Below are 139502 nucleotides of genomic sequence, written 5' to 3'. Positions count from 1 at the left end.
AGCCTCAAATGGCCTGTTACAGGCTACATCTGCTCTCTGGAAATCTAGATCACTTAGGAACCTTATCTCTGAGATCCTGCCTCTCTGCCTAGGGTGTGCTGCCCCAAAAGAGCAGGGGATGGACAGTGCCTGGGGGAATGCAGTGCCTCTCCAGCTGATAGAAGCTTGGCCAGATCTGTAGGGCTTCCCAGCAGCCTGCTGGGAAAACTTGAGGGTGAAATAATTCAATGGCCCCAAGCTGCTGTCCTGGCAGCTGGGGGGGAGGGAAATTTTCCCCAAAGCCACCCTTCAGCCATTTTTTCCTTCTAAAACTGGAAGATGCAGTGGGGTGGCAGAGATACCTCAGCTAAACTGTGTTAGGTCACCAGATGATGCCATATATACATATACACATATAATTACATTGCTCAAATTAACCTTGCCCCAGACAGTTTGGTGGAGGGGACCAGCCTGGGGTGAGGCTTGGTTGCTGGAGTACTGAAGCTGGCTAATTTAAAAGAACAGATTTCATATATTTGCTGCAGATCTCTGAGGACATGAGACAGCCACCATGAGTTTGGAGTTACACCACAGCAAAGTGGGATTTGCTGATTGGTTGTAAGGTAAGGCTTTTTATGAATTTAGTAACAGACAGGAAATGATGTAATGCTTGGTCTCTTTGGTCTTTCTAAACCAGCTGTACACTTCTACCTCATTTATTATTTAGAGCTTATATATGTTGCTTTATGTGGTGAGGAATTTATGCTCTCAGATATCGATTTGGTGAAAAATCATAGAGCCACTTTGGGTATTTCTATTTGGGCTTGGAAAAATAAGCTATTGTCAACTGTGTGGAGGCTGCAGCTGCCCCAGGACATGGTGTGATCTCAGGGTGATGGAGCAGGCCAATAATATTAATAATATTTATAATAATAACAGTAATGAAAAGGAGAGAGAGGAGTAAAACTCAATCACTCAAACTACAATGGCTCACCACCCACTGGCCAATAACCAGCCCATTGCTGAGCAGTGATCAGTGGCTCCAGTTGGTGTACTGAGTGTGACATTCTCTGGTTTGGAACATCCCTTTGGCCTCTTTGGGTCAGCTGTCCCTGCTCTTTGTGTTCCTGCTCACTGGCAAAGCATGGGAATCTGAAACGTCTCTGACTCTGTGTCAGCCCTGCTCAGCTGAAACCTAAACACTAAACCACCAGTGTGTTACCAGTGTTGTTCTCACCCTAAATCCAAAACACAGCACTGTACCAACTACTTGGAAGAGCATTAATTCTATCCCAGCCCAAACCAGGACATTATGGATACCCAGCCCATCCCCTCCCAAGGGGCAGGGATTCAGCTCAGGTAGTGTCAGATAGGACATGAGCTTCTCTTGTAGCATTCCTGAAAGACCTCAATCCCTGCTTTCACTGGGGAGAAAGGGCGTGCCCTAAGGAATTTTGGACAAAATCTCTGACTGGGAATTGGAGTTAGAACAAAAGTAATTATTTTATTTAGGGTGAGATCCTAGGTGTACTTATATCCATGTAAGATTTTTTTTTCACTCCCAAAAGGGTAATACACGTCAGCAAGTAAAAGGTTGCACGTATTTTCATCAACTTATCCTAAAACTTACCTGGGCCCAGCCTGCTTTCTAGTTGGAGACTGGTAAGGGTGTAGCAAGTGCTGGACAGCCTTTGGAGGGTGACAAGCACAGAGAAGGGTGGGAAGGGTGTGCTCTGAGCCCTTTCCCCAGCATGACTGGCTCCCGGTGGGTGCCTGGCTCTCCGGGCAGGGTGGAAGCGATGCTGGCTCCCGGCGAGTCAGCAGCACCATCTGCTGCAGACGGCCAGAACGGCAGGATTGGGAATGAAATGTGGATTTCAGGGCTTAGATGCTGACTGCAGACCGCGCTGTAAATCACACAAACAGTAGGCTGAAGTTGCCCGGTGAACAGCAATGGGCTCAGCTGGTGCTCCAAGAGAAACACAAACTCCAATGTAAATCTGCCCTGCTAAAATAAGAAATGTCAGGTTTCCACAGAGGCTTTGAGGCATTTCAGATGGAAAAGAGTCAGAGGAAGTAAGCCTTCCCTAATTATAGAAGTTGGTCAAAACCTCTGATTTAATCCCAGAAAAGGAGGAAGTTCAGCTGTGACCTCTGTATCTGAGAGCTATAGGACACAGCAGTTTTGGTACAGTAGTGCCACTTGGTGAGGTCATTAAATGAGAGGACTGACACTGCTGTGAGAGCTGTTTGGAAACCTCTCTGCTGCCCTTTTCCACCCGGTAATTGGTAAACTGTTTTCTTGCAAAGAATGGAAAATTGAGCAATGTGCTGAAGGCTTGATCCAAAGCATATTGGTTTCGAAGCCCATCCCAAAACTTCAGCTGCAGGGGAATTCAGAGTGTACTCATCCCAGTAAATCTTCCCTTGGAACAGCAGAGAACAAGTTTATTTTTCAACAAACATATAGGAGATACCAGACAGATGCACCAATCACCTGAAAATGTGGGTACCACATCTTGAACTGATCTCAGCAACTGGAAATACTGTGGAAATGGTGTTGAACTGGGGCATTTTACCTCAGGGACCTGTAAACATGAATAGCCTAAAAATTGTTTATAGGTCTCTAATGTGTCCTTGAAATCTTTTCTCTGGGAGGAGTGGAGGTGCCCAATATAAGGTCCTTGGCAGACTGATGAGCAGATTAAGGATGTTGAGGGAGCTCCCCTGGGCATGGCAGGATGTCTGAGGCTGGGGATGCTCTGGGGCCCTTGGCCCTGCTCCATCTTGCTCAATGCTTAAGAGCAAAGCACAGAGGACTGTAAGGAGACACCCCAAAGAGTCTGACTGTTGCATCTGTTTTCCAACAGGGCTTGTTCTGCACCCAGCAAGGCAGCCCAGGGCTATTTGTCCTATCCAGGAATGTGTGTTTCCAGTAAGCTCCTCTCATGAGAGGAAGGCATATTCAGGAAACCCAGAACAATTTTATTTCCTCATTTCTAGACACACAAACAAAAACCCCCCAGCAAAACCCAAAAATGTTGTCAGAAACTCCCAGAAGGATAAAAAAATTTGGTGGGTGGAGGACATTGATGAGGAGGGGCTTTGAGATGGTCCAGCAAGCCCTTGCCTGTGTGACATGGGCCAAGGAACCCCCAAAGCACCCCAACACCAGGAGAGTGCTTGGATGCCCACTACAATATTGTGCCCCTACTGAGCCAGAGAGTGCAGCTCACCTTCTGCTGGGGCTTTGGAAAGCAGAGTCCAAGGCTGGGATGAGAATTTCCTAAATTACTGTTAGCTTGAAGAGCTGGATCATAAATAAGGGGCTATTGCAAAAGTAATTTTAAATGCAAAGTTCTGCCTCAACCCTGTACTTTGCAAAGCCCTGTTGATGGTAGGTAGAAGTTTTACTTCAATCTCAGTCCCACCCATCACATCCCACCCCTGATGGCTGTGCTGGAAGCAGGGCTCTACCTTATCCTCCAAGTGGAAGGCACACAGGCCTCTTAGAGAAAGCCCCAAGTTCATCCTCTATATTTATTTTGGGGACAGGCTAAGGAAGGATCTAAGATCCTGACCTACAGTTACATCAGCTTATTCAGCTTCAGCAGCCAGAGCACGTGGCTATTAGTAATCTAGTGAAAAATGTAACAGCACTTGCTTAAAAATAAACAGCCTACTCAAAAAAAAGGAAGTTACAATAAATAATCTGCATGAGAGGTAGCAATAAAAACTTCATGGCTGGAGTCATAACTGGCTGTAGAAATAAATGTCTCCGAAGCAGGAGGTATTGAATATTTCCCTCCATACATCCTGCCACTGAAATTTCCCCAACTGGAAGAAAGCAAATGCACCCAAGCCTGAGTGCCTGGGAAGGAGACATCACTGTATTTAGAGTCACCTCGGTGCCTCTGCCCACACAACTTCCTTTCTTCAAGTCATGCTGGAGAGAGAAAATGTTTCCCTTCCACTTGCTCAACAGAGCATGCTGAGCTCATGAGCAGGAGACTTCAACTTTCAAAGGTTGAACTTGGCCGAGGGCTGATTTCCCTCGTTATTTATGTTTTCTTCAGCAGCTCCCCTGAACTGAGGCACACTCTGCTAAACTCATATTCACCAGCTTTCACTCCTCCTTGTCTGGAAAAGTTGTTGCAAGTGGCTGTGGTCGGCCTGTGAGTAATCCTCCAGAATTACTGCAATCCCAGATAATCGGGACTTGCCAGATGAGACAGAGACAGCCCAACAGGGGGGTGGGAGAGATTGCTGCTTACATCTTCTTTTTGCTAGTTTTGAGTAATTTCAGCTCAAAAATGAATTGCTTAAAGACTGCTCTAAAATAGAGTGGTAAAAGCAAACAAACTCCCACCTGGCTTTGTACCACCAGATCCCCAGTCAAAGAGAGGACCCAAGTCCCATTTCCAGGGAAGAGACTGATCCAGACTCCAATAAAGCCGTGGCAATGCTGCCAATCTACTGCAGCTCTGACCTGACAGAGTTCAGAGAGTTGTTCTTAACTACAACATCCCACCCTGTGTTGCAGAGATGATATCCTCCCACACATGTTGATATTGTTCTCCAGAAGGCGTGTGGTTTTTTATTGTGCTGGTAGAGTTAGATGAAACTAATGAGTCAATGGTCCCACATTTTTTAACAGATGGTTGAGATATAGCACTTTTGATTTTAGTCAGCTGATGTGCTCCAGTGCCTCTTTGTTTTGGACTGCTTGGGATTACACCTGGAGGCAAAAGAGGACTAAAATGTCTGTGGATGCAGATTGAGGAGTGATGGTCCTTGCTGCAGGAAACCTTCCATGGGTTTTAAGACCCTTCAAGGAGAGTGGTGTCCTTGAAAAAGAATAAAATGGTGTCCTGAGAGTGACTGGGACATCCTAATTAGCCCCACACCGAGAGCAAGCTGGTTGTCAGTGATGTCAACCAGATTTCATTGCACACCTTCAGCCTCTCTCAAGCCATGATGCTCTTATTCATGCTGAGCAGGACCTCTCTGAGGAAGCAGTCACTGGTTACAACAGGACTGCCCATGGCAGGCACCAATAGTCAACATGAGTAAACAGCTGTACGTGTGTGATGGGGTGTACACGGCTCTTCAGAGGCCTCTGGTTTGCAAGTCCAGGAATGCACGCACACTAATGCCAGATTCCAGACAAATGCCCTCAAGGTTGTGCTGGCATTTCTGCAGAGCCAAAACACAAAGGCATTTCAGTGATTTTAGTTGGGAAGGTTTCTTCTCCTCTATTCTGAACTGATTTCATTCCTGTCTTTTTCTGGGTTCTGTTGACTGAGCTTAGAAGCTAGGAGAAGCAATGTGTGTAAAAATAGGGTTGATAGACCTCAGGGTACCTGAATTCCCACTTGGAAGTGCCCATACTGGCAGCTCAGAGCATGGCAACCAGCTTGAGGACTGCAAAAGTGGTCAAGCGCATTGCAATGCTTAGTTTTGCCACATTATGGATGATTCTAAGGAGTGTATTTATAGCTTCCTGTGTTGACTGTATAGAAAGGGCATCACAAATGAGCTGCTTGACATCTTGGACCCATTGTGCACAATGGTCCATGCACCTCTATGGCAGAGACGTTGGGCAGCCAAGTATGGCAACTCTCAACTGCAGGCACCCCCCAACACAACAGATTTTGGGCTCCTCTGGCACTCAGTCCATAGGTACTTCAATAAATCCCGCTCTGAAGCGTTTCAGAGGAGCTGGGAATGGGTGAAAGGAAAAACTTTGTTTAGGGAATGGAAAAATCCCATTGCCTATGCCCTCTCCATAGACTCCTGGAGGTGGGAGGGTGCTTTGAGTGGCATTCGTAGAGGCTGCCAGTCCCACGTAATTCACGTAGGAAGTTTCTCACTGTTACAGTCTTCAGGGACATTTCTTCCCCCTTAGTGACCTAATTTTGGTGAATGAGCAACCATTTGGAAGGACTTTCCTGCCTGACTTTCTGACTGCAGCTCAGAGCCAGCAGGAGCAGGACCCAGGTTCAGAGCTTCCCTGGTGGCATCCCAGGATTCTGCTTGGGAGCCCCCTTGCCTCTGGTGTCCTGCTGTGTCACAAGGTGACACTGCATGGACAGAATGTTGCTAGAATGGACAATGTTGCTAGAATAAATAGATACTTAGGATATTAAAGCAGCCTAAAGCAAGCTTCAGATCCCACTGAGAGTAACTGGATGTGGCTCACTGAACTTTCACAGAGCTTTGCCAAAAGAAAGTAACTTTTTTTACACAAGGCACATGATTTTCCTTTGAAAATATGTTTACAGAATAGAGCCCATTGCTTCATCAGTCAGTGCATCCTTGATATTTTCATTTATGTGGTTTCTTATTCAACACGTGTTTGAATCATAAGACTTCTGCCCCTTTATCTGAATTTATCTACTGGGAGCATTTTTAAGAGTGAAATGTCAGTCAGGTGCATGCCAGACATGCAACAGTTTTTTCTCTGCTCCCCGACTCAGTTCTCTGGAATTCCCCTCTGCTTCCTTCTCATTTTTCATGTCCTCTTTCTAGCAGAGAACAGATACAGGGTTTTCTCTGACTGAGGGAACACAGTGAGGTCCTAGGACCAGCTCCTTGCTTAGCATCTTCAATCCATTGACATCACACCAGGAGATCCCTTTGTCTTCCAGATGAGAGTCTTTGAAGACTCCTCGTATTTCCTTTGCTGGTCTGTTCTGGTTTGGTACTGGAAGGCTCCCTGCAGGTTTTGATGGGTCTGAAACCTGTCAGCAGCTGGTTGTGCTGCTGAAGTGTTTTTCAGGTGGGTTTTTCCTTGGCTTTATTGACATAGCAAAGGAAGGGACAACCAAAGGAGTCAGGAGCATGGGAAGCTGTGGGTGCACATCCAGACCTGTCAGCAAGCACTTCTTGCCCTTCTCTGGTCTGGATGTCTCTTGTTTCTGATCTCTCGTGCTGCAGCTGCATGGAGATGTGAGGATGTGGGCAAAGCTGGAATGGGAACAGAATGTCATTACTTGTGGTGAATTATTCCTTCCTGCTGAGTGTAGGAGAAACTGTAAATATATGCTGTGGCACAGCATTAACATACTTCTCTCTTCACAATAATAATGCATTTTTCTAGAAAATCTTATAGAAATCCCGGCCAGAATTTGGATAAGTGAAATAGTTATTGTCCCACACTTAGTTTTTCACTTAAAATAATACACCTAGGTGTCACCAATAGCACGATGCATGGGCAAGAATGATGACAAAGAATAAACATGGGGGTGGTGTGATGCTGAGCAGAGGCAGCTTGATGTTTGGTGGTTTAGGCAAGGCATGTTTAGGACCAAAACACTGTATCTAAAATATATGATCTTGCATGTATGCCCTTTTTAGCTGCCCTAGAATGTTCTCCTGGCTGCTGTGTGCACTGACATCACAGGCAAACGTAGCTGCTGGCATTGATGCCTGTGTCACATGCATTGTATGAGAACAGGGCAACATCTGGCAGTAAGTACTTCAGGCCCCCAGTCAGAAAATTGAGTGTAAGAGGAAATGTGGTGGTTCTCTTGTCTCCTGGGTGCTTTAAAAAATAAGACAGACTCAAGAACAAAACTATTTCTTAATGAGGCCTACATGATCTTTCCAGTATTAACACTGCAATGAGCTCAGACAGCATCTCCCTAGAGTGCTGACGTGGGGTTTCAGATGTGTCTGCAGTCAGCAAAGGCATCACCCTGCTGCTGAGGTCCAGGGCAGAGCCCTCTCCATCATCCAGGGAGCCAAGGGACAGGGTGGCTTCAGATCAGCCACACAGCAAACCTGGGAAGGGGACACAGCAGACCTGGGAAGGTTAGCACATGGTGACATCTTTTTTCCTTACATTTGGATGTGCTGAATTTTACTGGTGATGCCCAAGCTGGGCAAGAATCCTGTTCACTCACCAGCGGTGGAAGAGGAGCTGCAGTGCTAACGGGGCCTGTGACTTCCCATTAATTACAAGGTGCTGTGATTGCACATTTACATTTGCTGCTGATGATGGTGTCTTTGAGAAAAAGGTAGAGAGGATTTTACACGACTTTCAGCTGGAACACGGTGTCACCAACACTCCCCCTCCCAGGCTGGTGGAGCAGTTCTGATTGCTTGCAACACTTTATTAATAGACTTGCTAACATCAAGGAAAGGTTGATGAACACTTAGGATACAGGAAAGTGCCGGTGACTGCACCTTGTGCTGCTTCTGCTAATAATGTGTAGAAATTATAAATAATGTATTTTTGTTTCTCTGCCTGAGACAAGTTAGTGTCACCAATGGGTGGCCTTTCCTTGGCCTTTCACAACAGTATTCAGCAGCCCTGACCTCTCTGGTGCTCACACAAGGGCAGGGACAGGGGACTGTGCTTCTTGCTCCATGGTTTGGCAAGAGTCAGTTTCTGGTAGCAGAAACCTGAGGGCTTTCATGCCTCAAACAGAAACATCTTTTCCCAAAGAAACCCTTATTCCAGAGGTGATGTCTGACCTTGGGTGCATTGTTGTGGAGGGGGTCATGAGAGCTGGTGTGAGCCACATATTTAATTATATCTCAGCAAGGTCCATCAAGGTTGTCCTCAGCAAGGACATCACAGTGGCTTGAGTAGTGATGTCCTTGCTGGTCCTTATTTTTTGCACTTGCAGTGGATGGGAAATGCAGCTGGTTAAAACCCCTTCTTCATGGGGAGGAAGATGATTTTCCATGAAAGGACAGACAGGTATTGAGGTGCTTTGTAATCACCGGGCAGGAACAGGGCAAAATTTAGCTCTTTATAAGAAGCAGGACTTGAGTTCCTGGGCTTGGACAGCACCTTCTCCAGGCTTTCCACACATCTTGAGCTCTGATCCTACTGTGCTTGTAGCCCTCGATACACCCCATATCCAGTAAATCCAGCCACTGTTGGGGAAAATCAAGTGAGATAGGCTTTATCAGTGCCAGACAGAACAATCTACTTCAGAAATACCTCTCCCCTGATAGGGATCAGGCCTAACTGATACAGGAACTCCCACTGGTGTGTATCAGAGCATCTGTGAGCCACAACATGGAGCCTCCTCTTTGCCTTTATTGAAATGTAAACGATTTCCGGAGGTTCTGACAACAATCAGACTAATTAGCTGGGTGCAGACAGGGCTGTGAGGTTCCTGGATACTCAAGGCTGCTCTCCACTGCTTGGATGCCACAGGCAACCAGGTCTGTAACAAGGGAAGGTGGATTTCAGGTAACTTTGGCTACTCTAGACTCAACCCTTCCAAGGAGGCTTGACTGGCTGCTGAGCAAGGCCTTTGTGCTGCAATAATTTCTCCTTAAGGCCTGCTGTGCAATGACTTTCCATGGATATCACTAGAGAGTTTCCTCCATTCCCCCACAGCTGTACAGAGTGCACTTTTTACTTCATTTTACCCCAGTAATGGCACTAACTGCTGGGAAAGCAGACAACATGAGCTCCAGGTCTGGCTTTGTGACTGATGAGCTCCTTGGAGAGGAGTCAGCTCACTTTAGCCATAGCCATGAAAGCTGCTCTGCCAGATAATTGAGGCCATCTGAAGCAGTTTGAGGACCCAGTTCTCAGGCACTTCATCACTGGGCAGAGTGTGGAAGGCTAAGCCATGTGTCTGCTCAGGGAGTCACTGAGCTCTGTACAGTTTGGACCAGGCTATGCTATTCTATATCAGCTCTCCCCACACAGAAAGGAGCATCGGTGTTTCCCAAAGGCTTGACAAAATGAAAAGAAGCAGTGAGTGGCTGAAGCTGCACTGCTGGGGCCATGCACTGCACATGGCTGGGATGTGTGTTTGGGGACACTGATGCTCCTCCCAGGACATTTTCCCCATCCTCCTCACAGGCTGGCACTGATGGGAATGTGAGTGTTGGATGAACACAGAACTAAGGGAAGTGTGGGGGAACAGTTGATGGAGGAATGCAAACAGAGGGACAAAACCACAAAGGCATTTTACTGGGCAAGCTGCCTCGTTTTTTGCTTCTTGTACACACATATTTAAATAAACATTTAAACTCCTCCCTGGATTTGCACTAAGGGAAGGGACATCCCTTCTTTGTGGCTGAGTGGCCTTTCTTCACAAGCAGGACATGTGCCCAATGGATTCAAATTCAGCATGTTGGGTTGGGCTAACAGGCCTTTAACTGCCCTTTTCTTAATGAAGCCTCATTAAAGAGAAAAGAATCCTCTGGCAAATTATCCTTTCCAGGTGGATGGAGGCAATGACATGGCCTCACAAAGCCTGTTCAGATCAAATGGCAGCCTGCTGAGACAATAAGGGAAAAAAAAAAAAGTATTACATCCCTGTGGGGATCTGAAGTAGGCACACATTCTGAGCAAAGCATTTTATGATCACTCAAGAAGAGTTTTGGGAAGCTTTTTTTTTTATATGGGCAGTTTTGATCTCAACTATACATAGTTTTGGCCCTTGATGCTGCCAATTACCTCTGTATAATATGGATTTAAAATACTTGCCACACTGTCTTGCTAGCTGAAGGTATCCTTTTTGTACATCCAAGAGTGTGAAAAGTAGCACAAAAATTTCAGCAAATTGGCCTTTATCCTTTAAATCCTCTGCTTCAAAAACCCCACAAGTCTCAGCAGGCTTTATATACTAAAGACTTTTTTATTTTGCTTTGGATTTGTGATTCTCTCACTGCTTAATTTTTGTTTGAAGACAAACTCGTTAGGTGGTGACATAGAAATGTAGAAATACAGTAGATGAGGGGAAAAGAGGGATTCTGACTTCTGGTGGAGAATATTTTAGTATTAATTAGAATAATATTTGATATTCTGATTTCAGGTGAGTGAGTAATTGAAGACATTTGAGGAGGATTTATGTTTCATGATGTGTGTGTAAAGGCCTGTTGGAAAGCAGAAATATGAAAGTCTTGGTATTTGAACTCATTGTGACTACTAATATTCATATTTCTAATGTTAAAAAAGTCTTGTTCTCTTCGGATAGTGCTTGTAATTAAATATCTCAAAATATATAAAGCACAGGAATCATTCATGGGATTATATAGAAACAGAAAGCCTGAGAAAGTTTTCACTGAAAAATCTTTACTTTTTCTATTCAAAGCTATTATTAGGCAATGGGAAAGGAAACAAACACCTTCCCTCTAAATTGATGAGATTGTGTGTTTTAAAAATGGGCTGTGATTTTAGTGTCACCTTTTATAATAGGATTTTTGGGAAGCAAATTTAGACCTGAGTGTTGTTGATGTGAAGATGGCTCCATTTCTCAGGAAAGCTGAGGAGAATAAGGCACCCGAGACCAGGGCTGCTGGGCCAAGTCCCCTGTTCTCAGTGCTCTTTGCTCCTAGTTAAAAGCAGTTTCTCACATGTCTCTACCGGTTGTACTGGTTTAAATACAACAGGGGAAGTTTGGCAGAGGTCTGCAGTTTGCTTTTCACTTTAAAGCAGTCCAGTTAAACCAGTGCCAGTACTTAGGGCAAATGCATTTAAACCAGTTAACTCTCTAATCAGTTTAACTACCACTGATGCTGTACTGAATTACATTAAATCAGCATAAGTGAGAGTTTAACCTCGTTTATCTACGTCTGCTCTGGCCTTTGCACCAGTTTAATTAACTGGATTTGCAATGCCTGTTGGCCAGATGAGGTTTGGCCTCACAAACTTTATTCCACAGAGGTCTACTGAGTTTCCAGCCCTTGTTGCCAGCCTGTCCATGGCTGTTCCAAGTGCCAGTCAGTGATACCTGCTGGGGTCCAGCTCTGGCTGCTTCTGCCCCTGCCTTCCCTGCCCACAGACTGCTCAGTAGGATGAGCCTCAAGAAGCAAGACCCAAATGATTTCCCACTGGAGGAAAAACGCTCTGGTCCCCAGGAGCAGCTGAAGACATGCAGCCTGCTCTCAGCTCTTCTGACCCTGTTCTTGGCTGTGGATTTGTCATTCTCAAGGCAGTAGTTCTTAGAGCTGTTCTAGCTCAGGAGAACCTCAGCTTTCACTCAAAGAAAAGGCCAACTCCCTGCTTCTCCCCTTGCAAAGGCACAGTCACCACTTCCGAGCTGACTGGGTGTTACTGGCTGGAAGCCCAGTTCAGAGCCTGTCAGATCCTGCTCTCCAGGCCAGGGACTGAAGGCAGGAGTCCCCAGACTGTGCTCTCCATCCTGCATGTCCTGTTCCTGAATATCTCACCAGACCATGGAGGACTGACCATTTGTCCCTGCAGAGGCAGCTGTGACCCCCCCACACCCTCTGTTTGAACCCAGGAACATCTGCCTCGAGCACCAGGCTCAGTCTCTGGCGTGGAAATCATGAAGGCAATTCTTTTGATGAAGAACCAAAGGGAATGACTTAATCCCAGTCTAGGCTTTTTTTTTTTTCTGCCCTAAAGCCAAGTCAGAATGACATTGCTCTTCCAGCTTCTGTTTGTGCCACCACTGCTGTTGCTAACCAGTGTCATGAGTTAGCATCTGGAAAGAGGAACATGTGAAAATCAAAACAAGGATATTGAACAAGAGAGATTGTCCAGTTCCCCCTTGAATTCTGTTACCTATCCAAATATGGCAGAGATGAAGAAAGGGAGGACTAGGAATTAGTGAATGATTCATTAGAGTAACATAATTCATTCGGGAGCCCCAGCTGCAGAATTAATCTCCTTCAGTTCTGCTGATAAAACCACCCTGGGACTGACAGGGTTTCAGACTTTGTTCCAAACTGATGACACATTCTTAGAAACTATATTTTAAAATGTGAACTCTTCTTATTTCTCTTGGGGTATTCATGTAACAAGGGGGCCCATTTTCAATCTGAGAACTCCAAACTTTTTTCTAAGAGAAGCAAATGCAAACTTTGCAGGGAAATTATTGGACCTGGCAATAGCATCTTGTGTGGGGCAGGCTGTGGAGAGCAAGGCTGTCCTGCTGAGATGGGGGGTAGCTGGCCTGTTGTTTTCCTTCATAAAACGGATTTTTGGATTCCTTCTCAAAACATCTGGTTGTTTCTGGCTGTCTAGCAAAGCCCTGCCTGAAAACTTACAAAGCTTAGAAAAATTATCTTGCTGTGTGTGGCTGCTGGTTTTCACGTATGTCAGAGATATGTCATGTCCTGCTCTTGTGACAATCTGGCTAAATGATAATTCTTTGCAAAACTGTACCTGGTATATGCACAGCAAAGCAGCAGTTAAATGTCCATGAGTTTCATCCCTCTCAGGCATTTTCCACCCTGAATGGAAGCAGGATTTCCTGTCTGTTACACTTCTGAGGTCCCATCTGTAGGGAGCTGAGAGGAGATTGTTTGGTTTCTTTTTCTGAGTGGGGAAAAGGAAACCCTTGATTTGAAAGCAGAAAGGGTGAAAACTGCACCTTATTGGAGAAAAAGCTCAAACAGCACTCAGGGTATGCAGAAACTGTGAGTAAATAAAAGTGTGTGGGTATCACTGGGAGGTGGAGGGAGCTGAAGTCCAAAAAGAGGGAAAATGTGTCTTGCCTGGGCAAAGAGATGGGATGGCAGCTGGGGAAGGAAAGAGATGGGTGACAGGCTGGGGGTCCCCAGTGTGGCTGGAGAAAAAGGAACTGGGACAAGAAAAGAGATATTGGAGATGGGAGATTTTAACTGGCATTATATGTGCTTGGTGGAGCAAAGAAATGGGACAGGGATGTTCCTGTGAGACTCTACAGAATCTCTCCATGGCTACTGGAAGCTGTCACTTAAATGCCCCCTTTCTTTCATGCTCAATACTGAAAGCTTTTACCAAGTCTTCTGCCTTGTAGGGAGATAAAGAACGATAACAACTTCTTGTCTTTTAGTCTGCAGGGGTAAATTGCATTCTCTTCACGAATTTCACAGTGTACAATGCAGAGTATGAATGCAAAAGTCTGGGAACTTTCTTCAAAATTAAATCACATGTCTGTTTATTTTTTATTTTGAATAGCAGCATTGACTGCTTCCTTTCCTCTTCACATGAATGCACAAATAGTTGGTGCGGGGGAATTCTTGCAAACTGGGAACTCTGCTGATTTGTGTGTCAATTTTTTGCCTACTTATAAAGATATCAATCTATGTTGTTGCTCCCTGCTGTCAACTAGAGATCCCCAGGCTGTGATTGGAGTAACATTACTGATGGGAGAATAATTTTAAATGGTACTTGTAGGCCAGAATAAGAAGAAAAATACAAATGTTGAGAATTATAAGTGAGGATGTTACAAATAAGGGAATTGCAAAGGGTAATGGGGGGGGGGGGGAAACAGCAGCTCTGCTCAATGTGCTTGCTGCACATTAAATTTTGTACCCCATGGTATCTGAAAAGCATTGCTGAAATCACAGGAAATATTGGTTCAGAATGAGGACGAGCTGTGTCTCCTGATAAACCTTTCTCAGGAGCTGCACAACCAAAGTCCTTCAGCCTCCTGAACCTTTGTGCTGCTTTCTCAGTCTTGATGAGAATCCACTCCAAAAAGGAAAATTTGCCCAATAAGCTGAACACTTTTAATGGCTTTAACAAAATCAGACCCATCATTAGAAAAATAACTGAACAAAAAATGCTGACCCAGTGTCTACATGGCACTGGGGAGCCCAGACACAAATGCTCATGGCTTTTGAGGGGGTTGTGTTAATTTGGGTGAAAAATGAGACAGAAGTGTCACACAAACACTGAGACTGCCTTTATTGCTGGGTTAATTCCCAGCTCTGGAAAGGACTTAGCAAGGACTTGCTTTCAAGCAATAGAAAAACAAGCTGAGCATTCCCTATGAGCCCTAAATCTGAATACAAGGCCATCCCTTATGAAACCTGACTTTACCTCCTAGAAAGTGTTTGGGACTTGCTTCTAGGCCATTGTCCTTTTTGGAGTGAGAATTCTACAGAAATACTTCCCAGTAAGAGTCTTAGTAGTGTTATGCCCATGATGTGATCACTAAATTGAAGTTCATATTCTGCCACTGATTTGATGTTTGACAAATGACCCCTCCATGTTTTGTTTTTCACTGCTAAACTGGATAATTGTTCTTGCTCACCTCCCTAAAGCAGTCTGACATTCATAACTGGAAAGCAATCAACAGAGCTGTAGAGAATTCCAGCTATAGAGAGTAACTACAGAAATCTGAACCCTGCAGCAACACAATAGTCCCTTCATCTTAAATTTTACCTGATATGTATTTTGAGGTTAATTTAATTTTCTTTTTAGCAATTTACTTGCAATATTGGCATAATAAGATTCATTTTTAAGCACCATTTTTGTTTTGGGGCATGCTTACGAATTAGTATCCTGCTTAGGCACAGTGGAAGTATTGTTCTTTCACCCTGAAAGATGAACTCTAAAATGATAATTGATAATAAACATGGATGACATCTATTATGAACAGAACACTTTGTATGACTCAGCAAAGCAGTGTCAAGGTCCCAGCTAGCCCAGGTGCAATGAGAAAATGCCTCGATCTGAACACCAGATAAAACTTTACATTGAACAGAGGTTGCAAGACAGAAACAAAAGATTCATGGTCTGATGAGAAGTAAACCAGATTCCTTTCTCCCTGGGAGCTGCACACACAGCTCCTGCTGAAGCTGTGGTAATTCAAGTGAAGCAGCATTGCCTGGGATATGTATTTGCATAAGAGATCTTTGCTCTTTAGAACTAGTGCTATAATTAAAGCAGAGCTGAAGGCTCATAAGCTGTACATTTTGAACAGCAGAAGAGAATATCTCATTTTTACACCTGGAAAAATAGAAGCAAAATCATTGCAAAGAGATGAGTCCTGCTGTTTACTGCCTTCATCAGATCATGGAGTGATTCCTCACTTGTGAAAACACAGCTCCTCAGCAACACCCCCTAACCCACAGAGGCTCAGGCTGTAAATGTAGCCTAGCAGTGGGTTTATTCTAAGTTGTTTTTAATTGTTTGTTGGTTGCATTGTTTTTTTTTTCATCCCCAAAGCACTGTTAGCAAGCCTACTCCTCTGTGGAGCCATCCCAGCCATCTGCCAATGTGGGCTCAAAAGAACATTCTTCAGGGCATTATCCAATTTGTTGTATCTGATTCATTAAAGTAATTACACTTGCTATTAAGTCATTGCTTGGAGTTTGGCAGCTGCATAATAATCTGAGACTTAAATTTCTGAAGCAAGCTAAAATTCTTGGGTTTATTTTATCAAATCCTCACATTGCCTGAAATGAGCAGGAGTCCTGGCTGCCCAGGTGTGAGCAGTCCCTGGTGCAGCACTGAGCAGCTTTGGCAGTTGTGGAGGAAAAGGATGTGTGGAAAAGACACTTTTTCTGGTTTATCTGGTGTGTTAGAGTCACTGGTGTTCCACTGGCACCACACGAGTGGTGTGATTTTAGCTGTGATTTGATGGCACCACAATTATTAGGCATCAGTTACCCACAGCATCCTCAAATGTCCCAGGCCTCTGACTTGTGCTATGACTTCTTTAAGTGAAGCCAAAGCTCTGGGAAAATGCCATGGATGAAATTCTCTGTGGAATTTCTGTACTGAGGGTGGTCCCTGCTATCCTAATGTCACAGCAGGTAAGGGGACAGGACAGAGCTGGGGAAGGTTTCTTGCCCTCTGTGTTGTAAAGGGAGATTAGAGATATCCTGAGTCAGTCAGTTCTGGTAGAAGGCCCCTCGTGAGCGCAGGGACAGAGCCCCATTCCTAAAATTCATCTTCCTGCAGCACCAACCCCCAAACTGAAGAAAACAACAAAGGCCAAACAGGATCATTTAACAAGTTCTGAATGGGACCCTCCATCTCCAGGGTTTTTGAACCTCAGGAAGGACCAACACCATCTCTCACAGGGGCTGAGCAGGCACAGGACATCTCTGAATCCTGACACCACCCAAATCCTCCTGTGCTGAGACCTCCTTGCCACCCTCCCACCCAGCCCTCCCTCCTTGGCTCTCCCTGGGACTGGCACCTGTGTGGGTACAATGGTGGGTGGCAGAGGCTCTTCCCACCTCCATGTTCTGAGATTATCTGTTCTTAGTGTCCCAAACATGCCAGGAGCCAAACTGGAAGATGAGATGGCATTAAAACATTTCTGCTGGTAATAACTGAAGCCCACCTGGCTTCCAAGGTTCCATTTTACTGAACCTTCTTTTGCCATGTTGGTGAGCTTTGGACTCTTAATAAAGGCAGATAAAGTTCAAAGGAAGCCACTTAGAACTGTCAATTCTTGTGCTGGGAACTTAATTTGAGAAGTGCAAAGTCCTGGCATGCAAATGCTCACTGCTTTTGTACCTGTCAAAGTAATTAACAATAAATGTCCCACACTCTGTCACCACTTGCTCTCTGCTGTGGGCATTCAAACCCATCAGTGGGATTGAACTCCTGGGTTCTTACTGAACCTAAGTGGACTCCTGGAAGGGCTGGTTCCCGGGTCTGCAGCAGTGCAGGAATGCTGTTTGCGGCTGGACACTTGCTGCCTGTGCTGATGTTCCCAAGGGGAGCCCTTTGTGCTGGTCACTTCCAGTACCTGAAGGGAGCCCACAAAGAGACAGAGAGGGACTTCTTACAAGAGCCTGTAGTGACAGGACGAGGGAGAATGGATTCCAACTGAGAGAGAGTGGGTTTATATTGCACATGAGGAGGGCACTGTTCCCTGTGAGGGTGGGGAAGCGCTGGCACAGAGCAGCTGTGGCTGTTCCATCCCTGGCAGTGCCCAAGGCCGGCCTGGACGGGGCCTGGAGCAGCCTGGGACAGTGGAAGGTGTCCCTGCCATGGCAGGGGGTGAACGAGATGTGCCCTGCGGCCCGAACCATGCCACGATTCGGTGGTTTTGGGGACACCCGCAGCGCTTTGCGGAGGGCGAAGCCCCGGCCGCCGCCGCTGAGGGCAGCGTGACGTCACGCGCGGCACATGTGTCGTCAGAGCCGCGTGACGTCACAGCGCAGGCGGGGCGGCGCAGGGAGGGGGCGGCAGGTGGCGCGCACGGCCGGGCCGGGCCGGGCCGGGAATGGGAACGAGCTGGGAATGGGCTGGGAATGGGGCGGGATGGACGGGGCGGCCCCGCGCTCCGGCTGACAGCGCCGGCCCGGCCCGGCCCTGCCCTCCCGGCGCGGCGCGGCGCGGCGGGACTTGTAGTGCGCGGCGGGCGGAGGCGGCCGGGCCGGCCCCGGGGCGGACTACAAGTCCCAGGCGGGGCGGGCGGCGCTGTGTGTGAGCCGAGCCCTCGGCGCGGAGCGGAGCGGGGCGGGCGGCGCGGCGGGGCTCGCTGGGCGCCGCAGCCGTAACCTCCCGTCTGTCCCTCTCGCAGCGGCCGCGGCGACGATGCAGGCGGAGTCGGGGATCGTGCCGGACTTCGAGGTGGGCGAGGAGTTCCACGAGGAGCCCAAGACGTACTACGAGCTGAAGAGCCAGCCCCTCAAGAGCAGGTGGGGGCGTGGGGCGCGGGTCCCCGGCGGGCGCGGAGCATCCCTACGGCCGGCGCTGCGCAGCGGGGCGGCCGCCGAGCGCTCCCTGCCATAATAGCGGCGTTGTTGGCGGAGGGCGGGCCGGGCCCGCGTTATGTAAAGGGCATTGTTGGCCGTGCGGGCCCGGCTGTCACCCGGGGCAGCCCCGCCGGCAGCGGGGGCGAGGCCGGAGCCGGGGCCGCGCCTGCCCCGCTGAGCGCCGCGGCCCAGAGCCGGTCCGAGCGCGGAGCTGCTGTAGCTGCGAGATCTTGTAGCATCTAAGGTTGTTTGGCTTCTGGTTGTTTGTTTGGGCTTTTTTTGTGTGTGTATAGTTTATTTTTTTTTTTTTTTTTGAGCCTCAAAGCGGGTGTGTTACTTGCTTGGGGACTGAAAACTTTTGCTAGGTAGGTCACTTTCTTCCTAGAGTGGTTCTTCCCTGAAATAGACTCTGTTTGCTTATCTGGAGCGGCTGCATCGCGTAGATACGCTCTGTAAAGGGAAATAAGGCGGTCTATGTATGTTTCCCTCCCTTGAGGGGTGTTAGCGACTCGTTGTCCGTCCTACTGCTGGAAAAAGAAAGTCAGTGCTCTCCCGCGCCCTGAGCATCCTCCTTGCCAGCTATGGCACGTTTCTCCCTCTGTTTTTTCATTCAAGGAACCCTCCATTTCACCTCAATACCCTCCTTAGCTGCTCTCTGCTGATTATAAGGTCATTGCTGTAAGTGTATCGTGTTTGTAATCAGGTCTGTTGTTAGCCTGTCTCTATATTCACATTTTTGTTTTGAACAGTGCTCTTCGTACGTCTGTGTGTAGTGGAAAAATAAATAAGAATGTAAATGTTAAAAAAATAAAAGGTGCTAGAATGAGTTTGGATTATACAGCCTGTCAGACAAACTTCAAAGTAAATAAATGACTTTTTGATCATTTTCTGAATGTTTCAGAAGTTCTGAAGGTTTGTAGAAAAAGGTGTTAAAAATTCTGTTGCTGTGAGAAGGGCTGACAGATGTGGGGCCACCTCCTGTGGCCTGTCTTCACAGCAGCCTTGCCTCACACTGTACCCCTGCTCTGGCTCAGAAATGGTGCAGGTAATGGTGGTGATGTGCAGCCTGATGGGCCATCCAACCAAACTGAAGTTGCCGGAACTCCTTTGCTCCCTAAGGTTATGCAGGGAAATTGCCATTAGCCAGGTAATTATCTGAGAGCCAGGCTAATGTGCAGAGCAGATGGGGCTCACCAGCCCTGTTGGGTTCCAGCTGTGATGGAGACAGCTGAGAGACACACAGGGCTTGGGGCTTAGTGCTTGTGTTGCCAGTGGAGTGCAGCAGCCGTGACTGCTATGCTGTGGCCCAGTAGCTCTGTTTGTACCAGCTGTGTGTCCTAACTGGTGTGCAGGAGTTGTCCCTTTGTGGCTGTCCTCTCTGTAGTCAGCAGTTTGTCTGTGCTTTCCTGGTGTGAGCATGGATAGCAGGTCTGCACTGGAGCTTAGGTGGCAGGTCTGCATTTGACATTGCACAGATGCTGCGACTGCTTTTGATTCCTGTGACTTGATGCTTTGGGACCCAAATGCAGCCTTGCATTGTTCACCTCTCTCAGGGAGGAGTGAATAAACTCTCCAATGAAGCATTGGAGTATTTTACTGTCTTCTAAATGTTGTCACTTCAAACTTCCCCGGAGTGAATTTCCGCAGTTCATCCATACCTGATATTCCTGCAGAGACGGCACTGCCCACCCTTTGGGTTTAAAGGGGTCTGTCATCCTGACATCCTGATGGTGCCTCAGGGCAACATCTGCCCTGATGTTTCCAGGACAGCTTTTTGGAGCAGTGACCAGCTTGTCCCGGTCTGCCTTGTGTCCCTCCACATGTAGCCATGTGTGTGAGAAGAGGCAGCCCCGAGGGTGGAACAACAATCCATGGTTTTTCTGGCAGATAGTGAGCTGACATGTTAACCTCAGTGTGGAGCTTGCCGAGCTCACGTACAGCTCGTACCTCGAGGGAGAGTCTCAGCTGTCTTCCTGGTATTGTGGGAGATGAAGATGCAAAGGAGTCAGGGGCCCTGGCAGGTCCATATAAACCTGTCCCTGGAGCCAGGCTGATAAAACTTGACGATAACAGGAGGCAGAAGTTGCTCCCAAACCTGTTTGTTTCATGATCATATCTCAGAGGACTTCTGTAGTCCTTCAGCCTTGCTCAGGCCTGGAACCAGTCTGACTGATGGTTATCGAGGGTATCAGCATCACCCTGCTGCTTTCTCTTGTGGATGTAAATCAGGAGTAATTGCATAGCAGTGAGTGGAGTAGCAGCAGGTCAGCGTGGTGTAGTTGTGGGACTGTGGCCATGGGAATTGCTTTCTTACCCTCTCCACAGCCTGGCTCTGGAAGGGTGCCTGGGGAGCAGGCAAACCAGAGCTGATGTGAGGAGCTGAGTCTAAACAGCAATCTGCTCTTTTCCCTGGTGAGAACTGCTGATTTCCTAGCAACATTCAGGGCTTTCTCTGATCTTTGTAACCATAAGAGTTGAGAAGCATCCTTGGCTTACTCATAGCAGCTGAAATTGTGAGTACAGAGAAAATTTCATCCTGCTCAGAAATAGGTAAGAATGTCAGTGCTCTGAACCAAGAAGGAACAGTTTTGTTGACCAGTTTAACTCAGCCCTGCTGACGCTGCCGTCTTTCTCTCAGTAAAACTCCCCTATTTGCTTCCTCTCAGGTTGCTTGTTTTCCAATATGTGACATCCAGTTAAAGATTTCTCCTCTCCAGTATGCCCTCACAGTTACTCCATCCCTGTTTCATAATTCAAGTCTGCAATCCAAAGCCGCAAGGGGTCCAATAATAAAAGCTTTTTGCAGTAAATACTGTACTAACTTAGGCCAAGCCACAATTGAATGCTAGAGGCCAAGTTAAAATGTAAGCCCAGCAAAAGCTTTAATCACAGGGGGTGGAGAGGATACATGGGGCTTGAGATAGATCAGTCAAACCCACACTTCCCAAACCCTCCCGACTCATGAGAAGTTGGATCCTTGGGCAAAGTAATACCTACATTCATGGGATCTCTGGAATTTGCCATGGTCAAATGTCTTTGAAAACTGAGATGTTTCAGTTGCTTTGGTTTCTCCAGAGTCACTTTTCTCTGTGGGAGGAAAATGGGCTTCCAGGCTACCCAGTAAGACAATGAGATCTATTTTTTCCCCCTCATATTCATATTTTATTCCTCTCCTGCCATATTCACAAAGTATAATAGTCTTAATCTACATGTACATACACTTAAATATGTATGTGTTTATGTAATGAACAAGCAAATAAGGTTTGTTTCCTGGTACAAGCAGTGTACAGTGAAATCGATGGAGTTTTATTACTAAAAGTAAACAGAGGTCCTGACGTGTCTGCACGCAGTCAGCAGGGCACTGGAGGATTGAGTTACATCTCGAATGTGGACACTTTAAATCATTTGGCAATGTTTTGGATGTCAAACTGGTATCTGGAGGTAAAGGCTGTGCAGCCTGCCATTGTGCAGGGCACTCTGAACCAACCCAGGTGTGGCAAATGCAGCAAAATTTTCTGTGTTAAGTTGATTTTCTCCATATTTTTTTGTTGTCTTCAATGTATGTCCATTTGGATGGTCTGTGTGACATGGCAAGCACCAGCAAATTATTGTCAGGTGTTGTAATTTACTGCCATGCTCTTAATAAAACCTGCAGATAAATTACTGCTATTTGTGCCCTTTTCTGTTGGCTATGTTTTCAGACTGGTTAAAAAGCATCTGAATGATGCAGTTACTGAAGTATTTTTAGTGGAAGAAAATATTAGGAAATGCATTTAATTTGCATGATAGTTTCTTAGGAGGCTTATTTTTGTTTTATGAGCAATAACATTGGGATGTAGAGTTTGTCATTATTAAAGCAGTGATGTCTTTATAAAATTCTCTTCATTCCTGCTATCCAAAAACCTTTTCCTTTGTGCAAACCTTCAATATTTTACTCATATCAGCTGGTGCCTCATCTCTCTCCAGTTAGGATCCTCTGTAAAGCTTTCCTTTTTGGTTTATTCCTCTTATCGGCTCAATGCTGAAGTTTTGATTTAGTTAAAGCTTCCCTTTTAATACACAATGATTGTTGAGGAAATATTAATTTCACCAGATAGACGCATGTTTTTGAAATGCGTGCTTACTCTAGAGCCAAAGAGGACTCTTCTGTAGTGCCCTAGTGCCTTAGCCTGCAGATGATCAAATTTAATTTTGTAAATGAACTTTGCAGCGTGATTGAATTTGAACTTGATTACATTAGGCTTAACATTGAGTTTGTGCCTTATTGGAGGTAGTCTTTTCATATTACTGCTATTTATGGATCTTGTTCAAGTGTTTTATATTCTGGTTGGGTTCTGCAATGCAGTTTGTTCAAGCTACTGCTTATATCTGTTCCAGTTGTGCAAGAAGTGGAAAATATCCTTTATTTAGAACAGGTCACATGTTCTTGCATCCAGGAACCGTGTCTCAGTGTGATTAAAAAAAAAATCAAAATGTATCTTGGAGGAACAGATTTAAAAAGTTCCTGAAATATTTTTCCGTCTGTTACAGAGGAACATTACATATTTTAAACTAAAAGGTAATAATAGCTGAGCTGGAAGTGCTACGTAGGCCAGCACTGCCTGAAATCAGTGGTAAAAGTCTGAACCAACGTCAGTGGGAGTAGAGCTAAGCCAGAAGTATGTCTCTGAAATCTCTCCGGTAACATTTTTGTGACTGAGTCAATAATTCCATGTTTATTCTGCACCTCAAATTCGCTGCACTGGGAAGGAAACCCTCACCACAGCTTTTTGTACTCTTTTATTTTTGAAAACAGTCTTAAAAGGAAGGGCTGCTGTTGGAGTGTCTGTGGTATAAACATGTGGAGATAATAAGTGGTATTTCCGTATATTTCTTTACACAGGGAGCCGGTGCTGCTCCCTGTCTGTAGCACAGCATTTGCCATGGTGAGAGATCCTGGATGACCTTTTCTCTCCTGCAAAACTCTCGCTCTGTTATTTGCAGTAGGCCTTTGCTATTTAGCAAGGAAACAGAAATAGCCCATGAAATTCAGTTCAGCATTTGCTTTGATACGAACTATTGAGCGTCACCTTTTTGCTTCCCTGGCCTGCTTTCCTCGGGAGGGTTTTGTGTGGCTGCCAAGCTGATCAGAGAGGGCACAGATATTTTGAGGCTGAGCTGGCTGCACTGACTGTGCATCTTTTAGCAAGCACATGTGTTTGCTTTTTATTTATCTAACTGCTGGCTGCATTAGTTGTGTACAAGTACGTGCATTCTGCTTGAAATAAATCCGTACTTTTCTGGTGAGCAGGAAACTTCCCTAGCTGGCTGCTGTTGGTTTGCAGATTCCAGGTGATAATTTGAATCAGTATGTCTCTTAAAAGGCTGAAAATAAGCCTGTGCAGCCCTGCTGATGGGGAGCTGGGCTGCCCCTGGTACTGCTCATTTCCCCACGTAGAGTGGAGGTCATTTCACGAGCTTCTGGTATAGAATTTGTGGGGCTTCTGTGAATCTGTCCACTGTCATTAAGAAGTAATTGCAGAGCCTCTTGTGCACTGTGTGTGTTTTTAGTTGGCACTTAGGGCAATGTATCAGAGGTCCTTCCCGGCACGGTGGTAGGCAGCATGACTAATTGCTGCTGTACAGCCTGGTCAGGATCTAGAAGAAAACTGGAAGTGAGAGCAGAAGAGATTTGCAGATGTACTTTTTTGCAAGCAAATTCAGCCTCTTAAACATCTTCTCTGATCAAAAGTTGATTAGGAAAAAATCAGTCCAGCTGCTTAAAAATGAGGGTACAGGAGAAACCTGTTCTGACACTTAATGATGCTGTCCTGTTTCTGCGTTTGCCTTTAAAAGCAACATGCTTTAAGACTTAGAAAATGAAACAGAAGGAGTAATTTTCTGTTTACTTTTCTGCTAAAAAAAAATTGAAATTGTGTGTTGGCTGTTAATTGTGTTCTGTGAACAATCTGCTGTTTCAGTGTTGGGAACAAAATGAGAGTCCAACTTCCATTAGGCTGGTCAGGCTCTTGGCCATTATTGTCTGTCTCGTTCTATTTTGGATTCAAAAAGTTTTTGAAATACACAGGCTGTAATGTTTTTGCTTGGAAAAATTAACTGTCTTTTAATATAATTTTTGCTTGAACAAAGACAACATGATTAAGCAGCCTGGCATGGCAGATTTTGCTGGACAGTTAACTGTTGCATCACTATCATATTATAAAAGAACTGTGATGATTTATTTTTTATAATCTCTAGTTAAACAGTAACAGCACAACTAATGGCTTGTGTGTAGTTTTACACTACATTTCATACTGGTGAAAAAAAAAAACAGCACAGGAAAATGAATTTTATTGCATATTCACAATATAACTATGCCACTGCTTTATCTGCAACAGCTGTGAAAAACCTGATGCTGCTTTGAGTGTCAAGATTGAAATATTCAGGTTCACTGGAGCCAAAGTCTTGGAAGAGGTCATCCTGTTCTCCAGTCCATCTGGAGCAGAAGTTAAGTGCAGTTTTCGGTGTTAGGCACCCCAAGGCTCTGTGTGCTGTGGGTGGGCATTAACAGTTTTGGGTGCCTTTTGAAAGGCCCTGTCTCAGTGTCTTTGCCCAGAAATTCAGTTTGTGACTTGCATAGGCCTTAGTCACTGCTGCTTGTGGGCTTCACCTGAGAATAGGTGTTTCAGAGAAGCCACAGTAGTGTCCAAGTGAAAGAGGCTAGTGTGGGTATCACTGGTACAGGCACAAAAAAGGTGACAGTCACTAAGGAGGGCTTGCTCTACAACTCTCAGCTAATACTTCAGCACTAACAGTGCCCTTGGATTGAGCTCACTTTTTCTGGTAACATCCCTGCTGCAAGGCCTGCTGTAATGTTTGTGTTAGCAGCTTTCTGCCAAGCATGCAAGCCAGGGGCTGGTGGTTTTTAGCTTTTTTTTCTTCAGTGGTAAGTGATTATGTAGAAACACTCTCTGTAGGCTCCCCCCACCCTGACCTGCTGCTCGCAGCTGCTGCGTGGACTGGACTGGCAGGTTGAAGGGCAAAATTGTGTTGCTGTGATATATAATTACTTCTTCCAGCATGAGCCAACAGAGCAGCTTGCTGTGATGATTGTTACGTGTACTGCTATGTAAAACAGAATGCAAGTGTAATGTGGGGTTCAGGCTAGTATTTTAATGGTGTAATTAGCAGCCTCTAACCGTAAACAAGTTTTTTTTTAAATCAGTTCCCATGAGGATTATTCCTTTACAATGCAGGCGGACACACGTTTGCAGATGTGGGGTTTATGAATTCTGTGTTCCATGCAGAAATGAGCATCAAGAACAAATAAGTGCCTTTTTTTCAGACCCTTTTTGCATTACTCTAGAGCACCTCAGGTGTAGTGTCAGGTGGCTGGAGCCCACTCTTGCAGCTGGTATTTCATAGGGATATTACAGCTCGGGGAAACAGTTGCGTTGGGGACGATGCTGCAGCTGCCACCTCTGGGAAGACTTGGATTCATCCTCCTCAACTGCTCCCCAAAAAATACTGATCTAAATTCACAGGTACGTTGCACCTTCCTTTGTGCTGCTCTTCTGGCACAAAATGGGCATAAACCCATGTGGACCTGCTGTTTGGGCTCGTGTGGCCAGGGAGAGCATGTTGGGGGTCTGGTCTTCTCAGACCACCCTGTGAGGCTGCTTCTGAAGAGAGCACTGAAGTTTTGGAGAGTTGGAAGGATGTCTGTGTCTGTTTCAACCTACAAAAGCAATCTCTGTGTGTGAGGATTAAGTGCCTGGTTTGGTCTATTGTTATATTAAAGAATTTATTTGGGGTGAATTCTGAGAAAATCCGGGTGAATATTGGTATTTTGGGTTCCTGGAAAGATGTTGATAATCTCTGAGATATTTCGGTGCTGGAATCTTGCCAGTTTTAATGTGTTTAAAGCAGCATGATGATAACTTAGTATATTGTTAAAGCTTGCATGTAACCCAAATGCTGAGATGCTGTCTCTTTTCTTTGCAAATATGTGACAGCACAAACTGCTGGAGGAATGGGGGAAACAAGCAGGGCAGGGGAATTGGGGTCTGGAGGTGGGAGAAAAGTAACAAGAAGTGGGAACAACCAGAATGTCCCATGTGAAGGATGCTTTGTAGGATGGAGACTGGAGCAATCAATGATTGTTGCTAATCTTACTGCCAGCTGTCCTGTTGTAACATATAAACACATAAAACAGGAACTGCTGTGATCCTTCCTGGAAGAGAAGCAGCCAGCTAGAGAGCTTGGGCTGGAGGTACTGTTTCAGGGTGAGAAGATGGGAGCAGACTTAGGAAGCTGTCAGATGGTGAGAGATTGGGAATATGGGCAAGGGGAACATGTGGTTCTGGGGCTTCAAACTGGGAGGTCGGAATAATGCCATAGAAGTGGAAAAGGATCTGAGTGGGAGAGCCTAGCTGAGCATGTTTTGTGCACATGTACTATTTCCTTTCAGGATTCTTTGGGTTTTTATCTAAATAAAGGAGAAAGCTTGTGTAAAAGTATGCGTTTGGAAATGCTTTTTCTGGATGTGCTGCTGCATGGTAATATGCAGCTGTAAAGCCAAATTAGGAATACAAACCCTTTCTATAATGTTTGTGAACTTTGGTTTGGATAGAAGTTGCAACCTGAGAGAGTGATATCAGAATGGAATTGACATGTCCACATGCAGGAGGGAATGATCTTAGACAAAAGCAAGGAGAAAAAAAATTAGGGGCTGTTCATTGGAAGCTGGAAGGAGTTCAGGGGCCTGTGGGTTTCTTGCACTGTATCCCTTGGATGCCATTAACTACTGTGTTTGGGTTTCTGCTCAGTCTAGCAAGCCTTATTTTATTTGTGGCAAATATTTACGACTCTGCCCAAGCTCAGCCAGCTAAATCCACATTCCAGCTGTCAGTCTGTCTAGTGAAGCCACAGGCACGGTTCACAAGAGTTGCTGGGATCATTTATTTATTTATTGCTGTTGTATCACGAAGGTTGCTATCAGATAGATAATTATTCCACCCTCGGAGAAGGTAAATTGTAAATCTGCTAAGCTGCTCCTTTGTTTGTTAGGCTTGTGCATAATGAGTTTGGAATTTAAGATTAGTAGTGTGCTGTGCAAAGTGCTCATTTTGTGACCTCATCTCGGCTGGGCTCGCCTGCCCCTCCACCTGTCACATCCTGTGGGACACTTGGGGCTGTGTTCATTAGGGGAGCTTCGGCTCAGCCTTGCGTCATCTCATTTTTATGCGTTCTGTTGCCTAGTGGAATTTTAAAAAACCCCACAAGGTGGGTGTCTGGGTTCCTTAAAGAACTCGGGGTGGCTTCAAAGCAGGCAGGTGAGCACTGGCCTGGAGCTGGGGAATGCCTGAGTTAGCCAGGGCAGGCTGTGAGAGGCTGCTGATGCTGCTGAGCTGAGCTGGGTGTCGGGTCCAGGGGAGCTGTTGCTAAACCCTCGTCGGAGTGATGTGCCTAGGGCAGGTGTGCTCTGACAGAAATGAGGAAGAGCAGGTAGTATGACATCCCCCTGCCCCAGCTTTGTCCACTCAGCACATAGAAGTTTTGAGTTCCAGTCCTGACTGTGACTCAATACACAGGATTTTAAGTGCCCACTGTCCTTGGGAGTGCCCAAACATAAATCATGGACTTTTTGAGGTGTCTTTTTTTTGCAGAAGCTACCCCATTTTGCCTTGTACAGTATTGTTTGAGCCTGGTAGGGGCAGGAATGACTTGGTGTAACACAAGGGAGAGAATATTTGAATGGATGTTCTGACTTTGCTCCGGAAAATAGTCACTGGTACAAAGTGGAACAGCTCTACCAGGAAGCAAAACATGCTCAGAAATGGTTTTCAGCTCCATCTAAAAGGTGGTTGTCCAAATTTCTGTAGTAGAGGTCACGGCATGACATAAGGGGACCTGCTCGAAGTAAGAGTGGTGATATATGGAGCAGAGAGAGTTGGATGAAGGGAAGGAGTCCTGAAATGTTGCGGGAAGGCAAGGAAGTTGAAGGGTGGTCTGGGCTCTGATGCCCAAAGGCCTCTCAGAGTGCTGTGTGTTGGTGAAATAGCTTCAGGCAAAGGTGCATATTAAGAGTGACGACAAACATACGTTAGTTCTTAAGAGTACTTAATTTTTTAGGAATGTGAAGTCATTTGTGGTACAGCAAAAGGAGCTTGAATCTGTGTAGAAACAAGTTACAGAGATGTATGATGAGTAAGGCAGGAGCTGAATTCTGTGTAGAAACAAGTTACAGAGATGTATGGTGAGTAAGGCAGGAGCTGAATTAAGATTATGTCTGTATCACAAACTTGTTTTTTAATTTAGCTGGTTGCACAATTTACAGTTTCAATCTAATTGCAAAACTACTGTGCAAGTGATAATTTGGTTCCCAGCTAATGCAACTTTTGATACTGTACAAAGCTGTGCTGTAGGGGCTGTTAGGCCTGGTGCTGTGGGCCAGCAGAGACTTTGTGTTTTTCAAGTAATGTAGAAAAGTGCGAATTGCGTCTGCCTCTTATGAGGCTCTCAAAGGTGCTGGAGCTGCCCCTACAACAAAACCATGGTTGGCTGGAAGAGGCCCGGTGCTGCTGCTGGATATTTTCAGAGCTGGAGAAGAGGTCTTCCTTGCAGCTTTTTTGGTATTTTCCAAGGAATTGGCCACCCTACCTTTACAGCAGCCTCCTGCTTTCTGGGAGAGATCCCTCCGAGCAGGCAGTAATTGCTGTCTTTCCAAAGCAGTCTTCCTTTGTGGAGGAGTCATAATTATCCCTCACTTAGCCTTTCTAATGAAGGTGACTGTAAGAGTTGTGCTGGGGTGCAAAGATGTCCATAAGGCAAAGTTTCCCTGTCTGTGCCTGCAGTGGTCTCTTGCCCCAGTCTGGGGCGTGTGTTCTTGGTTCTCAGGTGGAGTCCTCAGGCACTTGCTCTTTGAAACTGGGGACCATTTGGTTTTTTGCCTTGCTGGACTACTTGAGACTATAAACAGACCTGCAGAGAAACAGGTCCAGTGATCTTGTGTTCCTGAATGCTGCTCTGCTGTGCTGAGAGGCACGCTGGGCACCAGCTCCATGAAAGGAAGCTGCTGAGAAAAGGTGGCTCTTGCAGTGAGCTTCAACCAGGGGCACCTGATGGTGGCTTTATCAGCTGCTGATCCCACCATTTCCATCCTCAGAGCTTTTCCTGGCAGCCTGAGGAGCTGTTTTAGGAAGGCACCGAGGGCAGCTGGCCGGGTCCTGCTCTCCCCAAGGACTGCGAGAGCATCGCTGCGCTATCGCTGTGCTGCAGCGCTCAGCAGGGCTGGGGGTGAGGCCAGCCAGCAGCATTGCATGAGAAAACACGCTCATGATCTGAAGAAGAAATACTTCAGGGATTTCCTCCTGTTGGAGAAACTCAGTTTAAGTACCGAGTTTGCTCGCTGGCCTGTTTTCTCCTCTCAGTTTTGGGGTGTACCCAGCAGATGGTGCTGGTTTGTGTGGTAGCCAGTCCCATCCCCTGCTGTGGGATAGCTCCTGCCCCGTTGCTATGAAACATATTAGATAGATACATGAAAAAAGGGATGAATATCCATCTCTGACTGCAGAGAGATTTTTTCATGGCTCATCTCTTGCTGATTAGTTTTTTGATTCTGCTGGTGGTGGGTTTGAATGATTTCAGGTGTTGTGTAATTATATAGATGCTTGTTTTCCTATCTGTAATTTAATTCCTTTGCATTGAGATTTATTAAATAGCACAGCACAGAAAATTGCAGTATCTCTCCTCATCCCTTCTCAGTGGGTTTATTTTCTGTGGCAAGGACTTTCACAGCTCTTGAAATTCTAAATCTGTAATCACTATTTAATCTAAGACAGTTTTCCCTGTATTTAAGAGCTGCAGAATCAGGCTGTGCTTTGGAGAAAATAGCAAATTTGCTAAATTTGGCTGCTTGCAGAGTCATTCAAAGTACATAGGTTGTTCAGCAGGTGCTCTTTGACTTCTTGTGCTGTAGGGAATGCTGAGTTTTGGAGGTTAAGTGGGTGGGAATGTAGTTCCTCCTTTCTGCATGTAGCACAGGAAAAAATTAAGTGGTTGAACTGCTTGCAGTTTATTTGGTGGTGCTTACAGCTGCAGAGCACCCCTGGCAGCAGAAAGCTGGGTCCTTTAGAACTGCAAGATTGTATTGATTGTGCTGCATTTCTGCTGGAACAAAAATATAATGGGCTCAGCATTTGCACTTTCCACTTGTGCATTGTTTTCTCTTTATTTTGTGTATTTAGAAAACGCTATGCTTTGCAGACTGCTGGTTTAGTATTTTCTGTGGAATGAAAACCATCTGGATAATTTAACTGAATTTTATCTAAATTTTTGGGAACAGGCTCTTTTCTGTTTCCTGGCATCTTGTTAGAAAAAGATGAGAATTTGAGTTAAAATTCAGGGAGGTGTCTGATGTGCTGGAATTTTAGAAATAATTTGGGCTTGTTTGAGGTTATAGAAGCAATTGAAAATATTAAAATTATGTACAGTGTCTTCCAAAAGCATTCTTCCTGAGCAAATGCCTGCATAGACTGTCCTCCCCCCTAAATGTACTTTAAATCCTTGGCGTAGTGGGAGCTGCAAGCTAAGAAAGCATCCAGTGTTCAGGATGAGGCTTCTTTGAAAGAGATCAGACTTAAATGCCAGCTGAAGTTAAGCATATGTTTAAAGGTCTGCCTCAATCAGACCTTTGTTCAACACAACACTTCTGTGTAGTCTTTATTTCAGAATCCTAAATAATTCAATTGGTTTTGTACTGGTAGTTTTCATCTTGTTGCAGCCCCAGGCCTGTAACAAACACAGGAGGGATCCTCCAAGCCTGAAGCATGTGAGCTGTGCTGCTCAGAACTATTTGTGCTTCAGTTTCAGCTCATCGTTTGAGCTCAAATCCATGTTGTTGGGTTGGGAGAAGAGTGTTCAGCATATGGCAAGATCCTAAATCTGATGTACTTTCCAGCCTGACACTGTGATTTTAATATGTTCCACTTTCACTGAAATACTACTTAGGAAAGTGAAAAATCCCACTAGAAAAAGATAAATCCATAATCTTTTCAACATGAGATGCAGAATTAACTGAATTTTGGTGTATAGTCTGTTTAGCAGAGGATGATAAGTATCAGCTGTTTTTTGTTTAATTTCTTTTTTTTTTTCCCCTGAAAGACTTAACTGCCCATTTAGTTTCTGATGTCCTGATGATAATGTTTGAGATGAGTATTTAGATCTGCACATGCTTATATCACAGAACAGTTCCTTCAGCCCCCATATGTGTGTTTGCCTGCTGTGACAGGGAGTGCTCGTGTGGCTTCCCTGGAAAAGGAGCTCGATATGAGCACAATTTTCTGGATCTAAAACTGGGTTGTTCTCAAAACCAGCCACAATGTTGTCTAATCTGGGTGTCACAGGGACAGGATCTGAAAGTTTGCTATACACTTGTTTCCAGCAGTCTGAAGCTTTTCTCAGTGGCTAGGCAGACTCTCAGTCACTGAGGTGACACCTCTGCAGATCATCTTGGCCAGCTCCACTGCTCAGAGCCACGTCATGCTGGGTTTTGAGTATCTCCAAAGACAGAGACTTCACAACTTCTCTGGATGACTTCTTCCAGTGCTGATGACCCTCACAGTGAAAAAAGGTGTGGAGCTTTTTTTTTGTGTTTTGGGTTATTTTTTGAGTTGTCCATAAACTGTCTCCTGATTTCTTTGTCACAGTGCACACAAGATGGACTATGCAGGAGGCTGCACATCTCTTCCCCAAGCTGCACTCCCTCAGCTTTGCTCTTTGAAGTAAAACAGGGGGCTGCATTTTTTAGCTAAACTATTGGATTTTGCCCTAAAAACAATGGATTGTGCTGGTCAAGCTTAAGACCTGGTTGGCAAAACTTCTGCATCCTTCAGTCATGGCTTAAGGGCTGGCAAGTTTTCTTCCTCATCTTGATTCAGCCCTGTTTGACACAGATCAGTTTTTAGCTCTGCCATTGCCCGTTGTGGATGGATGCAAAGCACCCTACAACATAACCTTGCATTTAACGAGCAGTTCAGCCTCAGTGCAGAGGTTGTGTCCAGTGCTGCAGAACTGTGCCTTGGTGTTGTTTGTGCAGAGCACTTGACAAATGCTCATCGCTTGCGATGTTATCTGGACTGTTTAACATGTGTAATAATTCCACCAGGCTGTTGACTAAAATATTCCTGTTCTTTGATGCACCAGCACTGACTTGTCTGCTGTGAATTCATACACTGAAGTTGAAATTACTTCCAAAATAGTAAACATGAACTTTGGCCGTTTCTTGCTCTGGGATAATTCTAGAATCAGTTTCTCGGTGAGCTGTGCATGAAGTGGCTTTCTGTAACCTGTAGCTGTTTCTGTTAATCAGGACAGCATGCAATGCCCTTTGCCCAAGCTATATTAAATACACAGCACATGGAATTGAGCATCTGATATTTAGCTGGGACTGATCTTGTCTTAACTTTGTAGGACCATGCTTCAGTTTCATTTGGATTATTTTTGGCAGCTTCAAGGGCCAATAAACTGGAGATTTTAAAGAATATGCTCCTCAGCATAAAGAAAATTTTATTGGAATTACTGGAAAAGTTTATTTCGGAGATATCTTCCAGGATAAAATGAAGTGTAGCAATTAAATAAAAATCTTCAATGATACTGTGAATAACAAGCAAGAATACAGTGCTGTGTCCTGTCATAGCAGTCTCATTTGATTTACTTGGTATCAGCCATCAAGGTGACCATGGTCAGTCTCCAGTCTGTTTTCTGAGGCTGCCTTCATTGCTGTGTATTCTCCAGCTCTGACATGTTTGGATAATTGCAGTTGACTGGCAGCTGCAAAACATCAAATATAGAAAATAAGCCATGTTTACTGTTCCAGGCTTCGTTCCTTTTGCATTTCCAATAACTGCTGAGAAATAAGCAGAAAGTTACAGGTGATTTCCCATGGCAGCATTTTTTGGGGAAGAGATAAGATTTCTTAATGCCATCTAGAAGCTCCAAAGGAACCTGTAGGACCAAAGGACCATGTAAATTCAGTGGTCCTTACTTCACAATTTTAGATGAGGATGATACTATCACTTATGCAGTCCTTTTGGGCTTTTCTTGTGTAGGTTAGAGTGTCTGTGGATGGTTAACAGTGAGCAGCAATACCTGCATAAGTCAGGATACTTATGGCATGGTTAGCTGTTCAGTGCTTTGGTGAATTAACACCATGTGAATGCTCAATGTTGGCAGATCTTGATAGTTTTTACCTCTACCTGTAATTCATGAAGTGAGAGCTCTTTTCACCCATTGCTTTTCATTGTCTCCCCATGTTTATCCCAAGGCTCAGTGGTGTGGATGAGGCAGGTGAGAAGCAGATGGGGGACAGGTCTGGACATCTGCTTACAAAGCCATCACAAAATGCCACTTGAGTGGCTCACTGCAAATGCAAGATTCAGAGTCAGGAGTCCTGTCCCCTGTCATCTGTGTAAAATTTGGGATCCTGGGAGGTCTTAATGTGTGAGCTGCAGCTTGGAGTAAAGCTGTTGGGGCAGTTTAACTCTGCAATGCTTAACTTCAATTAAGTTGTCAAGTTTAGCATTGCTTTAGGCATTAATAGAGTTTTACTCTCACTTAAAAATCTGGTTTAGTAATTAACCTCCATTTTATTCTGGAGTTCAGAAGGTGCTCATTTAGTGCAGCAAATCTAATGTCATGTGAATTAAAACATGAAAGATATGCAGTAATGAGAAACCGAAACAGGGTAGTGCAGAAATTTGATTATATGCAGTTTACAGGGAGCTGAATTCTTAATGAGAAGTGTGTTAAAGGCACAGCCTTGCCTCTGCACTTGCAAGGTTAAGGGATGTTCTGAATTAAATCGGGAGTTAGTAGTGGAGTTGGTATTTGTCACGTTGCACACTGAGTTTTTGTTGCACTGAGGTTTTATTGTACAGCTTTTTCTGCAATCTGGACATGGGATGGCTGCGACTGTACAGCTGCCAAAAGGTGTGAGGCATTTGCAGGGGCTGGGAGAGGTGTATAAAGATGAAGATCCCCTTTTCTGTTCTAATGGAAGTCTGCACCCCAACTCCGGCATATTCTGCAGAGTTTATTGTTGGAGAGAGGCGCAGAAGGTGGTAGATGAAGGAGAATTACACCTGCAGGCAACAGAGTTGCTCCACAGAAATTGGCCTGGTCTTTGTGATGTAGTTGGTAGAGCTCTTCACGCTGCTGTGCCTGTATTTTACATCCTACCACAGCCATTAATGTTATAAAGCAAAGTCCCCAGCTCCTTTGACAAGGGGACTGTTTAACTACTCCTAGCACTGGGTACAGATGTGTTTAATTTTCCTCAGAAAGTGACAGTTTATTGCACGTGTGATGTGTGGAGTATGTGCCAGCTGGTAAGTCCTGCACTTTTCAGGGCTGGACTGCTGGCATCCCACTGGTTCGTACAGGCTGACTTGCCTTTGGATATAAGGTACAGGCTCTCAAACAGCCTGGAACACTGCACCACTTTCTGTTGCCCAAGAGTTTTGGGTGACTGCAAATATAAAGCACAGGTTTCCTCTTTTATACTGGACATTTAATGCACAAAATTATGATTACACATCTCTTTCTGGTCTGGGGACCAGAGACTGTGTAACAGATCCAGTTCAGAACGTGAACAATTGCAGAGCAATGCTGTCCATCATGCTTTTGCCCTGTAATGTGCATTCTCACATGACAGTGCACTTCTACCAATTCTTTGTCATTGTCTACTTCAGAAAATGTTGGCGGTGAAGATGGAGAAGGCTCAGTGTTTTCCAACCATCTCCCCTCTAACTTAGGTATGTGAAGAGGCTTTTTCTTCACTATCATTTGAGTGACTTAAGGTAAAAAATAGCTTCTTATCACTTACTTAGCTACTTGATTTCCAAGGCAGTAATGTGGGGTAAAAGTTCACCTCACGCGTGTCAGAAGGACTCTGCACTAAGTGGGTGTGGTTTTGTGCTACACCTGATCTCTGCAAGGTATGGCTCTGCTCAGTCCTGAGAAAGACCTGGGCTGCTGAATGACTGTAAGGAGAATTTATCTCACTGATGGCATTGCGAAGGGACCACACATGTTCAAAAATTAAAGGTTTTCTATCTGCTGACAGAACTGACTTGTGCTATGGCCACACGGTTACGAGACCCAACCCAAGAGAGGACTGAGAACCAGACTGTGGGCCAGACTCCTCCTGTTGTGGCAGCTTGCAGTTATGCTGGGTTGGATGGAACTTAAAATCATGTTGCTGACCTTATAAAAACATGGTAAAAGTAATGTGTGAGTTGCATGGTTGCAGGCCTGTGGTTGTTTCTTTGTATTTGGTTGAATTTTGCTGCCTTAAAACCAGCATTCCAGTAGAAAGTGTGACAAGCACCACACTTAGAGCCAGTGGCACCTTCACCAATGAATCCAGTTTGTGTCTGATTCTTGACGTACTGAATTTCTGAAATGAACAAGAAGCATATGCCAGTGGTCTGTTAACCTGCCAGGGCTCTCTTCTGAGCTTTATGCTTACTCCAGAGGAACCATGACCCAAAAATACAGACTCAGGGAGCTAATCATCTTACAGCTCAAGCATAGTTGAGTTAATTCTGTGTAATAATTTACTGCTGTCAGCCCTAGAGCAGGAGTTATCTGTGTGCAAAGTCCTGGTTCACAGCAAATACCATATAATGCAGGTTAACACTAACCCCTCTGACTAAAGACTAAGCGGAGCTGTCCTAGAACACGCTAGCTGTTGTCTAACCACACGCTTGGCTGCTCTGTCTGCTCTGCTGCTGGATGGTAACTTGTTTAGCCAAGGGATTTTGACAGACTGCTGGAGTCCTCCTGCCACATGGAGGCCTGGATCCATTTGTGTTGACTGAGGCTGTGATGGCCAGTTGTCCTGTGTTAATCCATTTTCCATGGAAGACAGAAAGTGTAGATAAAGGATGAAATGGGGTTAAATTCTTCCAGTGAGTAGCTGCTGCTGGTAACTGTGGACTAGTTTGGCAGGGTTCACATCTGTGTTAACTTTCAGAAGACAACATGAAGCTATTATGCAGTTACTACCCACTCCAGGATCTGCACATCAATTAGGAGAGGCTGCTTACTCATGCTCCTCAAAAGTTGTGCCAAAATAGCTATTACATTATGTCAGAGCCCATATTTTCATCCTGAACAATTAATCAGAATATAAACCTTGTTTCTCCTCAGCAGCTTTGAATATAGACCTACACCTTTGATACATGGTGCTTTCAGCTGCACTGGCTGAAGAGGGCTCCTCTGCTGTTGACACACATCAGGGAAATTGTGATGAAATGTGATATTATTCTGTCAGCAGTATATCTGGGAAGCTCCAACAACACCATGTTCTGTAAACAGCTTTAGTTCCATGTGTTATGACTTATTCTACTGTAACACTTTGGGTCCCTGCTCGGGACGCAGCATCCCGTGCTGCTGGTAGGTGCTGTGTGAGCATGAGGGGAGGTGGTGGGCTGCTTCACAGCAGCTCTGCCATCGCAGAATAAGACACAAGAAGCAGATGGCTGCAGGGGGAAACAATGAGGCAGAGCTGTCAGCGTGATGGGATGGAGTTCTAGCACACCCACTGCCTTGCTGCTGGCAGAACCTTGCTCTGTGTCCTGCCCTGGAGGGAGCTCTTGGTGGACTTGGTCAGGGCAGGTACACTTGGAGGTACCTCTGAGGATCTTGCTTTGTAAGTGGGATAAAGCACTCAGCAGGTGTTGTTGGAGAAATGTGGCATTGTTGGTGACCAGCCTCCAGCTTTCCTTCTCGAGAATCAGGAACCTGGGGCTCTGCTCCCAGCTCTGTCCCCTTGGGTACTTGTGGTGGTTTATTGCAGCCCAGAGATTGATGGCAGCCAGGCCTTGGACAGGTGTAGGGTCTCAGGTAAGATGTGACATGCCAAGGAAGTAATGCCTGTGGTGAAGTGACAAAACCTGTTGAAACAAAAGCAGAATATTTGCTTTACTGAGGCTTCTGGTTTTAGATGTGGAGGAACATGGAGACACATTTGTCTCCTCATTTTCCAGGCTGTCCTCCTGTAAGAGCTGCCTGATAATGCTATTCAGGAGCTCCTCTAGTGAGAATATTTGTACTGTGCAGCACAAGACTTGAATGAGGACTCTATACAGAAAACAGTACCATCATGCTGATGGTCAGACTAAGCTTTGTGCTGTAATTCTTGATCCTAATTCACAATTTTCTGTCTTTTTTGTCTTTTGCCAAATACCTTTAATGCAGAGAACATTATAACTCAGAAGAGATGGTGTATGATAAAAATAGAAGCACTTGCTCCAGTTCTTCCATATGTTAATGGCTGGATTTTCAGGCAAGAGATTCCAGTGAGGTGTGCCAGCAGTCTGAATACCTGCATGTGCTGTGGCCCTCTTTCCATGAAAAAGCTGTTTGGGTTGGAGACAAGGGTGAAGTCATTGGGAGTTTGGTATCTCTGACTTGGATCCAATTTTGTGTGATTTTATTAGAAGAAATGAAGTATTGTAATTCCTGAGGTACGTGCAAGGTTCTTGCTTTGGAAATTCTGTCTTGCTTCCATTTATTTCTTCTCCATTGTAAAATCATGAGTGCATAACTTCAGCACACTGAAGGCCATCTGGAAATAGCTGGAGTAGGCTCAATTACACATTACATTTGATAAAAACTTTTCAAAGACCCTTTCTCGGGGGAAGGGAAAGGGTTGGAAGCCTGGAAAAAACTTCAATAGGAAAAACAGACAGAGATTAGGGTTCAATAAATAAGTTATGGTAATGTTTTCATTCAAAGAAAATGCACAGGCAGAGATATCAGATGATGATTGACTACAAATGTTGAGCCATCAAAGTGGTCCCTTGCCAGTTCTCTTGGTTTATTCTTTCTTCTACCAGCTAATGGATATGACTTCAAGACGCAAACCGCTTCTCCATCGTTTCACGAGATACCTACCTGGATTAAAATAAAAGTAAACACATTAAATTAAATAGTACAGGCTTGTAGGGAAAGTAATAATCTTAAGCAGGTAGTTAACACATGGATTTGGTTGTTTGGGAGGCTGTGGAGGTAGATTGTGCTGGAAGGCTCAAAAAGATTGGGCAGTTTCATGGACAAGCCAGCACTGAGGGCAGCTGGACTGGGGTTGCTCTGTCCCTCAATTAATGGCTGTGGATGCTGGAGGGAAGCAGAGCACACAGAGTAGCTGGGCTTGTGCCCTTTCCCACTGGAGACAGGGTGCTGAACAGGACAGAGTGTGACTCTGCCTCTGCCATGCCCTTGCCCAGCACCTGGGGTCTGGGTACCACTCAGCCAAGCTCTGGCAGGTTGGATGTCTCGTTCCTTCTTTCTCTTGTTGTTTCCAACCCAGGAACAACTCGTCAAAGTGTGGACTAATGAATCATTGCAAGTGCTTGATGTGTTGGCAGCTCCTTGCCACCCAGCTTCACACTCTGTTCTGCTGCCGTAATTTTAAGAAACTATTGGAACAGTGCCCTCCTCCCCCAAAAAAAGTCTATCCAGAGATCTGGGAAGTAATGTATGCAGCCCTCCCCCAGTTTATTTGTACCAAGCCATTTGGGTAGGCCTTGGTGTTAGTTTTAGCAGCAGAGCAGGTTCTAGTCAAGGCATCAAAATCTTGGATATAGTTTACCCTGAGAAGGTAATTGAGTGAGTTATTCCAGAATTGGTGAAAACAAACTCATCTGAGTTGGGAGAATCCAGTCCAAGACACCAAAATCTCCTAAGTCCATAAGAAAGAGTTTTGCTTTACATGGGGTATTAGTCATTATCCTGTCAGTGGTGTTTGTTAGTTTGATTTAGAATTTATGTAGCAGTCTCTCACACCAAGCTGTGTTCTCTGTTCATCTTTGCACGTACAGGAGACTTGTTTGTTCTCCCAGTGTCTTAGTTTAGTTGAAAATTTGAAATCTGTATTTTCATCAACTATTTGTCATATTTTATTTGACTCACAAAGTCCATATCATGATTTACTTCAGTGTACATGTTAAAACAACTTAGTCCAGTGTTTCTAAAAGTCTCTGGGAAGCAGATGCCTTGTGAGGGGGACCTGCTTCCCTTGGCTTGGCTGTGGGGTCAGTAGGTTGTATTTGTGCTTTCAGCAGAGAAGAAATAGGGAGTTATGGAAGTCTGTGGTCCTCTCCTATCTGGGTACTCAGTGAATCTTTGGGTTTTCACCCCACATCCCTGTAACACCCTGACCCTTTGCTTTCTGAAGCAAACCACAAGTCACATTGCAGGTGAGTCTGGCCAGAGGAAGAGTTTCCATTTTACAGAGGAGTGAAATTAGGGACAGTGTTTCATCTGGAAGTTGGGAATTGGGCCTTTCCTTCAAATCCAGAGGAACAGTCCCCTTCTCCAAGAGCTTAAACCCTTTTCCAGTATTTGAAAACTTGCCTGCTCGCCTCTGCTTGTGTTCCTGCCTTTTATTTTCCTCCATTTCTGCACTGTCAGGAAGAAAAAATAAATCTGTAATCCAAGTAACATCCTAAATATAGAAGTGCTAGTTTACAAATGAGAAGTCTTTCTGATGGCTTCAAAATGGTTTTGTAATAAAAGGAAATGTATTTGACACTGCCAGAATTTACAGTCCCACCAGAGACTTGTGAAAGAACTGCTATACCAAACAGCCTGGGCTGGAATGGAGCTTGTTGACACGTAGGGGTTACTGAAGGGTATTTCTGGCTGTTGCCATGAGGATGGCTTAGCAAGAAAAAATACCTTCTCTGCAACTACTGTAGGGCCTGTCTGTACCATCAGCTTTAAGAAAAAGTATTTTAATGGATGGTGGTTAAAGGGGGAGGCTGCTTTTCAAAATTGGTACCAAGATATGGCCCCTGAGAGCCAGGAGGAAGGGGTTCTGAGCAAATCTGCTGTGGGTGGTACCGTCTAATACTGCTTTTGGCTGTTTAACTGAGTAAAAAACACTTTTTCTGGAGTCCCTGCAACTTTCAGGCTTTATTTTTTTTTCTCCCTCTCTTTCTTTCTCCAGAATCTTTCAAACTTTGGGTCTCTCATGGGTTCAGTTATAATTGCAGGAAGGTGTCACAGTGGTCTTCAGGTGCTGTCAAGCACAGAGACCATTCTCAGCCATTTGATGAGATTTCAGCTATGGGTTTAGAGGTGGATGGTCTTATTCCATTTGACAGCAATTATTTGCAGCTGCATCCAGGGATCCAGTTCTGTTTGGCACTTAGAGGCCTAACCACAGAGGAATTAGCAAAAAGGAGTAGTTTGCCATGGTTTCTGCTTGGTCTACCTTTGGAGGCACTGTCAGTTTGTTGGGGAGAGAGGAACCTTCTACCCAGCTCCTGAGAGTGTCCAAAAATAAAATGGGAGGACTTAAAGAAGTGGCTGATGATAGAAGGGAATAAATAGTCTGTAATGAACTTTTGCCCTGCCAAAAGTAGTTTGCAGGGTGAAATAAGATGGCTAAAACAAGTATTGGAAGCTTGATCAATATAATTGTCTATAAAACTGAGGATCTAATGCTTCATTGTCTTCAGATGAAGTTCCTATCTCATTCACTGGCACGCATGAGGTTTGCACTGTATTATTTTCATCTGCAGGCCTCTTAAGGGCTTTATGGCTTGCCTGGGAATCCTATGTTGCTGCACAATCAGAAAACGGAATGTCATGGTATACTGAACATCGAGGATTTACTTAAATGTTTTGCTAAAGATCAGTTCCATGTGCTGAGTGACAGTGATTTAAACAGCAAAACCCCGATTTTAAAGCCTTAGTTTTCATCCATGTTTAGGCCTGTGATTGTATAACCTGTTTCTGTGGGTGCTGGCCCTTTGCTCTGCTTTTTGCTGTGATTTTAACTTGAAGGCTTCTGCTGTCCTCACACCACTGGCTCTTGTTTGAGTCCCCACTGTGCTGGGGACCACCAGGCTCTGCTCCTCCTTGGTACGCAGTGAAAATACCTCCATGAGCTCTCAGAGATGTTTCAGGTTACATAAACCAGGATTTAAAATAGTATCTTTTTCACAACATTTGGAACACGTGTTAGTGAATATAAATTTTCAGCGCAGTGCCAACAGAGTTAGTTTAACAGATGCAGAACTCTGTTACTAAGTATAGTTTCTGCAGTTATCTCCCCGCACAAATTTCTCCCTGGGCATTTGCTATGTGCTTATCAACACTGCAGAAGATCATATGCATGTTCTTTTTTTTTTTTCAGAAAACAGTCTGCAAGCTTTCTGCTTTCAGAAGCTATTGAAAGCATGTTCTTCTGAAGCCACATTGAGTTTCAACTGATGAATCAGAATTCTGCATGGAAAGATTTGGGTACAAACACAATAAGAAAATTTAGCAGTTTTTTTCTTATTTTTTTCCCCATTCTTGCTTTCCCTTGGTAAACAGCAACACTTGCTGGCAAGAATGGGAATAACAGATCAATCTGCTTATTTTCAGTTGTTGGATTCGTGTGTGTCAGTCATCCAGCTCTTTTCCAGCTGTTACCCAGTGAGAATTTACCTGGCAGAGAGGAAGATTTAATGTCTTGGCAAAAGATCAGACTCCTCCATTGTGACATTAAGCCCACAAGAGAACCTGAAGTCAGTTTCAGATTTTATTTGAGTGAAAGCCGAATTCTTGGAGTTTTCCCACCAAAATAAAATGCTCTCATGAGTTAGGCAAACGGGATTTGGTCACCGGTAAGCTCAGGAAACTATATTTAAACAAGAAAGAAGGAGTTAATTGAAGGTTGCCTGTTCCTCTTTCGCCAAGCAGCAGGACTTTTGTAGGGTGTGAAACTGTGGTTATTAGCCAGGGCTAATAGGGATTGTCTCATTCATTACCATGCACTGTTAAGAGTAACTGTTGGTTCCTCTGTTCAAGCAGTGCCTCTGTTGCCAGTGCTGTCAGGAGATCTGCTTCATTTAAAAAAAACAAAGTCCTGGGCTTGGTATGTTAGTAGCCATTGAAGGGGAACATAAAAGAAATACAATAGGAACAACATACTGAAAAGAAACACGGCTTTTAAGGTTGTTGAGTGCTTAATTCTTTTGTAATCAAAGAGAATTCAAGTGCCCACACACAGTAAAAATAGGGCTGGGGAAAAGAAAGCATCAAAACTAGCAAAAAGGCTTTGGGTTTGCTGAAGTAAAAGGGAAAAAAAATGAGGGAAAGTATCAAAAACCCCTAAAACTAATGAATCAAAACAACCAAGAAAACCCCTAACTCGACAGAAACCCCACCTTGATTTGGTGGAGGTTGAGGGACTTAGCTTGATTTGCCATGATGTACTTTCTGTGTCCCATCACATCTGACAGGTGGCAGTGGAACATGGGAGGTTCTGCCTCAGGTGTGAGCACTGCAGAATTCCTTGTCTTCTGTCTGCTTTGATGTCCATTAATTTATCAATGGATATAACTTTAGAGAAACGTTGGTGTTGAGGTTTTACATCTCTATTTTTGTGCGTGTTTTAGGTTTTGCTGTTAAGGTTGCATTTTTTCTTGTATGTGGGACAGCACAGTCCTAAATCTTTGGCCGATTAAGGAAAATAAAAGAGTTTCTATGAAAGTATGTGGAGTGATGTGTGTGGCTTTGCTTGGGAGAGGAAACCCTTTGCCTGTGTCCTGTGAACATCACTGCTGTTGGGTTGTTGCTGGGGGATTGGCAGAGTTGGATGTGCTTGGATAACTCTGAGTCAAGTGAGCATCTGCTAGAGTGGACACAGCTCTGTGCTTTGGGAATTAGTTATTCCCTAATAACTGGGTTTTTTACTTTCTTTTATTGAATTGATAATAGCTGTTGTGAAGGTTGCTTCCCAAGGATTGGTGGTACGGTCTGTAGTGTCAATTCTCATCTTCCTAATTCGGAGTTCAGTTTGTGGGCAGCACTGGCTGTGGTAGGTCCAGCCTCCCTAGTTGTCCCTTCCCCACCCCAGTAGTTTCAATGCAAAATGGATTTTTCAACTTTTTCTGTAGGTGCCATTTCTTTCTGCTTGGCTTCTGCGGATTTCAACGTTTGTGGTGCGAAAAGTCTGTGCTGGGGTATTTGCAGGATTCCCTAAACAAGGAACTACTGCTCCAGGTCTGCCTCTGAGTGTTACTGTCCCTTTCCTTGCATAAAGACCACCTGTGTGGTTGGATTCTGCATGGATTCATCTCCTAAAAGTAACTTCAGGGGCTGCTGTTGGGAGAAGAACACATAGCTGGGCCGAGGAACCTGGAGCCAGCTGTCATGTACTGTACTTGCCTGCACCTGGGGGCAAAACTGATTCCTGAAATTGTGTGGGACTTCCCCCTTGAAACAGGGAGTAGGAATATGGGGAGGCAAAGGAAAGCTTGGGATTTTCCATATCCTTGTGCTTAATTTAAGGCAGTGATTCAGCCAGCCAAGGGAGACAGTTTATCTGTTCAGCTCTGGTACAGGCGTTGCCTCTTCTTGTGCCAAATACCTTTGAGGATGGGAAGAGACAACGTGGTCCTTCTGGAAACCTGAGAAGAATTTTGGTGGGTAAAAAGAAGTAAAATAAACTTGAATCTGCTGAGTTTATGCTGCCATTTACACCTGATAGAAGAGAGTAGAGATTACAGGAGAGTTCGAGAAAATCCTTGAATCTATAAGTATGTTATATTAAGGAAGCCTTTTATTTCTGACTGATCTGTGTACCTTGGTATTTTCATGTCTTCTGGAGAAGGCTGCTGTGTGTGGTTTGTCCGTCCAGCAGCTGTGGTAACCCGTAACTCTAAAGTGCTGTGCTGTAGGTCTGAGATTAGTGTTGAAATCTGCACGTTTATTTCTGAAACACGATACAAATGTAACAAGTTCTGCAGATCAGCTATAGATTAGCAAATACTTGGTGAGTCATGCCTTCCCCTTGCTGCTTTTTTTTTTTTTTCTTAAGCATGTCATAAACGTTTAGGAAAGCTCATTCATCCCAGATAGGTGTGAAATCAATCTTTGATGCATAGGGCTGTGACTCAGGGAGTGGAAACAAAAAGGCTACTTGGTGTAATGTCTGCTGCTGTGCTCTTGCCAAATGCCATGAGCAGAGGGGGAAATCGCTCCTGCTCCAGTTTGTTTGGGAGATGCTTTGAAGATTATGGATCTCTTCCATATAGCAGACACCCAATTAACTGTGATTAGGAGTGTTGTAGGTAATAGCTCTGCTATGAGGATGAAGAGAAGATGAGAAAGATGAATAGCACAGGATGTGCAGGTATTGGCTGGATGTGTGAGGGGAGGTGATGGGGCACTGGGAGTCTTGTTCCACGGGGAACAAGACAGCAGGAGAAGGGAACAAGACAGCAGGACAGTGTGAGACATTCCAGCCTGGAGGGAGCTTTTTCAGAAGGGTTTCTAGGGCAGGTGTCAGCAGCCTGGCTGGGAGCTGATGTCAAGGTGAGTTTCTGCTTCATCTCCTCTTTCTGGCTTCAGTCCCTCTCTTTGTTGTGTATGTGCCTTTGGGCCTTCTGATGGAATAAGTGGGACTGCATCCCTACAAGATCCTTAGGTCTTTTATGCAGCACAAAGAGGAACTCAAAGCCTTTAGAATCTGTCTCTTGCCCATTCTTTCTGGCTTGAAATTAAGTATGTCAAATATATCTTTAGCTGTGAGAACTTTCCTTATCCTTCCATGTCCATCTTCTGTCCCCAGGATGCTCCCCATCCCTTTCTTCTTGTACTTGCTCTTTCAGTGTGGAGGTGGTTTTGTCTGTTAGTAAAGGGAACTGGCTGCCATCATTTCCTACATGTTCTCAACCTTCTTCCTTTCCATCTTGGAAGTCACTGTTCCAAATTTGTCTTGTGTTACAGCACATCTGCTTCCCCTTCCCAAAGCTTTTTCTGTTTCCAACAGATCAAGTTCCATGATTGTTATCTTTGTGAGCCATTTAAAATTATTTTATTAGGGAACTGTGCTGTAAGTTGAGAGATGGCAGAGAGTGGGTGTCATGTTTTTACAGCTCTTGGTGGCACCCAGGAGCCTCTGCACTGTTCCCAGTGGTTGCCATGTGCTCTAGAGCTTGCTGTCCCAGGCACAGATTCTGTCCAGCCTCTTGCACTGAGGCTGATGGCTGATGGAGCAGTTCTCAGGGCTCTCTGGCGTGCTGAGTGTGTTTGAGCAGTGTTGCTGTTCCTGTAATTGCACTGGGTGGACAAACAGGCTGCTTATTGCTCCTGTGATTGCCCAGGAAATGTTCTGTCAACTCCACCCTTTTTTTCATGATGTGTAGCACATCCCTCTGATCCAGTGTTGAGCTAAGCTGGAGAGGGGAGCAGAACACGGGGTGAGTCATCTCACAAAGCTTTTGCAGCAGGTGTCTGGCTGAATCTGCTTACCTGCCTTTCTTTCCTCATGGTCTTTTTTTGCCCCATCTCTCCAGTTTCTTTGGGTTGTTGTTTAACAAGCTGCTCTTAATAGAAAGAGATTCATGAGCTTATTTTTTGCCATCTGTCTTCCATTCTTTCCCTTGAGATCTTCAGCTTGCAGTGCAGAGGATAAACTGGCAGGTAAAGATGATGTTGAGATACTTTTTGCTGCAACACTTCTATGGCAGCTTCATTCAAAGAAAGTGAAGGGGAAGGGTCAGCAGAGCAGCACTTGGGGAGGAAAGAGAGGGAGGACTCCCAGCTACAATGCTGTTTCAAGTAAAAATTTGTGTTGGCTTTGTTGCATCAAAATGAGTTGACCATTTCATATGGAAAAGATATTTTTCCTTCCTTCAAAGGGAAGAAGAAATCCACAGTATGAAGTAGTTCAGGCTTTTTTGTCATTATTAAAAAAGACAAACAAACCCTTTGGCTAGCATCTGTTGTAAGGACTGCTGCTGTCTCCTGGCACTCTTCTGTCTCCCCTCATGTTTCTTATGTTGTCTGTCTTCTATAATTAAAGTTTTTCAGGACATGAGTGGTCATGTTTGCTATTTGTGTGGTGCTGTTTGTACAAGATGCTGATTGATGTTGACTGCTCCTGTGCTCTGTGGCAGTGCAAACAAGTAATTAAGTAGCAGATAGAGATTTGGTGTATGTATGAGTGGATGTGCATAACCCCCCGATATGCTAATACGGAGGGGGAAATACAGAGCTTTAGGTTTTGTGACTTTGATAAATAAACTGTTTCCAGGTAGTAGGTAAAATACCCAGTGTGCTCAAGGGAATGTGGCAAAATAGAAGCCTCTGCATACAGGAAGCTGTCAGGAATTGCAGACACGAGTCATTCAGCAGCTGCTTTGTTTAATGCTTTTAAATGTTATTGTAACTTTTAGTGCAGATGGGCAAAACTTTACTCATTTAAACAAGTAATTTCGTTCAAATGTCTGTAATAGAGTGTATTAATGCTTTTGGTCCTCATCACTTTTTTACCAGTCAGAAAGAGAAAGCTGTAATAGGGTCTCCAGTAAGTCCATTTTGATATAAGTCCACTCTTCAACTCCTCCATCACAGGATAAATGCTGTATGGTTTCTTTTCACGACATAAATATTTCAAGGGAACATAACTTGTTGGTGGAAACCATCTAATTAAAAGTATTAGGAGCTGTGTTTATTTATAACATGTATGAATAATTATTACTCAAAGTCTGGGTATTATTTTCTTGGGAAGTCCCTCATTAGAAACTCTGCATCATCAGGGGTGAACTGCACTGTTACTTAACCAGTTTCGGTTCGCATCTGGGCAGAGGCAGCAGAAGGAAACTGCAGAGGCAAAAGGAACATGCTGTGAATATGAAAGCAAATTTTCCAGCATCCCAGCATTTCTTGTAATTATTTTTATATATGTGTCTGGAGCTTAAACACTCTCAGTGCTGAGCTGCTTGAGCAGAGCAATGTTTTGTGTGTGTTGTTCTGGGTGGTGCAGGGAGGAAGGGGGAGAGCAGTCAGGGAGGGGGGAGTGTTTCCTCCCCTTAATGCCAGTGCTGCTGGGCATCTCTGGGCTGCCATGCACCTTCTGCCAGACTGCACTCCCCTGGTGCAGCTCTGCTTGGGTTATACATCCAACATTTGGCCCCTCTCCATTTCCTTTAGAACAAGGACCATTGTTTGCGCTTGAACAACAGTGGCTGTGTTTTCTAATTCAAAAAATGCCTCATAGAAGAGGCCTTTATCATCATCCCTGCTTTGCAAATGGGGAAATAAAGAGAGAAGGGAGCAGCTTACCCTCAGGTGATGGAGATGAGCAGCAGTGAGGAACAGGATCCTTGGCCTCGCCAAGTCCTGTAGTTATTTCATCTGATGTTAGTGCCATCAAGTAAAACTCTCCTGTGGGCTTGTAAAATAAGGGTTTATTGCAAAATATTTCAGAACATGAACAACCTTTCCCTCCATGCAGCCAGAGCTGGATTAGTTGCAATTACTGGTAATCATGGCCTTAAGCTACTGGCAGTGATATTCTTTGACAGGTAGGGATAGCTCAATAGTCAGGGCTGGAGCTTGGAGTTGGAGAGGCCTGGCAGACAATAACAGCAACAGCAGGCTGCTTCTCCTCCTGCAGGTTCCTGAGAAGGGAAGTTTCTGTACTGTCTGCTCATGGCTGGGGCTGGGCATGGTCCCATGCATGGAGAGTGAACTCTGACTAGCTCATTTCGTGAAGCTGCTCTTTAGATTTTGTTACACAACACTTGTCCTTTCCTTAAACAGAACAAAATCAAAAGCCTTGGGGTTTCTTGTCCTTATTTTCTCAATTCTTCAAAGTTTTTTTTTTTTTCCACACTACTTCCCCTTTTTTAAGATCTGATGGTTAAGTTCTTCCTGAACCTGTAAATACTAATCTCCTGTCCCATCTGTCTATCTCTACGTACACCCTGACAGCTATTCTTCCATATTTACTGCACTGATACTCAGTTGTGTTCTCCACACGTTCCTGGCCCTGTCTTTTTTTGCCTCTTACCTCACCTGCCCTATCTCCTACCTTATGCTGCTGATGCTTCAGACTCCACCTGTGCCACATCCCTTGGGATTGTTCCTCACACACTGACTCTCTCCTGACAGCTTCTTCTCTGCATCTCTTTTTTCTTGCATTTTCCTGTGCCCTTTTCTCCTGAAGGAGAAGGCTTCTTGTGCTACATTGTCCTTTTGTGTTATATTTTCTTCTCTTCACTTTATTCTCTGCCCTCTCTTTTTACTATTGAAGAAATGAAATTTCCGTAGCTTTCTGCCTAATAGCCAGATCTTGGTTCTTTGTGTTTTCACAGTATAAAGGAATCCCAGCAATACCTCTCTACTGTATAATGTGTTGTACACCACAAACCCAAGGGTGATCCCCACAACTCTTGTTTTGTGAACTTTATTTGGGGAGCAAAGGATAGGAAAATAATACAGAAACAGAGAATGGTAGTAGTAGTTAGAAGTTCAGCTTGCAGGACGAGGACAGGCTGCTCTCTGTATTAAGAACTTTCTGTTCAAAAGTGGAAATTGCAAGGATTTTGCTAACTGTCCACTTTTGAGACCAGGCTAGGGTGGAGAGCAAGCACTTGTGGCAGGACATGAGTTTGTTTTGTGTTCAGGATAGGGTGACAAGTGATTCTGACCTCTCTGTCACTTTTTTTCTTTTATCCTCTGTTTGCTATCCATTAATCCTTACATCCATGACCCAAACTAACCATAATGTGTGCTTTGTAGCTGTCATCTCGCTGTGATTTATTTCTGCCTGTTTGCTCAGAGCTGTTTGCTTCTGTGGCTAGAGGTGGGGTAACCAGGATCTAGCATGAGGGCTGAGCTGCATGGTGCTAGTGATGTTAAAGCCTTGCTGTGCTTCTGTCATGGAAGAGGAGAAATTTAGCCTTGAATTTGCATGTTCCCATCATACAGCAAAGGAAAACTGAATTGGAAGCTAAGGCTTGATTGCATTTTTCTATTCTGTTCATAAACTATTATTTCTTGTCCACCCACCCCCTCCCTTCCCAAGACTAATAGAATTTAAGCAGTCAGCTTTGCATCTAAGAACTGGGCTCCTGAAAAATGCAGTGGAAATGAATCAACTAATGCCTTAAGAACTTTACCATAGAAACATCTCAGTTCTTCTACAATAGCAGCATTTTTCTTGATTTATGCAACCAGTAGCATGTGAAAAAACTCTGTGTTGCTGAAGGTGATCCACATGCTGTTGACATGCTATTGGAACAGCAATGCACTTAATGGTATTTTAGATTTGGTCAGCCATCAAGCAAAGTGTTTTCTGATAGTTTGGTAGCTTTCCTGAATCGTGTGACATTATAGATGCTGCAGCTGGAATATAACCATGCAGGGCTCACAGGAGAGAAATGACTTTGTGTCCTGTGCCCTCTTTCTATTTTGTGTGAGAAATACCAAAACCAAAAAGGTGTGTTTTGGAGCCTGGTGGTGCTGTGAGTGCTGTGAGCACCAGGATGCCTAATGAAGAATTAGTCTGCTAAAGGCTTGTACTTTCCCCTCCAAGTGTTGCTGTTGATCTGAAGAAGCAGTCTCCTTGCAAACTCTGGAATTGTTCATGCCCTGTGATCATTGTGGCTGCGAGCACATGGCTTTTTGTTATTATAAGAATATAACTTTTGATGTCTCGGCCGAACGTGTTTGTTCATCAGCTGCTCTTAACAAGTACTTTGTGAATCTGCATCCTGCAGGCATCTGTCCTGGTTTTCTTTATATTTAGGCAAGGCAAAGGAGCTGTACTGAATACTGTCCAGATTGACCAAGGGTGGTCTGGGCCATCTCCTTTGAGTCTTGGAGTTCTGGCCCAGGATCTTTAAACAATGACTCTGCTGTGTGGGTGACGGGTCCAGCTCATGGTATCTGCAGCCTGTCATCCTGAGTGTGGGGTGAGGGGTAAGAAGGATCAAGATGGAAGGAGGAAAAGAGGATAGAGACAGGCAGGCAACTTTCTGTCTTGAAGCTCTAAGCCTGACTTAGGGAGGAGATGTGATAAGTGGAGCTTCTGTAGGGTTTGCTGGTTTGTCTGTTTTCTACATAGAAATTAATACTTGTGCTCTAGACAGTGACAATGCAGCTGGAATCAGAGGCAAGTGCTGGGGCACTGGGGTCTCCCCTCTCCCCACCAGTGCTCTGTGCTGTGCAGAAACTGAAGAGATCATGAGTGTTTTCTTCAGGAGTTTTGGGAAGACTTGCTATGTCAAGATGTCTGTGCTGCAGTGTCTGGTGGCTTGAGTGACACTGCCAGATGGACTCTGTGCTCGAGTGGCTCTGACCACTGGCCAGATCTTCACATGTCTGAAGGCTTAGTCACCTATTAGATGATGTTTTTGAAATATTTTTATTTTAGTTTATCAAACAAGGCTTACTAAATTATTCCAAAACCTATGGAATATCGTTTGTCCTTAGTCCAACAGAAACAGCCATTTTAACGTGTTTGGAGAAAGTGTTTCCCAAGATATGCTCTGGTATTTCTGTTGACTGAAATTGCTTATTAACTTGGTGATGCAGCAAGGCTTCTGTCTGGAATAGATCATCTCATACACCCTCTACTGCTCTGCTCAGTCAGTGTGTGTGTTTCCTTAAAAGTGCTACAAGAAGCATAAATATAGCTGGAGCACCTAGTCTGGAGTCAGGGACAAAAATAAACATGACATTATTATATTAGACTTGGCCACAGTTCTGACTGGTGGTGAGCTTTGATAACTTTGACATCTAATATTTTTTAAGCAGACTTCAAGGTTCACAGGCTTTGCTAGTTTGGTGGATAAGCCTTTCTCAGTCAGTTTTTTCCTTTGATGTTCTTGTTTTGGTGTTTGTATCCTTCTCTTAAGGCTGCAGTTACAGAAAGCCAGGGTTGTGCTTTTCCCTGCTCATACCAGAGTGGCACTTGGACACGATGCCCCAGCTGCCAGCTGCAAATGCTTTTTTTTGGTACAGCAAGGTCAAAATTACACAGACCTGCAATCAGCTCACTCTGCTACCTTACTAAAGCATTTTTGTGGCTCTCTTACCTCCCTTCCTGCACTGAAACACCTAAATTTAGAAATGTTGAAGCCCAAGGGTTAGATTGTGCTGTGAATTTGCCACAACTCATTTGGTGTATATTATGCCCATTCAGACAGTTCAATGGCAGTTCCCTTTCTCCTGCTTGTGTTTTGGGAAGCCATGGGCTGCTTGCCAGCAGAGTTTGGCCCCTGGGCTGCTTTGGGTCCATGTCACTGCTGTTACTCCCACTGCTATAGCAATAGCTGTATTTATATTTGCAGTATCACCAGCTACAGCCTTTCTATTTTAAGAATCCCTGGCATGCTGTAGCCTTTCCAGAACATGATTTGCACTCTTAGGGAGAATGAAAGATGCATCCAACAGAAAGGAGCAAGCTTGCAGAAGTTTGGATGTACATCAAGTTTCCTTGGGGCGTACCTTAAGAGAAGTGATGGCTGGTTATGAATTATGACTGCTAGAAGATTTCTGCCACTTACAGAAAACTAACAAGGAGAGATTCTGACTGATTCTGATTAATTTTTTCCAATGCATATACACTGGTCGAGTACTTCTTGTTTTCAGTTCTGAATAACTACTAACTCAGTATTGTGGATTTGTTACTGAAACTGATGTTCAGTAAGAAAGGTGCTTCTCCAAGCCATAATCTTTTCCTAAACTTGCTTATAGGTGACAAAGAGTGCTCTGGAACACTGGCACTGCTGTGGAGTAGCAGTATGCTGAACAACCTGTGTGTGTGCACATGTTTGGTTTGAGCAGGAAAAGTGCTGAAGGTTGACTGTTGTTTCGGGGGAAGAAGGGGAATTCAGCCACTCGGTGCAGTCAGATTTGATCCATTAGTGTCTAAGAAAGCAGTCAGGAAATTTGCTGCCTCCACATGAAGTTCTGTGCTTGATGAGGAGAGGAGAGCATGTGTAAGAGGTTTCAGTGGTTTCTTGTTGGCTCAGCAAACTGAATTTTAGTAGTTGTCAACATTATTAAAAGCTTACATGAGATCTCTAGTTAATTCTATTAAAAGAGTTTGGCTGGGATGAACATTCAATCTCCAAATCTCTTAAAATTACTGCAGGTCAACAGACAAACTTACAAGGATTAATGAAGAATTTAACAACAGGGGCCCAGAGAATAAATGACTTGTGTAGGGCCTGTGTAGCAATACATGCACAGAGGAGTTACTGAAGAGTGTCAAGAGTCTTGTTGTAACTATAAATGTTCTTACTAATCTTTCCAGTGAGTGATGCAGTGCCTGAGCCATGTCGTTCTTGATCCTGTGGCTGAAACCTTTCTAATGTGGATGAACGAAATATTTTTAAGTATTTGATGAGTAAATTAAGAGACAAGGATTGAATGCCATTGTTTCTGGACCAGAAATAATTTGGGTTGGAAGGGACCCCCAAAGGTCTTCTGGACCAACCTCCTTTGCCCTTCTAAGAGCCCCAACTCTAAACCATCTTGGCAGTGAGCAGCCAGCCAAGGAACCAAGACAGGCCCACTGATTTCTAATGGATTTCCTTTTTGTCAGAGGGATTAGCAATGCCAGAGCTGTGGGTTGCTGCCTTTCCTTCCCAGTGCCAGTGCTGGGCACTTCCCAATACACTTCACAGCCTGGATGTTCCAGGCTTCAGAACATTCTCAGCTGTACTGATAGGTACATCGTGGGTGGGAAGAGTTTCCTATTGAAGAAATTAATTGCTGGTAACTTCCCACATTCTTCTTTTTCAGTTTTGTCACTGAATATTTTCCAGGACCTGTTTTTTTTTTTCCAGTAGCAGTTTTGGCTGGAAAAGTTATAGGCTGTTTCTCAGTGCTGTTCACTCAAAAGCAGCTAATATTAAGAGGAAAGCTCATTTGCATTTTCAGAACTTGTGGATGATTAATTTTTTGGTAGCAGAGGGTTTTTTTCCTTTATTTAAGTGCTAACAAAATATGTGCATGCACAAAAGCTGTGTTTGAGTGCACAGAGATTAAGCCAGCTAAAAATAGCGACTTCTGTGACCCTGCTGGAATTTTCTTTAAGCTTGGAAACACTGAAGTGTGTGTTTTGTCAGATTTGAATCATGAACCTTGAAGAAGAGCTAATGACTTCTTATTTCTCACCCCTAATCTTCAACTAGAGCATTCTTTATGTGAACAGCAGATCAGTCTGAAACTGTACCTCAGGCTTCACTTAGCTTATTTAACTTTGCTTACTTGCTTTGTTCATTGTAACATCTTTTTCTGCTCCAGTGAGTGTGTTTATGAAAATAATTATTTTCAACCCTTATTGTCAGACCCATGCAAGCTGTGCAATTGTTGCTGGGGGTGACAGTTCCCCAAATCTGCCTTATTTTCTGTTGTACTTAAAACCAAGCTTTTCCTCTTGAACATCTTGTAACTCTTACCCTGATGAAATGTGTGGCTTTCTCTGTTACTCCCTCTTGTTTTCCTGGCAACTTAATGAAGATTTTCTAGCTGTTTTTTTAGCTAAATGATCAACTCTTGGGATAAAAGCTGTATTCTCTGCTACCTGTCCTGGTGGATCTGGTTGTAAGGGATGGCAAAGCTCTTGTTTGCTTTTGGGGCTGAGATTCAATTCTGGCCTTCAAAGAAGTGTTCCCAGGATCTGCTGCACCCAAAGTGGCTGGGGTGCAATTAGCATTACCATTAATTATGTTTTACCAACAAAAGGACAAAAAGTGATTGAAACCCCCCCAGTTCGTTTGAAATTGAAATGTTCTGGTAGCAAGCAATCTTGCACATCCCTTTTTGATGCAGATTTTCTTTCAGATATATTGGTATTTAAACTATAATAGATGTTTTAATAATTGGTTGAATCCTCGCTTCAAAAAGTCTTTTCTTTAAATTAGTCTCTGTTTCTGTGTAGAACAGAATTGCAAAAAATAAATTCCAGTGCTTGACTAGCTCTTGTTTGGCATGAAGTTGTAGAGCACTTAAAATTCCTCATACAACAGCTTTAATTGCTTGCTAATCTTGCCTAAAGATTGGCTGAGAATGTCAGCTCAGTTCTCCTGTTGCTTATTCTCAGTAGCACAGACTGCAAATGCTTGGGGAAAATGTACTGGGAGGGTTTACTGCAGAACATGGTGAAGGGGTATGGAAACACTTGCCTAGAGGTCAGACTGTTGACGTTTTAGTAGTTGGTTATTGATCTCTATCAGCAGCCTGACAGTTGTATGGCTTTTGTAGAATGAGTTAATAATTTCTTGGTGTGATGCAAAATCAACACCCAATTGACCCGAGCCCCTGAGTGTGACCCCTGTGGAAGGGGATGGTGTGAGATGCTGCTCCCAGCGCGTCTGCTCTGCTCCACTCCAGGGAGCCCTCCTCAATGAGCAGCTCTTCTGGACAAAGCCTGCCCGATAGCTGTGCCTTCCTCTTTCCTTCCCACGTTGTGCTGGGCTTTGATGAATGTGTTAGTGCTCATGTTGGTGGCTGTTCCCTTTTTTTAGAAACAAATCTTACCCACAGTAACTCTATATCCACAGTGAGTAATGGAGAAATCATTGCTCGTTAATGATTCACTTGCAGGTTCCTGTATTGCTCTTGCTCAGTCACTGGTGTTGCTGTTGGCTCCAAAGTGTTGCTCAGCCGAGCACTTAGACCTGATTTTCATAGTTTCAGTGGGGTTGTTGTAATGACAGGGTGGTGGGTGGCTGCCCTTGGTTACTGGTCCAAAATATATCCCTCCAGAGCTGGTCCTGATGATGCTCTTGGCAGGATTGTAGGACTTCTGTGCTGTTGAACCTTTTAAACTGCTTGAAGACCACTTTTACCTGTTATTTTTTGTTAGTTTGCAAAAACTATTGTTGGGTGTTTGCTTAAATACTACCTCATGATTTACCTCTCCTGCTGTGTGTATCCCCTCTGTGCTCAAAAGGTTAAATACTAAACTTGGAAATTCCATTTTGAACCTTATTTTCAGGTAGAGTTCTCATCCCAGCCTCTCCAAAGTGTTTGCTTTCTGTGTGCACACTTGGTGATTGACTTTCTTGGGAAATGCCAGTGCTTTGCTGCTGCACTTATAGGAAGGGTGCCTCTAATCAAGGAGCAAAAGCAAACTTCAGCTTTTAATAACTCAGAAACAGAATCCTGGAGGATGCCTGGGGTCACAGAGTCCAGTCCTTTGTCTTGGTCGTGCCTGTCATATCCTCCCTAGGCTGATTGAGTTACGCAGACAGAGCTTGCCTAATAATTCAGCTTCCTATTTTGTAACAGTCATTATTGTAGGCTGTTTCATGGTGCTATTGTTCAAATAAACTAAGAAAAAAAATAATAGAAAAGGGCTCACACAAGAACAAGAGGATGCTTTCGCTGCTTTTGGCTTGGTTACTTCCTGTGAAAAAAAACATTCACCATGCAATGCTTGGGATCATTCAGCAGCAGTCAGCCCAATTACAGAAATTAATAAGCTAAAAACCCCTAGAAGCTTTAGGATGGAAAAATGCTGTGGCTTGACTTTTAAATATTCAGCATAATTTTTTTTTCTTGATGTCAGCTTACCTTCCAGCATGAGCAGCCAAAGCTGGATGGCTCTGAGTTGTTTTCCAGCACCATTTGTAGGATAACGGGGGCCTTGGGCTTGATTGTGCTACATTTCAGTCCATGATTGGTGTAAAAACTGCTCCCCAAAAAAAGGAAGGGAAGAGACATGGCCTTTGCTTGGCCAGGGGCATGAGCATGGGAGGAGCAGGAGGCTACAGCAGACCCCAGGCCAAAGGGGGTGTATGGTGAGAGGCTTCATCAAATAATGCATGGCAGACTTGGGGTGATTTGGGACCCTGTTATTTTTATTGCTTTCAGAAGTTCCTGTAGTTAATTTGATTGCAGAGAGGAAAAGCAGAATTTTGTACTGACAGTACTTCTTGTGGCTTTTTTTGTTTCTTTTTCTCACACAAGGGAAGGCTTTCCTGCGGTCATTCTCCCACTGTCACTTCACAGCAATGGCTTCATCCCCTCTCTGTTTTCTTCCTCTCTTGTTGCCCTTCTCCACTTTCTCTTCCCCACATGCTGCCCTTTCCCTGTGTGCCACCTGTTTGCTCCTGGCACAGTTGGGGCTGGGCAGGAGCCGGGAGCTGCTGGAGCTCCTCTGCCTCCCTGAATCCATCAGCTCTTCTGCCAGGGAGCTCAGACCTGCCTCTGCCTTCCAGTTTGTGCAAGAATGTCTCTGTTCAGATTTATTTTTTAATTGAACTCCCAGTGTCATAAATGAAGGAGCACAAAATATAATTTTTTATTTTTTTTCTGTGAGGGAAGCCCCTTGGAACAGCCTGAGATAACTCCACATCGTGTTGATCACAGAAATTGTTCCAGAGTCCTGGGCCTAAGCTCATATGGGGAAACGGCCCTGGATCAATGAAAGAAAACATTCAGCAATGTGCATTTTATACAAGCATTTAAACTTTTTTTTTTTTTTTTGGTTTTGTTTAGTAATAAAAGGAACAAAGCTATTATTAGTGACCATGGGCTTGGGAGTTTGCTAAAGCAGCAATAGTTACTCATCTGTTTTCATTTGCAGAAGTGTTCTAACAAAGGCAGCCACAAATGCAGCAGCGGGGTTAGGAGGTGGATGGTAGGAGTGGAAGTGCAGTTTCTGGAAGCCAGTGCTTACTGAGACCTTTCTGTTTAGTCTTGGTTCTGTGGCCACCAGGAGTTCAGGTCCCAGGGAACTCTTGCCTTGGATTGAAACGTGAAAGGATGAATCCCTTGGGTAAGTCCTTGGTCCTTTTTCTTCTCTGAGCTGCAGCAGAGCTCCACAGAGCAGTTGTCCCTCCTGCTGCCAGCCTGGAGTTGTGCCTGCACGTCAGCTCCTGCAGCTGGCTGGCAGAGATGGAGAAGAAGCAGTGGTATATGATCATTTTGTTTTAGTTTTCCCCCTCTCCTCATGGCCCAGGTAGGAATAAAATAGAGAAATTACCTGACTTGCAACCACAAAAAACTAATATTTTCTCGCTCATTTCTTTTTCTTTTTCAAACCAGCTGAACAAGCGTGAACAAGACCTTTTGCATGTGCTTTCATGTGCAGCCAGCTGGGTCAGGGTTTGCTCCGTGGCAGATGCTGTGGACTGCAGAGCTGACTCTGTATGTGGGGGGATCCACGCTGCCTGTGAGGGCAGTTTCCTCAGGTGCAGCAAGGCAGGCAGGTTTTGGGCTCAAAATGCTGTGGCATGTCCAAAGACTCTATGGGAAATCAGAATGAAATTCTCCTATTGATTTCCTTGGGTTTGGGACCATGTCCCACCTTAGTTTGGTTGTGATGTGCTGAATCCATGCCTGAATTTAATGCTGGAATTAAATGCTCCGTGAGAGTTGCTGTCTAATAATCTCAACCAGCCTCTTTTTCTCCCCAATCCTACAGCAGTTAAAAGTCTGATTTGCAATTTGAGTTTAACTCCCCTTCCTGAGGTTGGTATGACAAACACCATGAGAAATATCTTGAATAAGTAACAAATTGCAGGAATTGCTGTTTGCCCACGTCTACATGCTGAAGATACAAACTTAAAACCATGGAATTGCAGAAGACCTAACTGGAAAAGAGAGATGCAGAAGAAAAGCTCTTGTTAGTGCACTGGGATCTTTTGGGGCAGCTGAGCCAGAACCTAGAAAATTGCAATTATTTTTCTAGTGTCAGAGATGATACTGGGATAACAGATAAGCAGGGGAGGAGTCATTGAGCTGCTTTATCATGCTGCTTACAGAAATGTGAAATTTAGCATGATAATTGAATAAAAGGTCTTATCTGTAGCTACGGTTGTTAATGGCCAGAAACTGAATTCTAAGAGGACTGATTATGTAATTTGCACCAACGTTTTAAATACATCTTTTTTTTCCTGGATTTCATGCAAACATTTTTCAAAAAAACAAACCTTCTCTCTGCACTGTGTGAACAATATTTCGGTTTCAAAGATGCCAAACTTTTGGAAGAAGACTGATAGAATAAGAAAGATGTCAAACTTGGTAATATTTTTACCCATGGCGTGTTGGAAAGCTTTTTTGGTTTGTGGGAGTGGGTTATTAAGCTTTTTCATCCTCTAGTTTTCTTTCTTTTTATCGTTTTGAAGGTTTTGCAAGCATAATAAAGTATGTAGGCACAAAAGTTTGAAGTGACCTGGCACTAGAGGGAACAAAGAAACCTTCACCCTCTTGAAACAGGATTCTGCACACAGAACTCCAGTTTGCTCGGTTTTCCTCCGTGGCAAACAAATTTTTGAAGTTTACTTTGGCAGGAATTCCCACCACCATTATGTTAAACAGAAGTGGAAGGGTGTTTCCAAGCAGCATGTTTCTTTGTTGCCATGCGGAAATACAGTTTTAAATCTGTTTTCTGGAGGCGCTTTGTTTTGCTTTTCATTTCCTTGTCTTCTTCCCATGCATCTATAGCTTCCCAACACCACTGGGAATCCTGCAATAATAGATTGGTTTGGGTTGGAAGGGACCTTAAAGATCATCTAGTTTCAACCCCCCTGCCATGGGCAGGGACACCTTCCACTAGACCAGGTTGCTCAAACTATTTTAAGATAAATAGTTGTATTCATGTTTTTAATTGAAATGAGGAAAGAACTTCGTTCTGGCTTGAACTTCACTGTTTACTTTTTTTTTTTTTTTGCATGTGAAATGTTAATTGATAGAAAAATGCCTGCAGGTTGGGATCCACCTTAGATTTGCGATTTGTTTTTTTTAGTCCTAAGGAACTTTATTACATTTAATCTCAAATGAAAATTATAAAGAGGGACTTTGCTGTAGAAAACCTATCAGTTTTCTGCCAACATATATTTTTTTTTTTTGGTGCTCTAGTGATTATGGAAAACCTTATAGAAAACCCCTCGTGTATTGCTTCTTGGAGGGTAGTATTTGAGGGGTTGATAAAATGATGCTGCTGTTGAATAATGCAATGAGAAAATGATAAATCCAGGAATTTTTGTTCTTAAAACCTGTTTTTTCACCAGGCTAAGGCTGTTCACCCCATCCCTGCCATCTCCAGCTGTTACTTGCATGTGGACATGGAAAGGGCTTTTTTTTTTCACCCTCTCAAGCATTCATTGGAATCACAGTAGCCTTTCATTGTCTTTTTATTTTTAATGGTAGTATGCTGAGGTTTTTCTTAACTAAGGAGTGGTACAGTTTACCTGAAGAAGTAACTGTCAGGCTGGTTTTGGTGTCAGCACCTCCCTTCTGGCACTTGCTAGTGCTTCATCTGCATTTTTTGTCCTGGGCCACCACAGTACCAAGGTCTTGGACCTGGTTGAAAGCCCTTTGGCCTGGGAACTGCTTTATTCTGGCTGACTCTGCAATCCCCAATTTACCTGATGCTGGTTCTGCAGAGGCATGTGGTGGGATGGGTGGAGAAAATTGATTATTATGGTTTTCTGCCTAAGGCTTTTTTCCTCTTGTTTCAGGGAATTTCTCAATCCCAGGCTGTAAAGATTTAATGTGCTGGTTTTTTAGTAGTACTTAACACTTGTAAGATTTTTAAAAACATACATAATCACTCAAATATTAAAGACTTCAGTTTGAAACAACTTGGATATGGACTTAATTTAATTGCAGGAATGTATTAATGCATTTGATCTGCTTTGTTTTTTTTTTTTTCAGTGTAACTTTTTCAGCCTAGCATTTCTGTATATTTTTGAGATTATCTTTGCTTTTCCTGAGTTACTTTTAATAAACGATTTTAGCATCAGGAGCTAGTCTAAGTGTCCTTAGAAAGCACTTGCTCTGCCAGACAGGAAGGTGTTTTTCAGGTTCCATACTTTGGTTTTGTGTACTTAATTATTACTTTTTTCAGAATAAATTAGCCTGTATTAAAAGCACACCGGAGGCTGGAGTTCTTTGTTCCCAGGCTGGAAATAACATGGTCAGTGAAGGTGTTTTCATTATGGTCCACTCTTGTACTTCAGGGGAAATTTTGGATGGCATATTCAGGATGTTGAACTGTTACAGGCTGTCAGAGGTTTGGGTTTTCATGCTGCTGTGACAAACTGAAAGGTTCTTCTCTGCTAAGCCTGTGAGCAGGTGTTGTAAGAGCCTGGCAGCTTCAGCTTCAGTTCTGTGGTGCTTGTCAGTGCTGAGTAGGATAACAGGACATGGCTGTTGAGATTTAAAGGTGTGGTTTCCCCTTCTGTCTGTACTGGCCAGGCTGTGTGTCCCCAAGGTGCTCTGCCCCTTGTGTTGGAAGTCATTATGGGTGATGGTGGCTGTTGGACCTTCCAGGTGCTGTCTTGCCTTCAAAAGGTATCCCTCTTAAATGTGCTCTGGATGAAACCTCCTGCTCTGCATGCCTTCTGTCTACTTTAGGATGTCTCTTTTTGTAGTAGATATTTCTTGAATTTGTTTGTTTTGGGGGAACCTCTAATCTTTTATTTTAAAAGGAGGGGTTGCATTTTGAGGTGTTATTTACTGCTTTAATCCAGCACGGTGTATGTGAAGGAAGAGCTCCTGTTGTGTGCAATATTCCAGCACTTCTTCAGATCCATCTGCTCTGCCTAAGAGTTTGCTTTGCTCTGCATCTGTCCTTTTGGAGCCTCTGGCTGCAGGGCATCTTCTGTGTTCAGGGAATGGCTGGACATGGCACTCAGTGCTCTGTTCCGGTTCACAAGGTGGTGGTTGGTCAAAGGTTGGGCTTGATGATCTTGAAGGCCTTCTCCAACCTTATTGATTCTGTGATTCTCTGTCCTGCAATTCATTGCTGGCTGCTTTATTCCACAGTGACCTACTTTGATTAGGCAACCAGTCTTTATTTGCAAAGGAGCATGTTGTTCCTTCACCAGTCCTCCAGCTGGAAATGGTTTCAGGTCTGAACTTCTCAGAATGAGAGTGTTGATGCCAATTTAATCTTGTTCATGGCTGGTTTATATCGCTTGGTGACGTGCCAGGGTTGTTCTCTCCTGGGTGTTTGTTTCTCTGCTGTATTTATAGACAGCAACGCTCATTCCTGTCAACCTCCAAACTTTTCTTTAGCTTCCCACTATAACGTGGGCTTGTTTCCCTTCTCCCCTCAATTTTAGCTCCATGTTCTTGAGCATGGTACCCAAGCAGGAGCCCTTGCCCACAAGGCACACGCAGGTTTTGCTCTTGGAACACCGTGCTTCTCCATCCTCTCTGGCATTGCCTTGTCTAATACAGCCTGAGGCTGCTGCTTTTTGTGCTTTGCAGTGCTTGGCCACTTGTGACATCGGGAGTGACTCATTCCCCTGGGCTCCTCTCAGTCCCATTGAGTTTAAATTCATCAGGGAAATACAGATGATGTACCATATCCTGTTGTGCTTTGAAAGATCCTAATGGAGTTGTGGCAGCTCACCAGAAGGATGAGCTGTTTCTCTTGACCTGTGATCTGAAACAATACAGACCAAATCCAGCAGATACAAGTCCAGGGGAATTTTATCCATGAGTTGCTTCTCTGAAGTGTCAGTGGATCCAAGCCTGGAGCCTGAGCAGAGGCGTTTGGAGCAGATGTTTCAGGTTAATAGAGAAGAGATTGAAGAGCTTATTTTGAATGAAAATAACTGGGAATATGAAGAGGGATACAGGAAAGCCAGTGAGCAATTCAGGTGTGTAATCTGGTAGTAAGCTTAAATGCTGTCCCTTTATAAGGGGAGGAGAAGAAGTGTAATTTGACTGTGGTGTGAGCTCAGGCCGTGCCTTGCAGCCATGGTAAAGGCTGGTAGGAGCTCAGCATGGATTGGGACTTGGAATTGTTGAAATCTTCCATTCTTCAAAAATGGCAAAACAGGACTGTGTTAAAATCAGAGAGGCAGGAGGGCAGGGTGGGAGCCCAGGTCCTCGCTGATATCTTGCTGTTCCTGAAGCCGCTGCTGCAGTGTTTATTTGGGGTGACGCTGCTGTTTCACCCTTTGCCTCTTTACCCTTTTTATCCCAGCTCAGGGCTCTGCCAGACGGCTGGGGAAGAGGGGACAAAGCTCCATCTAGTGTGGAAAGGGAGATATCTGGGAGCTGGCCAAATGAGAAATCCTACAGAAGCTGCCTTCCCCTAGTCCAGGCATGGAGGTTGCTTTTTTGGCTGCTTTTGTTTTGGGGTTTGTTTTGGCAGGTTGTGTATAGGATTGCAAAGTGCTTTGGCTGTGCAAGTGTTAATTGAATAACTCTGGCATTGACAGCTGATGTTCATTTTTGGTACTCTGAAAACGTGTGCAGGATAATACTGGCTTTAATGCAGCTTAAAGTAGTCTGTAGTGTCAATTCAAGGCAAATTTAAATATATATCCTTCTATTAAGATTAGGAATTCTGTAGCCAGGTTGTAGCTGTGTGAAGGGAAGTGGCACAGAAGTATAACACTTTTAAGGTAGAATATCTTAGTTTAAGATGAAGTTCAAGATTTGTACAAAAATAAACTATAGTAAGATAGATGATAAAAGCTGTTACCCATTTATGCTTGCATTATCTGCTTTTAAAAGCAAGAAAGAATAGCAAATCATCTTGTTTGTTCTGGAGTTTATATAATTTTTTTTTCCTCCCCTGAAGACTTGCAAAGCCAGTTGCAGTTCCTGAATGTGGAAGGGAAAAATATTTTCAGTGTATTAGATATATATTGGCAACTAAGTATCAGGCAGCCGATAAATTTCTGAATTCAATAATGGTTGTATGAAAAAAAACCAAAAATCTACTACAGTTTAATCCAGACTTCTTATGTGGGTTATGAAGGAAACATTTTTTTATTTTCCTTAATCCACCTGTGATGTCCCATTCTTATCCAAGCACATGCTGCTTGTCCTCCTGCCTGCAGTACCTCAGTGCCAAAGACCACTGGGCAGAATTGGTGCCTGCCTGAAGTGGTAGATCAGTGGGAACTTGGGATCAAGCATCTCTGTGGGTTTTCACTGTTGTTTTGGGGGTTTTCATGGTTTCCAGCATGCTGGGAATATTGGGGATTGTTGCTGCTGGAGGAGGATCGTGAGGAATGGAAGGTGCTGAGAAGGTGAGGTTTTCTTCCACACTGGTAGGCTGAGGTGAAGGCAGGGTTTGTAGCACTGACTTTTCTGAGCCAAGAAGATGAAGAAGAGGCAGGGTCACTTTGCTCCAGCAGCACATTTGCCCCAAAGATGCAGCTGCAGATCCTGACTGAGAGCTGCTACAACACTGCTTTTTAGGGACAGCAGTACAGTTGGCTGCTGGGCTCCAGCAAGTCTGGAGCTGCACATCATTTCCAGGTGACTTTGCTGCATGTTTATGAACCTGGCTCACTAATGTAGCACTGTTCAGTGCCTGCTGAAGCCTAAAATAACAGAAGGTGTGAAATGCTGCTCCACAACAATGGTGGGTGCTCCAGCAGGTACTTTGCCAAGGTCACAAATGCTAAGTAAACCAGATTAAACAAAACCCTGTTGCAGGAATGCATGATTAACTGTAGTCTTTGCAGGAATTATTGGTTATAAGCTAAGCCCTGCCTTTATTTTTTTGTCCTAGTAACTAAGGCAGATGTGAACTTCAAGTCCAGTGAAACATTTTTTTGGCTCCTGCCTCTGTTTACATGATTCAGGAGTTTGCAGTAGTTCCACAACAAATATAGCTTTGAACAGAAATAGCCATTCAAGTGCTGTGCTTCTGGCAGTGCAGAACAGATTAGGAGGGTCTGACAGGCTTGTAAATAGTTTTGAGTTGGCTGCTGTTTTTTCAAAAGTAAACCAAGGGCTGTAATGTATTTTGAAAAGTAAGAACTGGTGTTCCTGCTACAAGTGGCACAGACAACATTGCTTAGTTGTCACTGAATTGTGCAAAACATGGGCTGTGCTGAACAGTTTTACTTGAGAAAATCCCATTTTCTAGAAACTCAGCAGCTGTGTTAATTTCTGAGATTATATTTGGTTGCATAAAGTTATTTCTGAAGATTTTTCCTGATGTCTCCTCTTTGAGATGTGCTTGTGCATTTTAGATGCAGCATAAGACATGCAGAGCAGAAGGGTGATTGCAAAATTCAATTAAGGCTGTGTATTAGCAGGGCCATATTGGAGGTGTTAAAAGACCTATAAATAGGTTAGGGTGGATCTTTTTGTATGTATTTTTGACTTCGTGTAATCAAGAAGTATAAATGTTGCTTGCATGTTTTTATTTTGAATGAGACTTCATTCTGTACCATGGTTTTCATTTGGTATTTCTTTTATTTACATGTCACCCCATGTTTAAGTAATTATTTTCCTCATTCCCTCTCTGATGTTCATGAGCAGTTTCTGGCTTGAAACAAGATGCAGAATTATTTTGATGAGGGAAGAGGAGGAATTACCATAATAGTCCTTGGAGATGCAATTCCCCAGTGCTGAAGGTTTTAAATCAATGCCAAATATTTCTGTGAAACACTGCAGTTCCTGCAAATGTGACAAATTTAAAACAGAATTTGCAGCTGTTGGATGGCAGGTGAAAAGGTCCCTCCAAATGGTGTTTGCACTGTCCTGCCCCAGCCATCCTGCCCCACAGTGCACACACTCTGGGGTTGTAAGCACATAGCAACTGTACCCAACTTTGGGAATCCCCAAGCTTGGGATTTGGGAGAGGTACCTGGTGACAGAAGGGCTCTTTACTGATTGTGCCTGTACTGAGGATGCTGCTGACAGCATAGCAATGATGCCTGATGAATGAGAAAGTTTGCTTCCTCCAGGAGCCTTGGTTTGGGATTCTCCCACGTCAGGGATGTTGTGGGGGCATTGAGTGGCCTAAGCAAGGGAATTGAAGGCTGCCTGTCTTTGGTTGTTTGCAGTTGGGCAATTCCTCCATTTTGCTTTGCCTCAATTAGCAAGTTTGTAAACATCACTAATGCTTCCCTGCATGGACAGCTGGAGCTTATCCCACCTTCCTGTCTGTGCTGTGAAAACCCAAGGCAGTAAGTCTGGCACATCTGTCCTGCAATTGCAAATCGTAATTGCAGTGTAAATATCCAAGCGGTTGGTAAAGGAACTTGTTGCTGAATAAGGGCTTTTTTACCCCCACCCCAAGTAGTTCAGCTTGCACAATCCTCTTTGCCCCAACAACTTTGCCACAAATAGATAAAAAGGTAGAAGAAACTCAAGCAATGCTTAAGGGACTCTAAAATTGAAGTTTGTTCCTAGCATGGGGACGCTGAGGAATTGGTTTATGCAGCCTGGGGAGTTGCTTTGTTAGAAAGAAGAGTTGCTAAAGACATTTGCTGATCTGATCAGGTCCAGTAATGAACAGCTAGTGCTGTGGCTAGAGACTGAAGTGAGAGTTTGCATAATATCTGTCCAGGACTGGTTTAATGTTAAAATTATTGCAGTGATGGGTTGTTTGTTCCCTTGCATGTTGTTTTTAGTGTTGTGAGCAAGTCCTACGTGCTGATGATGCCGACATACTGAGCGCAGAATCCACTGTGTGGTTCTCATCATGACTGTTTGGGATTCTTAATCATTTAAAGCAAATCTTCCATAAACACTTTCCCTTTTGCTCCTCAAGATCCTGTTTGCTCAGCATGCCAGAGTGAGGATGTCATCTGCAGGAGATGAGGCTTCCAGCTGCCTCATCCTCTTTGGAAAGCCTTGAATAGTGCTGTAACAGTGGAGTCAGAAAGCAGAAAACCTTGCATGAATGGAAGGGTTTAGGCTGGGAATTGCTGGTCCTGGTAAGCATTGAGGGACACCATGGCTTTTTAGCTGGGAAGGGGTCTGGGCATGTGAATTATGGATACAAGCTGTGGACACTACGTGGTTGAGCCTTATCTTCTGCTGAAAGCTGCCTCTGTGAATAAACTTGCTGTCCGGCTGTGGAAGTGGTAATTTCTAAACCAAGATACGATGGAAAGGTGCTGTGAAGCCAGACCTGGGCACTGTGTAGTTGTAAAGTATCAAAAAGTGTGGTGGTCATACGTCATCTTCCCTGTCAGCGACAGTGTTATCATCGCTGTTTACCCAGATTAAAAAAGGTAAATTCTGCATTACAAAATCAAAAACTACAGAGATTGCTAGTGGAGCCTTATCTCTCCTCGCCTTTTCTTTTATCACGTTTTGGTTGTTTTAGCAATCTGGCTTTTTGTTTTGCAAATTTGTGTAGAGCCCTTTAGAGAGGGAAGTGCCCATAGATGTGATGTCTGAAAAATGATTCAAAAAGCCTTTAACAAGGTCAGACTTTGAAGTGGAAGGCAAATCTGCATCATGCCTTTTTTTTCCTCTTTTATTTTTTGGTAATATTTTCTCTGAGTTTGTGATGGAAACTTCCAAAGTTTGAAGACAAGCATCAAACGAATATCAGGTAATGCAGTCAGCTACATTTTAAATTCCTTTAGCCCTTCATGGGACAATTTTAGGAGCTTGAGGTATTTGTGTAGCTGCATGATCTTTTCCAGCCTGTTTGAGCAGAGGTGGAGCTGGGGAAATGGTGTGTGCACTGTCACATCGACTCTGAACCACTGCAGATGTAGTTCAAGCTCTTGAGAGATGCGTGTCCAGTGGTTCCTAGGCGGAGGTTCGCCTAGGTGAACCTTGAATGCGAAGAAGTTACATCCCAGAAAACAAATTTGTCTTGCACCCACCCTTTCCCTTCATCTTTTTGGTGATAAAGATCGTGAGAAAACGGTGCTGTTACAGACAGCCCTTATCCGCTGATGGTGTTAATGGCCTGATCACACCCCTTTTAATTAATGAATGGGAGAAGTGCTTTCAATGCCAGCCCGTGTCTTCGGTTTCTCCCATTCCTTGCGGGGCGGTGAGGGTGGTGCAGCCCCTGGGATCCTCTCAGCCCACGGCAGTGCCGGGAATTTACCCCAAACCCTGCGGATCCAGGTGCCCATCAGGAGGCTGCGCGGCGCTCCCATGCAGGTGAGACAGGATGCAGCAAGATGCTGGCTCCAAACTCCTGGGCTGTTTTGGAGTCCTTTCGTGGTACCCCCCGGCCGTGCTGCCTCAAGCCCGTTGTTTTCTCCTCGGTAGGTGCTGGATTGCACAGGTCTGCAGTGCCGGGAGCTGCTGCTCCGTGGGGATTGGAGTTGCCAGGTCCTTATCTGGAGCCTCCCCTGGAGACACAGCCGGCCAGGACGCCGCTTGGCTTTCACCCGGGGGTGCTCAGCACTAGCCCTTGGACACCAAATTTGGGGGGAAAGATGGAAGCTGTTCAGATGTTCATGCCCTGCTCCTTTGACAGCCTCTGTCTGTGAGTGATGCGTTGCCGGGGCGCCGTGAGCGGATGATTGCGGGGTTGGTTTGGCGTGGTGGAGGTTGTGCTCTGGGAATTGAGGATTCCTGTGCTTGGGACTGGTCACTGTCTTCTGCCGAGCCACAGCAGCTGGGCTGACCAGCTCAGGTACTGATGGGGACTTTCAGGACGGGAAGACTGTGTTTAAATATATATACATATGTATGTCTCCAATTCTGAGATGACAAAACCACAGATTTGGGTTAAGAGAGGTTCAGTTTCTGAGTAAAAAGACTTGGTGTATTTATCACTGTTATAATATGCAAGTCTTTGAGGATACTTTAGGTTTGCAATTTTTCATCTCCCTTTTATCAGCAATATTAGTAAAGGATTGTAAAATGTGACCTTTGCAGCTTCTGGATCGAACCTCTTAATTTTACCTTGTTCCTTAACCTGGACAAGATCAAGCTTTCCAGGCTATACTGCAAGCTGTGTCCCCAAGTAAATGGGCATTCAAGCAGATCAACTTACGGCATTTTATTAAGTCAACACTCATGCAAAAGCCACCTCCAGAGCTTAATAATTATTTACTGAGTGCTCCTGGGTCATGAGAGAGGTTTTCATTAAGTTCAGAAAGCATTATGTTCAGCCACTTGTGAAGGTGTGTTTTAAAGACAGGAAGAAAAATGGAAAACTACTACATGGTGTACAACAACTTAAAAAAAATTCTGAGGATTGAATATTTTTGTTTGTGGGGTTGAGTTTTATTGGAGGGGTTTTGCGGGGGGGTGTTGTTTTTATTTTTTTTTTCAAAGCAGGTTGGTCCTCTGAAATAATTTGATTTGAAATTCAACCCTTATCTCCTCAGTGTAGTAGGTGTGCATGGTGGATGGATGTTGCAGGATTCTGCCTTCCCTCCTCAACCAGGTGCACTCAGTGCATCCAGGCAGGTGGGTGGGTGCCTTATGGGCTGTGTTCTGTTCTGTGGGTGCAGCCCATGGCGCAAGGCAAGCAGTGCAGGTCAGGATACAAAAGCATTTTAGGAGGCCCAGAAAACATTCACCTCGATGATGGAGCAGGGGCAGGCAGCCCATTTCTTTAAACATGTAACCTTCAAGTGCGGAAACCTTTCATGTAGGAGCCTGAAACGAAGTCCTGGCTTTATTATAAAGGCTGATAAAGGTCTCCACACCGTTTTTGTAACTGCTTTGTCCTTGGCAAGTCAGGACGTAGGAGGGTGCCAAATCTTGGGCTTGTTTTTTTTGCATTGATACTTCAAGCAGCGCCAGGCAGTTGGCGGTGAGCGGAGCGTCGCCGTAACCCACAATCAATTATTAAATGTTAGGAATGAAGTACAAAGTGCTGCAGGGAAATTGCTGTAGTAGTTGGAATCCCTTACCTTGGCTGAAGGGGAAAAGGGATTGTGTAGGGTTTTTTTTTTTTTTTTTATTGTTTGTGGACTTTTTGTGTTTTGTATTAGACTTTTTTTTTTTGGAGTGGTGGTGGTGTGTGCAATCTGACTCTTCCTTGCATTTAGTTTTTTCTTTTGCTGTTCTTTGCTTTTCTGTCGCTTCTTTGTGAGGCAAACAGCATTGCTGGCTGGCAGGTCAGAAGCTAATACAGACATTGCTGCTTCAGCCACATATGCTGTACAGGGAACAAAAGCTTCTTGAGGTTTTACTGCTTGGTAGATTGAAAACAGAATTTGTACAAATCAACTTTAATTTTGAAGAAACTCTAGTGATTTTCTACGAGTGATGTTGGGAGCTGGGTGGTGGTCTCTGAAAATGTCTTCTGGAGGTCAAGTATTTAAGTATCCACCATTATAGCATAGAACAATCTTAATCTTTAAAGCAAGGAGATGAGAGGTTGCCAGCATTACAACTCAAATGTGGATGTCTTTATTTTCTCTATGATTAATTATGAATGGGATAAGGGTAAGACATAAACAAAAGCTTTTAAATCTGGTGTTATTTCTTACCTCTGAGATCTGATGCAGCTCAGTGGATTTCTTGAGGTGCTAAATCTGCTTTTCTTGGCTGATTTCTCAGTGGACTAACCCATTAACAAGCATTTGGCATGAATGGAGGGATGAGAGCAGCAGCCTCCCTCTTATGTGCCGTTTCTCAGTTAAGAGCAGGATAGTCCATCCTGTCCCGAACAAGTGACTTTGAAGGCTCTTTGTCTAATTGGTGTAAGAAACATTACATTGGAGACATTTTTTTTCTTAAAAGTATTCAAAAAAATTTCTAAAGTAGTTAAAAAGCGAAGTTGAGTTAATTTTTTTCCCAGTTCAAAGTCTCCAGAGAAGTTTCTTAATCAATGCATAGATAGTGCAAAATAATGCTTGTACATCAGATAACTCATAACTAATGCATGTGAACCAGAGCATTTGTTTGATCAATTTATAGAATCTGAAAACAAAACTGTCCAACGAAAGATGAGTTTGTCTTTTTGCCTAAGGGGACAGATAAAATAATCAGTAAACATCTGGGAAGGTTATGGTCTCTGTGGGTTGATGGCAACAAAATCAAACTTGATTTTAATGTGATCAGTTGCCTTTTATTATGTAATGGCTACCTGCATAATAACTCATGTATGCAGTAGCTAACATTTCCCAGGCATCTGTGCAAAGGATATGTAATTTAAACTATTTAATAAAGCTTTATCACTTCATGATTAATTGGATCGGCTCATGACACATAACTAATAACTCCTAGTCTGTATTGCATCGTGCTTATTAGAGTGCTAATGGATAACTGGTTTAATCATGTGTCAATTAAAAGGATGAGTCGGTTTCATTTATTGCAATTAGATGGTTTCCATAAACTGTTTGCAGGAAGTATCTGAATTGCATCGTGTATTAGCTGTGTGTGGGCTCTGCTCCTGGCTCCACGTAATCTGGGGGTGAATCAGTTCGTGTAGGGGAGTTTTGGATCCACGTGTCCACTCTGGATTGTTCTGTGGTACATGGCACTGAGAGTGCTCACGGGACATCTGCCTGTGCACCAGCAAGTAAGGGTCAAGAAGCTTTAAAAATGACCATTTTCAAAACTCTCTGGATGAAGCTTTAGAAAGAACAAGCTTTAATTGCTTCTTTGGTTGGAAAAGTGAGTTTCTGACAACCCTCCTGTTGGCTCTGTAGAGGTCATGAAACCCAAACCCAAACCTTCTTCTGTTCCTTCTATTCTGTGCTTGAGGAGATGAGCAGATGTGATGTAGAGGGGAAGCTGGATGGGAGAATGACCTGTGTGATGTATGGGACAGACTTAGAGGAAGAGGTACCAAAGTTTAGAAGTGTTTTCCATGTTTGATCAGTGCCACTCATGGCGGGTGGAAGGAATGCTGGTGTGGGGAGACTGCCGTGCACACAGGAGGAGCTTTGCAGACACCTGGGAATAAATAACAGGAAATCTGTCCATGTTCCTTCCCAGTGCTTGTGACAGAAGCATCTGGTTAGGCAGGCAGGTGTTGTGCAGCAGCTTTTATCCCAGAATAAGCATTATTTGAACTCACCTGCACTGATGGTGTGATGGTTGGGTGCCCATCTCCCTTTCCCAGTTAGGAAATGGGTAGGAAAAGAGGAGATGGCCCCAAGTTGTGCCAGAGGAAGTTTAGATTGAACATTACAAAGAATTTCTTCACTGAAAGGGTTGCCAAGCACTGGAACCGCCTGTCAGGGAGATGGTTGAGTCACCATCACTGGAGGTATTTGAAAGACACGTAGATGTGGCACTTGGGGACATGGTTTAGTGGTGGGCTTGGCAGTGCTGGGTTAATGGTTGGACCTGATGATCCTGGAGATCTCTTCCAACCTAAACAATTCCATGATGCTGTGGCAGTAGCTGCAGTCTGGCAGCACGTGGCTGTCCCCACTCTCTGCCTTCAGGCCTCGTCTGCCTCTTTACCATGTAAAATACTGAGCAGAATTGCAGAGGAAATAAAGCCTGGGAGCATATTTGCCCTTTGGGGAAGAATTTGGCAAGATGGCATTTTCTGAGACTGTTGTCTCGTTAAGAGACACAGTACTTGAAGCTTTTGTTTATAATTTTTGATCAACAGTAGAGCCCTGAATCACCTGCAGGAAGCTACAAGGACGCTTGGTGCAAGTAGGTAAAATAGTTGTGTGAGCAAGATGAGGTTCTTGGCAGGAGCTGTTTGAAATGCTGTGGGAATAATTTCTCCTTCCTGCTCCCTCTCTTTCACCAACATTATTGTATATGGGAAGGTTCTTCTGAGATGGTTTCCAGCACACTTGGCTTTGGTAGGCGGAGAAGCAGTTCAAAATGAAAGAAGGTGGGTGGAACTGCTGGGTTACCAATTTTGCAACATTAGGTATCTGTAAAAATTGCCAGTAGCACACAAATGAGAATGCTGACAAGTGTGGTACAAAACTGGCCTTTTTCCAACATGAGGAGAATGAATCCTTCCCTGAATGCAGCATTTGGGTGGCTTTTTTTTTCCTCATGTATTACAGTGGTCTCTGAAGTGGGATGCACAGTGTTGTTAGTGGGCAGAAAGAAGTTATGAGCACTTCAGCAATACATGTATATAGTTCATAAATAAATAAGTAAACATTTTGAGGATGCATGTTCAGACATTCTGGTAGGAATGCATAATCAAACCAGTTGGGAGACCACTGATCTATAACTATCCTGGTCATGGCTGTAAAGCATCTCTTAGGTTTGGAAATGTGAAAGTGGTTTAGATGTGCAGCCAGAAAACAAGCTGCTGGATTTAGATGTGAGAATGCTTCACCCTTAATTGAAAAGGAGTGTTTTTTACAAGTATCACAGTCAATGACTTGTCTTGAGCAGCTAATTAGTACGATTATTCCGCAGCTGCATTAGTTTCACCACAAAGGTTTTCTCTTGTTTTATCAAAAGGATCAGTGTCTCTGTGAATGTTTCAACATGACAGGTCTTAAATAGCAAGATGGTCCCCTGCCTCCCTGCCCCCAAAATGTGTGCTCTGGAAGAGCAGAGTTTGATCTCTTGGGGCGGTAAGCGTGGGTTCTCCTTTTTTTTTGTTTCTGCCCTGAACTGTGTTCAACATCAGTCCTAAACAAAGCCAAAAACTTCCAGCAGTGCTGGCTCTTGCTGTCACAGCACAAGCAGCAAGACCTGGAAGGGATGCTGGCTCCCAGACTTGCGTGTCCTGTCAGCATCCCACAGGTATCAGCACTGGAGCCAGAGGTGGGGCTTTCAAGAGCAGCTTCCTCCTAGAGCCAGGAGGGTTACTGCTGGCTTCCAGGGCATGGCCCATGGATTTTGGTTCTGCGGGCTAAGAAAATGATGAGTTGCTCTATAAAGTGTCCCTGCAGTCCATGGCAAAGTCCTATGGTCTGTCCCATGTTTTGTTTGCCAGTGATGTAGAAATATCTCTTAGGTGGTGAAGCTGTGCTGTGTGCTGGCTTGGGCCAGCCTGTTGCTCTTTGTATGACTGTAATAAAGCTGGTGCTGTTGTTTATTTTTCCTGTTTTTTTGTATCTGATGGTGGTCAGAAGATGCTGGGGGACCTGGGGTGAGAGTTGGGTTTAAGTAGAGGTCTGTTTTCTGACTCTGAAAAGTCACTGCCACCGAGTCCAACCCTGAGGTCGAATTATACAGAAAATAAGTGGACTATGTTTTGTTGTGTTTTCATGGGAGAGGTAGATTTACTTTACTTTGAGTTAGACCATTGGACCAGAGTATTATCCATACCAATCATTAGACTTGCTTCAGCTCTTTGTTATTAAGGAAGAAGTAATAAATGTGCCTACTACTGTCTATAAACGCATTTGTTTTTCTCGTGGGCGGTTGCTGTAAAATTTGAAAGAGCAAATGGCTCTTTACAGCTGGATGTTGGCGTTTGGGGAATGGTTTGGCTGCAGTCAAATTAAGGCAGCCTAAAGTGGCCGCTGAGTACCTGAAGTAGGTCGGCTCCGAATTCCCCACGCGCGGAGCCGTGGATCCTCACCCATCGCGCCCCACGTTCCTCTGTAACTCCACCAGCTCTGGCCTCCGGAGCTGCCGTCCCGCTTGGTGGAAGCTGAGCTGTCTTTCTCTGGTCTTCCCACAGCAATTCCGAGCATCCTGGCGCTTCCAAGCCTCCCTTAAGCTCCTCCAGCATGACCTCACGAATCCTGCTCCGACAGCAGCTCATGCGTGAGCAGATGCAGGAGCAGGAGCGTCGGGAGCAGCAGCAGAAGCAGCAGGCAGCCCAGTTCATGCAGCAGCGAGTGCCCGTGAGCCAGACACCTGCCATCAACGTCAGCGTCCCCACCAGCCTGCCCCCTGCCACCCAGGTGCCCATGGAGGTCCTCAAGGTACGCACCTTTCCGCTCAGGAACTCCTCAAAACCGCTTTATTTAACTGGGACGTGGTTCTAGGCGTTTTCGGCAACCAAGTTTTGCAAATAAGCTGCAATCTGGCTTAGTTTGCAGCTTGTTTTGTTGGCCTGGTAGCAAAGAATGGAAAAACTTTTTAAAAAAAGTTTGTATAACTTTTGTTTTCTTTCAACTTTGAGATTTACGGAGGGAGGTTTTGTAACAAAACGAAGTTTTCCATCATTTTCCCTTTGGAAAACGCTTCTCCATCTTTCTAGTACTTAATTTCTTTCAATACGAAGAAATTATTAGTAGATAACAAATCAATGTTTTGATTTTTAAAGGAAAACAATGAAATAGTTTTGTAAGATGGAGTCAAAACTCTTTACAAAAGAGCTCCTGGGAAAGCCTTAATCTGAAATATGGGTGAGTTTCCAGCTACTTGCAACGAGTCTTTGTAATCCTTTTTTTGTTTAAATGACTTGTTTGCTATTAGTAGCTTTGGATTCCTTGTCCCACTGGAAACTGTAGGAGCTTGTTAGTGTCCCTCTGTCAAAGGGGATGTAGCGTGCTAATTACTCAGGGAGAAACGTGCACAGCTATAAGAAAAGAGATGATTTCACGCACTGCTTAAATTCAAGTAGGCTGAAGCACCGTGAAATGTGTGAGTAAAACAATGTCAAATGTTTTGGAGAAGTTTGCTGACATATTTAATGAAAATATGATTTTCACCAGTTTTGTAGAGTTTGCTTTGGATTATTGCTGGATCTTTTTATTACAGTTTGTTGTTTAGTCAGTGAGCATATTCTTACCACATAAGTTTGCTGAGCTTGGTGACAAACCGCTCATGTTGTGCTTGTTGCTGTTGTATACCAATGATATACAGTCAGAAATTCAGTTTTAAAATAGACTTGCTGGCTCAGGATTTTAAAGGGTCTGTGTGACAGGTTTATGGGGAAAATATAGGATAATTTTATTTATTGAATCTGCATTATGGTGTTGTGTTGTCAGCACTAAGACTAACACTTGATTTGGGATAGTAGAGTCATAATCCAGTATGTGATCTAGGAGCAAAAAGGCAGCAGTTGAATTTTGAATTCTCTTTCTCCATACAAACACGTTTCCATTAAAAATTAAATATAATATTCTTTGAGCACATGAGCATAAGTCTATAGTAAGGAGTCTGAAATTGTCTGGGAAGAATTGTTTTGTCTAATGTTTGTGTATTACTCATGATGTTTCTGTATAACAATTTCTTCAGCTTGTTTCCAGGTAATGGCTGTAGTTGTAATTCAGATCCAGCAGATGTGTAGGTGCTATGAAATAGGGTTTTTTTTTTTGTGATCCACCTAGCTAAATAAGCCTTTATTACATTTTTTACGTCCTTTTATCCTCATCTGTTACAATATGAGTTTTAGGGTATTTTTTAAATACTGTGAAAACTTGTAGGAAAGTATTTACTTTTTGATGATATTTTACTGATAAGGAAGGAGTGTAACATCTTGAGGAAGCATTGGCAGTTGTCATTGTTCATTTTGCAAATGCCTCTTTCCATGGGAGAGGAGGGAAGGCAGCCCTTGATTTCTGAGGGACAAACTTCAGAAATCTCTGCAGCCGAAAGGTGATGCAGATGGGGTTCTTGGCTTGTCACAGGATCTGTGTGCAAAGCTGTAACCTGCTGGAGTATTGCTAGGAAACTTCACCCACAGGACTTAAACCTGGCCCCTCATCCCTTAGGATTCCAAAAAAGGTATTTGTCCCCCATTTCCCTCTGATGGAGAAGGATCTCCTGGAAAGAGGCAGGACACCTCTCCTCCACTTGTCCTCAGCCCAAATAAGAGTACATGACCCTGTAGACTAAAAAAATAACATTATGTGTCCTTAAACAGCTTGTAAAATAAAAATAGTTACTGGCAACAGGTACCTTTTGACAATGGAATTCCATTTTGAAGGTGATAGTTGTGGAAATATGAGCAACCTGCTGGACCCAAATGACGTCTGTAGTCTCATCACCTACATTTCCATAAGTAACAGTCAAAATCAAGTCCTCTTGGACTCTGCCTGTGAGAGGAGAGAAAAACTGCAAAACTGAGGAAAACAGCAAAACTGCTTTGCATGGTTTTGCTGCTTGTGTTTTTGGTGGAGGAAAGCAGTGAAAGATTCACCATTTTAGCCTTACTCATAACGGTAGACCAGTTCTGTGCAAAAAAAATTAGTACGAAATGCCAGGTTTGAAGTCATGATCTTCCTGAAAATTACCACTGAGGCTTCAATGAGAGTAAGATTTGGCAACAGATCCCTATAGTTTTCTTTGTGGTTTTGGGGGAGATTGTTTTGGGTTTTTTTTTATTTTTTGTTTTTCCAAATAGGATATTTGTCTCAAAAGCTGAGATTAACAATAACTCAGGATCTTCCTGGTGCCAGTGTGCTGACAGCCAGCTCTGGCTGCAGTGACATCATTTCCCTGCAGCTGCTTTTTACACTTCATTTGTTTTTTAGCTGTAGACAAATTTTCCATATGAGCTGTACAGAAGTTTTAATTGATAAATAGGGGAGCTAAGTTGCTTACTTTACTATCCATATGGTCTGGATTCAGTGACTTTAAAGAATGAGATAGACAAAAAAGGGATTTTTTACACTTTCAGGAATGTTAACCTTCAAGGCAACTTTGTTTAAAAGTGATCTTTTTCAATGTTGCTTCACAAACACCACCAAAGCTAGCAGCTGGTTTTGTTGTTGTGTTTGCTTGTTTGTTTGTTTGTTTTGGTGCTTTTGCATCAAAAAATCCCACTCTAAGCCTGTTGAATTTGTCAGTGTTTAGTGGTTTTAATTATGTTGTGTGACTTGCCCTTTCACCCATATCTCACAGTGTGAGAAGGAGAATAATACTTGCATATCTGAGGATGGTAATTCAGAATGACTGATTTAAAAAGAAGCCAGAGGTGTTAATGAGCTTGGATTTTATATTTGTTTTCAAGATGTCCATTTAGAAACAATACAGAAAGAGAAATATGTACTAATCTATGTCACGTTGCATAGGCATCTCCAAATTGCATAACATTTTATGCTCAAGGCCATGTGAATAAATTGGATTTCATTTTCTTGAGTAATGACTTCTCATTGCATCACTCCTCTGCCAAGTAATGTAGCTTGGCAAGGTAGGAGATGACCTGCTGGAATTCAAATTTTGCATTGCTTTGTGCTGCCTAATTAAGAGATGGTCTGGGAGTAGGTTTGATGCTTTTGGAACAGTATCCCTTCAACTCTAATAGCAAAAGGAAGATTTGTTACAGCTTGTGGTTATCCTTCTGCAGAGCTGGGGTTGGCTTCATGGGCTGGTTTGTCTTTGAGCACCTTCTCTCATCCATCTCCAGCACTACAGAGAGATGTCACCAGGAATTCTTTGCTTCTGCTGTAACTTACTTTCTTTCTCTGCCTTGGAAATAGGAATATAACATAAAAAATTATTTATTGGAGTAGTTTTAAGCCCTACTAAATCCCATTAAGGATGGGATCCCATAAGGACCCATGGGTCCCATAAGGACCCATTCCTTATGTTTTTATTTATTTATATTTAAAAGGATTAGCATCTTTGCAAAGACTTCATCTTAAAACTGAATCGTTGCTGTGCTGTGTGACTGGTATTGCTTTGCCTGATTTCTGGATCAAGCTTACTGTACAGAAGAAATATGACACAATCCCCTAAATCCTTTGAGCCTGCCTGCCCAAAAGCCAGTGTGGCACTGCAGGAGCTGTGGCTGGTGTGTCCTCCATGGGAGCAGCAGCACAGGAGCATCCTCAGGAGGCAGCAAAGGCGGCTCAGGGCCAGCACCGGCCCACAAAATTGCAAATCAGTTCCACTGAAAATATTACCAGTTCTTGCAGGATTGAAAACATTTCTGGTGGGCAGCTGACACCCAGCCCTCTGCATGTCTCACTAAGCAGATGGAAGGTGGAAGATGAAGGGTGAACATTTCTTCCCTCTGGCCCTCCAAGTTACTTGTTGGCGTTTCTTGGTGCGTGGATGTGACACTTGCTGTCATGTTTCTGATGTGATGCACCAGGTCACCAGGGCTGATGGAACCTAAACTGGATGTGCTCTGGGTCCCTGTCCCTGCTGCTGGATGCAGATTCTCCCAGGGATAAGGTTGTTGCACATCCCCTTCTCCTGAGTGTTGTCACGCCAAATGCATAGAAAGAAGAAATCTGCTGGACTTCTCACACCTCTTCCTCTTTCTTTGTCTGCCTTTGGGGTTTGAAGAATGTAACTTTTCTTTGGCGCAGATGGGAGATGCTTGATCCTACTGCCAAGATCAGCCTCCAGGCCTGCAGTGGGAACCTGCAGTAGTACAGATATCGTTGGAGACCTTCATAAATGTTTTGCAGGTAATAAGGTAAAAGCAGGTCTCCTCACCAGCAGATGATGTAGCAGGTCCAATTCATCCCCTTTTAGCTTGTTTTTGGAGAATAAGAAAACAGTTCTCTTGCTTCAGGGCATCTGGAGAACGTGGTCCTGCTTTGAGGATCTACATGTTGAGGTCTCTGCTTTCTGGACAAAAATCTCTACTTGTGCATATACTGCTAGCCCTTGCTAATAGGGCAGTTCACCCCAAAACATGCACATGTATATTTTATATATATCTTAAACATAGGAAGCATAGGCCACAAACTCATTTTTAATGTTTGTCATTAAGGCATTTTAACAGTCTGTCTCCATACAACAATGCTTATAATATGCTAAATATTAAAAAAAATTGTCTGCCCTCACTTAAGCCCTCACTTCACATTCTCCCTGCTGAACTGCCTGGGTTTGTGTCTTCGTGGTAGATGTTAATTCATCTTTTGGTGCCAGAATTTCATAATGGCCTTTATTTCTTGTCCTAAGCAAGGTGAAACCTTTTCAAAGCCTAGAGTCAGATCCTGTGTACTGGCTTTCCTCTGTTTATTATTCCAACATCTTTGCCCACCTCATGGCAGTACTGTGGGCTGATCACTGCTGATATCACAGTGAGTGTGGTTGTGTTCTGCTCAGTGCCATCCCATTGCTGCAGTTTGTGCTCATCTTTTCCTGTTCCCACTTTTTCTGAGTGGACAGGAGTGCAGGCAGCCAGCCTTGCCTCTCTCCTTCACCCTCATTCAGACTTTAAATGTGCCACCATGATAATCTCTGCGTCAGAAACCCTGTATTTCTTCATTTTTGAAATGCCAAGCATTTCTTCCATTTGATGTTAACAACTATTGGACATTTATCAAAAAAATACCTCCTCCTATTCTTTTTCCAAGGTGCTTATTCCAGAGAGTGACCTGTGGAAGCTCTGCCTGGCAGGGAGGGCTCAGCAGCTGGCAGTAGTGTTCTTGGTGTAATAATTACCATAAGACTTCATTGTGTGGAGGACTTATCTCACAGTTCTGAGGAACAGAACAATGGGATGGCAAGATAAATGTGTGGTAGTGCCTGCCCCAGCAAATGTGTGTTTGTGGACATGCTTATCTGATTGAAAGTTAATTTAATCTCACCTGACAATGGTAGATAGTAGTGTGTGCTGGTGTGTTAGGTAAGCCTGGTGTGTATTTGCAGTCAAGAACTTAGACAAGTGATTTGCCAGACTGAGTCTTGGTGAGCTGCAGATAAAACATTTAAACTAAGGTTACTTACACTTTGTGTCATACCTTAAGTCATCAGCAAATTCTTCATAAAGGAGAACTTGCATTTAACTACAGAACCACTAAAGTCTGCCTTGCCTCTTCAGCCTTCATGTAAGTAAAAGTATCTCTCAGGCCTTAAATCTTTTGCTTGCTCAGTGGGTTGAAAGCTATTTTAAAACAAGCACTGGTGCTTGATGTCTGCATCAGTAATAGAGCTAAAATGTAAACTCTTGCTTAACACCCAGGGTATTAGACATTAAAAATGCATGGAATTCGAGGGGGCAACATACTTCTGTGTACAAGTATCTGATGGTTGACTGCCTGTGCAAAATGCTGCTCTCACCCTGTGTCCCAAATGCCCTTTTCCTATGCATGCAAACACGTGTGTGGCTTGGCTCTTGAGAGAAATGGTTGTTACTGGTGAAGGTGTTTGATCTTTCCATCTTGTTTCTTCAGCTGTGGTCACTGTGGCACAAAAATGCAGCTCCCAAAGTTGTGGGATAAACTGTGCTGCTGCTGGATTTCTTGGGAAAATTATGTGAGCAGAGTGGGAAAATAGGTGAGAAACTACACCTCATCACAGAGCTCTTGCCTTGCAAGTTCACAGTAGTTACCTGGAAGTTTAAAATAACTTATTTGCCACAGAGGAAGTCAGGATATCCTCAGACAAAATGTTGCAGATAGCTGGAGCCCAAGCTCTGATTGCTCCTTGGAAATTCTTGCTGGTTTATATCCTAGTTGGTGGTCTTGAAGATTTGCTGTCTTCCCGCTGGCAGGGGAACATCCACAAAATTAAGAAGAGCTTGCTAAGTTCGGTCTGTTACAGCTTCAAAGCACTCTTTTTTTTATGGTCTAGACATATTATCTGCTGGCTGAGTTACCAGACCTTGGGAAAATGGTGGTTCACCACGTGTCAGTGGCTGTTTTGGAGCTGCAGAAGATGAGTTAATCTTGTGCAGATTAAGATTTGTAGGTGCCCATAGTTGTGGGTATTAAGAGCATTGATGAGGCTCCACAGCCCCCAGCTAACAGGTTTTAGTAGCTTGTACCAAGTCCTTTGTCAGGCAACATGAATTTAATAACCACCTTACTCCTGGAGCCAAAGCTGTAAGAAGAGGGTGAGTGCTGGTCACTGCAGTTGTGTTTGCTGAAGCCATGGCTTAATTTAGCAGAAAATAATGCCCAGAGCCACACACAGTGCTGGCAAATGTGGGGGCTGGGGGGAGATCCAGGGGGGCCTCTGCTGACACCTTTGATAGGTGTTAAATTTTAAATGTGAAAACTCAGATCTGCTTAAAGTAATCGTTGGGTATTAGGTATACTCACAAATATTTCAGTTCTTCAGCTGGTTTGGCAGCATTATTCTCCGAGATGCTGAACCTGTGTAGTGAATGAATTCAAAGTGACAAGCTGGAGGCATTCCTGCCATTCAAGAGAGGCTTAAGGAATTTCTTATTGGCTAAATTACAAATATGTAGCATTTTGCCCAGCACTGCATGGCAATTTCAACCTGCCTGACCGTGACAAGATTAGTACTTTTCCTCCCTCTCCCCAGCAGTATTTTTTTTTTTTTAAATTAGATTAAGAAGTACCAGGCAGAGATGCAAAAGCTTGAAAGAGTAAAAACCAGCCTTACCTTGAATGATTCTGTCTGTCATTGGATTGGTTCCTTAATTAGCCCCATGTCCTTTAACCTCTTGAGAAATAAGTAAGGGATAAATTTGGGGATAAAGACAAAGACGCCTGGAGATTTACCACACACCGCTAGGTAATTCATCAAGGAATGTTGGTAATTAGCCCTGCCTCTTTCCTTTCTGGCTCATTTAATAAAACTGGTTGATTTAAAATAATGCCTGCTGGTTCATTATCAACTACTTTAAGAGCCAAGTTATGAACTTGAAACAAAACCCAGTATTGTGTTGTCTGCAAAGGACCTGGCAAGTATATTTTGTTTTGTTTTTTATAAAAAAGAAATTGCTCTGTCTGGTCATCAGTCTCCCCAGCTTAATAATTAAATATTACTTCATTTGGATTGCCATTTGGCTTTTTGGGTGTATTTATTCCTGGTATCTACTGCTGAGAGGCAGAGAAGAGGGGAAAAAATCCAAGATCTTGAAAAGGTGCATGTCAGATTGTGTTAAGAAAGCATGGCCTGATGGAATTCAGCTGAATAAGGACTTTACAATAGTAGTAGTTGTCCAGTTGAGGAAATGGGCAACTGTTTTAACCCTTTATCTCTCAGAAGTGAGTGCCAGCTAAGTGCCTTGTTCTTTGAGCAAAATGATCCATTTTATTAACCCATCTCTTTAGTGCTCGTAGTGGAGATTTTCCCCGAGCTGAGGACAGAACTCATCTAGTTTGCATTTGCTTGGAAAACCATGCACCAGTCTCTCGTTTTCTTTATAGATGGGAATAGCATTACTTGGAAGATAAATGAGGGGATCAGGCTAGCACTGGGTCAGCACTGCTGCCTTTGCAGTGTCTGGGAGAGAATCTCAGTGTCCACTTGGAGCTTGTTACAGCAGCACTTGCTGGCCAGGGCTTCTGGTTGGGTCAGTCTGCCTGAATTAAAGAATGAACTTAGTGTAAATATTCCTTTAATAATTAATGTCAGTCTTAGGTTGCAACACCTCTGAAACTGTTGTGGGCTAGAGGAAAAGCAGGCAGTGCTGGCCTTCTGCTGATGGAATGCTCTGTAAGACTTTCTGGGCATGGAACCTGTCAGTATCATTTGGAGCAGAATTGGATGTAGTGTTTCAGTGCAAATAAGAAAGAACATCCTCCTGCTCATCTTCCATCCATCTCTTTTCCATCCCCTGGGGGTAGTGCTTATTCTGGGGGATCTTGTGTTCCGTAAGTGCTTTTATGACCCAGCAAAACTACGTGTCTTCTTTTATATGCTTGGCAGATTAATAAATAAAAAAAAGAAATGAAATGTGATGGCCTCTGTGGAAATATAACTCTGCCAGTGATTCTTTTGTCACCAATGATAAAAATAACTTGCTCCTGCAAACAGTTGCAGAGGGCTCTGGGGTGTTGGGGTAACAGCTTAACCCTGCAGGTTGTCACTGAAAGTTCTGCCACTGGATGCCAGTTACCTGCTTATTTATTATTTTGAGACCTGTTAATAAACTCTGATAGTTAAAATTGATTTTAAAATAGGTTGTTTTTTCCAGCTTGTAACGATGTGGAACAGAAAATCAAGTATCTTTTAACCAAAATAACCCCCAACAAACAAAACTCTAATACCAGTTTTTTTAAAGTTAGAATGTCCATGCCAAATTAATAGTTTGGGTTTTACACATCAACCTATTATAACATACTGGAACAATATTTATTAGGGACCTCTGTGACTTTGTGTCCTAGACTTACTGAGTATCAGTAGTTCAAGTTCCAGTCAGTTGTTTGAAAATTCTTGTGTAAGTTATATAGTGCAAACCAATGGTTTTTGAGTGGATCCCCAGCAACAGGCACTTCCACATCACCTTTACAGTAATTAAACAGTAATTCATAGTGCTGCACTTCCATAATTTCTCAGCAGATGGCATTATGATTTCCAAGACTGTGTATTCCTTGGGAAGGCTCTCAGCTGCCAGGGAATTCATCATTCTAAACGATTCCCTTCACTGATGAGGGCTAATACTCAGCTGTTAAGCCTGTTTTGACACATTGTTCTAATCGTGTTGTTTGCTTGTGTTGTTGTAATTTATTTTCCCAGAGGTGCCTTTAACCAGGTAAAAAGCTGTATGTGATAGTTACTGCATTCAAAAACTAAGGCAGGCTGCCTGATTTTAAATAAAACTGCCACTGGTGTCCAGCAGAAGTAATAAACTCTTTCAGCAGGCTAGAACATTAAAAAGGTTAAAAGACAGTGTTTTCTATTGAACATTCCCAATCCTCAAAGCTTTGCAAGACATTACTGCTCTGTGTTAAATTCTACCCCCTTCCTGCTTCGTGCTGCAAATCCTGTTTTTTGCAGAAAATCTTAGCTAGAGAAAGAAAAATCGTATGGAGCAGAATTTGATGCCACTGTGGAAACAGTAACAAATATCAGTGTGTTTCTAAATAAATGTGGCTAGCAGAGCACAGAAGGCATCAGCTGTTTTTGGGCACTCCTCCTCTGTGCATCCCTGGCTTCTGATGATGTTTTTGTCACTGACCTGGCTGGAATCTGTGTCCTGTCCCCCATGCACACTCTGACATCAGCAGGAGTGTGTCTTGCGTGTCCAAAGAAACCAAAGTTTCAAAGAGCTGGTTTTCTGTCTCGGAACAATGTGCTCCTTGTATCTGTCTGCGTGTCCATCCTCTCCTTCTGGGTGCAGAGAGGGGCAGATCTGCTCACCAGAGAGCCTCACAGGCCATGCTTGTTCCATGGATCTGGAATGTCCAGCAGCACCAGGAGCTCGGGGCCCCAGCAGCAGCCAGGCACCTGAAGTTATCCTGACCTACAGTCCAAACCAGTCCTTTAATCTCAGAGGAAGCTTGGAAGTTAAGCAAGGTGAATCAAAGCTTGTATTTCAGGCTGCCTTCCTAAAAGTCACGCAGAAGTTCCTGGTTGAAACCAAAACTAAATTTTGTGGACGTAATGGTTGGCTGTGAATTAAATCTTTCTGTTCTGTCAGAGGACAATATCAGTTCTCTTCTTGGAAATTAGTCCCTTCTTTGAAGACATTTGAAGGTTGAGGAGTAGCAAACAGCCTGTCTGCCTCTCTCAGGGCTTCATAAAGCTCATGCCAAGGACCTGCAGGCAACACACTATACTTTAAGACTACTTCTAACTTCCTCAGGCTGTGACTTCTCTGCTTATTTTTTTTCTATAGGTGTGTGGATTTTTTTTTTTTTTTTTTTTTTTTTTTTTGTGGATTTGGGCAGCCCTGGGAGTAATATTGTCAGTAAAAACTTATTCCAGTTTACCAGTATCAATGATCCAGAGTGCCATTGCTTTAACCACCATCTCTGTCCTAATAGCACCTAAGTGATAAATCTGCTTTTGGAGAGACAGCTTGTTTTTACTGGGGGGGAAGACCTGTTAGTTCTGCTGCAGCCTCATGTAAAGTAGGGCTGTTCTACTGAGCAATGTTAATGTTTCAGAAACTGCTTTAAAAGTAATTATAATAGTGCTTTAAAGTTAATTTTTGTCTTGTTAAACAGAAAATTCTGAGAAGTGAAACTTCTGTTTAAAAAATCGTGGCAATCATCTATATTATCAAAAGTTACTGGTTGAAAACTTGTCCATTGAGCTGTCTGAAAGCATTTTTTCTGTAGTGTTATACACAATTCTGCTTCCTGACTGCCACCAAAACCATACTTTGCTGAAATACCCGTGTCTCAAAGAAACTGTTTAGGGAGGGAAGAAAATGACCTTGAATGAGTCAGCACTTGTGTGTAGCAATCGTAAGCCTTCCGTGCTCTTTGCTTTCCAAAAGGAAGTGAATTCTGGACCACAGGCACCATTCATTGCAGGGCCCTTAATGGGCTCCATTCACATGAAAGTTCATATATTCCTTAAGGCTTCGGCCCTGTATGGTTTGCTGTGTAAAAGGAAGAATACTACTTAATCATGCTACTTAGGCTTTTCAAAAGATTTATCCTTTTCATACACTGGCTTTTTGAGGGAAGGAGTGATTCCTTCTGCTCTGGAGTGCTGCTTATGCAATTTAGTGGTTGCTCTGTGCAAAGTGCCACTTCCTCTGTAGGTCACTGTTCCAAATTGCCTTCTGCCTTTCCCTGCAGTGTTTGATCTAAGATGTGAGGAGAAAGCTTCCAGCCAGGGCTTCTGCAGGATTATCCTTAGAAAACCCTTCTCTCTGAACTTGCACCTTCCCCAAGGAAATGTATTAATTCCATTTATCTGCCTTGGTTAAAGGCTGCAAGGACTGAGTTGGTCTCAGTGGTTCTGCATGATCTGAGCACAGTCTGGATGCTCCTCCTTGGATGCAGAGTGAGGAATGTGCTGATTGCTACTGGAGCCAGGGAACAATGGCAGATAACTGTTAGAGGAACACTGTTCAACTTTGCAGTTTCTCCTCTGGTAGGGGCAGTTCCAGAAAACATGCCCAGATAGCTTTTTCTGCCAGCTGTACATAGTCAATAGGCAACTTGGTGGGGTAAATCAGGAGCAGCTTTGGCTGGTACTCAGCCATGGAATCCTGGGATTATTTGGGTTGGAAGGAACCTTAAACATCGTCTAGTCCAGCTCTGCTGCCATAGAAAGGTGACTTTTTAAAAATCAGTTTAGTGGTTTTGATTGCCTGGGTTGTTGGTGTAGTCCTGCAGACATCTGTACCTGTGTCACAGAGAGCTGCTGTGACAGGGCAAGAACAGCTGGACATCAGCCCTGGCACCTTCTGGGGCTGACTCTGCCTTTAGTGTGGAGCAGCAGCACGGTTTTGAAGTCAATTCCCAGTGCCCCCATATATTACATATTAGCTTATTTTTGCCCAGTGCTGTTGATGAGTATTAATTAGAGTCTTGTCAGAGGAAATTAAATCAGGAGACCTCCTGTTATCCAGCCACTCCTGGGAGTTCAGTCTGTGAGAGCAGAATAGAGCTGGTCTGACACCAGTGGCTTGAAATGTATCATAGTGTTCTGAACCATTCACCTGTGGGTCCCACATCTCAGACCACATTGTTGGCTATGGTGGATGTACTGGCATCTCCGTGGCTCCAGCAGATGTTAAAATATCCTAAATTTTCACTTTTCATCTGTTTAAACTTCATTTAAAATAAACTCCACAGTGTGAGCTTATTTATATTTTTAAAGCAAATTGAAACCAATTTGTTCCATCCTGTAGTGTTATGCTAAAATGGGTTTATACTTGAAGTTTATAAAAGGGCAATGGAGGTGGGGAAGTCTGAGTTAAGATCTAGTTAATCCCCATCTAGTCTCTAATTACATCCCTAGCATCTGGTTGCCTTGAATTGCGTTATGTCCCCGTACAGTTTCTTGAGCAGCTACGACTTTGTGTGTGTTGTCAATCAGTGATCTGAGGAATGTTGTGAAATACATGTCATGATCGTTGTATTTTTCAGTATTAAAAGAAGATGCACAGTTTTTTGCATAAATACAACCTTAGTGAAAGACACTTTGCCTGTTTCCCCTTGTGAACATCAAGCTGTTCTTGCAGTAGCACTTCAAGGGTTACGTGAGTGCGGGTCAAGTGCGGTTTAAAATAGGATTCTTCTGAGACCAAGCCTGCAGGCCCTGAATTTCTTTCTCAAAAGACATTTTGATCTTCTGACAAACTATTGCTTCTGAATTTCTTGGTGCTTCATATTTGCAGCTAACCTTTGGAGGACTGGAATGATAACACACACTCTTCTTTGTGTTTTGTGAATGTGCCTCCCCTGGTGAGTCGATGGCTTGTGCTTTTTGAAGTTCAGATGAAATCATTAAAAAGAGTTTTCTGTAAGATGTTTGGAAAGATGGAATATTTCTGGTTTCATGTAATAAAATGTGTTTCCAGTCTTGCAGAAAGAGCCCTAACCCTTACCTTGACAGGCCTTCACACAGGAGAGAATCAAGAGCTTGTAGTCCCTTGGAGGGAGGGAGGTTTTGTATTTGCTCACATGCTGCAAATGCTGCTCTGACAGGTTTGTGCATATGTTGGGAAAACACCATGGCAGAATTTCAGACAATCTCTTTATATAACCTGTTTTTCAGTCCTAAAATTTTTGTGATAAGGAACATGCTTGTGCAACATCTGTTGAAGTAATGAAACTGAGTGCAGTTCTTTATTACAACTGCAATATAAACAGGGCTCCTGACAGCTGACTGGGGTTTTGGCCAAGATTTCACTCCTTCAGTTGATGGTCCTGCCAGCGCCCCATCCTTTGGCCTCATTGAGGGTCATTTATATGGACAGCAGTTTCTCATTTCACAGGGTAAATAATTATTTGCCTGCCATATGTGAAATAACATGAGGAGAGGAGGGTTTTCAACAGCTCATCTCGGGAAGACGTGGAGGGGCAGGTGTGGGGAAGGTTAAAAAATCAGCCAAGGGGATATATCTTGTTTTTGTAGGTATGAAATAGATTGTGATGTCATGGCTCCATGCATGTAAAGCTTGAGATCTTAAAGGGCTGAATTGTTGGCATCCTTGTTTTATAAATGAGCCCATGTTACTCTTGGTTTTTTTGGGAGCCAGACGATAGCTGCTGTCTGACTGTTGTGGGAATAAGATCATGGGGTGCAGAGGCAGGGTCATGCAGCCTAATGGCTGTTTGTCTAAATATGTATTTCTGTTACAGAATGATTATGGTGACATGCCTTTAGCTAAGAGAGAACTAAAACAATAAATTCCATTGTGGTTTCTGGGTTTAAAATTAAGAGTGAAATAAGCATACTTAATTTCTTACTCTTGTTGCTTTTAATCTCTTGTGGCTGCTGTGATGTCTGCTCTGGCATCTACTTTGTGAGTGACATGTCAGGAAAGAAAAGATGTGGTATTGCTTAATGGAAGTGTTGGATTTAAGCACTCCAATCCCAAGGAAGAGACACCATCATTCAAAAGTAACCCTGAGAGTGTAGCTTTCAGTTTGAATGCTCTGTGCAGCATCAATTTGGCCCCCTGGGTTAATTCTCCTCCAGAGTGGTGTCATGCTACTCCACACAAGGGGTGACCCACCTTTGTGGCTTGCCAAAGCCCTCTGAAAAATCCCTGTTCTGGTATTTAGCAGAATACTTCAGATCAACGCCAGTTGGGTTTGCATGAAGGTGACTTGGATTATCTTACCTTAGCAAACATGATGATCAAGCACTCTGAGGGACTGAAACTCTTTTATTATAACTCAGTAGGTTTTAATACAGTCATAAATAACAGCACAGCTCGTTGAGCAGAAGGATAAAAATCAAGGAGTTCAGTGGTAAGCCAGCTTGCATTTCCTTCATGTAAGTGAAGTCAGCGATTTATTATTATTTTAGGCTGTGCCTAATGATCATATTAGTGGTGTGAATAAAATGAATGTATCTGGAGTGCTTTATTCTTCTGCTTGTTCAAGGCTTCCATATTGGGGCTGACATGAGACATCATCAGCTGTAGGCAAAGTGGTATAGAGCCCAGCTAAATCCTTCTTCATTAGCTGTAACATATAGAAGCTCAGGGCATGTTACCAGTGTAGAACTGGTTTGAATTAACACCATCTTCATTCTCTTGCTTCTTCTGGTGGCTCTGTGTGTTTACTGTAAAGCAGATCCCCTCCAAACAGGTATGCTCCAGGACTAGTGACCTTTGTGCTTGTAGCCAGTGTGTTGCCAAGTGCTTTGTTAAAATAAATAGTCCTTTCAGAATTATTTTCACTCATAGTTTGGGATGCTTCTTTGAATGTTTTGGTAGGAGGACTTGCCAGTTGATGTTGAAAGCTGTTCCAGCAAGCACTGTTTGGGTTTTGGTGTGTTTGTATTTTCACATTGGGGTCATGATTGGTGGCATGCTCTTGGTATGTGCTGTGTAAGCGACCTTGAGAGCAACCCAACATGTCCCATGGAATTATGTGAACAATGAATGGAGCAGTCTTTCACTTGATCTTTTACAGACAAGTAGGTCAGAAGTGTAGATGTCCTTGGACAAGTAAGCAACAAGATGAGGAGGTTGGGCTTGATGACCTTTAAAGGTCCCTTCAACCCCAACTATTCTGTGACGTCCTGCTGATGTACAGTGTGCCCCCAAAAAGAGGAGATCTTTTTCTGTGATAAACCAAGAGTTGCATTTGAGTTTACAAATGGCTTTTATTTAAAAAAAGAGAAGGATACAACTGTTTCTCTGTGTGGCATTTGGGTGTTTGATGGATTTTGATCTGGTGCCATCTTTACGTCTCTTGTGTTTCAGTGCTGAATGTTGAAGTTTTGTAAATAAATACTTCAGTAGCCCACAGGCAATATTCTGAACACCAATTCATTCTCACAGGCTAATGCTGTGGATATGAAAGACTTGTAAATCAAACTCTCTTCTTGCTTAGCCCCAAAATGCCAACAATTACTCCTCAACACTGGAAGTTATCTTGGCACAGGTGTGTGTCCATGTGCTATGTATTTGAGCAATCCTTCACAAACCTTATAGTGACAAATGAGACCAGGTTTGAGGGTATCAGGTTTTAAGATTTATGAAAGCAACAGGTTGGGTACTTTTACCACTTTTTATTCATTATTTGGGCAAATTAGCCAATTTTAAGTTAATTTTCACCTGTGAAAATCAGTATTACATGGTACATTTAAGAGAAGATCATGCAGGGGCAAAGTAGATTTACTGCATTAAAATTTTGAAGCTACTTGAGTTTTATTTCTTACAATCTGGACTAGCAAACAGCCTGTGCCATTCTGCACATGTGTTAACTCTACATCTCTAGGGAGTTGATAATAAGGAGTTTCATTTTAAAGTCAGCATGTTCTGTCTCTCATGCTGTTTTAAGCTTAGTTCTGGTTACTTTTTACCCAACATTTTTTATAAAACTGGTTTCAATTTTTGCCATTATTCATTTTGTATGAAAGATGCCATTGTTTTTACCCAGTCCTATTTGTGTTCTTCAGATTTGACAAATGAGTGATGGATGAGCAACCTGAGCAAAACCAGGTGTGGAGAAGGATGCCTATTCTCCCTTGTGGAAGCTGCATACTCAGGGCTTCTCAGGAGCTGAGGGAAAACTCATGTTCCTCCTTTTTTATAGCAGAATGCATGCTTTCTCGGGTTTGGGCTCCAGAAATATACCCAGAATCTCCAAATCCTGTGCACATGTGAAGGTTGATGTGATTTAAGCAGCACTCTGACCTGGCCTTCTGGGTAGAGGATGGGCGTTCTGCACCTCTTCCCTGCCATGGGAAATGCAGTGAAGTCATTAAAACACCTGTTTTTGCAGCTGTCTTACAGGCATTGGAGACCTGGGAGCTCCCATGCTCTGTCTCTCAGGTCTAGCAGGGGTTACTGTGAGCTGGAACAGTGCCAGGGTCAGTCACCCCTGGGAAATGTCACTGACCTGTCCAGGCTGCCAGGACGTGACTGCCGCTCCAAGCTGGCCTGGCCAACACCATGCTTGGCAGCCCCTGAAGGAAGATAAGGTTGGACAAATTCTTTTACCCCTCTAATGTGACTCTTTCAAGCCAGTACTGATCTGTGTTAGAGTGCTCTGGTAAATCTTGTGTTGGTGCTGCTTGGGCTGTAGCAAAGGTGGGGGACTGTGCCCGGGCTGTGGAAGGCTTTGCAAGGGGAAGCTGGCAGAATAGGTGGCTTCAGACCATCTGCCTGAACTGGTTTTGGGCTCTCAGGCAGCTGAAATATCTGTAGTCCTGTGACTATGCTCCCTCTTGAATTCACATCTCCATGCCAAGTCTTTGCAAGAGATTTTGGAAGCAACTTTATGTCTATCTTTGACAATTCCTGTGGGGCGGAGTCATCGGTGTCCTACTGTGAGTAATCTCAAACCCTCTAGTGCTGATGCAAGTGCTGCTCAGCTTCCCTTCTGAGAGAGAAGGGTGGCAGAAGTGGACCTAAATATGTGGTGCTTGAATTAAGCTTTGAATTTTCACTGTGGTAGTACCATAATTGAAATTTGTGTGTCAAGTGCAGTTGTGTGGCTGCTGTTGTTACCTGTGAATTCAAAATATTTACTCTCTGAAGCACCTGGGGTAGGTAAAATCATTGCAAAATATTTGTGCCTGACATTTTATGGAGTCAGTTGCTTGTCTGTCCTAAAATGTTGCAGTGTTGGTGTCTTCTCAGAAACTGTATAAAATAAAAATTTATGGCATGTGTGTTGGGAAGTAAGCAGCTGAAATGTTGGTTTCCTAACAGAAAAGGAGCAAGACTTCAAAGGACCTAATTCTAACTGAAAGCCACACTTGCAGAATGGCAGCCAGCAGGCCACTAACATGCAAATCAGTTCCTATCTCCATGAGTACCTTTGGCTAAACTCTCTTTCATTTCCTTAGATACCATTGTCATGTGCTTCTATAGCTAAAGCACAGTTTTTAAATACTAATCTACAAAAACTTTATTCTTGTTTGCTTCGTGGCTTTCCCTTGGATGAAAAGTCACATTACGCTGAGGAATTTTTGGTGATGGACTAAACAATCCCTGGTTGTGTAAATGATGATAATCCTGTACAATGTGCCTTTTCTTTTTCATAACTTCGTGCTTGAAGATGAGTGTTGGATTCACTAACTTAGGCTGCAGTCATGATGGCAGGTCTTAAATAACTTTCTCCTGTCTGCTTTGGTTTTCAAGTTCAGAGGGGTTTGGGGTGAATTAGGTAACCAGAGAGTTTTGTTTGCTAACTGATGTCTTCCCTTGTGTTTGCTGTGTCCTAGGGTGAAATGATGGAATCAGCTCACCATGGTTGTCATTCCTCAGTCAGTACAAGTTACTTTTCATCTTCTTCTTGCTCTTGGCCTTTCTGGTCAGTGTTGTTCTGGCCATTTTTCCTGGGTAACGGGCTAAAAGAAAGGGGAGCAAATGTACTTTAGAAAATTTGGCATTAAGGGGAGAATGGCAGCTGGAGAAGTCACTGAAAAGGTTTATCTGTTACTAAATTCACAGTTGGCCCTATGGGGAATCACAACCCAATCAACTTAATTTTGATGGCATTGTAAATACGGTGGCTGTTCCATCTTGGAGGACTGGGAAGGTCTCAGCAAGAGGACTGAACTTCTCATGTGAAGCTACTTCAGGCCACTGACGTCTGTAGGGGGGGGAATGTGATGTTGTTTTTTAATGTTTGAATGCAGCATGTGAGGAGATGTCTTTGAAGATGAGTTAAACCATTGTCTGGTTATTTGGATTGCTGCAAGTTTCATGGTAGGAGGGTACTTCCTGGCATTGCAGTGAAACCCATGATCAATAATTAATGAAGTTAATTAAAGGGGTTTTATGGTCTTTAAGATTCTCAGACTTAGTGACCAACCTATGGTGAATATGATTTTACAGATTACCAGCATCTTGGACCTCTACTGGAAAACTTAGGGAGAATAAATCACTCTTACTCTAAGTGGCACTAATTGATTATCTTTCTCAGATGTAATTCTCTTCATTTTTTCCCCCTAGCAACAAAGAACAGACACTTATTTATACAGCTCCCTATTTTTATTCAAAGTCCCAGAAAATAGCTTGTTCCTGCTGTTGTTGGGTCTTTATACTTGGAAATGATGGGTTGAAGCAGCTTTGAAGCCCAGAACTAGCATGGTTAACAGGCATGGTTGTGCAGTGGACACAGCTGAAGCCTGGAGCCTTTGCAGAACACATCAGTGGATGTGGTTTTGTATAGTTTTTCTTTGGGTACCGTTAATTGTTAAATGACACAGAATTTTAACCTTTCTTAAAAATCCCATGACATTTAGCTGTCTAGGCAACAAAAAGTTCTATTGAACTGAGAAAACTGACCCAAAAGTATTAAAGTATTTTCCTTGTAATTGTAAACTGTAAGTCCTAAGGCAATTTGCTTGAAACAAATGGTCTTTTTAATTAAAAAAGAAAAAAAAAAAAAAAGGAGGGGGGAGTGGGGTGGGGAGAAGAGTCTTCCTCCCCCTTGCTTCACTCTCCTCTGAACATCTCTGGTATGTCCCTCCTTAAATAAAGCACTGAGTGCTTCAGCTTTACTGTCACCGGAAGCTGCAGGGATGTTTTTGGTGAGAAAAATCTTCTGTGTGGTTTTGGGAACAGGAATATGCTCCTTCCCAGCTCGTCGTGGCCAGAACAGTGGGGTAGCCTGGAGCTGCTGGCATTGTAATGGCTGTTGGTCACTTGTGTTCCACCAACAGAGGATTTTGGGGCATCCTCAGCTTTGCTTTGAAAGCAGCAGTACTTGGAGATGAGACAAGTAAGATGATGTGATATAAAGTAACTATGCAAGGGGAAAAGCACTTCTTGGTGTTCCACCTTCAAGAAGTACTCTCAGCACAAGACCTGCTGGGTTTGTGCTTGCTTCCAGAAGTTACCCATTGCAGATAAATCAAACCTGTGCAAGGACAAATTCAGGAGAGTATAAGTAACTCAGACCAACTAACTGAGCCTGCTTGCCTTCATCCAGATGTACCAGAGAGTCAATAGCTTGAGCCTACAGCAATTAATTGACTCCCAGCTATGGTTGAACTTGATGGTCTTTTCCGACCTAAATATTTCTATGATTCTATGACCTTGAAACTTTCCTAGAGGACAAATGAGAGGTAGTAATGCCACAGTTCATTAAATATTTTTATTCTGGTGTAAGTCCCGTTAGTTTTTATTGTTAGCCATTTAATTTCTGGATTACACTGTGCAAAACACATTTCCCAAGCCATTAGGCTGACCTGGCCTGTGCCTGCCCAAGAGTGAGCTCTCCTGGGTGCCTCTCCAGAAGGAATTTTGTTACTGCAGCACTGTTCCAAGTTCTTACCATCATTAGCAAGTCATTAGTAAATTTAAGTCTGAGTGATTCCCAGCAAGACTCGACAGAAGGAGCAAGTATCAGCAGTATTGTTTCAGTTGTTTGTGTTGGCTTCATGCAGAGGAACTACTTGAGCCATGTGCTTTGTGCTTAAGCACACAGCTATGCTTTGTGTTTAAATTCCTGAGTCCTTGATCACTTAACAGGACATATTTTTACTTTTGGAAGCTGAAGGAAGTGTGTGGGTCTGCTCAGAGGTTCTGTTACTGATGTGTAATATAATGCGGATTTTGAAGAATGTCATCTGACACACACCTAAAATTCCCACTGATATGGTGTGTGTGCTTAAAGCTAGTGAAAGTCATTGATTAAATGTTTGCTTGATTGATACCAGACCCAAGGGCTGGGAAATCTGCTCTGTTTATATGGGTTATTGCTGTTCTTCCCATGATGTGGAAGAAAATAGGCAGCTACTCAGATACTTGAACTGGATGTATGCACTGGAATTAGCAGTCAGATTTCAAGATGAGTGAAGGTATGAGAAAGCCTTTCCCCTTCTTCAGATAATGTTGTTCTCCAGGGTATTCCAGAGTATGACAGATGAGTGCTGAGTAGTCAGGGTGGCTCCATCCAACGCTTTCCAACCCAGTTCAGCCTTGTAGGCCTAAGCTGGGTTACACATGGGTGCAGTCAAGTTCATTTCTTTCTACTGCCTTTCTCTGTGCTTCAGATGAAGAAAAGAGATCCTCCTCAGTGGCAGCATGGCAAGAGCAGATGGAGCTTGAGTGGCTGACAGAGACACTCAGTGCAGGAGTGCCTGATGCTGGGGCCAGCCCATGGAGAGAGTGGAGATGCTGCTGAGCTGGCATTGAAGGCCCTTCTGGAACTGAACCAGTTTTGGAGCTCTACTTCTAAGGCAGTGTTTTGCTCTTACAGCCAAATTCTCGTGTTACTATGCTGTGATAAATTTATCTTTTTTTGCCATCTTGTCTTAGCTTATTTCTGAAGTGCTGCAGATGATAATAATAATTCTTACATTGCTTCTTGTTTGTCAATACCAAAATGCCCAAAACCCAATGTTCTACTCAAATGAGTAACAGTACAGCAACACTTTGGTTGAGATTGCTGGAGATAGAGGATTGGAGATCCAGAGGATTTGGTTTCAAGTGGGTTTATTTTTCCTTTCATGTCCTTATGCAGTCACATTTCTTAGGAAGTGTATCCAAACCAATAATTTGTCATCTTGCACTTTATGTCTCATGAATTTGGACAAACAACAGGAACTATTCTTCACCCAAAATGCTAGAAGGGGCTGAGAACCAAAATTAGATCTTAAGTCAAAGCTTTTATTCACGGTTTCAAGTTCAGGGTAGTGGAATTTCATTGTAGGGTTTCTGGGATTTTTTGCGGCTCTTTGCTCATGAGATATTTTGTCAGAAAGGAAGAGTGCTTTATGGCTTATCTGCAGAGTGACTCTGGGCTATCTTGGGAAGTTTGCCCAGGAAGGCACGTTTAGTTGTCTTTAATGTAGAGTCTGCAGAGCAAGACAAATTCTCAACAAACAGCATGGAGTTCATTCTGGTGGGTAGTCCTCACCAGATTTCCATGATGGAACTCCTAAGGAAACTCAAGAGAGCAGCCAGTGACAAAACAGAGAATCAAAGTTGTCTTCGTGTTATTTTGGAGCAACTTTTTGACAAAAAAGGCAGCTCTCTGTGTTCTTTGGTTCATTACTAGACTTGTGTGAGCTTGTGACATGTGAACTCAGAATTTGCCTTCCCTGGCATGCTGAGGGCAGCACAGGCCATTAAAAAAAATAATAATTGAGTAGTGAAGTAGAATATTTTAATGTGGAATAGCACAGCAAAATCACAGGGAGAGTATGTTCTTGTGAAATAAGTTTGTGTTTCGCCAAGAAAAATCCTGTCAATTAGGCAGTATGTGTCTCAAAACTTGACATATAGTGGATTCAGTTTAATGTCTTGGTATATTTTATATATATAATGTAGTATTTGATGATAAAGGGTTGAGATGTGGATATTGGAACTTTGCTGGTCTCTCTCCTGGGAGTGTGAATGGTGGACAGGCAATGGGCAGACAGGAGAGACTTTGCTCCTTCTTGGGATGGAGAACAGCAGAGATACCCGATTCCTCTGGAGGAAGAGGAATGTGCAGATTCTGTCAGGCAGTTAGGGATTGGTTTTAAAATAACATATTCAAAGAGAAATGCTAAAAAACCACTTGTTTACTGACAACTTCATCTACTTGAAAGATGAAAATTTAGTGAAAAATAGACTTACCTGGATAGTTTAGCTCTTAGCACTGATGATAGGAAAATTGATAATGCAGTTTGGGACTGACAAAGAAAGTGCTGTACTTACGCAGCACAGTGTTGTCTATTGATACAGTGCAACAAAGCAGATTAAACTTTCTAGAAATGCTATCTTAATGTGCTTCCCTGTAAGCTCAGACTTCAGAAAATAATGCCAGTTGGGCAGTTTCTATGTGTTTGAGTACAGACTTCTTCAAGGAGCTGGATAAAAAGAAAAAGTAAGTTCTGAAAGGTGTAGGGACTGTGCCCAAGTGCAGATAAGCGCAGTTGAACATGTATTAGCCCTTTGTCAGCCATTCCTGTATGTGAAGACTTCTTGCAGCTCTAGATTGAGACAGAATTAATGGCTTTGAAGCACCAGGGAAGCTGAGGATGGGGTAGAGCTTTTTCAAGCACTTCACGTTCCGCTGCAGGTCCTGGGTTGTGCTGGGAAGCTGAGGACAGGACTGCAGAGCCCTGTGGGTTTATCCAGGGCACCCACTGCCAGGGAATATGTGTTAGGCTTATAGGGCATTTATTCAGTTATTTCTTACTCTGTACTTAAAAACTTTTAACCTTACTGCTAAAGAAAACTACCATTGTGTGTTAGTAGGACTGGAACGAAAGCTGAATAGCGAATTAGCCTTGAGCGAACTGTCAATCTGACTTTGATAGCCCATCACTTAAAAGGTCCTTTTATGTTTATGAAAAAGCATGACATCAAAGCCAGGGGAAAAAAAATACCAATACTTAGAGCTTAACTTAAACTTGCATAACTTCCAAGAAGAGGCCTTGTGTGAACTGTTTGTTTGTCCACTTGCATGGCTAATTAGCGTAGGTTACTAAAAGTCTGAGCAGTGGCCATCAAGTTTCTTCTGCTCTTCTGGGGTTTGTTGTGCTTCCATATGTGGATCCCTCAAACTGCAGTAGCATAGACAAAGGATATTGCAGTCACTTCTCTTGCAACCTCTAGGTAGCATGCTGGAAATGCTTGAGTATAACCATTATCAGGTGAGTTGTTATCGGAGACTTATTTTAAAACCTGTTCCTAAGAAGGTGTACAGGAAACACTTTTCCTCTGGTGTCTCGGGTGCTTTATTTAATTTCTTTCATTCCACTAAGGGTGGTCACTTGTAACAGCAAAAGTCACTTTGATGGAATTGTTTTAAAGCAAAATAACTTCTCAGAGTGTTGCCATATTTTGGGTTGATTTCTAGCTTCTGATAATAACATTAACGATCAGCGAAAGACGGCACAGAATTTCCAGGATATGGTGGAAAATTTTAATGGGAAAAAAATGGCCTTTCTTCTCTTGTTTATTTAGCAACAGTTGTTCAGTATGAGGATTTTCATATTTTGTATGTAAAAAATTCGTAAGTACTGAGAAGCTTATCTGAAATACAAAAATAGCTGTTGCTGACGACAGTGATTGATCTGAAATGAAACACTTCTTTTCTTGCATCTTATTTGCATGATGTGTTTATAAACAGGCTGTCTTATTTGTATATGATTTAGGCTGTATATCTGAGGTATAAATAATCTGTAGGCAGAAAAAGGTGTCTTTGTTTCTTCTTTTATTTTAACCAAGGTATTAATTTAAAAAAAAACCCCAAACATTCAAAACTGAAACAATCAATAATAGACCTTTTATATCTCTGTTATTTGATACTGGATTAAGGATAGCAATCCATATTTCTTGATTTTAATTAAACAAGTAAAATGAGTCCTGCAGTACAAGTCATTTCTCCATATTTTAGTGAAAACTAAATGTCACATAGCTGAAGGTCTGAACTCAGAACTGGCTGTTCTGGAGTGTCTGTATCAACTGAAAACCCGAGCGTTGGTCTTAAGTGAGAAATCTCATGTTGTAGAAAAATAGCTGGAACTTCTTGGTGTACTGATAGTAAGTCAGCTGTTGAAAGACCAAATCGTAAAGTGATTTCTTGCCACCAAATGCGAGTTAGTGAAGCACTGTGGACTTTCTTGGAGCTATACAGGTTTGTGTTTTGTCACATAGCTGGTCTTTAGGTCACAAATCTATAGCTGAGATCCATAGCACCTGCAGTGATGTTGCAAAACAATAAAACCCTTTTATCCTTTTCAAATTGTGTCGTACAGGTGCAGACTCACCTTGAGAATCCAACCAAGTACCACATTCAGCAGGCCCAGCGGCAGCAGGTAAAGCAGTACCTCTCTACCACTCTAGCAAATAAACATGCCAACCAAGCCCTGAGCTTGCCATGTCCAAACCAGCCTGGGGATCATGTCATGCCACCTGGGACGGGGAGCAGCGCACCCAACAGCCCCATGGCTATGCTCACCCTCAACTCCAACTGCGAGAAAGAGGTAAGAGCTCTCCTGTTTGTGTTTTCAGTAAAACGGAGCTGTCATCTGCTTTAATTAAGTTGTTTTAAAACCGTGTTTGCTCACTGTTAAGATGTTCTGTTTGTCTTTTTCTGTTCGTCGTGAAAATGTAACTGCTACGTCCATGTCTGCCTGATTAATAGATATTTTTGGCCAAAAGCCCACGTCCCTCCAGCTTCCTCTTGTTTGAACTATTTTAGCTAGTTTATACTTATTAAAACTACTTTTCTTGTTCCCCACCCTGTTGCTTGATGCACACAGTGAATATCTGACCTTTGGAGAATACAAAGCAGCTTTGTGAGCTGTAGCTTTCTGGAATAATGTTATTTATGGCTCGTTCGTCTAGAAAGTGCAAAGAGCATAGCAAAAATAACTGAAAAAACACAAAGCTATTTTGAGATATTTTAGGTATTTTTATGGTAAAATTTGAGCAAGTCTCCTGCATAGCTGGAAGGCCAGATTATCCCAGCTAATATGCCCTAAAATATTACTGATTGTTGTTCCAGTGCTGCAAATATAAGGCTTCAACAGCCTATGTCTAGAAGTCCTTTGCAACCTTGTCTTAATCTTTATCAGCCAAAAACTGAATTAGATGCTACATGTGTGCTCAGACTCCAAAGGAAAATGGTTGGCAAGATATTAACAAATACAAGAATCATGTCAGAATTTCTGTAACATGAAAAGTAGGAGGCAACTGTAGAGTTCCTCTTGTCCCCTCATTCCTCCTTCAGCTTTTGTGCCAGATTTTTAGTACAGATGCATTCCATGAGCAAAATGTTACACAGCTCGGAGAAACAATTATTGCAGAATGTATTTTGCACATGCAAGAGTAATACTTGTGCTCCATAATTTTGAAAGAAATGAAAAGGAGATGTTTCCATCCTATTGTACCAGCTGTACCCAAACACTTTTTCTCTTGAGGATATTTACAGCTTCACTTTGCTGTGTCATCGGGGACATGTGTGCATGACACTATTTCATTCGTGCTCTTTTTGGGACTGAGACTGTGCCATGAACTCAGATCCATGCTTTGCTTTTTCTTCTTCTTCCTTTTTTTTTTTCTTTTCTTTTTTTTTTTTTTTTTTCTTTTTATATCTGCAGGGATTTTATAAATTTGAAGAGCAAAGCAGGGTTGAGAGTGAGTGCCCGGCTCTGAATACACACTCACGAGCATCATGCATGCAGGTACTGGATGACACAGGAGGTGGAGCACAGGTCCCCTTTCTAATGAGCATGTTTCCTTCATGTTATGTTGAAAAATAAACTTATCTTGCACTGTCTTTAGGAGGTTGAATATAAGATATATTTAAGGTACAATACAATGTTGTTTATTAGCATTGGTGTCAAAAGCATCTGAAGCTACCTGGAAAAGGTTCATACTGTTCTAGCACAGTAATGCCATAGCAGAAGAACACATCAATCATTTAAGGTTTTGCATCAGGAAGCCTTTGCTAACTGGGTTTTCCAAGACTGCATGGATGTGGTTTTGCCCTAAATCTCTAAGTCCACATTTCTATGCAGATCACACTTGTGCTTTAAAAAATTATTTGAGAAGGCTTTAATCCATCTGTGGTAATTCATCCTCAGTAATCACCCTTTTATATTGTCATTCTTTTTCTTAAGACTGAGGGGTTTTTATTTCTTACCAGAATCAGTTACAAGACTTCGGGTATGGGCTGTAACTGTTAGTTCCTTTCTTGCCCTCACTTCCAGTCAGTGTAATTTGTTGTGATCACACTTTCTGGAGCTGATAAAAAAATCCCATGTACTGCTACTTTTACCATCACCATTATGCATTGATTTTGTAGATCTCTGTCATTTAAGCTCTGTTTTTATAGTGAGCAAAAAGGAAATAGTCCTGTCCTGAAATAGTCAATCCTGCAGGACAGTTTGGAGCACGTCTGTGGGTGCTGTGAAGGGCTGTTTCCTCCTGCCTGTGCAGGAGCTTATGGAGGCACCTTCCAGCCCAGCCCCTGAAAGAAGGTGTTTTGTGCCACCTAAAATCAGCTCTGAGCTGCCCCTGGGTGCTGCTTCCTGGGAGGGTGTGTGAGGGACACAAATCCAATGGATTCTGCTGTCAGGGGGCAGCAGCAAATCTTTGCTCCCTCTCCTTCCCTGCAGGTGTCCAGGGCTTGGTGTTCCTGCCTGTGCCCAGGTTTTGGTCCCATTTTAGGGAGGGGAGGCAGCAGTGCTGCCGTGGGGAGAGGGAGTGGTGTCCTTAGAGTCACTTATTCCACGGGCAGCTTCCTCCTCCACTGCTGCAGGAGGAGCAGTGTGCCCGTGGGCAGGTGGTGCAGGGGAAGTGCTGGTGGGAGGAGGGGGTTGGACCATGAATCCTCAGCCCTGCCGTGACCTGAGTATCCTACCTGGACAGCAGGAGTCACAGCTGAGGGATTGCCCAGCTGCACAGGCACCTCTGCTGCATGCCTGAAGTGCTGTGTCAGGCTCCTGTGTCCCTGTGGTTCTGATAACTGTTCTGTTTCTCTTTGTCCACCTCTCTGCTACAGATGGATGATGTGATTGATGACATCATTAGTTTGGAGTCCAGTTATAATGAAGAAATCCTCGGCTTGGTGGACCCAGCCCTGCAAATGGCAAACACGGTACAATGGTGCTTTCCTTCTGGTTTCCCTGTTAAGTCTAACTGGTTTTCATTGAGAGGAACCAAAACTGCAGCAGGACTTTTCTTCCTTGCAATTAAGTAGTTATTGCATTGTTCTACAGAGAGTAATTAGATTTCCTTTGAAGAGTTTAAGGTGATAGAGTTGCAATGAAAAACGTGAATTTAAAAATACAAGCTGGAGTCAGGTTGAGAGAATACAAAGGACAATTTTGCTTTTCTTTTTTCCAAGTCAGTGGTGAGAGGATTGCAGCAGAGGAGTAAACTGTGCTACCAGGAGTAGCTCATTCCCACTGATATTGAAGATTGTCATGGACTTTATACTTCGCTTCAGAAAAGAAGGAACCTCTGGCATCCCAGGTTCCTGAATGTTGTCATATTCAAGTCAGAAATTGTCTGCCGTGTGTTTGCATCCCTATCCAGAGACACTTTCTGTTATTTCTAACATCACAGCTTTATCTCTGCCTGATTTCAGCTGGGGAGAAGTCCCCAGCTAGACATCAGCAAAGATGTTACAAAATTTAGCAGGAGGAAAAAAAATCTAAAAAGCAATCTTCCAAACAAACAAAAGGGAAGGAAGGTTGAAAACTGAACAAGGCAGGGGACGTGGGAAACTGTGATAAAAGCCAGGAGCACAGAGGTGCTGAAAGCACTGAGGGAAAGCACAGGTGTCCTCCAAGTGGCTCTTTTGGTTTGGTTCACATTGCTTTCAGAATTAATATAATCATACTTCTGGCATAATCTGATTTTGATCTTCTGTGGAGGGTAGCTCCAGTGAATTTTTTGCCTTAGGCTTAAGTGCTGTTAGATCTGGCTGAGTAGATGTCTGCCAGTGCTGGCGTCTGTTTCTGTTTCATCTGGTGCCAAAATTTACAGCTTACCACAGAGCATTGATTTTGTGGCATAGGTTTGCATTTGCTGACAGTAGTTGTCTGATGTCATGTTAACCTGGTCCTGTGCTCCCACAGATTCCCACAGCCCTCTCAGAGATGTGGTGGATGACGCAGGAGGCGGCCCACCAGCTTCCCTTTCTAAATGGTGCCCTTTGAGCACACAGGGAAATAGCTGCACGGTCCTGCTGGAGAGAATAAATTTGCCTTTAATCTAAGATGACTTGCAAAGTGCAGCTGTCCTGGAATTTGAGAGAAAACCTCAAGAAGCTGACAAAAGATAGCTTTCAAAAAGTTAATCTATTTTTCAATTTATCTTTTTTTTTTTCATTGAGGGATGAGGTTCTCCTGGAGTCCTTTCTCTGAAGTTCCATTGGATTGGGACACATGAATTCAGAAGGGGCTTGAATATCTTTATGCTGTTCTTCTTTTCTTGTTTCAGAGGGACCCCAGAGTGGCTCTTTGCTTCCAGACAGGGATAGAAGGATACTCTGCCCTCTTTTGGTGCAAGGAGCCCCTGTAGTCATTGTTTAGGGTAGTCTGCATCCCTCCTGTGCTTTGCTGTGCTTGCTGCATGGCAGGAAGGCTTGTAAAGACTGCTTGATCCACATTTACTGTGGAATTTCAGAATTATCCCACTCTGTGTGGTGAAGTCTGAAAAATAAGGATATGAAACAGTGAAATTAAGAATTCTTTACTGATAAGTTTAAATAAATGGAGGAAAAAAAGCATATTTAAGTCTCTGAATCAGCCTAGTACCAATCCTGAAGAGAGGGAAATTGAACCATGTTTCTCAACAATTGGTTTAGGGGAAAAAACCAAGCCAGACACTTTTCTTTTGGGACAGGGCCTAGCTCTTAAAACATACATCATTTTATTAATAGGGAATTAATGCCTACAGACTGAGCTAAGTCGAGGTAGGAGAAATCAAGAGAGGAAATGGTCTCTAAAGAGACACAGGCTATAAATAGCCATGCTGAGTCTGTGACAAAGGCAGTTGTTGTTCCATAACCAACAAAGAACAAAAGGACCAGTTTGTTACAGTTGGTAACAGTACTTAATTGATAAGCAAAATCAGAGATTTCTGTGCAGGGTGAGCTAAGGGAGTTTCCAAGTACCTTGAATTGAAAATGGCCCATTGCAGTCAACTGCTTGTGGGAGTGCAATAATATCTGTGGTGGAAAGTATCACAAGATGGTAACTAGTTTGTAGAGAAGGTTTTCTGCCTAGATGTCACCTGGTGATTGAATTACTGAGTACTGTGTAAAGTGCTCTCGTGGAGATAACAATTAATTCATCCAGCTAATCAACTCCAGCCAGAGCCTGGTGTGGAAAGCTCTGTGAATAGGTACAGCTCCACTTCTAAATGTGGTTTTCTTCTGGAATTTAAACTACACAGTAGAGGAGTTTTGTTACAGGGGCTGCTGCTTGTAGGTCAGGGAACATCCCAATACATTCTGGGGTGCAGAGCCCATCCAGTGTTACTGGTACCTTAGAAACAGCCTTGTTGATCACACAGCTGATGTCTCAGTGATTTTAGACAGAATGTGGGTGCTTGTTTTGTTGGACTAGTGGAGGAGAAATGAAAGCCTCAGACTCCCATGAATGTACACTATGATGAATCTGCAGTCATAATTACCATATTTCAAATTTCTGTTATATAAAAGCCATTATTAGGAAAAAAAAAAAGAAGCAGATGCCAAGTGCTAGGAAGATTTTAATTTGTTTTACTTGGTGTTTGTGCAGTTTGTGATGCCAGGACCTTGAAATATGAAATCTCCCAAGTGAAAGCATTTTCAACCATGCTGTTTCGATGAAGATAACATGCTAAACCTGGCATAAGCCACCCTTCCTTCATTTACTTTTTGGAAGAGTAAAGGTGGATGATCTGGCTGATGCTGCATTTAAATTCCTTCTTAGCCAGAAATAGCTAAGAAAGCTGTAAGGAAAACCATATTTAGGTTGGAAACATGCTAGAATTTGAAGAAGACAGGGAAGGAGCTTCCTTAGCTCCAGAAAATTCCATGTCTTTCTCAAGTTTGAGATTCCAGATTCCCTGTGAAATGGCTGTGGAAGTTTTGACATTTTCCCATCTTGTACTTGAGGATGGTGGTGAAAGGCTCAACTGTTTTAGAGCCAAAATGTTTGCCAGCAATGTGTATTTTTTCCAGTTTCTTCAAATAAGAAACAATTGAAATAAGTGCCCAGGTGTCACTGCAATAGGCACATAATAAACTCCTTTTGGGCTTTTTTTGCCCCATTTAAGTCTAATGGCTGCTTTTGTGTGCTCACCACACTGCTGTCTTGTGCATCTCAAACCAATGCCCTTAGCACAGGGGTACTCTGCCCTTTCCCAGTTCCCTAAACCCTGCACTAATGATTATTTGGTTTACCTTAGTCAACTGATTTTATTCTTCTGGGAGCTGTTATAAAATTGTGAACTGAGGATGTGCCTCAATTTTAACTTATCTTTAGCTGCAGGTATTTTATGGGACATGGCCCAGAGTGTTGCATGCACTTTATGTTTTTGGAAAGGAATTAGTGTAAGTTAGTCCCAGAGATGTTACCTGCAGCCATCCTGGAGAAAAGGCCTCTCAGGGACTCATACTGAGCATGGACCATGTGTAGGAAAATGTTACAGTTCAAGCTTTGACCTGTGGAGTTTGGATGCTGGGGAAAGTGGTCAAAGAAAGGAGTTGTTCAGTTCATGGATCACTGATTTAAGTGGAGATGGTTGGCATCTTCCTCCCCCTAATGTGAAATTCTCAGATAAGCATTCCTGTGGACAGCTTTAGCAGCCATGCCCATGTGCATATTCAGCAGTTGCTGCCTGTCTTCTCTGTCCCCTTTTGTGATCATTGCTCACACTGGTCCTGTTTATTGACATGGAAATCTGGCTCAGTGTTTGACATCTTTAGGGAAAAGAAAATCAATCACAAACTGTTGTAACAATCAGGGTCCATGTTGCAGTAAGGAAAGCAGCTCCGTGTTCTCCATGTTTCGTTACAACCTGGCTGCTTTACCCAGGCTTTGAGATGTCAGTTTTGAGATTTCTAACAAAAAATCTTTTTTATTTCTAAATTCCCTGAAGTTCCTAATTAGATTTCACATGTCTCATTATGAACTTCAAGTCCTTGGGCTATAAACAAGGTCTTTGTGCTCTCCCCATGCTTAGGAGCATGAATAGTTCAAGCACATCCAAGTCAGAAGGGTGTGTGACGCTCTTGCTGTGTCGGTGTCAGGGATGTGTTTGGCAGACCCAAAGACACAAGGGTCAGTCTTGTAGAGCAGTGAGATTGAGTGGTCATCCTGGCACTAATGTGGGCAGGTCACAACCAGCGCAGCTGTGACCTAAGCAGCACTATGAGATCTTCATTTTTTTCCTTTTTTCTTTTTCAATAAGGCTGACTCATAGTGAGAATTCAGTTACATTTATTCCTCTCTCTCTTCAAGTTTGACTCGGGGGACTTTGGTTTTGTAGTTGGCCATTATCTGTTCTCAACAACTATCAGCATGGCTTCTAGCTGGTGGTACTTTACATATCCACTCCTGTTTAATCTGCTTCCATATGGCAGAGAAATTTTCTTAGGTCCCAGTCTGGCAAGGCCCATCAGTAGGAGTTTAATAGTCCTGGCTGTGACTCACTGCATTGTATTCACCAGCATTATTTACATGGGTGTAAAGTTAATACCTACTCTAATCTCTGCAGGATCAGTGTCTTGGAGGGATTGGTTTTCTTTGCAGCAGTGATGATTAGTGTTGTTACTCAGATAAGATACCTGAGTGTTTTATACCTGTCTTTTCAAAACCAAATAAGAGACGGGTAAAATAATCCACTCAGGATAATTGCAAGCTTCTTTGAATATGTTTCAATATAAAGGGATAGCTTTGGTAGATCTTGTTGAAATACTGTCCTATTTCTGCATAAATCTACTTGTTTAAATACCTAAATAAACACAGCAGAGTGAACAAGTAATTGAGGAAACTTACTGTAAAAATAATCTTCCTCCTACTGGTGTGTGTTCTTGTTATGTAAGGAAAAAAACAAAGTAAACTGAAATGTTTTCTGTGTAGGTAGCTTTCAAATCACATGAAAAATGTGATTAATTAATACAGTGTTCTTCTTCCAGCATGTGACAACTTGCAAAGTGCTTCCACTCACGTATCCCTGGAAAAAGTGGGGGGTTTTTCTGGGAGAGTTCTGTAGGCTCTTTCAGATTTAAGGGATATAGATCTAATAGTTTTAGTGAAAAATAAGGAGCAACAGTGCAGCAATATCATCAGCATTTACCTCTTCTATTACGTCTTAATATTTTAAATCTGCATACTTTTGAGGAGAGAGAACAGAATTTTCCCAGTGTAGATGTTTTATCCCTCGTGCCCATGAATATCTGTGGATTTTGCTGACCTTCTTGCAGGCTCTGTTTGCACATGGAAAAGAGCACAGATTACTTAGCGTATCCTGTCTCTGTTCTTCTGTACAAAGGCATTCATAAAGGCAAATCAAATGATCCTTTTCCTTGTTTGTCTTTTCCAGTTGCCTGTGTCTGGCAATTTGATTGACCTTTATGGCAACCAAAGCATGCCTCCTCCAGGACTAAACATCAGCAATTCATGTCCAGCTAATCTTCCTAATATAAAAAGGGAGCTCACAGGTAAATACATCTAAAATACCACCTTGGAATAATAGTATTATTTGAATTCAGGTGATATATTCAGGTGAATAATTTCTGTTATGAGAAAGAATATATGGGTGAACAGTTACTTTCAGCCTGTGTTCATGTGTGGGTGCATGTGTGTTCACTCTCACAAGTTCATGTAAAGTCCTTAATTGTTACAGTCACACCTGCACTGTCTTGTGTTCCAGGAAACTTCCATCCATCTTTTCCAGGGCTGTTTTCTAGTTTGGGCTTACTGTTTGCCCTATCAACATCAAACTTTAACAACTTCACATCTGGAATCTCTGGGGATTCATGCCGAGGAATGATACACACTGGGACTTTACTTCAGTATGAGAGGGCAGTAATGAACAAATAACCTGTTATGATGTGAAGTCTGGGCATGTAGATCCTTTAAAATGTAAAATTAGGCACTTGGGGGATTGGAATTTAATGATCTTTAAGGTCCCTTCCTACCCAAGCCATTCTATGATTCCATGAATATGCATCACCAAATTAAGATGAAAATGAAATGTTCCTTAAAATCTTATGCTAGTTCCTGCAGCAATGCTCTGAACAAGCTGTGGGAGGCAGGGGCAGAGGAGTGGGACACTCAAAACCTCTTTTTCTCAAGCACATGTGTACAGGAGCCAAGATAGTTTGAAGCAAATAATAAGTTTCATATTCGCAGGCATGTTTTATTTCTGCTCACTTGGAAGGATATTAGCACACATAGGGAACATACACAAGGTATGATTGTCTGTAGGCTGAACAAATGGAGATCCACTCTAGAACTGATGGCAAAATTATATTAATGCCCAGAAATGCCTGTTCTTAAGCCCAGCAGAGAGTCACTGACCATGCAGTAGGGTAGGGGCCTGGTTTCTTTTTTGTCTGTCATCTTTCTGAGTTTCTGTTGTGAAAACTCACAGGCTGACTCAGTTGCAAAGCAGGTTCTGGGCAGAAATTAATTTAAGCAGAGCAGTTTTAATAGGCCAGGAGGAAATGCCACCTCTCTGAGCCAGCAGATATTTGCATTTATAGGACAGCACAGAATTTGAACTGAGCACCAAAAAAAAGACACACAGAGCACATAATGATTTGTGGCTGCTAGAAAAAAGCAAAGCTTGTAGAGAAGGAACTGTCTAAGAGGGGGGTGGGAAGGGAGGAGAGCTGCTCCAAGTCCTGCATTACAGGCAGTTTTGTTGCCCCAAGTATAGAAAGTTCCAGGGGCTGTAGGCTGCAAACTCAGCCCAACTTGGATGTGCAGACTGATGGATTTGCTGCAGGTGCTTGTGTTAGACTTCAGGCCAAGAAGGCAGAAAGAGAGGGGAAATTGTGAGCGAAGTGGTCTTATGGAAGTCCTCAATACATCAAATACATCAAAACAGAACTGAAATAAGTTTAGTGTTTATACACTACACTTACCTGTACACAGAATTCATTTAGATGAGTCTTTTTCTGATCAAAATAAAGTAATGCAGGAAAGAAACTTACTGTCTACAGTGAGGGATTGTTTTCAATGGAATGTGTGATAAAAGGTGATACACTCATTGCTCCTCACTGACTTACTGTGGAACTGCAAAGTGCTTGCTGGTTTGGGGATTTGAATGCAATGGGGAAAGGATTCATGACCTCACCTTTTAAAAAAATGCAAAGGGGTAGAGCAGAGATAAAATACGTGAAATTGCTTGAGAAGCTTAAGACCAAATGAGAACTGAAAAGAAGAAATTTAGTTGTGCTGTTGCCTGAACTATTGAATGCTAAAGTTAATAATTATATTATTATTATATAATATAATAACAATAATAATATAATAATAAAAAATAGGTAATAATTGTGTTGAGCAAAGTGAAGGGAGTTCTGAGTTGAGGAGACAAGTTCTGTGCAACATGACTGCCATTACTTTCATTTTTGCTTTTCCCAAAGCAAGAACCATTGTTTTCCAACTTTATTGCTAAGAAAGGTGTTGAATTTTTCACTTTTTTTTTTTTTTTTCTTCATATAATAGAAACAGTTAGTGTAGCTGGAAAATACACTATTCTTAACAGGTCACTTAAGTGATCCCTTGAGTGCTGTGGTGGTGTGTGTGCACGTGCCACAGAAGGATGTAGCCTTAATTTGGGTGAGCAGAGCCTGTGTCACATCCTGAGCAGGCAGCAGTGCCCTGAGCATGCTGTTCCTGTGACTCAGCTCCCGTGGGATACACCTAGGAGAAGGTATGCTGGATTTCAGCACTTGGTTTTCCTCGGATCCCTTGCTGAGTCAGGGCCTCCGTGGGTAACATTCCCATCCTGGGAGTCACTCTGGGAAGTGTGGGAAGAGATGCTCCACAGGTGCAGAGGTGAAGCTCAGTCCCAGCCTTGTGTTTTGGCATCCACAAGCCCTTTTTGCTCCTTGGAATGGGGGTAATGATTGGCGTGACAAATATCCAGCAGGCTTCCTGTGCAGACATTTCACAGGCTGCAAGGCTGTGATGGAATTGTTTTAATTCTAATTACCTCATTCACATGCACAGCATGTATTTTTCCTACAGAGTCAGAAGCGAGAGCGTTGGCTAAGGAGAGGCAAAAGAAAGACAATCACAACTTGAGTAAGTTTTGGTTCCTCACATTTTGCACCAATTCTCTGAGTGATTTTGGGTATTAAATGTTCAAATACTGATGTTTTAAATCTGGATGAGGTACTGCATGCAGCATAAAGCACTAGATCATTGTGTGATGCCCATAGATCAAATATCTCAAATTCTTGTGAAATGTGTCCTTAAATATATCTACTATTGAATTTTAACTCTATTAATTTTCAATAAACCAAGTGAATGGCTGATTGTTATCAATGGAATTGCTGGGTTCAGCATGTGACCCACTTGCTTTTAACAAATTCACCTTGCACAATTTTGGTTTTTCAATTTTAATTTTTTAAAAAATATTAAATATCTGGTTAATTTGTGACTTTAAACAACAAATGGGTACTCAGTATGGCAATTTTATAAATTTCATTTTTGAAAGGAGCTCATATTTCCAAATTTGAAAAAAATAAAATAAAAAAAATTTGGAAAAAAAAATTGTTTTAAAATAATGAGCATCTTGTGACTTAATAAAGGATCCATAACTTTTCTTTTTTATACTTTATAGTAGTAGAAAAAATGAACTGTTTCATGCCTTGAGCCACTCAGAAGCCTTTTCCATAGCATGAAAAGGTAATGCAGGAAAATTGGTATTTAAATTTGACTTTTGGATCCTCAAAGTGTTGCACATGGAAGACTACTTGAAAAAAGAGGCTGTGCCTTTTGTCATTTTTTCTGTCTTGGGATTTCCTTGAGCATCTAAATATTTTTATCTGAATTTGTCTGTGTTCCTTATCCTTAGAAAAATGTTTGCTTCTCAATCATTCTGATTTTTAGTCTCAGTTAAACTCTGCTGTCCCAAAATTTACAGTGTAGACAGAACTTCTGTCTTAGTGTGCCCGTGTGTAGGAGAGCAAAATAAATTATCACTGGATTTTAAGCTTCAGGCAAACATTTCAGTAGTGCTTGAAGAAATCTTTGATAAAACACTTGATAAGTTGTGTTTAAGTGTGAATATTACTTGTAACATTCGTGCTGTTTTTCCTGAAGTTGAAAGAAGAAGAAGATTTAATATTAATGATCGTATAAAAGAACTGGGCACCTTGATACCCAAGTCAAATGACCCGTAAGTACAACACACCCCGGGAGACTGTGGGAGGGAGGAGGTGAAAAACCCCCAAAATTCTTGTTTTCTACTTGCTCTCAGCACTCTGTGACAGCAGAAATGCTTGAAAGGTTCCATTATATTTTTTGAAGATTTTTTGAGGGGTTCATTTTTCCCCTTTTGGAACCTGCTTGTGTTTGTATTAATTAGATGATTTTTGTCTCAAAGCTGGGCTTGGTGCTGGGAGTGCCTGACTGCCTTACCAGAGTTGTGAGGATGGGAAACCTCATGCTGACCTGGCTGCTTAGATGGCTGCATGTCTTGCTAAATGATTCTTTTAATTAATTAGATGTTACAGCTTTGCAAGACAGAACTGGTCCCTGTTTCAGTGAAAATGGAGGGCAGTTTATCTGGGAAGCCATCCATTCCCCTTCCCTCTAATGGAAAACAAGGGGGAAAATAAAGAGCATAACTCTGTGCTTGTTCACTGATAATTTGTCATTGTTTGCTGTAATTTCCTAGATGTTCTTTGTGATAATTCTACAGTGATTTTTCCCAGATGTTCTTTGTGATAATTCTGCAATGATTTTGCTGCTTTTAGCTTGTATTTACACTTACTCAGTATTGATTCAGTAGCAAGGAACCTTCCTTGCTCTGGAGTTTGAAAGTCCACTTAAATCTGAATCAATGCCCCGTGATGATTTTGGGGAGATTTTCCAGTATTTTGAGGCACTTGCTCAGGGAACAACTTCACAGCTACTCTGCAGAGAGGCTCTACAGCCTCCTCCAAGGCCAGCAAGACAACATGTCTCAGTACCAACCTCCAGGACAGGTGATCTTTGCGCTGACAGTCAGCAGCAAGATGTTTTTTGGCTATTTAGAGAAAGTGAGATGATGTGAGGAGATGGTGATGCAGCAGCCTCTCTCTCTCTCTCTCTCTGAAGCAAACGTGCTTCCCAAGGGCTGTGCTCCAGCCCCCTCTAGTGAGCTGCAAACGCCTTCTGTCTCCGCAGCCTCACAATAAATAGCAGCTGGGTGTTATGTGTGGATAAGGTGCAGTCACAGGTACAGGTGTGAAGGGAGCAGCTGTGAAACAGAGCCTTACCTTGTCCTTTTGTGTCGTTCCAAAGTGACATGCGCTGGAACAAGGGGACGATCCTGAAGGCGTCGGTGGATTACATCCGCAAGCTGCAGAGGGAACAGCAGCGCACCAAGGAGCTGGAGAACAGGCAGAAGAAGCTGGAACATGCCAACAGGCACCTGCTGCTCAGAATACAGGTTTGCTGAGAAATGCAAAACGCTCTGCAAATGCTCTTGGTGTTGCAGCATGTGATTGCAAATTGTGGTGGCTTGTGGGGTGTGAATTAGAAGGAACCAGGGTTTAAATTACTGGTGGGCAGTGCTGAGATGCCTGCAGAGATTTTCCTAGAAAAAGCCAAAGATATCTTAAAAAAAATAGAATCCTAACTCTCTAGTAAAAGCACTTATGACTGGTCTGTTTTTGTTCTGCCATGGCCAACGCTAGTTCCAAACCATACCATCAGAAAGATTTATATGGTAATATATTCTTCTGTTTGCCAGGCCTATGGCATTGGGACTTCTTGTGTCATGTAGTTGTTGATAGTCACAAAATTAAGTTCAGCTCTTTGGGAGTCTTCCCTGCTGCTTGCAGTCTGTAGGACTGTACAACAGTTCTCAGCACTGAAAAGCAGTAGGTGGCATGAATATGTTTTCTCTGTGGGTTGTTGCCTTGTTAGATTCACCCAGGTTCCCAGTGTTCTGAGCTACATAGAAATTTAAGGGTGAAAACTTCATTTTTCTAACTAGTTCCTTTGTCTTCACCTCAAGCTGGATAACAAACCTTAACCTTGATGCCAACATGTTTTTTTTTTTTCTGGATAGCCACTCCTCTCCATAGAAGGGTAATTAAAGAAATGTACCAGAACTGGGTGTAGGGACACCTAACATGGAGACAGTGATATCCCAGGTACCCTCGTGTTGCTGCTCCCCTGCAGCACGAACAGCTGAGCTCTGCATGCAGCTGCAGCCTGCCAGCAGACCCCTTAACAGCCCAGCTAATCCACCAGGGAGATAATGAAGCTGCAAATACCTGAGAGTCAAGTGTGGAAGTAAACAGCTTTAAAATAGAACAGGTCAAGCTGAGCCTCAGTGCAGTTTTGTACTTGGTTGAGCAATGTGCTGCTACATTGAGATGATAAAAACACACGAGCCTTCTGCAGAGCAGCATCAAGCAGTGGTGTTTCAAAGCTAAGTGAGATCACTTCTTAAACATCTTTCATCTTGCTTTGTATTACCCATCTGCTCTGGCTCCTTCAATCGAAATACCATAAAACCAAGACCCCTGAATAACGGGCAATACATCTGGCAGCAAATAACCTCAAGTGTGTATTTTCCCTTTTTGTGTTGATTCTGATTAATCATGGAATAAGGAACTCCTGGTTCTGGCACGTTAGCTGATGGAAGAAGTGCTTGCTCATTCCACCTTCTCCTCTGATCTTGCAGTGTGCCATTACAAGCTTGTTTTAGCCTGGAAATGATGGAAAAGGGTAATAATCAGCCTCAGTGACAGGAATATCCAGAAACAGCACAATCACAACAGAGATTGTGATTACCTAGTATAATGCAGAAGTAGGAGCGAAACATCTCTTCTGCCGATGTATTTGTGAGAGAGCATTTCTGTATGATGAAATGTGAAGGTGGGATTTAAACTTTTCATGGAAATTTGAAGAGTCCTGGCTCTGTGTGAAGTCTGAAACCTTCCTTGTGATTTTTTTGCACAGGAACAGTGTTGTTGCTCAGTTTTGATTGACCTCTTGCAGCTCTGCCAGACTTGTAGTGTTAGAAATGTCCCCTCCAGAATCTCAGCAGGGATTGATAAGGATCACATAGACATGCTGTGCCTTCACATATAACTTTTAAAAAATTACTAAAAACACATGCTTCTGCTAGTTCTTTTTTTTTTCCCCTATTTTTATATGTTTTCCTCACCCTACCTGATGCCAAACCTGCCTATCCTGGCACTGGTTTGAGAAGAAGCCTCAGGGGAACATGTCTGTGCTGCAGGGTGCTGGGTTTTGGGTCTGGTGTAGGTGCTGAGGAGGAGTGTGAAGGGCCTGTGTGGGATGGTGTTCACCCACCTCTTCAAGACTCTGCTGTTCAGGTGAAAATCTGCAGGGCTGCAGTGTGCAAGGTACAAGCACTTGTCACTATGGGAAAGGGAGGAGACGTGTACAGGAGAAGGGAACTGGAAGCTGCGAGACGAGCATAAGACGACAGATTTTATTTCCAGATTTTCTTTTAATTTGCCCCTTATTCTCCTTCACAGGAACTTGAGATGCAAGCCCGGGCACACGGACTGTCCCTTGTCCCATCCACAGGCCTTTGCTCCCCTGACATGGTCAACAGGGTCATCAAACAGGAGCCTGTGCTGGACAACTGCAGCCAAGACATGATGCCACACCACACAGACCTGTCCTGCACCACCACCCTGGACCTCACTGACGGCACCATCACCTTCAGTGACAACCTGGGAAACGTGACTGAACCAGCTGGCACCTACGGAGTTCCTGCCAAAATGGGATCCAAACTGGAAGACATCCTGATGGACGATACCCTGTCCCCCGTGGGAGTGACTGACCCCCTGCTCTCCTCCGTGTCTCCTGGGGCATCAAAGACGAGTAGCAGGCGGAGCAGCGTGAGCATGGAGGACACTGACCATGCTTGTTAGCATCTGTTGGCACACCTTTCATAAACTGCTTTGGTTCTTTGATCAGTAGATGAAATAATTTACCTTTTGTAGAATTTTTTTGATTTTTTTTTCCCCTTGTGCTTCATCAGTGTGTGTGCGTGTGTGTATATATTATATATAGAGAATTTTTTTTAGAATTTTTGTGAAGAAACTTGTATATTCTATTTTAAAACTACCAATGCCTCCAAAATATTGTACAGCATATGTACAGAATCTGTGAACTGGATTCGCCAAGAACTATGAACTGGTCAAATCTACTCAAAGCAATAGAATTACAGATGAAGAGTCTGTTTCTACTGGGGGGGAGGGGGCAATTGTAGGATTGTAAATGCAACCTATTTACTTGGAAACAAAATGTAAAGTTTAAGAATGTAAAGAAACAACAACAAAAACAAAAAAGTCCAATTTGTAATTGTATTAATTGAATAGTGCTGCCTTAAAGATACAGTGTCCCTCAAATGTTGGTCTTACATGACAAGTGTTTAGGGAAAATACCCACCTGACTTCACTCAGAAAAGAAACTAAACCCAAGTGTTAAGACATCTTGATTGTGTTGATTGTGATATAAAATGCTGTTGCTGAAACTGCAGGGAGACGTGAGTGTCTCAGAGTGTTGTTTAATTTTACTCTGAGCTGATTTGGGTTTTCCTTTTGATCATGGTTCAAGTTTTTCCTCTTAAATTTTTATTTTGTTTTGTGACACACATAGGTGGCTTTGCCAATGGCAAACCAAGCAGGAGCACTGTAAGTTGGGATACACTCTTTGGACAAAAAAAAATTATGCATATTATCAGCTGGGCACATTATGTTGTACATATCTAATTGGCTTTATTTTTTTTTAAAATTGCATTGTACAGTTTCTTTTGATTTGCATGGATTCCTTAGTTATCCTCAACTTTTTGTTTTAAATTTATTTGTATTTCATTTGTAAGATTTTTGCCTCTTAATATTGCAGCGATTTTTTGACATTTTTAAAACTCATTGGAAGTTTTCTGCGTTCTTTGTAAACACTTGAAAGGAAGCTTTTATGCAGGGTTCTGTGTTTTAAGAGAGATTTTGAGAATATTTTGTATATTACAGTCTCACTTTGAAAATGTTTTTAAACGCATTTAAGGTAGAGTAAAAAATTAGATTAGGTAATAAAACAACTCTGTAGAGAAACTGAACTTACATATTTATTTTTAGTGATACAGAAAAGAAGTAGTAATATGCTTGGAAACATAACTATGTAGTTAATATACCCGTTAGAGCAATTCGTGTTCTATTTCAGCACTGGGGCTGACATAAGAGATAAAAAAAAAAAAACAAAAAAAAAAAAAGTAAATTACTGTATCTGCAAATAACTGTTACTTGATAACAACGTTATTAATTTTTAACATGCAACCATGTTGTAAAAGTAGTTTGGTGCATTATCTACTCAAGTGTAGTCCTATGCAATAACGGTAGTTTTCCTTGTATTATATCCAGCCTAGGTGTTCCACGGAGGTGACAGGTGGTGTTCCGAGCTAGACGGAGGGAATGGAATTCTCCACGGCAGCCTACAGCTGACTGGCAGGCGTAGCTCGTTCAGAATGAAGTGCCTTAAACTCTAGTTGTAGTCTTCCTCGACTAGCACTGACTGAAGTGTGGCGTAGACAGAGCTTTAGGGTGGTGGTGTGTAGGGCCTTGAGGTGTAGCATGGTGCCTACGGTTAGAAAACCAGAGCTTCCCTTTCTCCTTTGTGCTACACTGGAAATTACATAGGATGAGTGCAGCGGTGAGTAACTTGAGTGCCAGTTTGGCCAGCTTTCCAAGGAAACCTTGGGCTCAGCAGGTGGTGTGCAGAAACCAAATGTGAACTGGGTAGGACGGGGTGGCTGGGGGTAGTGATGGGAGTTCCCACAGCGCTGAGCCCTCTCCCAGACATTTCCCCAGGAGGGCTCCCTGCCCGGCACCACTGCTGTGGCATGGGGGACAAGGGCTCCTGGTGTCCCCTGCCTGGCACCGCTGGTCCTGGTGTGGATGGTGAGGGTTCCTGGTGTCCCCTGCCTGGCACCTGTGCTCCCAGCACAGGGGGCTCGGGCTCTGCAGGGCTGTGGAACTCGGGGTCTGTGTTCCTGTCACTCTTCCCGTGGCTGTGTCCAGCCCTCCCTTCCCGCTTGAGCCGCCAGCGATGTGTTAGTGTTGATGCAACCACGGAGTTGTGGCTTTTTTTCTTTTATAGTTCTTGAAGGAGGAGCTGGAGTTGGGTTGTAATGATGCCTCTCCCCCTCAGCCCAGACAGCTTTTGGGAATATGTCTTTCCTAGGGTAGAGAAGCTCTGGCCCAGGCAGGACCCAGGAAGCTGCAGGATGTGCTGTGGTCACCATGGTCCTGGGGCAGGAAATGCCCCCAGTCCCTGCAAGGCAGCTGTGCCATAGCTCTGAGTTGAGTGTGGGGGTACAGGCTTCTGGTGCTGCTGTTTGGCTGGGGTGACAGGTAGGAAAGTCTGTAAAAAATGGTTGTAGCTGTAACACAGGGCAGTGTTGCCTTTCCTCAAAAAGTTGGGCAGCTCTGCAGCGTTGGTACAACAAATCAGGGTGTGCATGCTGGAGTGTAGTGACTGAGAACCACTGAATGTATTGAATGAGACTTTTGGTTTGGTGCCTGCCCTGGGCATTCAGAAATTCAAGTCTAGACTGTGGTATATGAATATTTTTCAAGCTTATGTGAAACCACTGGTACTCGCTGGCAGCCGTGACTTCTGATTTTTGGCTGCGTGGAGGTGAGTTAGGATTCAAGGCCAACCATTCCATCAAGAGCTGGATTCCCTGGCAGAAGTCTCTGTGGCTGCAGCAGCTGTGTTGTGTGCTCCTATACCTTGTGTTTTCTGGGGTAACACATAACTTGGCTGTGCCCTGCTCACTCTTCCCCCCGTGTTTCCTTGGGTTACAGCCCTCCTCTGAGCCTGCCCACCCTTGGAATGGTGACACTGCAGTGGGGACACCTCTGGGAGACACAGACCCCCAGTGGGTGCTAATGGGAGGTGCCTTTGCCCGTTTGAGCATGGAGGAGGGTGTGGCTGTGGCATTTTGGAGGGGTTGGTGGCAGGGGACAGAGGCAGCAGCCGCAGGCATGGTTTGGCATGGGCTTGGTGGAGTGAGATGGACAGAAGTTGTGCCCGGTCTGGTGACAGTGACGCGTGTGACGCTGGGCAGCGGTGGCTTCCCTGAGCAGGTGGGTGGGGAAATGACCAATTCTCACTTTGCCAAAGCCATGCAACAGGCAGGGATGTGCGGAGTACCATGAAGTTCTTCCTTACTGCTTTTGGCCTATAAAGCAATATTTAACTCTTACAACCTGTAAAAGCAAAAAGAAGGTACATAAGGAAAGCACAAAGCACAAAATAATGCACTTACATTTATGTTGTTTGACATAAAATGCACTGGGGGGGAAGCTGATGTTGATAATAGTATAAATACCTATATTTCTTGAAAAAGTGACATTAATTACTGCCTCTTGCTATGATGCTTGGTACTGTAATGTTGATATTCATCTGCTGTTGACTGCAGCAATAATTTGTGTATGGTCCATAGCACTGTAAATTATGGATCAATATTAATGTATCCAATGAAATAATTTGAACTGTTGTTCTTGATAGATGGATTAAAGCATTTGGTTTTTCACATACATCTGTGTAAGTCACTCGTTTTCCATGTGAGTGGATCTTGTTTTCCTGTGCATTTGAAGTCCCTGCAGTGCTTCTGTGTCTGTGCCTTGGCCATGGATGTGTCCATGTCCCTGACCTGGTGTTGGTTGGCTTCCTTGGTTCCACCAGAGCTGTCCAGTTGTGTTCATGTGGCAATCACACAGGGGGATGAAGCTGCAGACCTGGCCCCACCTGGGCTTTGCAGGTCCATGCCAAAGTGGAAGGAACCAGAGCTTATGGTCCAGAGTAAGGAATAAAACAGGTGGGTTTTATTTAGCACAGCCCCTCCCATGGGCTCTTGTCATTTGCCTCCCTCCCTCCCTGCCCCTTGGAGCTCATCAGGTGTGAGGTCTTGGGCTCTGTGAGGCCTCGGGGTACCTGCCCCCCTTTTCCTTGCTGTCACTCCTGCAAGGTCACCTGTCCCCAGCAGTCCTACACAGGAGTGCCTCACCCCTTCTCCAGCTGACCTGTGCATGGCAGGATCCCCGTCCCCTCTCTGCTCACTCTTCCCAAACCTCCACTCAGCCAACGTGCAAACAGCTGCTCCTGGCTTCTGCTGGTGAGGAACCAGCTGCAGTCTTGTTGTGTCTTCCCAACTTCATTATTTCTCTGTCTCTGTTGCTCTCATCCCTTCTGGTCTTGTTCTTCAACAGCCTTTTGCTTCCTGTGCTCACAGCATTGAGTTCCTGCTCTCTGTGGGTCTTGCTGCAGCAGCACTGGGGGTTATTGAGTGTTGTCTCAGGGGGATTGAGCCCTGAGTGTAAGCAGGAGTACTGAATTTGAGCAGTGTCTTGAAAGTCTGATACCTATGACAGTAGAAAATACCTAATTCAGTTGGATTAAAAATTACTAGCTCAATTTAAAAACCAACCCAACAAAAAATGCCTGACTTTGCTAGAACTACAGCTGAACAGTCCCACTCCTCCTTCGTAGAAGATACTTGAGCAAAAGCTTGTGTTTCCAGCAGGTCTTGTAACGTAATTTCATAGTATTAGAATGTAGTAGTTCTGCATTGGAAAATCTATTTATTAGCAGCCCAGGATGTAATTGCTATTTTGAGTTCTTGTTTGTATTTAGACTTTGTTTTTGGTGGTCAGTTGAGGTTTTTTGTGGTCGATTTCTTGCTGTGGGTGGCAGCACCTCAAGGTTTTGGCTGGGTTGGAGAACCCAGGAGGAGCAGGAAGAGCACCCGTCATGGGGATATTGGCACTAGATCTGTGTCAGTAAAGAGTTGGTGGCGGGTCTGCTTAGAAGCCTTTTCAATTGTGTTGGACAAGACGGAAAAATTCAGCGCAGGGTAAGAAAGTGGATTTTAAGAGTAAGTGCAGCTGTGCCTGGTGTGGTCTGTTTCACTGGGAATCCTCGTGCCTGGGCTGGACGATGCTGAAGGGCTTGGCTGTGTGGTGTGGTGGCACAGCAGGACACTGCCACCGTGTCACCTCATTGTGCTTTCCTTTCCAGGAGACCTGGGAGCCCAGCAGCTCCCAATGCCAGGAGGGAGGTGGTGATGGCTCTGCCTCAGTGGGTTCAGCAGCTCTGCTCCTTTTGCTCTCACATCTGGGGGTGGTCCCAGCACTGAAAGTTGTCCTACACTGTTGCTCCAGCTCCTTTGAAATACATTTAAAATTGCAGGGGAATGGCTTGGAAAAGTGTTCCTGAGGTATTAAAATCAATGAGGCTTGACAGGATGCTGGCTCACAAGGCAAATGTGTGAGCACTGAGCAACACCGTTGTCTTTGCCTGTGACCTGAGCTTCACCCTTCCTTGAAACTGCTCCTTTTGCAGCTCAGTTTCTGGGAGTGATGCTCTTAACAGGAGCTGTGCTCTGGCATCATAGAGGGAGGTGATGGTTCCTGTGACAGACCCCTTTGTGTGACTGCTGTCCAAGAGCTGTGCAAGGAAATGAGGAGGCTGCTATGGTCAGCAGGAAGGGCCAGGGCATAAAAATATTTATATGCAATATTTGTGTGCAAAGTATGTAAATATCAATTGTTCTTAATATGTATATATAAGTGTCACCATGGGGTTGATGTCCATGTTGAGGATGCTGCCTCAAAGCAGGGTTTGGTGCATGGAGCACACAGCTCTGGGGGCTCTGGTCCTGCTCAAACTCTTTGCCTGCTCTCTTGCTGCTCAGCAGCGCCTCTCCAGAGCTCCCTGCTCCCTCTGGCTTTCCTCCTGTGCGCCTGTGGCTGCAGCAGGAGTCACACTTGGATTAAAAGCGTGGGGAACAGCACACTCTTGTGGGGCTGTGTCCTTCCCAGCACAGACCCAGCGGGCGCGGATTCCTGCGCTCCATCCCGGCGGCTCCATCCCGGCGAGCCCCCCCTGCTCCAAGGCGAGCTGTGATTCTCTGATGCCGTTTGCAGATTGCTTTCTGTGAGTGCAGCGTGTAATTCACACCAGGGGAGTCAGCTCCCGGCGGGCAGGCACGCAGCGGGGAGCAGGTGCTGTATGAGGAACGGGGCATTGCTCTTGTGTTCAGCACTGTTTCTTTAGCCACTTCAAATACATTTAGTCAAAATCTTTCAATGTCTTCAAGACCTTTGATCTGATCCTCATTTTAACTGAATGCTGCTGTTCACTGGGCACGAGTGATTGCTGCTTAGATACTCTTTAATGCATTCCAGAACCACAGAATCATAGATTGGTTTGGGTTGGGACTTTATTAATATTCCTCTTCTTTTTTCCCTGCTAAAAAGCAGTTTATAGAGCAGGTTGTTGCAAAAGAAATTACTTCAGCACTTGTAAATAATAAAATAACTTCTGATTCTCTGACCACTAAAGTAATTTTGTTCAAACAGATCCATGAAGAACTTGCACTGCAAGGACCCAGCTGGGACTTTCTGCTTTTCTCTTTGGAGTAATGCATCATAAGAGAATAAGCAGAGATCTTAGGTCTAATATAATAGTTCTGTTTGAAAAAGCAGGAACTAAATCAATGCTGAATAAATGGAAAAGAATTAAATTCATGCTAGACATTAAAAAAAAATGCACCTCAAACAATGAGGGGTATTTTAAAAAATCACTGTTTTATTAATAATACTTTCCACCCCTTTCCCTTGATCTTTTGATGACAAGCCTGGCAAAGGCACTTTTTTATCAGACACTGAAGCAATTTTTCTGCTGTCATGTGCCTTTCTTGATACACACACGTTAGTCACGCAGCCGTTTTATGTTCTTTAGCATATTTTAATATATAATTAAAAATGTGCCTGTCTGCTACCAAGCAACCAAGCACGTCAGGGGCTGATTGTGTTCTGTCACCCACAGCAGAAGGGAGGGTAAAAAAATAATAATAATCATGTGTTCACTTTTCAGTCCTAATTGTGCTTCATCTCCTTGGATATGTTGTCACAGACACAACCACTGGCTTCTGAAGGCAGAGGCAAAGCCAACATGAGGGAATGGCTGGCAGGTGACCCAAAGCTAGGTCACTGTCACCAGTAACACATTGGTCCTGGATGCTGGGCTTTTAATGTGCTTTTGTGACACTTTTTAGTTCAGTTCACCTCGACCCTGCTAAGCTGCACCTTCTCTTTCCCAGGAAATGGAGTTCCAAATGCCTCTGGGCTCCTGAGAGTCTCTCCCTGGACATTTAAAATAAGCAACTCAAGATGATGTTTGAATCGTGTCTCCTCCACTGAGGTAGATGGGAGCAGGACACTGTGCTGCAGGACACTGACTTGGGGAGAAGATAATCCTGTGCTTCATTCATTTCTAGGTTATCTGGTGTGAAAAATGGCCCACACAGCTGCTGGAGAGGAGGAGGACCATTTGTGAGTGTGCCCAGGTGATCACTGTAAGCACAACATTAAATGCCTCTCAGCACCTTTGGGCCTCAGACTGCTGTCCCTGAGGCTCTCTCATGCTCCCCAAAGGTTGGGGTCATGGAATATTTCAGGTTGGAAGAGACCACAGTGGGTCATCTGGTCCAACCTCTCTGCTTGATCAGGGTCATCCCAGAGCACAGGATTGTGCCCAGACAGTTCTGGAATACCCCCAGTGAGGGAGACTCCACACTCTCTCTGGACAGTCTGGTCCAGTGCACAGTCACTGCACAACAAAGAAGTTCTTCCTCAAGTTCAGGTGGAACTTTCTCTGCATCAATTTCTGCCTGAGCAGAGCCTGGTCCATCCTCTGACTCCTTCCTTCAGGCACTCATGGGCTCTCACTTGCCCTCCTGTTGCACTGTTTCTGTCTGTTCTAGCAAAGCTGGTGGATCCCTGAGAGAAGCAGTGATGCTCTTCCCACACAGTGGCTGCTGTCAGAAACCCACTGAAAGAGCCTGTGTTTGGTGGTCTGGAAAAAGGAGACAAGTTCACTGGTATCCTCAGCCCCAACTCATTTAACTCTGGGAATTATGGGTTTATTTTTAAGAAGTTGTGGCTCTGAGGATGTGCTCTAAAGCTCCTCGGTAAGCTGGTACCATCTGTGTGAAACCCTGTCCTGAAACTGGAGGGATGCACTGCTCTGGAGAAGGCTGAGCAGGGCTTTCTGTGTAGTTTTAAGCACCTCTTCTCCAGGATCAAGAGGAAAAGGGATTTATTATGTCAGCTCTATGCCACACTTCTCCAGTCTGTGTCTCTTAAGCATGTGCAAAAGTACCCAGGAACCTACACTGTGGGCAGCAATGTAATCATTAGTTCAAAAGTTTTTCAATTTTAGTAGCTTTTATTACTTCAGCAAAACAGAAGCCAGCACATCAGCACAAACTGGTGTGGGACAAAAACACCAGGGGAAAAAAAACAAATAATGTTGTAAATAATTCAAAGGCTGTTTGTTGATTGCAATTCCTTTGATTGGACCTCCAGGGAGAAGGATGGCATTACTTTTACATTTTCCACCATCAGCATCCATTATATAATCTGCTCAGAGTCTGCCAGGATCCTGAGACATGACACTGGAGCTGCTTGAAGATGATGAACTCGCTTGGAGTCCTCCAATTTCTCTTGGTTTTCCCCAGCTGGCCTTATCTAACCAGAAAAGACTGAGATGGGAAAGGAGCCAGGGTCTGACAGGTACGAGGAGCCCTGTGGCAGATGTGGGGACACCAGGGGGTTCTGCAGTGTTGCCAGGAGCCCAGCTTTGTTCTTAGGCAGCAGTGCTGCAAACTGTGCCCTGCTTGTCACCCCGGTGGCTTGCAGGGGTTACAAACCCAAACCACCACAAACATTTGGGCAGCAAGAGGAGACTTGCCAGCATGTCCTCAGTATCTGAGAGTCCCAAGACAAAGGGCTACCATTCTGCCAGGAGACAGTCCCCAGGTGCTCCCCAGCAGCAGTATTTACTGATCTGTGACTTGTGATGGTGCCTCTAATCAGAGTGTGTCATTCCCTTATACTGGGTGCAAAGGCTGGCAGATGAGCTTCTTTGTTTTGCTCTTTTGAACGGGAGAAAACAAGAAGAACACCAAGAAGAAAAGAATGACCAGTGAAGGTGATAACCTGCTTGAGATATTTTATATAGCGTAGAAATTTTGCATGGTGCCATACCATGGTTTATGAGTCAGCTACACCTGCTTGTGTCAGGGGTCCAAGCACAAGCAATGGTGGGACACCAATGGCAAAGGCCATGGCAGTTACCAGCTTGGATTAACTAAATACATGAATCCTGGTCACTTTCTCTGAAAGAAGACCATTTGCTATGAACTACACTACTGGCATTCTGTGGTTTCACTTGTGAGCGATCCCTCCTTCAGCAATAATAGATTCCCATTCAAACAAAGCAATTGAAAAAGGCAAGTCACAACAGATGCCAATATTCTGCTTGTTCCATGCAGCTCTGGAGTGTATGCAGTGTCACAGGTGCTTCTGGATTTATCTTGTTCAGAACTCAGTTCTGGCCACTGCCTTACAGTGGCACACAGCTCAGGCTTGGGGCAGGACCATCACCTTGGGCTTGCAGCTCTTCCTCCAGCCCCATCTTGCAGTCCTTGACCCACAGCTTGTATGCTCTTTCCAGGGTCTCTTCACTGGTGTCATTGAATATGTCTGGAAGATAAGAGCTGTAGTTAACAGGACATCCAGAGGAGCTTTTCCTGCCTGCACACACTGACTGGCTGTGGCAGAGTCACTCCAGCTTGTGAGAGCCTTTTGTCTTGTGTGTGGAGACTGAGCTTCATGGAAATGGTGTGTAAAGGAAAGAGATGGCAGTACCATGCATTGCTTCTGTGTTAGGGGCTGGTTAGCTTTCATTTTTAAATCTTATGAGTATTTCACCCCTGATATTAAACAGATACTATTTAGTTTGCAAATATTATTTCTAGGCACAGTAAAAAATTAAATTCATTTTGCCAAGGATATTTAACAAATATTTTCAAGTATAGCAGAGGAGTTGTTTTTCTCTTTTCCCCTTGCTGGTTTTTCTGCCAGAGCACTGCATTTCCCTTTGCAAAATGAATTGAATAATCACAATGCAATTAATTAGACCTCAGTCCTTAACAGAGTTCTGGGGCTTGTACACAGGAGGGATCCTCTCTGGGTTTAATGAGATGCGAAAAAGAGTGCAAGAAACGCACAACTGCAAACCACAGGGCACATTTCCCAGACTGTCCCTGCCTGCCAAATGCACAACTGCAAACCACAGTTTGGGAGAACATTTCCCAGGCTGTCACTGCCTGACAAGTGCCCCCTCGGGGGCTCCCTGGGGTCCCTCAGGCCGTACCTGCCACGCCGAGGCCGGTGGGCAGGGGCATCCGCAGCTGTCCCCCGCTGTGCTTGAGGCGCTCCCGCAGGGCTCTCTGGATGAGGGCCCAGCTGCAGCCGCTGTGCCAGACTGGCAGCTCCAGGCCCCGCATGCACTGCAGGATCTGCTCCTTCTCCTCGGCGCCCAGCAGCCCGCGCGCGTGGGCCACGTACGTCATGAACGCCATGTCGACGTTCACGGCTTCCCCGTGCATCAGCGACGGCAGAACCCTCTGCAGCACAGAGAAGGTGGGTGGCAGAACAGGTTTGGGGTGGCAAATAGGAAACAAGTGGGGTTTATTGCTAAAAGTGTCCCTGAAAACCGACATTTGAGTCACTGCGGTTGCTGGATGTCGGCATCTTGTGATTTACGGGTTGCTAGGATGAGCCGTGTTACACGTGATTAATCGCAGCTAAAATCTCCCATTTGGGATCCAGGACCTAATTCTCCTCTCATCTAAATCGCTGATAGAGCACCATGAGATGGAGGGATGGGCTCTGAATATTGGATAGGGTGTAGGTGTCTCCCCTCATTCCTCAATGGCAGTTTCTCCCCAGCAATACGGGCTATGGCCTCCATGCCTTTGTGCTGTTACAGCTCATGTTGGTGATTTTCAGTGGCTTCACTGCAATCTGGTTTTCTTTGAGCTTCAGTAAGAGCCCAGTAAGAAGCAACAACTGGAGTGAGGCCTGAATTGGAAATAGGTGGATGTGTGGGGGAAATGGGGCAGGAGAAGGAGTCCCTTTGACACCAGGCCAGTGTGTTGGGTGACCTAGCATGTGCAAATCTGGAATTTCAACTCCTTTTCACAAGGTTTTCATGAAGCCTATTGAATTTTTTTAATTTTGCCTTTGAAGTGGATATTGCAATATAAAGTCTGTCACTCACCATTTCCAGCTCTGGGCTAATAAGGTGGCCAAAATCAACCAGTCTGTCCAGGTCATCCTCCCAGAGGTTGGGAGCCAGCTCTTCCAGCATCGTTTCAATGGCAATCCTGGTAGTCTGCAGTGCAGCATCCCCATGGTGAGCAAAGCTGTTGCAGGACTGAAACTTGGTGTCCAGTAGGTATTTTCCATGGTTCTTGAGCAGGTCAAACAGCCCTTTGTGTTTCATGAGGGCCATCTGGGACAAAGAAGAGATAATTAAGGATAATTGTCTGGTCTTTGTATGTGCTGTTGGAAACTTGAGTATTTCAGTAGATTGGACTGCAATAACACGATACACACTAGTTCCTCTGCTGCTGAGCAGCTCTGCCCATGCTGGGGGCTTGTTATGCACTCCCATAGCCCAGCAGGTGGTTTGCAATGAGCTTTGGTTATTTGTGTGCCTGGAAGGAAACTCGGGACTGGATGGTGGCCATCCCCAGGACAGGGACTGGGCGGTGGGGCCACCACCTTGGAGTTGCTCTCAGGGCACTGGAAGGAGGGAAAACACTGCAGCATAGAGAATATGAAGGCTTGGAAATGATGTCCTTGTTAGAAGTACATATATTTTCCCTCTCTGACTCATGCATTAGCCCCACCCCTGCAGTGGGGAATGGTGACCTGAGGGTTTCACAGTGCCTGCCAGAAACCTCCAGATATCCTGGGGATTTCTCACTGTGCAAGCACTGAAAATTGCTGTTGATGAACTCATCTCTAATACACTTTAATAGCTTGAACTCTGCTTTATCAAAAGTTTCCAAAGCTCTCCAGACATAAAGCCATTTACTGTGCACTTTCCAGGTAATTTTAGAAGTAGAATTTGCCTCGCAGGAGATTGATTGACCACACTCGACATACCCACTGAGGTAGGTGCAAATGATCTTGCAGATTATTAATCCCCAGCATAATGAGTCTCAGATTCTCTGCCAGGAGTTCATTACAGAGTGCTATGGAGCAGCCTTACTGGAAAGATGAGGCTTTTCTTCCCTGGTTTTGCTGTGTCTCCTACGAGTTTTTGCTGTTTCTGGCTGTGAGTTTTGGAGTTCCCTCTGCAGGGTTAGCACTGGACACTGAGTGTAAGGGATGTTTTAACTAATTTAGCAGCTGTAAAAAAAAAATATATATATAGACTCAATGAAAATGTCCTCATCCACCCTTGATGACCCACCTTGATTCCTCTAACTTGTTTATACAATGCCATGGATGCTGCTGGACATTTTACTTTCCAATACTTGAAAGGGGGAAGAAAGATGAGGATAAACTTTTTAGTAGGGCCTGTTGTGCTAGAACAGGGATAGTGGTTTAAACTGAAAGCAGATAGATTCAGGCTAGTTGTGAGGAAGAAATGTTTTACAATGGGGGTAATGAAACCCTGGAATGAGTTTTCCAGGGACTGATAAATGCCCCATTCCTGGAAACACTCAAGAACTCGTTGGATGGGGCTTTGAGCAACGGGACCTCGTGAAAGGTATCCCTGCTCATGGCAGGAGGATTGGATTTGGTGACCTCCAAAGGTCCCTTCCAACCCAAACCACTGTATGACTTTTCAGTTTTGAGAACTGCACATGCAAAAGCTCATACCTTTAAAATTTCCCCGAGGCCATTGGAGATGTGCCGCCGAGGGATGCTCTGGAGGAAGGATCTGTCCAGGAAACTCGCCACGGGGGGCGTGTAGCCCCCGAGCTTGTTCTTACACTGCAGAAAGTTCACCCCGTTCTTGGCCCCCACGCTGGCATCCACGTAGGAGAGGAGGGTGGTGGGGACCCGAATGTAGGGGGTGCGTCTCCTGTAGAGCGACGCGGCGAGGCCCACGATGTCCAGGCACACGCCCCCGCCGATGGCGATGATGGGCTCCGTGCGCCGGTCCAGGCTGAAGCTCTGCACCTCGTGCAAGATGTTCAACACCAAGTCCATGGATTTTGTTTCCTCGGTGGTCGGCAGGGCGAGGATTTTGTGCTGGACGTTGTTCTCTTCGAAGTATTCTCTGACTTTGGAGCCGTAAAGTTTGTCGACGACTTCGTCTATGACGATGAAGCGCCGCAGTTTCCTCTTGCTGGCCGTGGCCAGCTCTGTTTGCTGGGGATCAGTGATGTGACCCCAGAGCAGAGTGGTGTTAGAGGGCTCCAGAATGTTGTACGTTTCTACCACTTTGTAGCAGAAATAGATGGGAGCTTCAATTATCCAGGAAATCCCACCTTCGGAGATGCACTCACCTCTGGCAAGGATCAGAAAACATGGTTTGAAATCACTGTATTCCTAGCTTGACCTTTGCATGTCTGAACGAGTTTAAGGATGTAGCTGGGAGATAAAGAATGTGGAGTCTCCTGCCCCTGCACTACCGAAACATGGGGCTGTGAGGGTGGGTTACCTCCCTGGGCATCAGGGTTCAGCAATTTTATTCATGAAGAAGCTCTCCAAGGTCTAAGTGAAGAGTTAAATGTCTGAATTCCTACATAGAATTAAAAAGATATAGTCTAGAAGGGCTGGGGCATGTTTTTCATGCTAGAATTTGAAAACCCATAGAGAATGAGAAAGGCCAATCATTTCAGCTTTCAGAAAGGGAGTGGGGAAGAGAAGAGGTTGCCAAAATTTTCCACATTTATGGAAGAAGCATCCTCTGATGGTGTATCTGGGTGGTAAGAGTTAATTTATTCCTGTCTATCTACACAAAGCCACACATCTCCATTCAGACCTGTGTTTCTACAATGCTCTAGTTGAACTAGCAGATCTCTACCTCGAAATAGGTGTGATAGAAATGGGAAGTGCTCCTGAAGAGGGAAAGAAAATGATTTGGGGGTTGGCAAACAATTCCACATTAGACTTTTCAAGGGTAAATAAAAGCCAAAATTAGTTATCTATCTAAACTAATGAAAGACACAGCTCTACAACCCCTTCCTTCTGTGGGATGGGCAAACCAGGCAAAAAACAAGTTGGGAATCAAAAAGAAAAAAAAAACCAAACAAAACAAACCACGCAGAAGGAAACATGAAAACATATTTTATAAGAGACTGTTTTTTGAGCAGCATTTTGGTAAAAAAATGAGTTTCTGTGATGTTCATTGGATAATCAGATTTCCCTACATGCCCAATTTCTTTTCACATGCCTGAACATTCACTTAGAGGTCAAAAGAGATGCTTCTCTGCTTTCTTTACCAAATTGTCTCTAAGTCTTAAACTCTTAAAGACTCTAAGCCCTTAAACTTCATAGCTGTTAAAGATAACCAGTGAGGATTTACACCTTCCAGAAAATTTTTTCTGGGCCTTTCAAATATGGTATCGGAAAAAGCATTGTTGTGCACATTTCAATGCACCATCTTATAGCTGTACTCAACTCCATGTGCATTCACATCTGGTGTGTGACCCTTCTAAGAGACAAGGATGGTTTGGAATATTTTTTGGTGGAATCAGCTTTGGGTGCTGGATGGTACAACCAGTACCCATTGCAACCCCTCTGCTCTATGGAGATCATGGAGAATTTGGGGCTGAGCATGACCTTGTGGGAGCATATATCAGCTGAGGATTTTTCTGTATGTTCTTGGGCCCTAGGTTCATCCTTCTATTGACTGAGGTCCAGCAGGCTGGTTTTGGGTCTGCCAAAGTCCTGCTGCAGCTCTGCCTGGGTGATGCTCGTGTGAGTGTGGGGTCACTGCCAGTGGTGGTGAAGGTCCCTCTGACCTGAGAAAAGGGTTGGACTTGTGTCATTAACATCTGAGCATGACAAAGGCTGGAAAACTTCTGACATGCAGAAGAGAACTGCATTAAAAAAAGATCTGCATCATGAATGGAGCTCCATGTGCTTGTGAAAAGGAGCATGCTGTAATTAAAAGATAATTAACTGGAGAGATGTACTATCAGCAAAGAGCTGTGTGTATCCCTGGGGGAAAGTTTTGTCTTTGCTCTATCTGAAGCAGCATTAGGTGACTTCTGCAGTTTGAGGGATGTGTTAAGGGTTTTGCTCCTGTCAGTGACAGTTTATTTTTCCCACCTACCCATTTCATTTGTCTGCAACCACCTCTATAAACCCATCTGTCTCCCATGCCTCGGTGTGAGATTTTGCGCACGCACAGATTGAATTTTCACAGAACTGGAGAAAATGAGCCCAAGTGCAGCACACAGATGTCCCTGCGTAAGCTTTTCAGAAGTTCAAAGAAAATTCCTGTCTACAAAAATGGAGGCTGTTGATAAAATTCCCTCTGTAACTCTGAGCTGTGTCAAGGAGCACTGCAACCGCCTGTGCTGCCATACTGCCCATGTTCCCAAGACATGTTCCCAGGTTTGTACATTAGGTCAGGCCGGATGGGGCTTGGAGCACCCTGGTCTAGTGGAAGGTGTGCCTGCCCACCTTAGGGGCTTGGATTAGATGACCTTCAAAGATCCCTTCCAGCCTGAACTATTCTGTAATTCTGTCATTGCGGGTTGAAGCCGCCATGGCACCCAAAATGGTTTTTCCATCCCACCAAGACCCCCCAGTTTGGCTGGCCAGAGCAGCACAGGCTCCTTCTTATACTCACATTGTTGCCTCAGAGAGAGTGACCTCGTCCTCGTCCTTGGAAAGGGCTTCTCCTTTCTTGACGCGGCACCACGTGCTCTTGACTCGCACCAGCTGGAAATCCGTCTGCCGGGGCTCCTGGGCCATGGTGGCTCCTGGGACTGCTGCAGCACGCGCCTCTTCTGTCACCAGCATGCTTCCAGAAGGGGAAATCTCCCTACCCAGAGATCTCCCATCACTGGGTGCCTTTGAGGTGCTTTTTAAAGGCTGCAGGGTGACCAGGCACCGGGAGGGGAGGTCTCGTCTCCATGTGAGAGACTAATTACAAAACTGAGATTACCTAATCTGGGATGCACGTTAGGGGTGGCAGGAGTGTTTGAAGACACGTGCGACTGCCAGGATGGAGTTGTGTAATCAGCTGGTTTTATAATTCTTAAGATGTACAATAGAAGTGCATACATTAACTTCCAACATGATGCCCTACAGCAAATTTAAAGTTATGAAAGGCAGTTTGTGTGATTCTTCACATCACTCAGGAACCTCCTTTGCTGAGCAGAGCCTCTGATCTGGCTGCAGCTCTATGCTGCTCTTATGGGAGCAGAAGCATGGGGATCAATACCAGCTGGTTAAACCTCTTTTGAGTTCACATTCCTGGGATTTTCTTGAATTGAGGAACAAAACTATATATATATAATAGATATTCTTGCTTTTATGGTGGGTTTAAAAAAATTATCAGAGAGCATTTATCTCCTGAAGGGCTGTTCGGGGCATGAGCTGGGTTTTGATCCCCACGTGACTGGGGGATGCACAATTCACTTTTCCATGTGATCTTCCAGCTGGGGCTTTTGGAAGGCCCCAGGCTCAGGTTGCCACACAAAGTATTCCCTTGGCATACAGCTCTGTGTGCTGAGCACAGGAAGACCTTCCTTTGATTTCACCAGCAGTGCCTGAAGGCACAAACCTGTCTTTGCCACCTTCTCAGCCATGTTTCTGAAAGCTGTCCTTGTTCAGAAACAAAGATCAAGAAAACCAAAATCAGATGTAAAAGCAGAGGCAGGAAAAAATGGGTCCTAAAGAACCCGCTGTGTTATTGCTGTGAAGGCTTAATTGCAGCCAATTTCACTTTGGAACCTTCATCTGTCTCAAAATTAATATTGAGAAAAAGTTGCAAGAAAAATCTCCAAAGCCATGTAGCCCTGCTCCAAAAAGTGCCTAACTCCTGACTCCAGTCCTCACTGCTGGCTTCATCTCCAGATGGCAAAGTGCTTTTTAAAGAGGACAGGCTGTTAACCCCATTTTGTAGAAGAAGAAAATAGAGTCTCAGAAGTGAAACAACTTTCCCAAAGTCACCTTAAAGCTAGTGCCCTTTAGATGGCACACTAAAGCTTGTAGCCTGTTTACCAAATACTTTTCTGGAATTTTAAGTCCCAATCTAAACACAATTTTTATTGCTTTCTGCGGGAACTGCAATTCTAATGCAGTTTGTTGTTTACTAAATCATAAAATAGAACAATCTTAGGTATGCCAAGAGGTTTGTTTTTTAAATCTTGTTTATTTTTTTAATTAATAACAATGCAGTCAGCATTGAGACTTCTTTTATTTGCTTTTCTTTTACTCTTTCATCGCGTGCATTTAATTATTTTCTATTTATACTTCCCTATTCTATTCTGAGGACACTGAAATATCTTCTGTTACATTTGAGAAGATGACAAATTAACTTTCCACAGCCCCTTGCTTGCCAGCACCAATGACTGCCGTGTCTCTGTACCTTCCATCCCGCAGAGGGGCTGCCAAGAGCCCTGTGTGAGCTCCCTCAGCCTGCTTACCTCCCCTGCTCTGGGGTGTCTCTGCACACTTTGTAGGTACATTGAGTCTGTCCTTGAGTGAATGAGCCCGGGGTGATACATCCCAGAGGTGACAGATGCTGTTCTGGTTATGGGGTAATCCATATTTCCTCACTGCCTTCAGTTTGTGTTTCATCTGGATGAGGAGGAGATGGCCAGCCCACCTCAGCTCCATCACACTTTAAGGACTTTGCTTTAATTCCTCACCAGCCCTTTCTGCCCAAACCTGCTGCAGGCCACCTCAGGCTTTTGGATACCTGGGATGTTCCCACTGCTTGCTGCTGATACTTGCCTCAGGCAGTCCCTTCCTGGGACCCTTTCTTGGGGTGCAGATCAACTGGTAGCAGCTCCAGCAGAGAGCTGCCCCCCAGAGCAGGGGTTACTCCAGAGTGCGGCTGTACAGGGCAGTGGTGACCTTGTGCCTAAGGACCACTTGTAGATAATCTGGGGTTCAGAGTCCTGGGACCTTTTTGGCCCCATACCTGGTGGTTTAGCTGGGGCATGTCTATGATATGTAACTAGAAGGTTATGAAACTGCCAATTACTTTCTTGAGAGCCAGCAGCTTTCCAAGGTCAGGATGTGAACTTACTCTTATGTAAAGCAAAGGCTCTGAGAGTCGGCTCCTTTGTTGTGCCTTTCTCATGTCAGATGCTGTTGGATCTCACCTGCTGCCTGTGCTCTGGGTGGGTCAGGAGGGTGCAGCCCCAGCCTGGAGCCATCCTCCCCACGCAGCCTCTCCCCAGGGCTGGGGCTCTGCCCTGGTGATTGAGGGAGGAGACTCTGTCCCCTCCCCGGGCGCCCAAGCACCGACCTCCTGCTCTGCAGAGACAGCAAACCCACCACAGCATCCTCTGAGGCCAGGGGACAAGAAGGAACATGCATAACCCTTCAGGTAAACTCCCTGTGTGGGGTAGGGAGCTCCAGGAGAGTGGTGTGACAGGAGGGGACACCGTGTGATGCCCTAGTCCTAGGTCCCCACCTTCCCCCAGGAGGGGGTACCTGCAGGCTCTGTGGCTTGGCAGCAAGGAGCAGAGGGTGGGTTTGTCAGGGAGAGGAGAGAGGCTGAGCACAGGAGATGGGTTTGCAGGAACCTGGAGTGCAGGGAGTGGGACAATCCCAGGAGAAAGGAATGGTGGGGCGGTGGACACTTGCAATGTCAAGGGAGTTTTGGTTGTGACTAATTTCTGATGGATTTTCATGCTTGTTTTAGAAATAATTTCTCTCCCTAATGGGGCACTGGGGAGATTCATATTTTCAAGTTATTTCCCAGCAGTAGAACCTGTAGAAAATGCATCAGCTAGTGTGTATTTTCCTTGCTTTCCCCTGAAGTTTAGTCAGGGTTTAGATCCCTGGTTCATGCCATGAGCAGCAGCATCCCCTCTCTGGCTGCTCCCTCCTGCTCTTTCTCCTCATGCTCCCACTCCATCCCTAAGCTCCTGCCTGTCCCCAGGCCATCACTGCTGGCTTTGCTGCAGGCTCTGGCACTGTGGATGCTGAGGTTAAGGCTGAGCAGGCTGAGCTCTGCTGGGACATGCCCCCTGCAATGTCTGATGGCCACTCAGGTTTTGGCCACCCACCCCTGTCCCCACATGGGCCACGACAAGCTGGGACATGTTTGCACACTAAGGCAAAGAGGTGAGGGTTGGGATAAGCTGCTGTCGGTGCCTGAGGTGCCTTGGTGAATATGATGGCTGGAGCTGTTGGGGATGGGTTTAGCAGACTGGATTTCTGGGTGCTTAGCACCGAGCAGCTCCTGCCAAAGCACTTGGCACAGCACCAAAGATTCTGGCAGCAAAGTGTTCAGGTGGATCAGGCTCAGTGCTTTGCCCTGGCTGGGAAGGGGGGCTCTTTTGGAAGGCATTTCTGGGGGTGCAAAACAGATCTAGAGCCTGGAAGGTGACATGAGGATAGCCCTAAAATGGGAACCAAAGATTTGGTTTTTTTGGTCTCGTGTCTTTGCTTTGTTTTTGCCAAATCCAGACTGTTTTTCATCTCTGTGCCTCCTTTGGGGTGGCCCCCTGCAAACAGTAAAGTGTTCTCCTCTTTTCCCCACCTGAAAATTGGGGACAAAGCACAAACTGAGAGTTTAATTGAGATTCTGGAGCAGCAGGTCCCTCCACGGCACTGCACTGCCTGGCTGCTCAGCGGACACTGATGTCCTGCATGTACAGCCTTGCAATCCTGACTCCTGACTTTGATGTGAATCAAAAGTTCCTGATTTCAGACAGAGTAGAAGCTGCAATTTATTCTTCAGCTTAGCTGTAAAAGAGGGTGGCTGTGCTCTCAGCACCTGCCCAGGAAGATGCTGGGAACCATTCTGCTGGCAAGAATGGTCCATTCTAAGAATTGCCACCTTATCTTTCTTTATGAAGTTGCTGGAAACTTAAAGCATCCTTTCCTTCTCTTTCATGGTAGGGCTATTTTCAGCATTTTCTTCCTCTGAGTGAGCTGTTTTTCTTTTCTCCCATTGATGATAGTGCACAACTAGATGGCAAATGGAAAGAGATTTCTGTGCATACATAGATCCACTGGGACACAATCAGGAAATCTAATTTAGTGCTTAATATAGTCCAGCAGTTTTACTGGGGTTGTGAAATGAAGCACTTTTTCCTGGAATAACCTTAAAAAAAAAAAAAAAAGTAGTTACATAAAGTTTAGCTCACCTTAGTGCTCAGAGGCTTGGGCCAGGCAGCCAGCCCTGAGCTCTGCTCTGACTTGCCTGGTGCTTGCATAAATGAGGGCAATTCTGACCTCTGCTGTTGGCCCAAAGCATCATCAAGCTGCAAAAAATGCAGCACTCCCTGCAAAGGTTGTGTAAGCTTGGATGGAGTGCTGCTCCTGGCATGCCCTGCCTGTGCCCTCTCCCCGCAGCACCTCTTGGCTCTCACGTTTGGTGTTATAACACAGCTTACAAAACAGCTGCAGCTCAGTCCTGTTTCCTCCCCTTTGTGTGGCAGGCAATCCCTGTCTGTTACTTATCCAGAAGCAGAACATGATGATTACTGAAAGCCGACATGGATTATAAACATGTTTTTACCCCTAAATTAGCAAAAAAGCCTCGGAGAGCTTGGCAGGGAGGATGAGCAGATCCCAACCTCCAGCAGTCTCCAGCTGAGCAGTGGGAGCCTGGGGATGCTCCCTCAGGTAATGGTGAAATGCTGCAAGAAGAGGATGTGTCCTCTGCACTGGAAGTGTAGCTGGGCTGAGGTCAGCAAACCAGCATGGTTTGGGAAAGGGGTGGTTATTCCTGAAGTGCAATTATTTATAAAACTGCTGGAAGAGATAAAAGATTCCCCTGATGGTTAGAGATTGGGATGAGATATAAGTCATGGCGTTGTATCACAGGATCACTGAATGGGCTGTTCTGAAAAGAGGTTAAAGCCCATCACATTCCATCCCCCTGCCATGGGCAGGGACACCTTCCCCTATCCCAGGTTGCTCCAAGCCCTGTCCAGCCTGGCCTTGGGCACTGCCAGGGATCCAGGGGCAGCCACAGCTTCTCTGGGCACCCTGTGCCAGGGTCTCATCACCCTCTCAGAGTAAAATTTCTTCCTAATAGCTAATCTAAAACTATCCTCTTTCTGTCTGAAGCCATTCCCCCTTGTCCTGCCACTACATGCCTTCTATGCCTTCATCCTTGTAGGCTTCCTTCAGGTACTGGAAAGCCACAGAAGTAAAAGAGATGTCTGTTTTCACTCACTCCATGTCGTTCTCTGCAGCTTTTCTATCACAGGCAATAAAACCCTGCCAGGGGCCATCTGCTCCACCCCAGCCTCTTGGCCTGTGTCTCACAGGTGCTTTCATAACCCAGCACGTGCCCTCACACTTGGGGAGTGGGGGAGTTCCTCTGAACCTTGCCTCGCCCTCTGGGGCCACAGCTTGCTGTGATCCATGGTGGATTGCTGCCATAAAGGTTTTCTGTGGTCTCAGGGCAGGTTCAGTGCCACGGGCAGCATTGCTTTGGCTCCCAGAGCAAGGTGATCTGGATCTTGGAGACGTTTCCACAGCCTTTGAACACACAGCTGACACGTTGTGTGGTGCACAGCAGCCTCCCTGGCAGAAACACAGCTTGGGGACACTTGTGCATCCCACTGACACACAGATCTTCCTTTTTACAAAGCTTCACCCACTGCCTGCATCTCCTGCCTGGTTTGGCAAGAGCAGTTTTGGAAGCATTTTGTTTCCTCCAAGGAAAATCAGACCTGGAGGAGCAGGGTTTATATGCAGTTGTTTGGTGTTTGATGTTTGTCTCGGAGCTTTAAAAGCAAAATTAATGTGTTTAAAACATTCTTATTCTTGATCAGCTCTGAGGGGGAAAAGGGAGAATGCATGCAGCAAAAATCTTAGAAGTATAAGATGTTTTCAATTTGAAAAGGTTTTTGTGGTTGTTCTCATAGCCCTTCAAAACCCTGTATTTTGTATTAAAAAAAAAAAGCACACCTGTGCTTATGTACTTTAAACTCCACTTCCACTGATTGAGCAGTTACAAAATCATTATTCTTCCTTTTAATTTCCATTTCAGAAACTCCAGCTGGGCACATTGCTGAGAACCTTCTCAAAGCCAAAGAAATAGCCCTCAATGACTCTCGTGTTCCTGAACAGCTCAGGAATTACTTACAAAAAGCTCTTGATGTTGCTCTTGGACTAGACCCTTACCTGGATGCAATGGCAGCTTCCAAGAGGTACAGATTCTCCTCTGTAACCTGGTGCTTTTGTCTGTGATGGGATGGATATCTTGTTAGATTTTCTGTCCAGAACACGCCAGAAATGTGAGGGAAGTGGAATGAGATTTAAGTGCACCCAAACATGCAGCAAAGTGTGCATGGATGTGTGTGTGAGCCCACAGCCTGCAGGAAAGGAGGGGAGAACAAAAAGCTTTAAGCGTAAATTTTTGGAGATATTCTCCCAGCTGATTGTTGACTGTGGCAGTGTCTGAGCTGCAGCAGTTCCTGGGGAGCACCAACCTCCACACTGTGCTTGCTGGAAGGCTCGAAGAGTGAGCCCCTGGATCCAGCTGGGATAAATTAGGAGTGAAGAAAACCTGCACCTCTGGATCCACCCTCTAATAACAGCCTTTAGATGTGGCTTTTATCTCCAAGCACTCAACAAACATTAATTAATCTGCTAACTAAATTACTCTGGTAACTAAACTAATTAATTAAACTAATTTAAGGTATCATTAATTCAGAAGTCCAACTGATACCCTCATTATTCTTTCTTGAGCTACAGTATATTACCCAGCCATGTGGGGTCTGCTAAACAATTCCCATTTATCAGTGTACATTTTGATATGTGGAAAAAGCCAGTTCTGTCTAAAATTGACAATGTGTAAACTGTTCCAGGCTGTGGATTATGGGAACGCTGAGCGTTCTCTCTGTTGCTGAAATAATAGCTGATAGTTGTTTGACTTACACTTGCTGTAGGATAATAGCTATACATTATCTTATTAAAGTTGTTAAAGCATTTGTGAGGGGCAGAAAAGAGGTTATATGAAATGTTCTACTCTTTAAGTCTTGGATTATTTGACTGTGGCTGACACGGGTTATGAATTCTTTCTCATTTTACTGAGGAGTGTGGGGGGGGGAGCTGGAGGAAAAAAACCCACTGAAATGGCTCTAAATTCTGGCCCAAAGAATGATCACCATCCATTTCTGGTGGTTACTTTCTTCACACAGGGTAATCTAACCTGTCTGGAGGCTATGGACTTCCTCCAGTCCTCTATTGCCTTCCCTATGTAATAGGTAACATCTCACTTCATCCAGAGACATTGTCACAGGCCTGACTTCTGTGAAATAGCATCTGGAGGCACCCTGCTTTTCTGAGCACTTTGTGAGGAAAAACATTTTTTTTTCCTACCTTGTAAGAAAAATTTAGATTTTATATCTTTCCCTCTATTCTGCAAAGAAACCTTATTTTTGGCTGGAACAAAACTAATAATTTAGAACTGGACAAAACCTGGCCAGGGTAACTGTAGTAATCCACTCCAAAGCAGCAGATAGACAGAGATCTGTCTGGGACCAGCTGAAAATGGGAAAGGTTTGGGGTTGAGCAGTGGGGAATCCTTTCCTTCAGTCCCATGTTCCCTCCTTCCCAAGCCCCTGTGGCTGGGGTGGCTGCCAGCACTGAGATGTGCTTATTGCCAAACTGGGTTCTCTCAGGACTGGAATTTAGGATACTTGTGGGCTAATTTTTTATGGTCATGCACAGATGGAGCTTTTCAAGGAGTTCCCTCTTGGTTGTTGCTTTTTATGCTGGATGCTCAGATTTTGGTTGTTATCATAATACTGAAATGTCTTTTTTTTTTTTTTTTTTTTTTTTTCTCCAGAAAAACTTCACCTGAGCTCATCCCAGGAGATGCTGAAGGAGTTGAAAGCAGTGTCAGACTTCAGGAAACACGTGCCTCTGGCTCTTTGAATGGCAAGTTGTTCAGCCAAGAGGGTAAAAATGCACCAGATTGGTGTAAAGGCTGTCACTGGAGTTGAAGCTATCATCCTTTACTTTGTCTTGAGTAAGGGGAGGATGAATGCCATGGAAATGCTCAGAAAATGTGGGAAATTACTTATAAAGAAAGATATGAGCTTCCTGTGGGCTTTGATCTTCCTCTGGCATGAGTTTTCCTCTTCCATGCCCCTGTATTTGCTCACACGTGCCCACACATGAGTGTTTTAATCCCCAGCACCAGCCCCAACCCTTAGTGAACAGCAGAGATCACCACCCTTCCTGGAAGGGAAAGGGATGGAAAAAGCTCCTCATTTGGGTTTGGGATGTCTGATAGGGGTTTATATGCTTTTTGTGGTGGAGGTGGCTGTGGCCAAGCACTGCACCTTTACAAATAGAAATACCCAGGCTTGTATCCTCTTATAAAGCCCATTACACTAAATCTATTCCCAGATTCATTCTTCCCAGATGTTCTCATCTTTGGAGTAATATATCATCCCAGTGAAGTACTCTTATAATCTATTACACTAATACATTGTTCGAAGGACACCACTGATGATAAATTTCTTAAATGATGGTGCTGTCTAGGGATAATGACTCTAAGAGCAAATGCAAGGTAATGTAGTGATTTTTTTTTTTTAATGTTGGATTCCAGAAAGAATATGGAGCCATCTCAAAGCCATTTTCGTATGGGGGGAATGTTAAAATATGCAATATTTCAAGCACTATTTAACAAGCACTTGAACAATAGCAGCATTGATGATAAAAGTTCTACATTTAAAATCAGTCCTTTTATTCTGTTGTCTTTTAGCTGCATTTTTAGATGAAATTTTGTCAGATTCTGTGGTTAAACCCTTATTTGAGAGTGTTTTAAGATTAGGGTTTTTTTTAATGATCACTTAAAAGGCACATCTAATTTTCACTGTGAACAAAGTACAGTCCTTCTCATGGTTTTATTTTCAAATTTTCATTCTTGTCTTTCCACAGGCCAAATTTTTAGGATGTTTGTCCATATGACCAGAGCCAGGAAGATTTTATTAATTGGCAAGCTTAAAGGTTACAGTATCCTTGCTATTGCAGAGGAATTGCCAGACAATGGCAAAATCTTTGCCTGTGCAGAAGAGCCGTATCTCGGAATGAACAGCCAGGAGGCATTTGATTATTCCTCAGATGGCAAAAAGATAAGCCTGCGAGTGGGACCAGTGGCAGACACCTTGGAGGTAAAATCAGCTGGAAGGGGAGATTGGGAGTTCTTGTGAAGAGCACATTAAAGAATTTCAGGTCTTATTCCCTGCCCACACGATGCTGGGTGGTGGCTCTGGTTTGCTTGCAAATGTGTGAACACACTCTTGCACTGAGGTTATTTCTTATTTCCAATGTATGATGGGGCAGCTCTGTCACACAAGACAGTTTTCCTCCCTTTTAACTAAAATCCTGCAGCTTTTTGATCAGAGGAATCACAGGCTCTCAATGTAGGTTGGTAGGCTTCAATGGAGGTTTAACTCAACAAGGGTTGGCTTTGTTTCGGGTCCCTAATTCCAAATGTAACAAACAGGAAGA

The 139502-nt window shown here is 43.8% G+C and overlaps 3 protein-coding genes across 35 annotated transcripts in view; 2 read left to right on the top strand and 1 right to left on the bottom strand.

The window, feature by feature from the left end:
* Nucleotides 1-17952: 17952 nt before the first annotated feature.
* MITF (melanocyte inducing transcription factor) lies at nt 17953-117231 on the top strand. 12 transcript variants are annotated; one of them, XM_038149633.1, is made up of 10 exons: nt 17953-18300; nt 73370-73616; nt 98041-98268; nt 99388-99471; nt 100794-100889; nt 106334-106451; nt 108973-109047; nt 110071-110146; nt 111256-111403; nt 113472-117231. In XM_038149633.1, exons 1-10 carry the CDS (start codon nt 18197-18199, stop codon nt 113871-113873), a joined length of 1578 nt encoding a protein of 525 aa, XP_038005561.1. In that variant the 5' UTR covers nt 17953-18196; the 3' UTR covers nt 113874-117231. The 12 variants fall into 12 exon arrangements, with proteins under 12 accessions (XP_038005561.1, XP_038005564.1, XP_038005562.1 ...); XM_038149634.1 differs by having other exon boundaries at nt 17955-18300; nt 108991-109047; nt 113472-115197; XM_038149638.1 differs by lacking the exon at nt 17953-18300 and adding an exon at nt 48753-56932.
* A 4952-nt stretch (nt 117232-122183) lies between these two features.
* LOC119706257 (2-epi-5-epi-valiolone synthase-like) lies at nt 122184-129913 on the bottom strand. The gene is made up of 5 exons (XM_038149620.1): nt 129682-129913; nt 126753-127386; nt 125137-125370; nt 124228-124480; nt 122184-123554 (listed from the first exon to the last, which is right to left on the bottom strand). The coding sequence occupies exons 1-5, from the start codon at nt 129852-129854 to the stop codon at nt 123415-123417; spliced, it is 1434 nt and encodes a 477-aa protein (XP_038005548.1). The 5' UTR covers nt 129855-129913; the 3' UTR covers nt 122184-123414.
* A 2292-nt stretch (nt 129914-132205) lies between these two features.
* Nucleotides 132206-139502, top strand: part of LOC119706209 — a 346096-nt gene continuing 338799 nt past the window's right edge. For 20 of the 22 annotated variants that reach the window (XR_005258439.1, XR_005258441.1, XR_005258438.1 and 17 more), the window contains exons 1-4: nt 132206-132396; nt 136027-136186; nt 137830-137921; nt 138930-139162. Coding sequence is in view for 2 of the 22 variants with exons in the window: in XM_038149515.1 (XP_038005443.1) it covers nt 132381-132396; nt 136027-136186; nt 137830-137921; nt 138930-139162 (501 nt within the window). In the remaining 20 variants the exon portion in view is untranslated. The remainder of the gene's footprint in view (nt 132397-136026; nt 136187-137829; nt 137922-138929; nt 139163-139502) is intronic. The other 2 variants (XM_038149514.1, XR_005258447.1) reach the window with 2 other exon arrangements.

Source organism: Motacilla alba, chromosome 12, assembly GCF_015832195.1.
Source record: "Motacilla alba alba isolate MOTALB_02 chromosome 12, Motacilla_alba_V1.0_pri, whole genome shotgun sequence".
Classification (NCBI taxonomy): Eukaryota; Metazoa; Chordata; class Aves; order Passeriformes; family Motacillidae; genus Motacilla; species Motacilla alba.
Note: the sequence above shows the minus strand (reverse complement) of the source record. Positions and strands in the feature narration are given on the sequence as shown.

Coding starts and splice junctions, on each gene's coding strand:
- MITF (XM_038149629.1), top strand. CDS start 67,017: ATGCTGGCTCCAAACTCCTGGGCTGTTTTGGAGTCCTTTCGTGGTACC. Junction 100,890..106,333: donor CCCTGCAAATGGCAAACACG/GTACAATGGTGC, acceptor TGTCTTTTCCAG/TTGCCTGTGTCTGGCAATTT. Junction 110,147..111,255: donor ATACCCAAGTCAAATGACCC/GTAAGTACAACA, acceptor GTCGTTCCAAAG/TGACATGCGCTGGAACAAGG.
- LOC119706257 (XM_038149620.1), bottom strand. CDS start 129,854: ATGCTGGTGACAGAAGAGGCGCGTGCTGCAGCAGTCCCAGGAGCCACC. Junction 125,371..126,752: donor GCCTCGGGGAAATTTTAAAG/GTATGAGCTTTT, acceptor TCTTTGTCCCAG/ATGGCCCTCATGAAACACAA. Junction 123,555..124,227: donor CACCGGCCTCGGCGTGGCAG/GTACGGCCTGAG, acceptor CTTATCTTCCAG/ACATATTCAATGACACCAGT.